A 144,179-nucleotide genomic window follows, 5' to 3' on the forward strand; every position below is an offset into this window, starting at 1 on the left:
TCTGTTTTGTTGTCGGGACCAGACGGTGCAGGTTGTCTAGGGAATTCTACCCGGGGTCCGCCATGCACCCAGTAGGCTAGGTTACAGATGGTTTATCTCACAATAAATGACTCAGAAAACAATAAATGTGTCCAAATCACCTAAAGGTTATCTCCCTTTACTAATGGAATGTCACATAAAATTGTGAAATACCCTTTTTTTAAGGAGTATAATGTCAATGGACTAGGCTATAGCACTCCCTTGGTAAGCTCTTTTTAAAATCAAACTAACATTAATCATCATTTCCAAACTTCTCCAAACATGCAATCCTCAGGCTAATGTCAAGCAATAACTGATGGTGGCACACACATGAGCTATCATGTTACTTACTCGCAGATGGCGATATTGAGTCGTTTCATCTTACCGTCTAAAGGGAATGTATGTAGCCGGCTATACACTCGTATCCCACATGGACAGGTTTGTACATCTCCATTCAGGCTGCAAAGGCATCGATGTCCTCTTTAATTAGATTTAATGGCAAAAAGGTGGAAAGAAATGGAGAAAATATGCATACTTTCTTTGGCTAATGCTACTTCCTGACATTGCGTACAGCGTTCAGACCAAGGGTAAACAACAGACTGTTGCAACTTGACTGGCTGAACGCGATTCACAACATCCAGGACTAGCATTTAGACGCTAGCATGGTGGAGGAAAACGGTGTTTCAGAAAGAAAGCATGGAGGGTTTCTATGTTTTTTCCCACATTCTCATTAAATTGAGTTAAGGAGGACATCGACACCTTTGCAGCCTGAATGGGGAATGTTTTATGTACGAACCGGTCCACGGGGGATACGAGTGTAAAGCCTGCTGCATATATTCCCTTTGGATGGTAAGATGAGGCATTTATTCTTGAAGTGATGATTTATCTTATAACCAGTTTAGCCCAAAGAGCTACAGTACATCCTACCGCTACCCCCAGAAAACATAAATAAATCATACAAAATGTAAGTATTAAATGAATGTACAAGTCTAAAGGAGACTGACTAAGATCCCAAAAGCATGTGCATGCAGAGAGCCAAGGTGACAACTATCTATCTTTCAATTAAACCCATAAATGTCAGATATAATCAGGTTTTAATATCTATAATTGCAACGAGACACCAGTTTTTTCACCTCCAGCTAAACAGCTTTGTCATTGGAATGAAAAGCAGGAGAGAGAGAGAAAGAGAAAGAGAGAAATAAAGCTAAAAGCACAATCATTCCCAAACCTCATCCTGAGGACACAAAGAAGTGCACTTAGCACTAAGTAACACTTGATTCAACGAATAAACTTATCATCAAGCCTTTAGTTGAATCAGGTGTGTTACAGTAGTCCTAGGGAAAAAACAAACATGCACCTTTTTGGGTGCCCAGGACCTGGATTGGGAAACAGTGACGTAAAACATGAAAGAGAAATCTAACTTGGCCTCTTCTCTCTGATGTGGACATTACTGCATCAGATATACAGTTGAAGTCAGAAGTTTACATACACCTTAGCCAAATACATTTAAACTCAGTTTTTCACAATTCCTGACATTTAATGCTAGCAAAAATTCCCTGTCTTAGGTCAGTTAGGATCACAACTTTATTTTAAGAATGTGAAATGTCAGAATAATAGTAGAGAGAATGATTTATTTCAGCTTTTATTTCTTTTATCACATTCCCAGTGGGTCAGAAGTTTACATACACTCAATTAGTATTTGGTAGCATTGTCTTTAAATTGTTAAACTTGGGTCAAACATTTTGGGTAGCCTTCCACAAGCTTTCCACAATACGTTGGGGGAATTTTGGCCCATTCCTCCTGACAGAGCTGGTGTAACTGAGTCAGGTTTATAGGCCTTCTTGCTCGCACACGCTTTTTTAGTTCTGCCAACCAATTTTCTATAGGATTGAGGTCAGGGCTTTGTGATGGCCACTCCAATACCTTGACTTTGTTGTCCTTAAGCCATGTTGCCACAACTTTGGAAGTATGCTTGGTGTCATTGTCCATTTGGAAGACCCATTTGTGACCAAGCATTAACTTCCTGACTGATGTCTTGAGATGTTGCTTCAATATATCCACATAATTTTCCTTCCTCATGACACCATCTATTTTGTGAAGTGCACCAGTCCCTCCTGCAGCAAAGCACCCCCACAACATGATGCTGCCACCCCCGTGCTTCATGGATGGGATGGTGTTCTTCGGCATGCAAGCCTCCCCCTTCTTCCTCCAAACATAATGATGGTCATTATGGCCAAACAGTTCTATTTTTGTTTCATCAGACCAGAGGACATTTCTCCAAAAAGTACGATCTTTGTCCCCATGTGCAGTTGTAAAACGTAGTCTGGCTTTTTCATGGGGGTTTTGGAGCAGTGGATTCTTCCTTGTTGAGCAGCCTTTCAGGTTATGTCGATATAGGACTCGTTTAACTGTGGATATAGATACTTGTGTACCTGTTTCCTCCAGCATCTTCACAAGGTCCTTTGCTGTTGTTCTGGGATTGATTTGCATTTTTCGCACCAAAGTACGTTCATCTCTAGGAGACAGAACGCATCTCCTTCCTGAGCGGTATGACGGCTGCTTGGTCCCATGGTGTTTATACTTGCGTACTATTGTTTGTACAAATGAACGTGGTACCTTCAGGCATTTGGAAATTGCTCCCAAGGATGAACGAGACTTGTGGAGGTCTACATTTTTTTTTCTGAGGTCTTGGCTGATTTCTTTTGATTTTCCCATGATGTCAAGCAAAGAGGCACTGGGTTTGAAGGTAGGCCTTGAAATACATCCACAGGTACACCCCCTATTGACTCAAATGATGTCAATTAGCCTATCAGAAGTGTCTAAAGCCATGACATCATTTTCTGGAATTTTCCAAGCTGGTAACGAGTAGAGGACAGAGGAGCCTCTTAAAGAAGAAGTTACAGGTCTGTGAAAGCCAGAAATCTTGCTTGTTTATAGGTGACCAAATACTTATTTTCCACCATAATTTGCTAATAAATTCATAAAAAATCCTACAATGTGATTTTATGGATTTTTTTTCTCATTTTGTCTGTCATTGTTGAAGTGAACCTATGATGAAAATTACAGGCCTCTCATCTTTTTAAGTGGGAGAACTTGCACAATTGGTGGCTGACTAAATACTTTTTTGCTCCACTGTAGGTGTATGTAAACTTCCGACTTCAACTGTATGTGTCAGTCCCTTTTGTAGACTTCTCCGGTTAGCGTACCAAGATTAGAGAGAAACTGACAGGGGCACAGGGAGCGAGGGGTGGAGGGACGGGGAGAAAGACTGAGGGAGATGGAGATGTGTGGAGACATGAATGGCTTGCAGGTGTTTTGTGGGGAGCAGAGCGAGAGAATGGGGGATGGAGAGAGAGACAGAGAGATGGAGCAGTAGGTTGGTTTTCCCCACGTTGTCATTATGTTTTATGGGTGCTGCGTTTGTGCTCTCAAGTGGAGATATATTACTGTAAGCACAGGCCATGTGATGAAGGTGTTAGTGTGGATGAGTGGGTTGTGCGTGTCAAGAACGTTCCTGACAAAACAACTTAGCAACTGAATCATTTAACTTAGGATATAGATGTATAAAGACTTTTGCTAAAAGTATGATTTTTATTGTCATCATTTTAATCATTGTCATTCTTAGTTCAATTTACATGTTTTTAAATTGATTCTTGTCAAAGGTAAACACAATTCTTGTTGTTGTCTCCAACATTAGTAAATGCTTTTTTAAAATCCCCCCGGCCCCTAACATAAGCTAACATTACTGAAGCACATACTCTCTATCTCTCATACACTCCTGCATATTCAGATCCTACAAACAAGTCCCTCAACGAATACGAAAAGTCTAAAATGCACACATACTCGAAAGCGCAAACAGTCACACTCCTTATACCTCCATACACACAACAATGTGTTTTTCTCTCTCAATAATGCCTTTTCTCTCTCACTCTCTCTGACACACCCCCACACACACACAAATCCAGCACCTACCAGCATGTTTATAAAGTTATATTACAATGCACTATCGTCATTTCTCGTGTCAAGAATTTTAAGTGCAGCATTGGAGGAGTGATGTTTTTTATCCAGTATCACCTCTCCTCTTATTTCCCCCGTGCTGCAGGCATAAATGCTATGGTTAAATGTAATGCTTTATAACATGTGAGAAGAATAGTTACACCTCTCCTCAAAAGTCTTAACTGGCATACATCCATGTACTGTACTTAACAGAAGCAAATGCTTTAGCAAAAATAAAAAAGTAAAAAAAATTTGGTACAATAGCTTAATGAAAAAATACTTGGAAATGTACACGGATAAACAAGCAAATCAATAAATAATGTAAACAAATGTTAATAAACCATACAGCATTGTCATCGAAAATGCAATCCTAATATTGTCAGACTTTATAGTATAAAACAGTAAATCTGTGGACTGCTGTCTGTCTGCAAATTAACGCATGTTTACAAAATGGAGACTAAAGTAATCTGTGACACAAATCACAGTTTCCTCAGGCACCTGCCGCTCTGTGACTACTATATTCGGTAGTTACCACAGTGACTGAGATTGTAATAATGAACAGCCTGAAGGTAACCTTTGAAAGTGATGGAGGAAAAAATAATAATAATTAGGTCTGGATTTGTAGGATATTTGTTGTTATGAAATGTTTAATATTGTAATTTGTGGCAATAGAAACCATTCTGTTGACTATTGATACAAGATTGCTACCTGGAACCCAGACAAAGTGTTATGGGTAGATGCATCAGGCAAAAACACAGATCTGTGCTTCTGGAAATGCCCTCAAAGCACAGGTGCAGAGTCTCTTTAATTCCAGTTAATAAGGTTTGAAGGCAGATATGAAAACAGATCTAGGACCAGTTTTTGAAGGGCACCGTCTATTTTGTCTTTGACATGTGGGCTTTAGACCTTTCTATGCACCATAAAGCCACAGTTAGAGGACATCTAGAGGAGATGGATAAGGGCTCTTGAAAGCCTTTAGAGATTCTCAAAATATTTCTGTCTTCCGGTTAACACCATCAACACCTGGGCCTCGGTGTGACCAACTCGTATCTATGACAGTAAAAGATGGGTTAACATCCGGTAGAATGGCAGCAGTGTAGAGAAATGGCTGCAAGTATATGGCACAGCACAGTACAGTGAATATTGGCAGAGTCCAGCATGGTCCACAGTACTGCAGCAACGCCAAGTCCAGTTGAGTTCCGTCCATCAAAGCCTATTGGACAGTCCATTGGTCAGGCTCAGTGGAGCCCAGTCCAGTTATGGCCATCCTACTCCAAAGAGCTCAAAGGTCCTTCATATTGGGACAAGCTGAAGACAATGTCATGCGAGTTCCTTCGCAGATAGACAGGCAGCCATACTCCCATTACAAATCCCACTGCACATGCCCTACTTTAACTGTGTGTGTGTAGCCAGAGGCAGCCTAGGCATGATGGCTGTATCATGTCTAAGTCTGAATGCCATTTTCTGCTTTGGTCCGTGTGGTGGCACACCAAATGCATGAAATGCAGTGGCACATATGCACGTAGTGTATGTCCGACAATGCATGAACCAAAGACGTCGCACAAACTGTGTATCAACAGTGACTACAGGTGAGTTAAGATAGAATTGAGTGAGTACGATTTGAGAGTAAGTCCTGTTTTTTATGGTTGTGTCAAATTGATTGTAATTCTGGCTTTTGATTGGTTGAATTGTGTGACATTTACTTGGTTCCCTCTCACTTTCTAATTGAACCCGGGGTCAATGGATACAGAGCCCTTCAGTCTAAGCAGTTCAGATATCCATGTGATGTCACTCGGGGGGACAGTCGCTAGGAAACCAGGAGGGCGGAGATGAGCAGTGTTGCCACGGTGAGCAGAAGGCGATCGCGTGATCGGCTGCTGCCACTGACGCTCTTCTCCAGTTTGGGAATTTCAGGGTTAAATTCATCTGTGGAGAGAGAGAAAAAGAGAGAGAGAGAGACAGAGGGAGCGAGAGAGACAGACAGAGACAGACCGAGAGAGTGCGAGAGAGAGAGGGTGAGAGAAACCATCAAATTACACATTAACTCAATCAATCTACAGCTGATGTTGTGCAATGCATACAAATAATGCACATCCACATGTATGGAAAAAACAGAAAAATGTAACAAAAATCGGTAATTATCACCTGTGCTGCTACATATGATGCCATATTCCCTATTGGGAGGAGGAATAGCCACACTTTGTTGTTCATCTTTTAAAATGTATGCATATTTTTATTCTAATGATTCGGCTTCATCTAGCAGGATTTGCAATTAAATGAAATTAACATAGAACAAACCCATTGATTAGGCACAATCCTGCATTAGCTGGAGAGCAAGAGAAAGAGAGAACAGGGAAAAAATACATCTCATTCTCAGAGTAAGCTTGGGATGTGTGACCAGAATCCTGAGCCTCCCTATAGGCAGGTAGCCTAGTGGTTAGAGCATTGGGCCAGTAACCGAAAGGTTGCTGGATTGAATCCCCGAGCCGACAAGGTAAAAGTCGTTCTGCCCCCGAACAAGGCAGTTAACCCACTGTTCCCTGGTAGGCCATCATTATAAATAAGCATTTGTTCTTAGGCCACTATGGGGACAGACAGACAGACAGTGAAGAGTTAACGAACTAAGAGAGACACACACACAAGATGTGACACTGATACGACGAATGACACGTGGCAGCAGACTTTTCCCCCCCGTTGACTCAAGAGAAAGAACAACATCCAACTCGACCGGTTTGTCTGTGCGCGTCTGCCACGTCAAAACCATTCTTAGAAATATTAGGAAACATGTCTGTCGGCTACGACGATGACACAACCCTGACATCTACACCAGTGACATGGTCAAATAAAGTAATATGGTAAAGTGATAGGGCCGAGTCCAGTTGAGTACATGTGGTAAACTGAGACTGTTCCAGCTGACAGCCCATAAAGTTAGATAGAGGACTCCAGATGGATATAACCCATTTTAGCATGCCATTGAGGGCCTCTACCCTTTTAAAGCAGTCAACTGGGTGGGGATTCCTATGGGTTTTGAGCAATCAGCCAAGGATCAGAGCATGGTCTTCTTCAAATTGGATGGCCTATGGTCAGTTAATGGCTTTAAGCTAAATCACCACCATCTATTCTCAACAATAAACAATAAACACACAAGATTTGACCACCAATATTAGCTTTACACTTCTTTCAAACACAAAAGAAAAAGAACATTGACTACTTGGAGCCTCAATAGCAATGTCCATGCTGTCACAGATGCCACAATTGCACAAATAAAAAGTTATTTATTAAACTCTATGAGATTAGCTGACAAGGTATTCATCAATATGTTATCTCAGACAGGGAGGGGCGTTGAGTGAGTTTGTTCCATATAAACTGTAAGTGAGTTTTAACCTGAACAGGAAGTTAGTATGCTGCAAAGTTAGAGAATATTGACACGGTATTAGGTGGAATAGTGTCCCTGATTGTGTAAAGTAGTGTTTTTTTAAAAAAGAGATCAGCTTTAATATGGAAGATAGATTGTGCCTTCTATCAACGTAATTCTCTGCATCACTTCCAATACACCACATATCTTTGTTGTGAATATATACTGAACAAAAATGTAAACGCAACACGCAGCAATTTCAAAGATTTTAATGAGTTAAATATAAGGAAGTCAGTCAAATGAAATAAATTCATTAGGCCCTAATCTATGGATTTCACATGCCTGGGAATAGAGATATATGTCTGTTGGTCACAGATAACTTTAAAAAAAGGTTGTGGCGTGATTAGAAAACCAGTCAGTATCTGGTGTGACCACCATTTGCCTCATGCAGCGCAGGACATGTCCTTCTCATAGAGTTGATCAGGCTGTTCTTTGTGGCCTGTGGAATGTTGTCCCACTCCTCTACAATGGCTGTGCGAATTTGCTAGATATTGGCGGGAAATGGTACATTGAGGCCATTGGAGAACTGGGACATTTTGAGCTTCCAGGAAATGTGTACAGATCCTTCCGACATGGGGCCGTGCATTATCATGCTGAAACATGAGGTGATGGCGGCGGATGAATGGCACAACAATGGGCCTCAGGATCTCGTCACGTTATCTCTATTGACATCGATAAAATGCAATTGTGTTGTCCGTAGCTTATGCCTGCCCATACCACAACCCCCACCGCCACCAAGGTGCACTCTGTTCACACATTGACGTCAGCAAACTGCTAGCCCACACAACGCGGTTGTGAGGTCGGTTCTCCAAAACGACGTTGGAGGTGGCTTATGGTAGAGAAATTAACATTCAATTATCTGGCAACAGCTCTGGTGGACATTTCCACGCTCTCTCAAAACTTGAGACATCTGCGGCATTATGTTGTGTGACGAAACTGCACATTTTAGAGTGGCCTTTAATTGTTCTCAGCACATTACCTGTGCAATTATGCTGCTGAATCAGCTTCTTGATTTGCCACACCATTCAGGTGGATGGATTATTTTGCAAAGGAGAAATCTTCACTAGCAGGGATGTAAACACATTTATGCACATTTGAGAGAAATTAGCTTTTTGTGCTAATGTAATTTTCTGGGAACTTTTAACATGGGACCAACACTTTACATGTTGTGTTTATATTTTTGTTCAGTATATATATATATATATATATATATATAAAGAATATATTTTAATATATTCCCCTTCTTTATTATTTTTCGCAACTCCTACCACTCCTCCCCTAATTGGAGTAAACTAATACTTAGGCTTCTACATCCAGCTTATACGTACGTACCATATACATTTTACGGACACATTATATTTTACATTAGTTATATTTTTTGTTTGTTTTTAGTCCCACCCTCCAGCTACCCTCAACCCCTCCCATATATCTCTGAAGACCATCCAGTTTTGATTTATAATTGCAATATATTTTCTATTCTCATAGTTTCTACAGATTGTAAATTAAAGACAAACATTTTTTCTAAGACTATTCTTATGTTATTCATCAATTGACTATGACTTTTCAAATCACGCAGCAGTGCTATATGCAGAGTTAGCTCCAGGTAAATGCTACAATTCTTCAGCCATTGCTGAACCTACGACCAAAAACAAGATACATATGGGCAGTACCAAAACAAGTGACCTAATGATTCCGTCTTGTCGCAGCAAAATCTGCAGAGCTGGGATGATTGTATCCCCCATATACATACAGTGCATTCGGATAGTATTCAGATCCCTTCACTTTTTCCACATTTTGTTACGTTACAGCCCTAATAATTTTTTTCTCATCAATCTACACACAATACCCAATAATGTCAAAGCAAAAACTGGTTTTTAGAAATTTTAGCAAATATGTTAATAATAAAACAGAAATACCTTAAGTATTCAGATCCTTTGCTATGACACTCGAAATTGAGCTCATGTGCATCCTGTTTCCATTGATCATCCTTGAGATGTTTCTATAATTGATTGGACATGACTTGGAAAGGCCCACATCTGTCTATATAAAGGTCCCACAGTTGACAGTGCATGTCAGAGCAAAAAACAAGCCATGATGTCGAAAGAACTGTCCGCAGAGCTCTGAGACAGGATTGTGTCGAGGCACAGATCTGGGGATGGGTACCAAAAAATGTCTACAGCATTGAAGGTCCCCAAGAACACAGTAGCCTCCATCATTCTTAAATGGAAGAAGCTTAGAACCACCAAGACTCTTCCTAGAGCTGGCCACCCAGTCAAACTGATCAATCGGGGGAGAAGGGCCTTGGTCAGAGAGATGACCAAGAACCCAATGGTCACTCTGACAGAGCTCCAGAGATCCTCTGTGGAGATGGGAGAACCTTCTAGAAGGACAACCATCTCTGCAGCACTCCACCAATCAGGGCTTTATGATGGAGTGTCCAGATGGAAGCCACTCCTCAGTAAAAGGCACATGACAGCAAGCTTGTAGTTTGCCAAAAAAAAACTAAACGACTCTCAGACCATGAGAAACAAGATTTTCTGGTCTGATGAAACTAAGATTGAACTCTTTGGCCAAGCGTCACGTCTGGAGTAAACATGGCACTATCCCTACGGGGAAGCATGGTGGTGGCAGAATCATGCTGTGGGGATGTTTTTCAGCAGCTGGGACTGGGAGACTTGTCAGGATCGAAGGAAAGATGAAGCAAGCAAAGTACAGAGAGAACCTTGATAAAACAAACCTGTTCCAGAGTGCCCAAGACCTCAGACTGGGGCGAAGGTTCACCTTCCAACAGGACAACTACCCTAAGCACACAGCCAATACAACGCAGGAGTGGCTTTGGGACAATGCTCTGAAAGTCATTGAGTGGCCCTGCCAGAGCCCAGACTTGAACTTGATCGGACAGCCCTGGAGAGACCTGAAAATAGCTGTGCAGCGATGTTCCCCATCCAACCTGACAGAGCTTGAGAGGATGTGCAGAGAAGAATGGGAGAAACTCCACAAATACAAGCATGCCAAGCTTGTAGCGTCATACCCAAGAAGACTCGAGGCTGTAATCGCTGCCAAAGGTGCTTCAACAGAGTACTGAGTAAAGGGTCTGAAGACTTACGTAAATGTGATATATCTGTTTTTTTAATTTTAATAAATGTGCAAAAATGTCTAAATATAGGGTACTGTGTGTAGACTGATGAGGGATTAAAAAAATCAATTTTATATATAAGGCTGTAACATAACAAAAAGTCAAGGGGTCTGTCACGCGTACTCCCACTCCCCCGCTCGATGTCGCCGGTGTACTACTAACCACCAGTCCTGGCAATCATCATCACGCACATCTGCCCCCCATCGTTACGCACACCTGGAGGTCCTCATCACCTTGATTTACTCTCCCTTTATTTTGCCCTCAGTAGCCCCAGTCATCAGGCAGTATTGGTTTTGTTCACATTCAGTACACTCATGTTTTTTTTCTTTTCTTTTCATTAAACTTACCTTCTGCACCTGCTTCCAGTGTATACTTTACAGGGTCTGAATAATTTCCAAATGTACAGCATACATTTATTTATCTATCTATATACTGTACATACAGTATATACAGTATATCACAAAAGTGAGTACACCCCCTCACATTTTTGTAAATATTTGAGTATATCTTTTCATGTGACAACACTGAAGAAATGACACTTTGCTACAATGTAAAGTAGTGAGTGTACAGCTTGTATAACAGTGTAAATTTGCTGTCCCCTCAAAATAACTCAACACACAGCCATTAATGTATAAACCGCTGGCAACAAAAGCGAGTACACCCCTAAGTGAAAATGTACAAATTGGGCCCAATTAGCCATTTTCCCTTCCCGGTGTCATGTGACTCATTCGTGTTACAAGGTCTCAGGTGTGAATGGGGAGCAGGTGTGTTACATTTGGTATCATCGCTCTCACACTCCCTCATACTGACTGGTCCCTGGAAGTTCAACATGGCACCTCATGGCAAAGAACTCTCTGAGGATCAGATTTTTTATTTATTTTTTGCTCTACATAAAGATGGCGTGCCAAGACTCTGAAACTGAGCTGCAGCACGGTGGCCAAGACCATACAGCGGTTTAACTGGAAAGGTTCCACTCAGAACAGGCCTCGCCATGGTCGACCAAAGAAGTTGAGTGCACGTGCTCAGCGTCATATCCAGAGGTTGTCTTTGGGAAATAGACGTATGAGTGCTGCCAGCATTGCTGCAGAGGTTGAAGGGGTGGGGTGTCAGCCTGTCCGTGCTCAGACCATACGCCGTACACTGCATCAAATTGGTCTGCATGGCGGTCGTCCCAGAAGGAAGCCTCTTCTAAAGATGATGCACAAGAAAGCCCGCAAACAGTTTGTTGAAGACAAGCAGACTAAGGACATGGATTACTGGAACCATGTCCTGTGGTCTGATGAGACCAAGATAAACTTATTTGGTTCAGATGGTGTCAAGCGTGTGTGGCTGCAACCAGGTGAGGAGTACAAAGACAAGTGTGTCTTGCCTACAGTCAAGCATGGTGGTGGGAGTGTCATGGTCTGGGGCTGCATGGGTGCTGCCGGCACTGGGGAGCTACAGTTCATTGAGGGAACCATGAATGCCAACATGTATTGTGACATACTGAAGCAGAGCATGATCCCCTCCCTTCGGAGACTGGGCCGCAGGGCAGTATTCCAACATGATAACAACCCCAAACACACATCCAAGACGACCACTGCCTTGCTAAAGAAGCTGAGGGTAAAGGTGATGGACTGGCCAAGCATGTCTCCAGACCTAAACCCTATTGAGCATCTGTGGGACATCCTCAAACGGAAGGTGGATGAGTGCAAGGTCTCTAACATCCACCAGCTCTGTGATGTTGTCATGGAGGAGTGGAAGAGGACTCCAGTGGCAACCTGTGAGGCTCTGGTGAACTCCATGCCCAAGAGGGTTAAGGCAGTGCTGGAAAATGATGGTGGCCACACAAAATATTGACACTTTGGGTCCAATTTGGACATTTTCACTTAGGGGTGTACTCACTTTTGTTGCCAGCGGTTTATACATTAATGGCTGTGTGTTGAGTTATTTTGAGGGGACAGCAAATTTACAGTTTATACAAGCTGTACACTCACTACTTTACATTGTAGCAAAGTGTCATTTCTTCAGTGTTGTCACATGAAAATATATACTCAAATATTTACAAAAATGTGAAGTGTGTACTCACTTTTGTGATATACTGTTTATAACATTCTATTGGTTGCAAGTTTTGAATCAGGCGTCGTCTTGTGTATCAGCAATGTGCCACGGAATCGGTCAATCGAAAATCTCTTCCCAACTATTTTCAACCTGTTTGGCGCAGCTGTTGTTGTTTGGCGCAGCTGTTGTTTGGCGCAGCTGTTGTCCTTAAATACTATACTTTTTTATTTATCACAATTTTCTTTAACCAATTTTGGTCTTTAATGCAGGGTCAACAGACAAGTTCATTACTGCCTCCCCCTTCCATTGCAGTAATGCTGCAATCAGTTGGTTGTAATTTTGGATAGAGCAGACATTTCCATATATTTTTGTTAACTGCATGTGCAGTTAGAAATGTCCTAGTTTTTTAAAGAAAATTAAAAAAAACTGTCTATTAAAATAACATCAAATTGATCAGAAAAACAGTGTAGACATTGTTAATGTTGTAAATGACTATTGTAGCTTGAAACAGCTCATATTTAATGGAATATCTACATAGGCATACAGCGGCGTATTATCAGCAACCATCACTCCCGTGTTCCAATGCAACGTTGTGTTAACTAATCCAAGATTATAATTTTAAACGGCTAATTGATCTTTAGAAACCCATTTGCAATTGTTAGCGCAGCTGAAACTGTTGTCCTGATTAAAGAAGCAATAAAACTGCCATCCTTTAGACTGGTTGAGTATCTGGAGCGTCAGCATTTGTGGGTTCGATTACAGGCTTAAAATGGCCAAAAACAAGGTACTTTCTTCTGAAACTCATCAGTCTAATCTTGTTCTGAATGAGGAGTGATGGGGAGTGAGGAGTGATGGTTGCTGATAATGGGCTTCTGTACGCCTATGTACAGTGCCTTGCGAAAGTATTCGGCCCCCTTGAACTTTGCGACCTTTTGCCACATTTCAGGCTTCAAACATAAAGATATACAACTGTATTTTTTTGTGAAGAATCAACAACAAGTGGGACACAATCATGAAGTGGATCGACATTTATTGGATATTTCAAACTTTTTTAACAAATCAAAAACTGAAAAATTGGGCGTGCAAAATTATTCAGCCCCCTTAAGTTAATACTTGGTAGCGCCACCTTTTGCTGCGATTACAGCTGTAAGTTGCTTGGGGTATGTCTCTATCAGTTTTGCACATCGAGAGACTGAAATGTTTTCCCATTCCTCCTTGCAAAACAGCTTGAGCTCAGTGAGGTTGGATGGAGAGCATTTGTGAACAGCAGTTTTCAGTTCTTTCCACAGATTCTCGATTGGATTCAGGTCTGGACTTTGACTTGGCCATTCTAACACCTGGATATGTTTATTTTTGAACCATTCCATTGTAGATTTTGCTTTATGTTTTGGATCATTGTCTTGTTGGAAGACAAATCTCCGTCCCAGTCTCAGGTCTTTTGCAGACTCCATCAGGTTTTCTTCCAGAATGGTCCTGTATTTGGCTCCATCCATCTTCCCATTAATTTTATCCATCTTCCCTGTCCCTGCTGAAGAAAAGCAGGCCCAAACCATGATGCTGCCACCACCATGTTTGACAGTGGGGATGGTGTGTTCAGCTGTGTTGCTTTTACGCCAAACATAACTTTTTGCATTGTTGCCAAAAAGTTCAATTTTGGTTTCATCTGTCCAGAGCACCTTCTTCCACATGTTTGGTGTGTCTCCCAGGTGGCTTGTGGCAAACTTTAAACGGCACTTTTTATGGATATCTTTAAGAAATGGCTTTCTTCTTGCCACTCTTCCATAAAGGTCAGATTTGTGCAATATACGACTGATTGTTGTCCTATGGACAGAGTCTCCCACCTCAGCTGTAGATCTCTGCAGTTCATCCAGAGTGATCATGGGCCTCTTGGCTGCATCTCTGATCAGTCTTCTCCTTGTATGAGCTGAAAGTTTAGAGGGACGGCCAGGTCTTGGTAGATTTGCAGTGGACTGATACTCCTTCCATTTCAATATTATCGCTTGCACAGTGCTCCTTGGGATGTTTAAAGCTTGGGAAATCTTTTTGTATCCAAATCCGGCTTTAAACTTCTTCACAACAGTATCTCGGACCTGCCTGGTGTGTTCCTTGTTCTTCATGATGCTCTCTGCGCTTTTAACGGACCTCTGAGACTATCACAGTCCAGGTGCATTTATACGGAGACTTGATTACACACAGGTGGATTGTATTTATCATCATTAGTCATTTAGGTCAACATTGGATCATTCAGAGATCCTCACTGAACTTCTGGAGAGAGTTTGCTGCACTGAAAGTAAAGGGGCTGAATAATTTTGCACGCCCAATTTTTCAGCTTTTGATTTGTTAAAAAAGTTTGAAATATCCAATAAATGTCGTTCCACTTCATGATTGTGTCCCACTTGTTGTTGATTCTTCACAAAAAAATACAGTTTTATATCTTTATGTTTGAAGCCTGAAATGTGGCAAAAGGTCGCAAAGTTCAAGAGGGCCAAATACTTTCGCAAGGCACTGTAGATATTCCATTAAAAATCTGCCGTTTCCCACTACAATAGTCATTTACAACATTAACAATGGAACTGTTATTTTAAATGAACAAAAAAAATTGCTTTTCTTTCAAAAACAAGGACATTTCTAAGTGACCCCAAATTTTTGAACAGTAGTGTAACTTCACCAGTCCTATTTTTATTTTTTATGTTGAAAAAAATATATAATAATAATCAATCCATTTGTTAATTCTGGTGCTTAAACTGAAATTGCAACCAGATTTCTATAGCTTCAACATGGTCAGCACAAGTGTTTATGGGTTATGACTTCTATTGTGTCCTCTTTCTGTTGATGCCACTAATCCATAAAGTACAGAAAGATGCATCAGGAGGCCCCAAGGCATTTGGGTTGTTTGGACTATGTGTGTTTACTGTATTTATTTATTTTCCTCCATAAACTCGGTCATGAGCCATCCGGCCACCATTGAACAACTGTGTGTGTGTGTGTGGTTGTATGTGTTTGTGACAGACAGAGAGAAAGAAAGAAAGAAAGAGAAATATAATGATGTGTGTGAGTGTGTGCCTAGCAAGGTGGTATTCAGAACTAGAGGTCGACCGATTAATCGGAATGGCCGATTAATTGGGGCCGAATTCAAGTTTTCATAACAATCGGAAATCTGTATTTTTGGACACCGATTTGGCCAAGTTTTTTTTTTTTTTTTCACCTTTATTTAACTAGGCAAGTCAGTTAAGAACACATTCTTATTTTCAATGACGGCCTAGGAACGGTGGGTTAACTGCCCCGTTTAGGGGCAGAACGACAGATTTTTACCTTGTCAGCTCGGGGATTCAATCTTGCAACCTTACAGTTAACTAGTCCAACGCTCTAACCACCTGACTACATTGCACTCCACGAGGAGCCTGCCTGTTACGCGAATGCAGTAAGCCAAGGTAAGTTGCTAGCTAGCATTAAACTTATCTTATAAAAAACAATCAATCAATCATAATCACTAGTTAACTACACATGGTTGATGATATTACTAGTTTATCTAGCGTGTCCTGATATAATCGATGCGGTGCGTATTCGCGAATAAGGACTGTCGTTGCTCCAATGTGTACCTAACCATAAACATCAATGCCTTTCTTAAATTCAATATACAGACGTATATATTTTTAAACCTGCATATTTAGCGAAAAGAAATCCTAGTTAGCAGGCAATATTAACCAGGTGAAATTGTGTCACGTCTCTTGCGTTCACTGCACGCAGAGTCAGTGTATATGCAAAAGTTTGGGCCGCCTAATTTGCCAAAATGTTACATAATTATGACATTACATTGAAGGTTGTGCAATGTAACAGGAATATTTAGACTTATGGATGCCACCCGTTAGATAAAATACGGAACGGTTCCGTATTTCACTGAAAGAATAAACGTCTTGTTTTCAAGATGATAGTTTCCGGATTCAACCATATTAATGACCTAAAGTTCGTATTTCTGTGTGTTATTATGTTATAACTAAGTCTATGATTTGATAGAGCAGTCTGACTGAGCGGTGGTAGGCACCAGCAGGCTCGTAAGCATTCATTCAAACAGCACTTTAGTGCGTTTGCCAGCAGCTGTTTATGACTTCAATCCTATCAACTTCCGAGATTAGGCTCGTGTAACCGATGTGAAATGGCTAGCTAGTTAGTGTGGTGCGCGCTAATAGCGTTTTAAACGTCACTCGCTCTGAGACTTGGAGAAGTTATTCCCCTTGCTCTGCATGGGTAACGCTGCTTCGAGGGTGGCTGTTGTCGATGTGTTCCTGGTTCGAGCCCAGGTAGGAGCGAGGAGAGGGACTGAAGCTATACTGTTACACTGGCAATACTAAAGTGACTATAAGAACATCCAATAGTCAAAGGTTAATGAAATACAAATGGTATAGAGAGAAATAGTCCTATAATTCCTATAATAACTACAACCTAAAACTTCTTACCTGGGAATATTGAAGACTCATGTTAAAAGGAACCACCAGCTTTCATATGTTCTCATGTTCTGAGCAAGGAACTTAAACGTTAGCTTTCTTACATGGCACATATTGCACTTTTACTTTCTTCTCCAACACTTTGTTTTTGCATTATTTAAACCAAATTGAACATGTTTCATTATTTATTTGAGGCTAAATTGATTTTATTGATGTATTATATTAAGTTAAAATAAGCGTTCATTCAGTAGTGTTGTAATTGTCATTATTACAAATAAAATAAAAAAATAGTCAGTTTAATCGGTATCGGCTTTTTTTGGTCCTCCAATAATCAGTATCGGTATTGGCGTTGAAAAATCTTAATCAGTCGACCTCTATTCAGAACACATATAAATAATATTATGCCATTACTGAGAGAGAAAAAGAAAGGGGGAGCAGCAAAAGCGGGGGAAAGCGTCAGAGAGAGCACATCAGGATAGAATTGAGAGCACTCACCAATGTTGTGTATTTTGATATTGGGCCTGACTGTGTAGTCAGGTGGAGTCTGACTGGAATCATCACCATGGGAGACTTAGAGAGAGAGGAACACAAATATGCAAAGTCATTAAATTGCCCACACTACTTCTTTTACACAGAAACATCCCTATAAAGTACACTACCTTTGACCAGAGAGCGGGTTCCGTCTCAAACGGCATCCTATTCCCTATATATTGCACTACTTACAGTGCCTTCAGAAATTATTCACACCACTTTACTTTTTTCCAATTTTATTGTGTTACAAAGTGGGATTAAAATTGATTTAATTGTCATTTTTTTGTAAACAACTTACACAAAACGCTGTAATGTCAAAGTGGAAGAAAAACTCATACATGTTTTGTTTTTTTACAAATGTATGAAAAATAAAATGCTAATATATCTTGATTAGATAACTATTCAAGTCAATACATGTTAGATTCACCTTTGGCAGCGATTACAGTGAGTCTTTCTGGGTAAGTCTCTAAGAGCTTTCCACACGTGGATTGTGCAACATTTTCCCATTATTATCTTCAAAATTATTTAAGCTCTATCAGATTGGATGTTGATCATTGATAAACAACTATTTTGAGTTATTGCCAACTCCAACGAAGATTTGGCCTTGTGTTTTGGGTTATTGTCCTGCTGAACGGTGAATTCATCTCCCAGTGTCTGGTGAAAAGCAGACTAAACCAGATTTTGCCTGTGCTTAGCTCCATTTAATTAATGTTTTATCCTGAAAAACTCCCCAGTCCTTAAGGATTATAAGCATACCCATAATATGATGCAGCCACCACTGTGATTGAAAATATGGAGGAGTAATGTTTTATATTGGATTTGCCCCAAACACAATACTTTGCATTCAGGACAAAAAGTTAATTGCTTTGCCAAATGTTTTGCAGTATTACTTTAGTACCTTGTTGCAACATTTTTATTCTGTACATGCTTCCTCCTATTTATTCTGTCAATTAAGTTAGTATAGTGGAGTGACGACAATATTGCTGATCCATTCTCAGTTTTCTCCTATCACAGCCATTAAACTTCGTCCCCATTGTCCTCATGGTGAAATCCCTGAACGTTTTATATTTAATTTTTTATTTTAAGTTAAAAAAAAAAAAATCTTATTTACAATGACGACCTACCCCGGCCAATCCCGGACGACACTGGGCCAATTGTGCGCCACCCTAGGGACTCCCAATCACTGACAGATTTGAACCAGGTACTGCAGTGACGCCTCTTGCACTGAGATGAAGTGTATTAGACCACTGCGCCACTCGGGAGCCCCTTCATTATTTGTTTACTTATTTAGGCTTGCCATAACAAAGGGTTTGAATACTTATCAACATTTTACATACACAATTCCACTTTGACATTATGGGTTATTGTGTGTAGGCCAGGGACATTTTAAATTCAGGTTGTTACACAACAAGTGTGGAAATAGTCAAGGGTTCTGAACACTTTCTGAAGGCAGTGTTGAAGCCCCTTTGGCAGGCAGTGCCTTCAGAAAGTGTTCAGACCCCTTGACTTTTTCCACATTTGTCAATCTACACACAACACAGCTGGAGCTCTGTCAGAGTGACCATCGGGTTCTTGGTCACCTCCCTGACCAAGGCCCTTCTCCCCAGATTGCTCAGTTTGACTGGGCAGCCAGCTCTAGGAGGAGTCTTGGTGGTTCCAAACTTCTTCCATTGATGGAGGCCACTGTGTTCTTGGGAACCTTCAATGCGGCAAACATTTTTGGTACCCTTCCCCAGATCTGTTCTTCAACACAATCCTGTCTTGGAACTCTACAGACAATTCCTTCGACCTCATGGCTTGGTTTTTGCTCTGACATACATTGTCAACTGTGGGACCTTACATAGACAGGTGAGTGCCTTTCCAAGTCCATTGTATTGAATTTACCACATGGATTCCAATCAAGTTGAAGAAACATCTTATGTAAATAAGATATGTTTTTATTTTGATTAAATTTGCAAAAAAATCTGAAAAGCTGTTTTCGCTTTGTCATTATGGGGTATGGTGTGTAGATTGATGAGGAAATGTTTTATTTAAACCATTTTACAATAAGGCTGTAACATAAGAAAATGTGGAAAAAGGGAAGGGGTTGAATTCTCTCTGAGTGCACTTTATATAGTGCTACAGTTTATAGTACACCGTATAGGCCTAGGTCAGAAGTAATGCACTATAAAGGGAATGCGTGCCATTTGGGACACATCTTGTGTGAATGCCAGGATACTCCAGTCCAGTACATAAAGATATACTATGAGGTGAAGCTATCGAGCAGAAGATGAAGGCATAGTCACTGAGAGGGAAAGTATTACACACACTGATAGTCTAGACTTGGCATTACATTAACATCAGCTCAGTGAGATTTTAAATGAGAATGCACATTGCTTATCCATATTCTATTGCACTGCAAAGAGGGATGTAGCATATGGCACAAGATATGAGGCATATGGTAAGTATGTGTATTTGTAGAGAAAAATGGTCTCAAAACAAAAGGGATAGGGCAGAGATAAAGTGGAATGTGAATAGCAATTGGGTTCAGATGATAGCTAGGCTACTAAGCAGACCTTGCAGAGTAACGGTTGTCGTTTGTAAAGTAAACACTATCACACACATTGGAAAACACACGGACACACACACACTTTATATCCACTTTATACCCCCCCCCCCCCCCCCCCCCCCCCAAGTGGACACTTCAATAGATTAGCCCTGACACTCAGAGAGGAGGTTAAGGTGATGTGTACACAGAAGTTGACACTGGCCTGGGTGTGGGATGTATTAATGCTGACAAGGTTAGAGAAGTAGGGAGAGCTTTCAGCACAGGGCTTTGATCAAAGGCCTGCAGGGGAGAGAGGCTACTGGAGTAAAAATAACACAGAATGTCACTATCAGAGAGAGAATCAACTATCAGCGTGATGGGGAGAGGAGAGAGGGGGGCAGGAGAGGAGTGAGCGAGAAAATGAGATAGAGAGAGAGAGAAATAAAGAGAGAGAGATAGAGAGGGAAGTTGAAGAGAGGCAGAGGGAGAGAGGGAGAGAACGAGAGAGAGGAGAGCAGTTGAGAAAGGGGGAAAGCATCAGAGGGAGAGAGCACATCAGGATAGAAGAGAGATTTACCTATCAAAAGCTATTAGAGCACTGAGACCCAGAATAACACTGTACATTACTACCAATGCCCTGGAACACAGAATAACATAGATCATCATACAACCCTGGAACACAGTGAGATAGAAATAACCTCACTATAAGAACACTGGGAAATCACTGTCAAAACATGTAGCCTCAGGTCTCCTGTGTCAACTGTGTCTGTGTGCATGTGACTGAGTGTGTGTATACGAGAGAGAGAGAGAGAGAGAGAGAGAGAGAGCGAGAGAGAGAGCAAGACCCACCCGTGGAGCAGCAGACGTAGACTCTCAGTCTCAGGCAGCTGTGGCCGTGGTGATGGGTGGGCGTGGCTTCAACAGAACACAGATACAGGTCAGCCATGTGCCATCTAGAGGCCAGTCTATGAACTAACATGGCTTTGGCTTTCTTGGCACAATATGGTTTTGTCCCATATGGCACAATATTCACTACATACTGAACTACTTTGACATGTATGCCTTTGACAAAAAAAAAGTGTAGTACATAGGGAATAGGGTGCCAAATGGGATGCAACCAAAGTGAAATGTTCATTAGAGTTTATTACAGCAGTTTAACAGTTACTGTATAGTGGTATGTTTATTCACAAAGAACAAAGTATATTTAGGAATGTGGTGTAAGAGTTAAATGACCTAAAGTAGTTTAATGACTCACAAATTGAATGCTGTAATAGTCCAACTCTAACTTACTAAGGTATGTGGGTGAGTGCTACACATTGCTAATGGCTGAAGCGAATTTCCACTTACGACGTAAAGTACCTGCACTTGGGAAAGCGCTATATAGATAGCCCATGCAACCTACTGTCATTACTCGACTGTAACAATGTAGAGAACGAGTATCTCAGCTCCTTACTCATCATTACATCATTATTATACACTACCGGTCCAAACCTTTAGAACACCTACTAAATCAAGGGTTTTGCTTTCTTTTTACTATTTTCTACAAGACATCAAAATTATGAAATAACACATATGGAATCATGTAGTAACCAAAAAAGTGTTAAAAATTAAAATACATTTTAGATTAATCAAAGTAGCCACTATTTGCCTTGATGACAGCTTTGCACAATCTTGGCATTCCCTCAACCAGCTTCACCTGGAATGCTTTTCAAACAGTCTTGAAGGAGTTTCCACATATGCTGAGCACTTGTTGGCTGCTTTTCCTTCACTCTGCGGTCCGACTCATCCCAAACCATCTCATTTTGGTTGAGGTCGGGGGATTGTGGAGGCCAGGTCATCTTATGCGGTCTAGGATACTTAATCTCAGTGCAAGAGGCGTCAAAACAGTCCCTGATTCGTATCCAGGCTGTATCACATGATACAGTGATTGGGAGTCCCATAGGGCGGCGCATAATTGGCCCAGCGTCGTCTGGGTTTGGCCAGGGTAGGTCATCATTGTAAATAATAATTTGTTCATAACTGACTTGCCTAGTAAAACAAAGGTAAAAAGAATAATCCAGCACTCCATCACTCTCCTTGATAAATAGCCCTTCCACAGCCTGGAGGTGTGCTGGGTCATTGTCCTGTTGAAAAACATATTATTGTCCCACTAAGCCCACACCAGATGGGATGGCGTATCGCTGCAGAATGCTGTGGTAGCCATGCTGGTTAAGTGTGTCATGAATTCTAAATAAATAACAGACAGTGTCACCAGCAAAGCACCCCCACACCATAACATCTCCTGCTCCATGCTTTACGGTGGGAAATACACATGCAGAGATCATTCGTTCACCCACACCGCATCTCACAAAGACACGGAGGTTGGAACCAAAAATCTCAAATTTGGACTCCAGACCAAAGGACACATTTCCACCGGTCTAATGTGCATTGTTCATGGTTCTTGGCCCAAGAAAGTCTCTTATTATTATTGGTGTCATTTAGTAGTGGTTTCTTTGCAGCAATTTGACCGTGAAGGCCTGATTCACACAGTCTCCTCTGAACAGTTGATGTTGAGATGTGTCTGATACTTGAAGTCTGTGAAGCATTTATTTGGGTTGCAATTTTTGAGGTTGGTAACTCTAATGAACTTATCCTCTGCAGCAGAGGTAACTCTGGGTCTTCCATTCCTGTGGGAGTCCTCATGAGAGCCAGTTTCATCAAAGCACTTGATGGTTTTTGCGACTGCACTTGAAGAAACTTTCAAAGTTCTTGAAATTTTCCGTATTGACTGACATACATGTCTTAAAGTAATGATGGACTGTTGTTTCTCTTTGCTTATTTGACCTGTTCTTGCCATAATATGGACTTGGTCTTTTACCAAATAGGGCTATCTTCTGTATACCACTCCTACCTTGTCACAACACAACTGATTAGCTCAAATGCTTTAAGGAAAGAAATTCCACAAATGAACTTTTAACCTCTCTAGGCTAGGGGGCGGTATTTTCATGTCCGGATGAAAAGTGTGCCCAAAGTAAACTGCCTGCTACTCAGGCCCAGAAGCCAGGATATGCATATCATTAGTAGATTTGGATTGAAAACACTTTGAAGTTTCTAAAACTGTTTGAATGATGTCTGTGAGTATAACAACTTATTTGGCAGGCGAAACCCAGAGGACAAACCATCCAGGAATAATTTTTTTGAGGTCACTCTCTTTTCTATGTGGATCTTGATTTCTAAGGTACTTGCTTGCAGTTCCTATCACTTCCACTGGATGTCAACAGTCTTTAGAAATTGGTTGATGTTTTTCCTTTGAGAAATGAAGAAGTAGGGCTGTTCAGAACGAGGGTCGAGTCGACCTGAAAGCTCGCTCTACTTTGTTTTTATCTGCTATTGAACGCAGTTTATCCCGTCTTAAATTTTATCGATTATTTACGTTAAAAAATACTTAAAGTTGGATTAGGAAAGTTGTTTAAAATGTTTGGACAAAGATTACAGGTAATTTATTACATATTTTGTAGTCATGTTGCGCGAGTTGGAACCGGTGTTTTTCTGGATCAAACGCGCCAAATAAATGGACATAATGGCATAATTTGCTTTCGCCGTAAAGCCTTTTTGAAATCTGACACCGTGGCTGGATTAACAAGAAGTTAAGCCTTATTTTGACATATTGCATGTGTATTTTCAAGAATGTTAAATATTTACAATTCTGTAGTTTGAATTTGGCGCCCTGCACTTTCACTGGATGTTGGTCAGGTGGGACGGTAGCGTCCTATCTAGCCTAGAGAGGTTAAGAAGGCACACCTGTTAATTGAAATGCATTCCAGGTGACCACCTCATGATCCAGGTTGAGAGAATTCCAAGAGTGTGCAAAGCTGTCATCAAGGCAAAGGGTGGCTATTTGATTAACACTTTTTTGGTTACTACATGATTCCATATGTGTTTCATAGTTTTTTCATAGTTTGTCTTCACTAATATTCTGCAATGTAAAAATAAAGAATGAATGAGTAGGTGTTCTAAATCTTTTGACCAGTAGTGGACTTCTATATACACTTAATAGAAATATTCCACTCACATATGTAGTAGTACTCATGACCCACGTTGAACTCGTAGCCCAGGGAGAAGGCACTGTAGCGCTGGAACTTCTCAGAGAACTTGATGGGTGCGTGGGGCGCGTGCGGCCGGTTGCACTCCCAGCGCTTGAAGCCCATCTGGGGGTCGCAGGTGCGGTAGCCGCGGTAGCTGACCATGTAGAGGACGTACTGCTCGGCCACAGTGCGTTCCAGTGTCCCCCGCTGGCTGGCGGCAGTAGTGTTGTAGTGTGGGCAGTAGATGTCCAGGTAGTCGTTCACCGCCACCTGCACCGTGTAGCCCTCCGTCCGTAGACTGGCGAGAGAGGTTGGAGAGGAAGAAGAGAAAGATGGAATGGAGATGAAGGAAGAAGAAAAAAAGAAAAGGAAAAAAAAGAGAAGAAAAAAATACAACGATGAGTAACAGCATAGTATAAAACTCTTATCAGGGAGGGACTACTTTACCTGTGCATACAAATAGTAATGTTCTCACTCTATTCCCAGTCCCAAAACCAACCAGGGTTGCTGCAGAAAATAATACCCAATCCTTCAAGCCTAATGTTATTCCCATGAGCATGACATAGTCTAGGTCAGTGAGGTGGAAGGAGATCATGCCATTGTAGACATGTAGCTCTTCTACCACAGGGAGGAGAGATACCCTGACATGTGAAGGGTCCCATGCACCCACGGCGACCGAACACAGTGTACCAGTGTGTTAGAAGGTACCGAAGGTCAGTCTAGGGTTGGGACATGTGAAGTGTGTGTGCGTGCGTGTGTATACAGTCAACACTTTAGCCTTAGGTGAGGAAATGAGGTGACATGATTTAACATCCTACCCAATAACATGGCAGTTAACAATACTATGTACAGTTGAAGGCAGTTAACCCACTGTTCCTAGGCCGTCATTGAAAATAAGAAATTGTTCTTAACTGACTTGCTTAGTTAAATAAAGGTAAAATAAAATAAAAATAATAAAACTCGTATTTTCAACCACTCCACAAATGTCCTGTTAATTAACAAACTATAGTTTTGGCAAGTCGGTTAGGACATCTACTTTGTGCATGACACAAGAAATGTTTCCAACAATTGTTTACAGACAGATTATTTCACTTATAATTCACTGTATCACAATTCCAGTGGGTCAGAAGTTTACATACACTAAGTTGACTGTGTCTTTAAACAGCTTGGAAAATTTCAGAAAATGATGTCATAAGGGTACCATGTTGATCTGTACAAACAATAGTACGCAAGTATAAACACCATGGGACCAAGCAGCTGTCATACCGCTCAGGAAGGAGACGCGTTCTGTCTCCTAGAGATGAACGTACTTTGGTGCGGAAAGTGCAAATCAATCCCAGAACAACAGCAAAGGACCTTGTGAAGATGCTTGAGGAAACAGGTACAAAAGTATTTATATCCACAGTAAAACGAGTCCTAAATCGACATAACCTGAAAGGCCGCTCAGCAAGGAAGAAGCCACTGCTCCAAAACCGCCATAAAAAAGCCAGACTATGGTTTGCAACTGCACATGGGGACAAAGATCGTACTTTTTGGAGAAATGTCCTCTGGTCTGATGAAACAAAAATATAACTGTTTGGCCATAATGACCAATGTTATATTTGGGGGAAATAGGGGATAGGCTTGCAAGCCGAAGAACACCCATCCCAACTGTGAAGCACGGGGGTGGCAGCACAATGTTGTGTGTCTGTGTGTGGGGGGGGGGGGGGGGGGGGGGGTGCTTTGCCGCAGGAGGGACTGGTGCACTTCACAAAGTAGATGGCATGATGAGGAAGGGAAATTATGTGTACATATTGAAACAACTTCTCAAGATAAGGTATTGGAGTGGCCGTCACAAAGCCCTGACCTCAATCCTATAGAAAATTTGTTGGCAGAACTGAAAAGGCGTGTGCAGGCAAGGAGGCCTATAAACCTGACTCAGTTACACAAGCTCTGTCAGGAGCTCACCCAGCTTATGCTTGGGAAGCTTGTGGAAGGCTACCCGAAATGTTTGACCCAAGTTAAACAATTTAAAGGCAATGCTACCAAATACTAATTGATTGTATGTGAACTTCTGACCCACTAGGAATGTGATGAAATAAATAAAAGCTGAAAGAAATCATTCTCTCTGCTATTATTCTGGTATTTCACATTCTTAAAATAAAGTTGTGATCCTAACTGTCCAAAGACAGGGAATTGTTACTAGGATTAAATGTCAGGAATTGTGAAAAACTGAGTTTAAATGTATTTGGCTAAGGTGTATGTAAACTTCCGACTTCAACTGTACACTCATTATCATAATTATGCTTATCTTGAAGGGATGGAAAGGACAATTGATTAGATGTGAGATATCCTTAGCTGTGTCAGGATAAATGGCAGGGGAAATCTGCAACAACTGGAGCGGTATATACTACTATGTAACATTAGGCGGCAGTATTGCGTTGCATTCAGCCCTAGGGTTTCCTCTCACCCTCTTCTTTCTCGCACTCTTTCTCTCAATTCAATTACAATCTCTCTCTCACACACACACACACACACAAACACACACACACACACACAGAAAATGAGCAAACGCACACATGAGTGAACAAGCACACACATGCACACTCGCACAGACACAATACTAGGTCAGGTCTCAAGGGAGATTATTATTCAATTACAAAATGAGGATCACCTCGCTCTCTCTCTCCCTCCCTCTCATTATAGTGTAGTAACATTTCTCCTTTTCTGGGTATTTTTCTCTACCACAATCGATACCTCTGTCTTTTCCCTTCTCTTTGTTTGCATTACACATATGCAGAGAGAGAAGAATATCATATCCCTTAACCACTGTTCTTTCCCTGGCATCAATCTTATCTCATCGCTCGTACCCCACTCCTCCCTCAGATGTTGGATGACAGATTTTTGTCTCGCAGTGTTGTAAAAAGAAACACAGCCATGCTTCAAAGGGACTATATTTAGAGAGAGTGGGAGAGACGGGAGGGAAGAAAACGAGAGAGGGGAAAGAGAGAGAGGGAATGAGATGGAGAGAGGGGGGGAGGAGAGAGAGGAGACTAGAGTAAGAGATAGTAAAAGAGGGAAAGGAAGAGGAATGATGGAGAATGTGATGATGGGGAAGCTTGGATGCAAATGTATAAATACATAGGGAAAGGAGCTTCTGTCATTGAGAGAGTAGGCAGAAAGGAATGAGTGAGGGTGTGCATTTACAAGTGGGTGTGTATATCATGTGTGCATGTGGGTGTGTGTGAGTGAGTGTTGAACACCGAGGCTTTAGTAGCACACTACGCATAACACATAACACAAGGACAGAATATTAGATCACAGTTCTGTCATAAAGGCACAGAAAGAGTCAGAGGAGGGAAGAGGATGCTTTGTAGGTGTGTTGAATCACAGGCTTATATACAAAACAAAAATATGAACGCAACAATTGTATTGATTTTACTGAGTAACAGTTCATATGAGGATATCAGTCAATTGAAACAAATTCATTAGGCCCTGATTTCACATGACTGGGAATACAGATATGCATCTGTTGGTCACAGATACATAAAAAAAAAATGGGCCTCAAGATCTCGTCACGGTATTTTTAATAATTCAAATTTCAATCGATAAAATGCAATTGTGTTTGTTTTCCGTAGTGTATGCCTGCCCATACCATAACCCCACCGCTCACCCACACAACGCCATGTATTATCTTGCCAATGCTCACTAACAGGGATATAAACAAATTTGTGCACAACATTTGAGAGAAATAATCTTTATGTGCATATGGAACATTTCAGGGGATCTTTTATTTCAGCTCATGAAACATGGGACCTACATATTTGATATTTTTGTTCAGTGTATAAGCAGTCCACTTAGTGACCCATGACACTTTAGGTGGTGGGGCAAGGACGGGTGGGGAAAAGGGAGGAAGATTTAACAACAGAGAAAGTGAGAAAAGGAGGAAGTGGAGGAGGGTTAGTGGGAGAATCTAAGCAGGACAAAGAGAGGAAAACACAGTGAATGATGACAAACAAGTGAATAAAATGGAGAGTAAGTGAGGCAGAGGGAGAGACAGAGATGTAGTGCACCCCAGGGATACACGTAGATGTAGTAGTGCAGGGGGAAAAAAGAGTGATGGTGCCTTTCTTTCTCATCCTGTCTCACTCTCTCTCTGCTGTGCATTGTCTCTGTGTCGTTTCTGCTGTATCATCATCATTTTCCTATGAGTGTGAAAGCACTGCTCGTTAGTACAGTCGGCAGAAGCTGGTGAAGACAGGGGGGAGCGAGGGAGAGAGGGGAGTGACAAAGACAAAGATAGCACCACTGTACCTTGCACCACTAAAACAAGTATTTTGAGAATACATCCGCTATCAATAAATAACAAAGATACTGTAAAAGAAAGAGACCAGAGTGGACAGAAACTAGCGGTCTGTTCTGCAGTGGAAGATCTAAACAAAATCCAATTTCCAACCAAACCAACCTCTATTGTGAATGAGCATAAACAAAATGTCCATTACCGTTACATCACAGACAATAATACTGTTAGAGTAACAGCATTGACTGTTAGTAATAGTAGATCTACATGCTGTTTACATGCAGGCTGCTTTCTGACCATCATATCCAACCAAACCTCTCCATTGTGGATGAGTATAAACAATATGGTCATTACCTTTACATCACTGTCAATACTATCACAGTTAAAGCATTAACTGTTAGTAATAGTAGATCACTAGACCTACACGCTGTTCACATGCACGCTGCTGTCTGACCTAGCCTGACGACTCACACTAAATTATTCCGCTGCTCTATCATTCACTTCATACTTTAGTCTGAGATTGCCATCGCACACATAAAATGGTCACTACCGTTACATGATTCATTATGTTACATAGTTCATTATAGTTACATTCATGTCCCTGCTGTTACAGTAACAGCATTGACTGTTAGTATTAGTAGTGTTAGTGTAGCTACACTGAACAAAAATTTAAAGGCAACAAGTGTTGATCCCATGTTTCATGAGCTGAAATAAAAGATCCAATAAATGAAAGAAATGTCCCACAAAAAGCTTATTTCTCTTAAATGTTGTGCACAAATTTGTTTACATCCCTGTTAGTGAGCTTTTCTCCTTTTCGCCAAGATAATCAATCCACCTGACAGGTGTGGCATAGAAGGAAGCTGATTCAACGGCATAACCATTACACAGGTGCACCTTGTGTTGGGGACAATAAAAGGCCACTTTAAAATGTTCAGTTTTGTCACACAACACAATGCCATACATGTCTCAAGTTGAGGGAGTGTGCAGTTGACATGCTGCCTGCAGGAATGTCCACCAGAGCTGTTGCCAGAGAATTTAATGTTAATTTCTCTACCATAAGCCGCAGCCAATATCATTTTAGAGAATTTGGCAGTACGTCCATACCATTCCTGCCAAACTATAATCAAAGAACAGAACAGGACCATGTTTCGGTGTGGTTTGCATTCATCAGTGAGCAAATGTTGCAAGATATTGAAGAAAATTAAGATAATATTATAAGTCCAAACGGCCTCACAACCGCTGACCATGTCTAACCGTGCAAGTGCAGGACCTCCACATCCGGCTTCTTCACCTGCGGGATCGTCTGAGACTAGCCACCAGGACAGCTGATGAAGCTCAGTAGTATTTCTGTCTGTAATAAATGCCTTTTGTGGGGAAAAACTAATTCTGATTGGCTGGGCTTATACCCTCCCAGGCCCACCCATGGCTGCGCCCCTTCCCAGTCTTGTGATATCCATAGATTAGGGCCTAATGAATTTATTTCAATTGACTGATTTTATTATATGAACTGTAACTCAGTAAAATCGTTAAAATTGGTGCATGTTGCATTTCTATTTTTGTTCTGTATACATGCCACTCACATTCAGGTTGGTTTCTTAGTCTGACCATCAAACAACCTTCATTCAATCCCAATACAAACATCATGACATCTTCAATCATCTCCCTCAAGGTCACCATTAAGGATTTACAGTTGAAACACAGGTGCAATCACGGAATAAATGTACCAGTAACATAGTGATGCACAATCAGTTTCTTCCTCTGATTTCTCCAATCGTCTAACTAATAAAAGACTGACAGGCTCCTCTAGCTGCGGGACGAGACAGGGACAGGCTCTGCTGCTTTTCCCCGTACCTTAGCACCAAAAGTTATTACATCGTCTCCAAGTAAAAGTACACACAGTCTCCAGCAAATCCTCCCTCCGCTGATTGGGTTAGCCTCGTAATTAGCGCACGGTTTACTGTGTTCCGATCCAAAATGGAGGCTGAAAATGAATGCTGACGCGTGGGGGAAAAAAAGAGCTAGATGCTACAGCCTTTCAGGTCTGGGATTGGCCCTGGATCTGACTGGAGTATACTGTAGTGATGATTCAGAGATGACTCAGAATAGTGGTGGTGGGTGCTGCTCTACACATTACACACACTACACACCACCAGTCTCTGTAATTCAGTCTGACTGCACACATTAGGGAAACAGGTCCCCATAATGGAGGCAGGTCTGGCTGCAGATTGGAGCTACTAAATTAATACCGTCCGATGACTGTAGTGATTCCAGCATGTGACAGTCACTATCTCAGGCAAAACAGCCAATAGAGGGAGTATGTGGAAACTGTCCGCTCTCTGATTGGTGGAGAGCTGATAGTGAAAGACCACCAAGTGATGTCACACAACAACAAATAAATACCAGACTTTGAAGTACATTCTTTAGAGTGTACTTTAGAAGTACAGAACTACTAGCCTATAATAACTTATGTTCTATCAACAGAGGTATGAAAGGAGAGTGTGCCAGCATCCCAAATGGCACCCTATTCACTATTTTGTGTACTACTTTTGACCAGGACCCGGTTTCCCAAAAGCATCTTAAGGCTAAGTTCATCACTATTGGATCCTATGTTCTAACAATGAACTTAGCCTTAAGATGCCTTTGGGAAACCGGGCTCTGGTCAAAAGTAGTGCACTGTAAGGAATGGGGAGCCATTTGGGACACAGCCCCATCTCTGAAGGTGAGTCTCTAATTGTGAGTGGATATTAAAAGGCCTCGGTCTCACCTTTACTCATTCTCAAAGTGCCTCCTGATGAAAAGCATATCTCATTCTCCCTCTCTCTTTCTTCATCTAATACCTCATTCTCTCAGAAGAGCTGTATTGATACCAATACAAAAAGCTGTGATGCGGACGAGCCTCGCTCTGCTCGCTCTCTGAGAGCGCACAGTAAATGGGTTCTGTCAGAGAATGGAGACTCTCATCACAGTGCCCATCTCAGTGGGAATGTCAGGCACATGTGTAGCGGCGAAGGCATATGAGAACACAGTGCTTGTCTTGTAGACATGCCTCCTCTCAAGGCTACAGGCCACATTGATGAGACAAAGGTGTAGAAGAGCCAAGGGGTAAGAGGACTCCCGGAGGAGGTATGTGGACACGCATGCACGCACAGACACGTGCGCACAATAGGACAGACAGACACAATCTAGCAGCACTAACGCATGCAAACACACACACAAATATGAAATACTTTTTTTGAATCCACAAATCACATTACACTCGAGAAGGATTCCAACATTTCTAAGGACACGGATATTTGGACACTTACAGTGCCTTGCGACCTTTTGCCACATTTCAGGCTTCAAACATAAAGATATAAAACTGTATTTTTTTGTGAAGAATCAACAACAAGTGGGACACAATCATGAAGTGGAACGACATTTATTGGATATTTCAAACTTTTTTAACAAATCAAAAACTGAAAAATTGGGCGTGCAAAATTATTCAGCCCCCTTAAGTTAATACTTTGTAGCGCCACCTTTTGCTGCGATTACAGCTGTAAGTCGCTTGGGGTATGTCTCTATCAGTTTTGCACATCGAGAGACTGACATTTTTTCCCATTCCTCCTTGCAAAACAGCTTGAGCTCAGTGACGTTGGATGGAGAGCATTTGTGAACAGCAGTTTTCAGTTCTTTCCACAGATTCTCGATTGGATTCAGGTCTGGACTTTGACTTGGCCATTCTAACACCTGGATATGTTTATTTTTGAACCATTCCATTGTAGATTTTGCTTTATGTTTTGGATCATTGTCTTGTTGGAAGACAAATCTCCGTCCCAGTCTCAGGTCTTTTGCACACTCCATCAGGTTTTCTTCCAGAATGGTCCTGTATTTCAAAATCAGGCCCAAACCATGATGCTGCCACCACCATGTTTGACAGTGGGGATGGTGTATTCAGGGTGATGAGCTGTGTTGCTTTTACGCCAAACATAACGTTTTGCATTGTTGCCAAAAAGTTCAATTTTGGTTTAATCTGACCAGAGCACCTGGCTTGTGGCAAACTTTAAACAACACTTTTTATGGATATCTTTAAGAAATGGCTTTCTTCTTGCCACTCTTCCATAAAGGCCAGATTTGTGCAATATACGACTGATTGTTGTCCTATGGACAGAGTCTTCCACCTCAGCTGTAGATCTCTGCAGTTCATCCAGAGTGATCATGGGCCTCTTGGCTGCATCTCTGATCAGTCTTCTCCTTGTATGAGCTGAAAGTTTAGAGGGACGGCCAGGTCTTGGTAGATTTGCAGTGGTCTGATACTCCTTCCATTTCAATATTATCGCTTGCACAGTGCTCCTTGGGATGTTTAAAGCTTGGGAAATCTTTTTGTATCCAAAAACTGTAAACTTCTTCACAACAGTATCTCGGACCTGCCTGGTGTGTTCCTTGTTCTTCATGATGCTCTCTGCGCTTTTAACGGACCTCTGAGACTATCACAGTGCAGGTGCATTTATACGGAGACTTGATTACACACAGGTGGATTGTATTTATCATCATTAGTCATTTAGGTCAACATTGGATCATTCAGAGATCCTCACTGAACTTCTGGAGAGAGTTTGCTGCAAGTAAAGGGGCTGAATAATTTTGCACGCCCAATTTTTCAGTTTTTGATTTGTTAAAAAAGTTTGAAATATCCAATAAATGTCGTTCCACTTCATGATTGTGTCCCACTTGTTGTTGATTCTTCACAAAAAAATACAGTTTTATATCTTTATGTTTGAAGCCTGAAATGTGGCAAAAGGTCGCAAAGTTCAAGGGGGCCGAATACTTTCGCAAGGCACTGTGTGGATATAGATAGCACCTCCTTCTCCACAGAGCTAGGCTGCCCATGACTGCTGACACGGAGCAGTACCTCGTTAGCTGCTTTGCCTCGGTCTTATGCAGGACTGAAATCTGAATACCATGTACTCTCAGCCTATGTAGATGGCCGAGACTCCCGAATATCAGCACCACAAGCTTGCACTTTCTAACCGAGGCTATTCAGGCGTGACACTGAGGGGCTGGTATTTCAGTAACTTGTCAGCAAAGGCCTGCTCCATGTAAGAGTGAAAAGAGCAACTCACTTCCAAAATGAGCACCTCCCTCTGGCGTCCCCCCTCAACAATAATATCTGCCATAGTTGGTATACAAGAAAACACATCATCGTCAACATTGAACCAGCCTCCAATGACAAGAGAATGTTTGTGAATGTGTGCTGTCGGTGAGGCTACCGGTCTCACCTCAGTACCTATCAACTCGACAAGGCAGTCATGTCTAGCTATGTACAGGTCTTGTACGAATGGCAACCATTAACAACATGTGCAACAGACTCCATTACATTTGACTTGTGTAAGACACACACACACACACACACACGCACACACACACACACACACACACACACACACACACACACACACACACACACACACACAGTCAACAGACAAACACATAAATAGAAGAACAAAGATTGCCAGCGAACAACCCGAGGAATAAAAAAGTAAACCCAGGAAGAAATACACTGAAGCCATAAGACAACAGAACCATACCTACTTCTAAGGTTTCAAAGAGCAGTGTCTGAGCTTTGAAGTGTGGGGTGTGAGAGCCTCAGCAGCTCTCATAGGAAGTCTGCTACAACTCTTTAAGCCTCTCCTTTGGGTTCGCACAGAGAGCGAGACAAAGGATGGAAAGGGAGAATGATGAGAGAGAGTATGAGAGAGCAAGAGAAAGGGAGAGAGGAAGAGAGAGTGAGAGAGAGGGATAGAACGGAAGAGAGGAAATTGGAGAGAAGTAGAAAGGGAGAGAGAGAGAGAGAGAGAGAGAGAGAGAGAGAGAGAGAGAGAGAGAGAGGAGAAAAGAATGCTACTCATATTGTCTGGGCCTTCAACAGTGCCAACCTCAGCAAGCCCAATAGAGTACGGTGAACTTTATGTCTGAGCCAGAGTACACACACACACACACACACACACACACACACACACACACACACACACACACACACACACACACACACACACACACACACACACACACACACACAAATCTACGGTATGCAAATTTAGCTCCATTATGTTTATTATTTGTCCTGAAACTCCCCAGTCCTTAATTTACAAGCATACCCATAACATGATGCAGCCACCACGATGCTTCAGAATATGCAGATTGGTACTCAGTAATGTGTTGTATTGGATTTGACCCAAACATAAAATTTTGTATTCAGGAAATAAAGTTAATTTCTTTGCAATATTACTTTAGTGCCTTGTCACAAACAGGATGAATGTTTTGGAATATTTTGTATTCTGTACAGGCTTCCTTCTTTTCACTCTGTCAATTAGGTTAGTATTGTGGAGTAACTACAATGTTTTTGATCCATCCTCGGATTTAAACTCTGGAACTGTTTTAATGGTGAAATCCTGAGAGCGGTTTCCTTCCTCTCTGGCAACTGAGATAGGAAGGACGCCTGTATCTTTGTAGTGACTGGGTGTATTGATACACCAATGTAATTAATAACTTCACCATGCTCAAAGGGATTTTCAATGTCTTATTTTGACCCATCTACCAATAGGTGCCCTTCTTTGCGAGGCATTGGAAAAACTCCTTGGTCTTTGTGGTTGAATCTGTGTTTGAAATTGACTGCTGGACTGAGGGCCCTTACAGATAATTGTACATGTGGGGTATAAAGATGAGGTAGTCATTCAAAAATCATGTTAAACACTATCACACCCTTTGCCATAACAAAGGGGTTGAATACTTATTGAATGAACACATTTCAGCTTTTCATTTTCTATTAACTTGCAGAATAAAAAAAACTACATAATTCCACTTTAACATTATGGGGTATTGTGTGTATGCCAGGGGTGTGAATACTTTCTGAAGGCACTGTATATCACTGTATATATAAAATAATTACAACATACACATACAGAAACAGCAGAAAAGAAAAACACTATGTATGCTCCAGAGAAGGCCTCTTTCTGCCTGGAGCAGTACTGAGGACACTGGGGCAGTGCTGAGGAAAATTCAAGTATCGGCTAAATCTATATCCTGATATGAGTCGGTGCCATACAGGTTTAGAGTAGCAAAAGCAGAGCGGCGGATGATGGACCATGTTTTACTTCCTAAATAATTGACTGGCACAAGAACATTTGGTATCTCTCTTTGTTTATTCCATCTCTCGCTCTCTCAGGGCCATGACTTGGGCGGCAGGTACATAAAGACCTTAACTTAACTTAGAGAATACATACATTCAAGGTATTCTTTGTGATAAATCATTGAAGTGAGTGCACCTATGTCAAGGTCTTCTCCAAAGTAAGTTCCTTATTCTGACTGTCTATGTAATACCCAGACAAAGATGGTCTGCAAGTTTACTTAAACTGCAGGATGACTATTTTTCTTCTAATATGGATTCAATGTTCTTATGAATGGAAATAAGGAACCACAATGTAAATAAGTAATTGACTGTCATCCCTGACAAGTGTTAAAATGTGCGTGTTTTGACAAGACAATAAACAAAAATGTTACATTGTCAAATAAAATCAATGAACAGTTCATTGGCTGGCTCGTCAAGGACCGCCAACTATATTGAGAAGACAAAGATGGGCATTAGCTGGAATTACATGTCAGAGGAAGTAAACTCAGCAAAAAAAGAAAAGGCCCATTTTCAGGACCCTGTCTTTCAAAGAAATTCGTAAAAATCTAGATACCTTCTCAGACCTTCATTGTAAACTCTGTTTCCCATGCTTGTTCAATGAACCATAAACAATTAATGAACATGCACCTGTGGAACGGTCGTTAAGACACTAACAGCTTACAGACTGTGGGCAATTAAGGTCACAGTTATGAAAACATAGGACACTAAAGAGGCCTTTCTACTGACTATGAAAAACACCAAAAGAAAGATGCCCAGGGTCCCTGCTCATCTGCGTGAAAGTGCCTTAGGCATGCTGCAAGGAGGCATGAGGACTGCAGATGCGGCCAGCGCAATAAATAGCAATGTCCGTACTGTGAGACGCCTAAGACAGCGCTACTGGGATACAGGATGGACAACTGATCGTCCTCGCAGTGGCAGACCACATGTAACAACACCTGCACAGGATCAGTACATCCGAACATCACACCTGCGGGACAGGTACAGGATGGCAACAACAACTGCCCGAGTTACACCAGGTACGTGCAATTCCTTCATCAGACTGTCCGCAATATGCTGAGAGAGGCTGGACTGAGGGCTTGTAGGCTTGTTGTAAGGCAGGTTCTCACCAGACATCACCGGCAACAACATTGCGTATGGGCACAAACCCAACGTCGCTGGACCAGACAGGACTGGCAAAAGTGCTCTTCACTGAAAAGTCACGGTTTTGTCTCACCAGGGGTGATGGTTGGATTCGCGTTTATCGCTTATGGAATGAGCCTGAGGCCTGTCCTCTGGAGCAGGATCAATTTGGAGGTGGAGGGTCCATCATGGTCTGGGGCAGTGTGTCACAGCATCATCGAACTGAGCTTGTTGTCATTGCAGGCAATCTCAATGCTGTGCGTTACAGGGAAGACATCCTCCTCCCGCATGTGGTACCCTTCCTGCAGGCTCATTCTGACATGACCCTCCAGCATGACAATGCCACCAGCCATACTGCTCGTTCGGTGTGTGATTTCCTGCAAGACAGGAATGTCAGTGTTCTGCCATGGCCAGTGAAGAGCCTGGATTTCAATCCCATTGAGCACATCTGGGACCTGTTGCATCGGAGGGTTAGGGCTAGGGCCATTTCCCTCAGAAATGTCCGGGAACTTGCAGGTGCCTTGGTGAAAGAGTAGGGTAACATCTCACAGCAAGAACTGGCAAATCTGGCGCAGTCCATGAGGAGGAGATGCACTGCGGTACTTAATGCAGCTGGTGGCCACACCAGATACTGACATTTACTTTTGCTTTTAAACCCCCTTTGTTCAGGGACACATTATTCCATTTCTGTTAGTCACGTCTGTGGAACTTGTTCAGTTCACGTCTCAGTTGTTGAATCTTGTTATGTTCATACAAATATTTACACATTAAGTTTGCTGAAAATAAACGCAGTTGACGTTTCTTTTTTTGCTGAGTTTGTGTGCTCAACCAAGTGCAGCATAATAATAAACAATCTCATTTTTTCCAAATTCACAGAACCCACCATCATTGAAATCCCACTCCAGAACTGGTTGTTACGTTCCCCACCTAGAAAACCAAAAAATGTCACTCAAACAGAAGGGGGAACTAACAAAGAGTCACTGACAACAACCAAAACAGGTGGTGTTATAGGAGGGGTTCCGAAATTAATGACCGGAAGCAAACCAAAAAGTCTAGCAAAACTAAAACAGGGAAAATAAGACAAATGGATGTTTTTCTACAAATCATCTCTCAAGACAACAGGAGCAGGACCTGTATGCTCTCGTTGGCTGCCCCTCGCTTCATACTCATCGCCAAACCCACTGGCTCCAGGTCATCTACAAGTCTCTGCTAGGTAAAGCCCTGCCTTATCTCAGCTCACTGGTGACCATAGCACCCACCCGCACACGCGCTCCAGCAGGTATATCTCACTGGTCACCCCCAAATTCTTCCTTTGGCCACCTTTCCATCCAGTTCTCTGCTACCAATGACTGGAACGAACTGCAAAAATCACTGAAGCTGGAGACTCATATCTCCCTCACTAGCTTTAAGCACCAGCTGTCAGAGCAGCTCACAGATCACTGCACCTGTACATAGCCCATCTGTAAATAGCCCATCCAACTACCTCATCCCCATACTGTATCTATTTATTTATCTTGCTCCTTTGCACCCCAGTATCTCTACTTGCACATTCATCTTCTGCACATCTACCATTCCAGTGTTTAATTGCTATATTGTAATTACTTCGCCAGCATGGCCTATTTATTGCCTTACCGCCCTTATCCTACCTCATTTGCACATGCTGAATATAGCTTTTTTTCGACTGTTTTATTGACTGTATGTTTGTTAATTCCATGTGTAACTCTGTGCTGTTGTATGTGTCGAATTGCTTTGCTGTATCTTGGCCAGGTCGCAGTTGCAAATGAGAACTTGTTCTCAACTAGCCTACCTGCTTAAATAAAGGTTAAATTTTTAAAATGGGCCAGACACTCTTAAATATCACCTGGGCCAGCACAGGTGAAACACCTTCCCACTAATGAGATGGAAACCAGCACAGGTGGAGCAAATACTGACTAACAAGGTGCGCCCTACATGCTAATGAGCTATACGTGCTAAAGTCCAACCTTAAAACATACATGGAAAAACCAAAGCCTGTAACACTGGTTATAGAGCACAATGTATAATCTTGTACTATCCTAAAATCGAATGTATTAAGTCCATGTCGTAGTGTGTAGCCTGTACCTATGGTGATCATATTAATGAATGTGTATGCTTTGCCATCTCATCATGGAAAAGCCCAGCCCCCAAACTACAGCACAGTGGCTGTGTCCGAAATGGTACACTATCCCCTCCTTAGTGCATCACTTTTGACCAGAGCCTTTTTGGAGCATTATTCACTATAAAGGGAATAGGGTGCCATTTCAGACATACCTAGTGACATCAGCTGAGAAGCAGCAGATTACAGAGAAGATAAAAATGATAGACCACGACAAGTGCCCAGCAGAGATAGAGGCGAGAGAGAGATATCCTCCCATCTCTCCTCTCTAGTTGTTGGAAAGTGGCTGGAATGGTCGTGGGCAGCAGATTCCTGCCTGGCGCGTTGTCACACCTCGGTACCGAGGAGTGTTTGAAGACGATTGCAACAAAGCCTTGGCTGTGTCGTCTGCCTTTGCTCTAGGGCCCAACCTGTGCTGGCCTGGCCTGGGCTGTAGTACCGTGGCCCAGACAACACAAACACTTTAGATAGGATAGCCATATCTGTCTGGCTATATTTGGGATGATACAGCTCTGAGCTCTCTCTCTCTCTCTCTCTTCTTCCTACCCCCACCTTCTGTGTCTCCAGCTCCAGTCTCTCTTCCACTCCCTCCCTCACTCTCTCTCCTCCGCTCTTTCTTCCCCCCCCCCCCCCCCCCTTAGAGTGGATGGTACTGCAGCTCAGCAATGTGCTGGTGCCTTTTCATAATTAATATAGTTTTTCTTAGATTTGGGTGTGAATCTGTGCAGCTGAAAGAGTCACTTAACCAAAAACACCCCATGCAGTCAGGGTCTTGGTGTGGCTGAGGGCATCATGCTCGATCCACCATACAGTGGTTGTGTCCCAATTGACACCCTATTCCCTATATAGTGCAATAATTTTGACCACAGCCCATAGGGTGCACTATGCAAGACTAGATGGGCAACACTTTCAATGGGCAGAATAAACACTTTAACGTAGCCTAATATGGGACCATATCTATTTTGAAGGACAAAATAGCATAGTAGAAAAAGATGGAGGAGGTTTTTTACAGACTGCATTGATATTGCACTTCTGGGTTAAAAACTGGGGTTGTGTTCATCTGTGAAGGTGGTGTTTATGGAAACAAGACAAGGTGAGAATGAGACAAAGGGGAAAACACACATGTACACGGGAGTGAGCACACACACACAGGCACACACATGCGCACACAAGAACAAACACATACACACAGAACCATCTGAACTGCCAAGATCCCACAGCTGTGCCTCTCCCTACTCTGACACCCTGGCCAGATGATTGACACTTTCACAGTCTAACACACACCCAGTCTCACATGCACACACGCACGCACACAGTTGTGTCTATACTACTGTATACTTGTGAGGACTTTTAGGGAACCAACTATTGATTCCCATTCAAAATCCTATTTTCCCTAACCCCTAACACTAACCTTAGCCCCTAACTCCTAACCCTAATTCTAACGCACGCACACACACACACACACACACACACACACACACACACACACACACACACACACGCACACACACACCCTAACCCTAACCTTAGCCCCTAACTCCCAACTCCTAACCCCTAACTACTAACCCCTAACCCTAATTTTGGGGACTGGCAAAATGTTCTAAATTCTCAGAATTTTTGCTGGTTTACTATTCTTGTGAGGACTTTTGGTACAAGTAAAATGTCTACACACCGACACTGAATGAGTGTACTCAATCAGTGTTAATCACTGCAGACTCTCGTCTCACTCTCAGACAGACCATATAACAAAGAGAGAGAGAGAAGAAGAGAGGGGGGGTGAGAGAAAGAGGGTGAGAGGAAGAGAGAGGGGTGTGAGAGGAAGAGAGAGGAAGGTGGAGAAAGAGGCACAGAAACAGCTTGTAAAAATGTGGAATGATGTCTAAAAATATACAGTGCCTACAGAGCCACGGGTCCGTGGCAGTTTTGATGTACTTTATCATATACTTCAAGGTTTATTTCTTAGGCCCATATGGCTGGGCCTTGGCGGGAGAGGTGGACAGGCCAAGCCATCATGGTCAGGTTTTAATTTCAGTCAGGGCCAGGGGGACAGCACGGAGGGTGGGGAGCGAGGGACCACGGAATGCAGAGCGAGTCAGGCAGAGAGATAGAGAAGAGGTGAGGTAAAGAAGGAGAGATGAAGGGATATAGGGGGAAGAGATAAGGGGAGAGGGGGAGGCAGTGGGGGGGATGAGAAAGGAACGGCAGCACAGAAATGGAGATAGAGGAGAGGTGATGTGCTTTACACAGAGGAGAAGAAAGAGAGGCCGAGACGGAGGGAGGCAAAGGGGGAAAATTGAAAGATAAGAGGGAGAGATTATTAAGAAAAGACGGGTAATGTATAAATAAACTTGGAGCGAAACGGGGAAAGGCAGCCAAAGAGAGAGAGGTGGAGGGAGAGAGTTGAGATTTGTATTATTTGTGGATAAACACAATGTGTTTTTTTTTTTTAAGAAATGGCTTTGGCCTTCACGTTTTAACCTAAACTTTGTAGAAAGCTTAGCTGCCTGCATAGCAGGAATAGTCATCATAATGGTAATGCCTGTGTTTGGTGATTAGAATTTCATATAGCCTGAGCAGCTGGAGTTCAGGGAGAGACTATTTTGCGAGGCCCTAATGCAGCCAGTTTGTTCAGTGGAGCATGCAGGAACTCAATGTGACCTTATGTGCGTAAAGATAGAAACACAGTTGATGTTGTATGCTATTTAAACGAGCATGTGAGCGTACGAATGGCATGTTTAGGTGTGCATTCAAATGTGCAGCTGGAGCATAATGGAAAGGAGGGCATCAACGTAATCGTGCGTAACATAGGCTACCCTACAGAACACACTGGAGTGTGTGTGGCTCGAGACTTGCCAAACAGCACTAGTGAGGGTTAAGTGTTTCAAATTTTTGTGATCTGCTAGCCAACATGCTTTGTGCTCTGGTGGGCTAGTGTTTATACAGTACAGGACACTTATGTGAGGTAGTGCCTGGCGGATACATACAGACACACACACGGAAAGCCAAACACACACACACACACACACACACACACACACGTACACACACAGGTCACAACAACTCCCTGCTGCTGCTACCTTGGCAGTGTGTGTGCACGCGTGTGTGTGATTGACATCTGTCAAACGACAGAGCACCAGGAGGAGGAAAAGAAGAGAGGGTAGAGGTGTCAGAGTATATGTGAAAGCCAGATGGAAGGACAAAGATAAGGGAAGAAGAAACACAGAGGGGAAAGATAGGGATGAGTGATGGATAGATGGATAGATGAGGGATGGATGGAGGGAAGAAGGGCGTGCCCCCCCTTCCCTCTGTCAGTGTCTGTGATCATCTATTCCTACTGTTCTGTATATCAGTGACTTAGTAACCCTCAGCACAAGACCCAAGTTGAGATGATGAATTGAGACGCATACAGGAGAAAGGACAGAGATTAGGAAACCCAAACAGATGATGAAAAATGACAAAAAGAGAGAGGAGGCTTGGAGAGGAGGAGAGAGGAAAGTGGAAGAGACAGGGCAAGGTGACATTGAGAGAAGTGTAGAGGTGACTGCTCCTGGCTTTTAGCTGGAGGACGGACACAGGATGACATTAGTGTAACACACTTTGTCTACACCTGCTGTGAGAAAGGCCCACACACACATGCACAGGTAAAAATAAGCATTTTAGGCAGATTCCATACTTAACCTGTGGGGGATCTTGCCTCCCAATCACCTATATTCTAGTTTAACTACCTTAATAAACTTCCCATGTGCAGTACAATATAAGGTCCCCAAAAACAGTGATGGTAGTTTCTGAAAAGAGTAACCTGATTAAATAAACTATCATTACTCTTTGGGGTGGTTTTCCATACACAGATTAAGCATTTAAAAGGATTTTCAATTGAATTAGCTTTTTAGTCCAGGACTAGGCTTAATCTGATCTCCGTATGTGGTTATAGCCAATACATGGACATTCTTATTGGCCATTTTATCTTCATGTCGGTCACATTTTAGTGGATGTGTTGTTTAAACAGTTTAAAACACAAAAAAACAGCCATCTCAGATAATGTCATCATCTTCTACTGTTTACCTTCACAGGCTCAATACACCTGGGATTGATAGTAAATGGAAGTGAAGACGCTGGTGGCCATACAATACATGTGGTCTACCGATGAGGCTGAAATTGGAATTTAGAACGTCCTCTAAAAAACACAACACTACCAAAACAACATTTTCTGAGGGGTACCCTGTAATGGCGACCATGCTTGGTGGAGTGAAAACCAAAGACCTGCCACAAGTCACACGCCAGAGTTTACATGGAGCAGAAATAGAGGGGGAGTAGAAAGATGGGAGGGAGGCGGAAAAACGAGATGGCGAGGACAAAGGAAAAGGGAAAATGAGGAAGAGGGTGGAAAAAAGATGCATTCAATGATGAAAAGAGCATTATTGCCCCCCCCCCCCCCCTCCCCCCACACAAACACAGTGGCCTTTACCTCTCCCTCGGAGCGAGACATAAACGAGTGGAATGACAGACAGAGAGAGCCAACGGGCCCCCTCCCCAGAGGGTAAACGCACTCATCCATACTGATCTTAAAACAACAGCCTCACCCCCTCTCTCTCCCTCTTCCTCCCTCCCTCGCCCCTCTCTCTCCCCTGACTCACGACCTCCCACCCACTCTCTCTCTCTCTCTCTGTCTCCTACACCCTTTCATTCATTCTTCCTTCTCTTCTCCCTTTGTCTCTTTTGTTTATCTATTTAACCACTTTTTTGCATTTGCAATGCTTTCTCATCATCCTTCCATGTCTCCCTCTACTGCTGTGCTTTACCGCAAAGTCAGTCCGAATTATCGTCTTCCTCCTTTATATCCTGTCTTTACATATACCCATTCTTCTGAGTCTCTTTCTCCACATTCTCATCTATCGATCTTTCTTGCGATACACTTTTCAGTCTCATAAGAGTTTGACCCTGTGTCTTCCGACTCTTTCACCACAAGCTTCTCTGCCTCCTTTAACGTTCTCTTGTGTTTTCCTCTTCCACTTCAGAATCAATTTGTTACATGAGCTCTCCAAATGGTGAACTTATTTTTCATTGTAAAGCCCGCATTTAACATGGAGCATAGTCAATCTCCTCAACCCTGATTCACATCTATACTCAGACTAAATAAGAAATCATTTCTCGACTCTGACGCCGGTGAAATGCTGCTGATGCATCTCAGCGGTAGACAAATGAGGCAACAAATTGACTTCTCTGAAGCATTCGGAAACAATAAAACACCCAAAGCAAATCTCACTTAACTAAACACTGGAAGAAATCGCACAATAGGACTGGGGGCTTATCACACATTATTTAATTCTCTCCCTTCCTGTCTTTCCTCCTAATCTCCCTATCCCCTCTCTCTCTTTCCCCTCTCTCTCTCCCCATCCCTGTTTCCAGTGGTTTGTGCCCAGACGTACATTGACCCTAGCGCTGTGGACCCAGTAGGGGGCCTTGTTCCTCTGCGTCGCTCCACTGCACATGACTGACGTACTTTGTAAGGGAGGGAGAAATGGAGGGAAGGAAGGAGGGTGGGAGGAAGATGGAGGGAGGAAAGCATAGCAGAGTGCTAGCTGCACTTAGGGAGGAGAGGGAGCTGAATGTGATTTATGATCAATGGGGCTTCTCCAATTACATTCCAATTAAAGTAGCGTCTCGAGCATGGCTCTAGTACAACGTGTCGACAGAAGGGCTTTTGTATGGGCATGCTACTATGCCCATAATAATGGGCAACTGCACACAGTCATAAATACACACAAATGTACGCACGGACGCTCGTATGTATAAGCGCACCCCCCCCCAGAATAAGTTTCTCTCCAAGTGTTGGTTTGTGTGCGTGTGCTTGTGTGTGGGTGCCTACGAGAGAATGCAGCCCCCCTTATGAGTTTATTTAAAGTCAGATTAAGGGCAGTTCAAAGTAGAGGTCGACCGATTATGATTTTTCAACGCCGATACCGATACCGATTATTGGAGAACCAAAAAAAGCCGCTACCGATTAATCGGACGATTTTTAAAATGTATTTGTAATAATGACAATTACAACAATACTGAATGAACACTTATTTTAACTTAATGTAATACATCAATAAAATCAATTTAGCCACAAATAAATAATGAAATATGTTCAATTTGGTTTAAATAATGCAAAAACAAAGTGTTGGAGAAGTGCAATATGTGCCATGATGTCAAGTCCTTACCTAAGTTCCTTTTTTATGTCTCTATTTTGTTTGGTGAAGGCGTGAGTTGGGGTGGGCATTCTATGTTTTGTTCTAGGTTTTGTACTTCTATGTGTTTGGCCTGGTATGGTTCCCAATCAGAGGCAGCTGTCAATCGTGTGCGTGTGCAACACAAAACAGAAAAACAACACAAAACAGAAAACAACTACCCACAAACACAGGTGGGAACAGGCTACGGACTGACGCCTGTCCGGCGCCACCAGAGTCTCCCGCCTGTCCAGCGCCGCCAGAGTCTCCCTCCTGTTCGGGGCCCCCTGTGAGGGTCCCCAGTCCGGGGTTGGCGGCGAGGGTCGCCACTCCAGAGGCGCCACATAAGTGGGCCAAGACTAAGGTGGAGTGGGGTCTACGTCCCGCACCAGAGCCGCCACCACGGTGAAATGCCCACCCAGACCCTCCCCTATAGGTTCAGGTTTTGCGGCCGGAGTCCGCACCTTTGGGGGGGGGGGGGGGGTACTGTCACGTCCTCACCTAAGTTCCTTTTTTATGTCTCTATTTTGTTTGGTCAGGGCGTGAGTTGGGGTGGGCATTCTAGGTTTTGTTCTAGGTTTTGTACTTCTATGTGTTTGGCCTGGTATGGTTCCCAATCAGAGGCAGCTGTCAATTGTTGTCTCTGAATGAGAACCATACTTAGGTAGCCTGTTCCCACCTGTGTTTGTGGGTAGTTGTTTTCTATTTTGTGTTGTATCACCTGACAGGACTGTTTCATTTCTTACATTCTCGTTGTTATTTTTGTTTCGAGTTCTGTTATATTCAAATATTAACATGGACACTTACCACAATGGGTGTTGGTTCGATCTTGACTACTCTTCCTCAGACGAGAATCGTTACACATGTAAGAAAGCTAATGTTTAAGTTCCTTGCTCAGAACATGAGAACATATGAAAACTGGTGGTTCCTTTTAACACGAGTCTTCAATATTCCCAGGTAAGAAGTTTTAGGTTGTAGTTATTATAGGAATTATAGGACTATTTCACTCTATACCATTTGTATTTGATTAACCTTTGACTATTGGATGTTCTTATAGGCACTTTAGTATTGCCAGTGTAACAGTATAGCTTCCGTCCCTCTCCTCGCCCCTACCTGGGCTCGAACCAGGAATACAACGACAACAGCCACCCTTGAAGCAGCATTACCCATGCATAGCAAGGGGAATAACCACTCCAAGTCTCAGAGCGAGTGATGTTTGAAACGCTATTAGCGCGCACCCCGCTAACTAGCTAGCCATTTCACATCGGTTACACCAGCCTAATCTTGGGAGTTGATAGGCTTGAAGTCATAAACAGCGCAATGCTTGACGCACAACGAAGAGCTGCTGGCAAAATGCACGAAAGTGCTGTTTGAATGAATGCTTTTGAGCCTGCTGCTCAGACTGCTCTATCAAATCATAGACTTAGTTATAACATAATAACACACAGAAATACGAACCTTAGGTCATTAATATGGTCGAATCCGGAAACTATAATCTCGAAAACAAGACGTTTATTCTTTCAGAGAAATACGGAACCGTTCCGTATTTTATCTAAGGGGTGGCATCCATTAGTCTAAATATTCCTGTTAACATCGAAGGTTGTGCAATGTATGTCATAATTACGTAAAATTTTGGCAAATTAGGCGGCCCAAACTGTTGCATATACACTGACTCTGCGTGCAATAAACGCAAGAGAAGTGACACAATTTCACCTGGTTAATATTGCCTACTAACCTGGATTTCTTTTAGCGAAATATGCAGGTTTAAAAATATATACTTCTGTGTATTGATTTTAAGAAAGGCATTGATGTTCGTGGTTAGGTTCACATTGGAGCAAAGATACGCATCGCATCGATTATATGCAATGCAGGACACGCTAGTTAAACTAGTAATATCATCAACCATGTGTAGTTAACTAGTGATTATGATTGATTGATTGATTGTTTTTATAAGATAAGTTTAACCTTTCTGATCTCCCCATCCCGGATCCGGGATCGTGAATACAGACTCAAGCTCATTACCATAGCGCAACGTTAACTATTCATGAAAATCGCAAATGAAATTAAATAAATATGCTAGCTCTCAAGCTTAGCCTTTTGTTAACAACACTGTCATCTCAGATTTTCAAAATATGCTTCTCAACCATTGCAAAACAAGCATTTGTGTAACAGTATTGATGGCTAACGTAGCATTTAGCATTAGCATTCAGCTGGCAACATTTACACAAAAAAACAGAAAAGCATTCAAATAAAATAATTTACCTTTGAAGAACTTCAGATGTTTTCAATGAGGAGACTCTCAGATAGCAAATGTTCAGTTTTTCCTGAAAGATTATTTGTTTAGGACAAATCGCTCCGTTTTCTGCGTCACGTTTAGCTATGAAAAAAACCCTGTATCCAGGATTGTGTAAATCTATCAGCAAGCTCATTAGCATAACACAACGTTAACTATTCATGAAAATCGCAAATGAAATGAAATAAATATGCCATCTCTCAAGCTTAGCCTTTTGTAAACAACACTGTCATCTCAGATTTTCAAAATATGCTTCTCAACCATAGGAAAACAATCATTTGTGTAAAAGTAGCTAGCTAGCGTTAGCATTTAGCGTTAGCATTTAGCGTTAGCATTTAGCGTTAGCATTAGCGTTAGCATCCAGCACGCAACATTTCAACAAAAACATAAAAGCCTTCAAATAAAATCATTTACCTTTGAAGAACTTCTGATGTTTTCAATGAGGATACTCTCAGTTAGATAGCAGATGCTCAGTTTTTCCAAAAATATTCTTTGTGTATTAGAAATAGCTCCGTTTTATACATCACATTTGGCTACCAAAAAAAATCCGAAAATTCAGTCCTCAAAGCGCGAACTTTTTTCCAAATTAACTCCATAATATCGACTGAAAACATGGCAAACGTTGTTTAGAATCAATCATCAAGGTGTTTTTCACATATCTCTTCATTGATACATCGTTCTTGGACACATGGTTTCTCCCCTATATCAAATGGAAAAGTACGAGCAGCTGGCAATTGCGCACCGAATTCCACGCAGGACACCAGGCGGACACTTGGAAAATGTAGTCTCTTATGGTCAATCTTCCAATGATATGCCTACAAATACGTCACAATGCTGCTAAGACCTTGGGCGAACGACAGAAAGTGTAGGCTCATTCCTTGCGCAATCACAGCCATATAAGGAGACAATGGAAAACAGAGCTTCAGAAATTCTGCTAATTCCTGGTTGATGCATCATCTTGGTTTCGCCTGTAGAATGAGTTCTGGGGCACTTACAGACTAAATCTTTGCAGATTCTGAAACTTCAGAGTGTTTTCTTTCCAAAACTGTCAAGAATATGCATAGTCGAGCATCTTTTCGTGACAAAATATCGCGCTTAAAACGGGAACGTTTTTTATCCAAAAATGAAATAGCGCCCCTAGAGATCTAACAGGTTAATGTTAGCTAGCAACTTACCTTGGCTTACTGCATTCGCGTAACAGGCAGTCTCCTCGTGGAGTGCAACGAGAGGCAGGTGGTTAGAGTGTTGGACTAGTTAACTGTAAGGTTGCAAGATTGAATCCCCCGAGCTGACAAGGTGAAAATCTGTCGTTCTGCCCCTGAAAGAGGCAGTTAACCCACCGTTCCTAGGCCGTCATTGAAAATAAGAATGTGTTCTTAACTGACTCGCCTAGTTAAAAAAATATTAAATAAAGGTGTAAAAAAATTAAAATAATAATAATAATTGGCCAATTGATTTCCGATTGTTATGAAAACTTGAAATCGGCCCTAATTAATCGACCATTCCGATTAATAGGTCGATCTCTAGTTCAAAGGGCTAATGCCCACGATTACATTGATGCTAGTTTAACACACCCTTACACTCTACAGTCAATAAAGAACGAGGGGAGAGGGCAGCTGACCAGATCAAGGCTGGCTGGAGACTGGAAGTTAGACTGGGGAAAATAAATGGATGTCAAAGACTGTAGCATAGCTTCAACCTGTTTTTTCTGTCTCTCTCTGATTTCAACATGCTACTCACTAAATGTTGCAGTGCATTTAGATTTTGATTGGCATGTTGAATGCATGCGTATCCAGCGGAAATAATCACTCCAAGTTTACAGTGGTACAACCAACCAACAAAGCATTAGGGACTGCACTATTACGTGGTAGAAAACAGTAATTATTTGTGACAACAGGTTAGTCATCACAAACGTCGACTTGGCAATTTGCACTCTAGCATATTGGCATTAGTAACACATAATCATCGGCATTAATTACAACAAGCAACCTGTAATAATGTTCCAAGATGGCACCGACAGAGGGCTGCCTCGCTTCAAGTCCTTACGAAACTTTGCAGTATTTAGTTTTTTTATGTATTATTTCTTACAAATGTTAGCCCAGAAAATCTTAAGTGTTATTACACTCAGCTGGGAAGAACCATTGGATATCAGAGCAACGTCAACTTACCAGGAATAGGACTTTCCCGAAGCGGATCCTTTGTCTGAACGACCCAGGGCATCTGAACTGATTCCAGAGGCTGACACAAAACAACGCTGCAGGAGAAAAGGAAGATGGAGCGATCTTCTGGTCAGACTTCGGAGGAGTGCACAGCACCCACCGCTTCCAAGTATATTACTAATGTCTAATGTCTGGCTAATGTCCAGTCTCTAAATAATAAGGTCAACGAAATCAGGGCAAGGGTTGCTTTCCAGAGAGATATCAGGGATTGTAACATACTCTGTTGCTGTCGGAGTCGGTACAGCCACCTGGATTCTTTGTGCGTCGCACCGACAGGAATAAACATTTCTCAGGGAAGAAAAATGATTATTGTAACAACATACAGGAACTCAAGTCCTTTTGTTAGAATTCTTCACAATCAAATGCCGAACGTATTATCTCCCAAACAAATTATCTTCAGTTATTGTCACAGCAATGTATATCCCATTTTGCTCCTCCCTTCCAAAAGGCAGAAACTCAAACAGGATGTACCTATGACAAGGACTATTCAACGCTGGTTTGACCAAATCGGAATCCACGCTTCAAGACTGTTTTGATCAAGCGGACTGGGATATGTTCCAGGTAGCCTCAGAGAATAATATTGATGTATACGCTGATTCGGTGAGTGAGTTTATAAGGAAGTGTATAGGAGATGTGGTACCCACTGTGACTATTAAAACCTATCCTAACCATAAACCGTGGATAGATGGCGGAATTTGCGCAAAACTAAGCTTGAACCACCGCATTTAACCATGGAAAGGTGACTGGGAATATGGTTAAATACAAACAGTGTAGTTATTCCCTCCGCAAGGCAATCAAACAAGCAGAATGTCAGTATAGAGACAAAGTGGAGTCGCAATTCAACGGCTCAGACACGAAACGTATGTGGCAGGGTCTACAGACAATCACGGACTACAAAAGGAAAACCAGTCACGTCACGGACACCGACGTCTTGCTTCCAGACAAACTAAACACCTTCTTTGCCCGCTTTGAGGATAATACAGTGCCACCGACGTGGCCCGCTATCCAGGACTGTGGGCTCTCCTTCTCTGTGGCTGATGTGAATAAGATATTTAAACGTGTTAACCCTTGCAGGGCTCCTGGCCCAGACAGTATCCCTAGCAATGTCCTCAGAGCATACGCAGACCAGCTGGCTGGTGTGTTTACGGACATATTCAATCTCTCCCTACCCCACTCTGCTGTCCCTACATGCTTCAAGATGGCCACCATTGTTCCTGTACCCAAGAAAGCAAAGGTAACTGAAGTAAATGACTATCGCCCCGTAGCACTTACTGCTGTCATCAAGAAGTGCTTTGAGAAATTAGTCAAAGATCATATCACCTCCACCTTACTGGTCATCCTAGATCCACTTTGATTTGCTAACGACCCCAAATAGGTTCACAGACGATGCAATCGCCATCACACTGCCCTATCCCATCTGGACAAGAGGAATACCTATGTAAGAATGCTGTTCATTGACTATACAGTGAGGGAAAAAAGTATTTGATCCCCTGCTGATTTTGTACGTTTGCCCAATGACAAAGAAATGATCAGTCAATAATTTTGAAGGTAGGTTTATTTGAACAGTGAGAGACAGAATAACAACTAAAAATCCGGAAAAACGCATGTCAAAAATGTTATAAACTGATTTGCATTTTAATGAGGGAAATAAGTATTTGACCCCCTCTCAATCAGAAAGATTTCTGGCTCCCAGGTGTCTTTTATACAGGTAACGATCTGAAATTAGGAGCACACTCTTAAAACCTCTTACAGCTCCCCCCCTACTTTGTGCAATTTCCGCCTGAAGACATACCCAAATCTAACAGCCTGTAGCTCAGGCACAGAACCAATGATATGCATATTCTTGGTACCATTTGAAAGAAAACACTCTGAAGTTTGTGTACATGTGAATTGAATGTAGAAGAATATAACACAATAGATCTGGTTTAGATAAAACATACGGTTTTTATTTTTGTATCGTTAAAATGAACAAGATAAAACATACATTCAGAGAGGATGATGGGGACAATTTCAGTGAAAAATATAAGAGGGCAACAGTACATGTGCAAAGTTTCAGAATGATAACTTCCAAAATGAGTGTGCTACATGACATTGATCATGAAGTCACCCAGGTGTCCCACACAAGTAGCCCAAATGTACCCAAGTGGCCAAATTGGTGAAGGTATACATTTTGTAACACATAACTATATACAAAATACCAGAATGGTATTCTAACACACCCCCCCCCAAAAAAAAAATGGGGGGGAAAAAATGGAAAAAATAATAATTATTGATTAAAAAATATATGAAAAAAAATATATATATACATTTACAAAATAACATGGGTAACTATTTACATACTTTCAATATTTGGAAGACCCTCAGTCCTCTATCAAATCAAATCTATTATATAGCTCCAGCCTAAAACCCCAAACAGCAAGCAATGCAGGTGTAGAAGCACGGTGGCTAGGAAAAACTCCCTAGAAAGGCAAAAACCTAGGAAGAAACCTAGAGAGGAACCAGGCTATGAGGGGTGGCCAGTCCTCTTCTGGCTGTGCCAGGTGGAGATCACAGTGGTTGTAGAGGGTGCAACAGGACAGCACCTCAAGAGTAAAAATGAACAGTTTAGGGTTCCATAGCCACAGGCAGAACAGTTGAAACTGGAAAAGCGGCAAGGCCAGGTGGACTGGGGACAGCAAGGAGTCATCATGCCAGGTAGTCCTGACGCATGGTCCTAGGACTCAGGTCCTCCAAGAGAGAGAAAGAGAGAATTAGAGAGAGCATACTTAAATTCACACAGGACACCGGATAAGACTCCCATTCGGAGTCAGTGTCACTGTGAAATAAAATGTTCAGTTAGAACAGATTCACATGAGCCCTTTATCAACAGGTATAATAAACAGAGATATATATATATATATATAGAGAGAGAGTTGAAGGTTGAAGGTTGAATATATTAGGTTGAATATATTATTATATTATTATTACCTGCTAGATCTACTGTCTCTTTTATATTATGACATTTCAGCTAGATCTACCGTCTCTATTATATTATGACAGACCAGCTAGATCTACTGTCTTTATTATATTACAACAGACCAGCTGTCTCTACCTTCTCCATTTCACTTTGGCCATTGATGTGGTCCTGCCCTCTCCTCAACAGCTTCAAATAGGCTATTTCATGTGGGTTGGGGTGGGGTGGCAGACACACGCATCTCACATTTCATGACATTACATGTTTATATATTGCTTCTAAAAATTTTTTAAAAATCACAAATAATATTTTATATTATTAATTTCAAACAAGGGCATTAGCATGATAAGAACTTACCAGTCCAAAACGATGTCCTCTCCCGTTCAAAAAATATTCCTCCACAATCGCTAAATGAAGCATCCTACAACAATCTCTGTCTCACTTTCCCAATCAATTTATTCTAAAATTGTGTGTACATCTGTATATCTAGACTTAGATTTAGCTTTCCCTGACTTAGTCGCCATAATGATTGATATATAAACAGCTGAATCTGCGCGTTCACCAAACAATGCAGTGCGTAATAGGTGCTTCTCTTTCCGGTATGAAACTTCAATAGCGAATGACTCTCGTTACGCTGGAGCTTACTACATGGGTTGGTCTTGCAACACATAAACATGGCGTATTGCCGTTTAGCTCAGCTCATTGGCTATTTACCCAGCTAGATTTCAAGACAATCAGTGGTCATTGGGTTAAAAGACAGTCAATCAACGAAACAGCGGGCAAATCATTGGTGCACAATGATGTCATGACTTGTTGTCTTCAAATCGGTTTATTTCAGTCAATACATCCCGCGAAATGGCCCATCACGTTTGATTGTGTTACAAACAAACCAGTTGATTGCAGTGAAACCAAACATGACTGGAAAAGTCACGCTCTGTGTGGGTTATTTACCTGGAATGTGTCGTCGAAAATGGAATGAGACGGAATTCACGACACAAGCAGTTCACAAAATGATTTGTGTTAGGCTATAAAAACGGATTTTATCAAACAAAATATCATTCATTGTGTAACAATGAGCATTGGAATTGCAAACAGACGAAGATCGTCATAGGTAAACTATTTATTTTAATGCAGTTTCTGATTATGTTACGCCTGTGCTGGTTAAAATTGTTTTTTTTTATGGGGCTCTATGCTCAGATAACCGTATCGTATTCTTTCGCAGTAAATACTTTTTTAAATCTGACAACGCAGTTGGATTAGCAAGATTCTAGGCTTTCGATATGTGAGACACTTGTATTTTCATGAATGTTTAAGGTTAGGTTAGGTTCCGTGCGCAGAGAGGTTAAAGGGAGTGCTCCTAATCTCAGTTTGTCACCTGTATAAAAGACAGCTGTCCACAGAAGCAATCAATCAATCTGATTCCAAAATCTTCACCATGGCCAAGACCAAAGAGCTCTCCAAGGATGTCATGGACAAGATTGTAGACCTACACAAGGCTGGAATGGGCTACAAGACCATCGCCATGCAGCTTGGTGAGAAGGTAACAACAGTTGGTGCGCTTATTCGCAAATGGAAGAAACACAAAAGAACTGTCAATCTCCCTCAGTCTGGGGCTCCATGCAAGATCTCACCTCGTGGAGTTGCAATGATCATGAGAACGGTGAGGAATCAGCCCAGAACTACACGGGAGGATCTTGTCAATGATCTCAAGGCAGCTGGGACCATAGTCATCAAGAAAACAATTGGTAACACACTACGCCGTGAAGGACTGAAATCCTGCAGCGCACGCAAGGTCCCCCTGCTCAAGAAAGCACATATACATGCCCGTCTGAAGTTTGCCAATGAGCATCTGAATGATTCAGAGGACAACTGGATGAAAGTGTTGTGGTCAGATGAGACCAAAATGGAACTCTTTGGCATCAACTCAACTCGCAGTGTTTGGAGGAGGAGGAATGCTGCCTATGACCCCAAGAAACCATCCCCACCGTCAAACATGGAGGTGGAAACATTATGCTTTGGGGGTGTTTTTTCTGCTAAGGGGACAGGACAACTTCACCGCATCAAAGGGACGATGGACAGGGCCATGTGCCGTCAAATCACGGGTGAGAACCTCCTTCCCTCAGCCAGGGCATTGAAAATGGGTCGTGGATGGGTATTCCAGGATGACAATGACCCAAAACACATGGCCAAGGCAACAAAGGAGTGGTTCAAGAAAAAGCACATTAAGGTCCTGGAGTGGCCTAGCCAGTCTTCAGACCTTAATCCCATAGAAAATCTGTGGAGGGAGTGAAGGGTCGAGTTATGCCAAACGTCAGCCTCGAAACCTTAATGACTTGGAGAAGATCTGCAAAGAGGAGTGGGACAAAATCCCTCCTGAGATGTGTGCAAACCTGGTGGCCAACTACAAGAAATGTCTGACCTCTGTGATTGCCAACAAGGGTTTCGCCACCAAGTACTACGTCATGTTTTGCGGCGGGGTCAAAAACTTATTTCCCTCATTAAAATGCAAAGAAATGTATAACATTTTTGACATGCGTTTTTCTGGATTTTTTTGTTGTTATTCTGTCTCTCACTGTTCAAATAAACCTACCATTAAAATTATAGACTGATCATTTCTTTGTCAGTGGGTAAACATACAAAATCAGCAGGGGATCAAATACTTTTTTCCCTCACTGTAGCTCAGCATTCAACACCATGGTACCCTCCAAGCTTATCAGGTGGTCCTGGGTCTCAACCCCACCCTGTGCAATTGGGTCCTGGACTTCCTGACGGGCCGCCCCCAGGTGGTGAGGGTAGGAAACAACAACTCCACTTTGCTGATCCTCAACACTGGGGCCCCACAAGGGTGCATGCTCAGCCCCCTCCTTGTACTCCCTGATCACCCATGACTGCATGGCCATGCACGCCTCCAACTTAATCATCAAGTTTACAGACAACACAACAGTAGTAGGCTTGATTACCAACAACGACGAGACAGCCTACAGGGAGGAGGTGAGGGCTCTCGAAATGTGGTGTCAGGAAAACAACATCTCACTCAATGTCAACAAAACAAAGGAGATGATCATGGACTTCAGGAAACAGCAGAGGGAGAACCCCATTATCCACATCGATGGGACAGCAGTGGAGAAGGTAGAAAGTTAAGTTCCTCGGCTTACACATCACAGACAAAGTGAAATGGTCCACCCACACAAACAGTGTGGTGAAGAAGGCGCAACAGTGCCTCTTCAACCTCAGGAGGCTGAAGAAATTTGGCTTGTCACCTAAAACCCTCAAACTTTTACAGATGCACAATTGAGCACATCATGTCGGGCTGTATCACCGCCTGGTACGGCACACAACCGCCCACAACCCCAGGGCTCTCCAGAGGGTAGGGTGGTCTGCACAACGCATCACTGGGGGCAAACTACCTGCCCTCCAGGATACCTACAGCACCCGATGTCACAGGAAGGCCAAAAAGATAATTAAGGACAACAACCACCCGAGCCACTGCCTGTTCACCTTGCTACCATCCAGAAGGCGAGGTCAGTACATGTGCATCAAATCTGGGACAGAGAGACTGAAAAACAGCTTCTATCTCAAGGCCATCAGCCATCACAGAGGCTGCTGCCTACATTCAGACCTGAAATCATTGGCCACTTTAATGCATCACTAGTCACTTCAGTAATGTGATTATTATTTTTTTATTTAGCTTTATGTAACTAGACAAGTCAGTTAAGAACAAATTCTTATTTTCAATGACAGCCTAGGAACAGTGGGTTATCTGCCTTGTTCAGGGGCAGAATGACAGATTTTTACCTTGTCAGCTCGGGGATTTGATCTTGCAACCTTTCGGTTACTAGTCCAATGCTCTAACCAATAGGCTACCTGCCGCCCCCTTTAATAATGTTTAATCTTGCATTACTCATCTCATATGTATCTACTGTATTTTATACCATATATTGCATGAGTCTTTATTGAAGACTCATCTCTTCAGTAGGTCCCATGATTGGCCCAGGAGTGTGAAGGTGAACGTAAAGGCACCCCCCCCCCCCCCCCCCCTTGTTGTTGTGCGTGGCGGAGATCTTTGTGGGCTATACTCGGCCTTGCCTCAGGATGGTAAATTGGTGGTTGAAGATATCCCTCTAGTGGTGTGGGGGCTGTGCTTTGGCAAAGTGGGTGGGGTTATATCTGAAGTATTTCTCCTGTCTTATCCGGTGTCCTGTGTGAATTTAAGTATGCTCTCTCTAATTCTCTCGCTCTCTCTCTTTCTCTCAGAGGACCTGAGTCCTAGGACCATGCCTCAGGACTACCTGGCCTGATGACTCCTTGCTGTCCCCAGTCCACATGGCCGTGCTGCTGCCCCAGTTTCAACTGGTCTGCCTGTGGCTATGGAACCCTGACCTGTTCACCGGACGTGCTACCTGTCCAGGACCTTCTGTTTTCAACTCTCTAGAGACAGCAGGAGCGGTAGAGATACTCTGAATGATTGGCTATGAAAAGCCAACTGACATTTACTCCTGAGGTGCTGACCTGTTGCACCCTCGAACAAACACTGTGATTATTTTATTTGACCCTGCTGGTCATCTATGAACATATAACATCTTGGCCATATTCTGTTATAATCTCCACCCGGCACATCCAGAAGAGGGTTTCTTCCTAGGTTCTGGTCTTTCTAGGGAGTTTTTCCAAGCCACCGTGCTTCTACACCTGCATTGCTTGCTGTTTGGGGTTATAGGCTGGGTTTCTGTACAGCACTTTGCGACATCAGCTGATGTAAGAAGGGCTTCATAAATACATTTGATTAATTGATCTTGCCTAAGCCTCTCTGTCATTGCTCATCCATATATTCATATATTCTTATTCCATTCCTTTACTTAGATTTGTGTGTATTTATTTATTTATTTGATTTGATTTAATGCAATTAATTTATGATCAAAAACAACATGAGTCATCCATCAGCAGTGTTGCAAAAGGCACCATTTTCCCTACATAATGCACTACTTTTGACCAGAGCCCTATGGGTCCTGTTCAAAAGTAGTGCACTATATAGAGATTAGGCGCCATTTGGGACGCAAACAAATCAGACCTGACCATGCCAGGGAGTTTGTAGGTCTGAATGCTTAAGTTCCATCCCAAATGACACTCTATTTCCTATATAGGGATATCCATTAGAAATACCTTAGTAACCCAACTGCTGCTTCCAATTCTAGACTATGGTGACATCTATTAAAACAGCTTACTTTGCAAAATAGATGTAATTTATTACAATCTTTGCAGATTCAATTTTTGGAAGCTATAATAAGACCCAAAAGTGCACAATGTATGGATCCCTAAATTGTCTGTCATGCAAACAGAAGACAACTGCATTGGTACTAATTTATTTTTAAATGTATCAACTTAAACGTCCCTGTATATACAGTACTAAGGAACAACTAACTTTAAAAAAAATCACACTACTACTTTCAACAACAGCAGCAATTACACATTCCAAGGGTACATCATGAGGTGAGAGTAAGATTTTTCAAATACAAAAGGCCCAAATGACTGGAATTATCTACCTACAAAAATCATGGCATTAAAATAACACAATGAATTCAAGAAAGCCCTTTTTCAAATGTTAACAAACAAAATATTTGTAGAAACATCACCATGTGAAGACATTTGTCAATATGGATGTGTGTATAGTACCAGTCAAAAGTTTGGACACCTACTCATTCATGGGTTTTTCTTTATTTTTACTATTTCTTCGTTGCAGAACAATAGTGAAGACATCAAAACTCTGAAATAACACATTTGGAATCATGCAGTAACCAAAAAAGTGTTAAACAAATCAAAATATATTTTATATTTGAGATTGTTCAAAGTAGCCACCCTTAATGACAGCTTTGCACACTCTTGGCATTCTCTCCACCAGCTTCACCTGGGATGCTTTGCCAACAGTCTTGAAGGAGTTTCCACATATGCTGAGCACTTGTTGGCTGCTTTTCCTTCACTCTGCAGTCCAACTCATCCCAAAGCATCTCAATTGGGTTGATGTCGGGTGATTGTTGAGGCCATCTGATGCAGTAACGCTATCACTCTCATTCTTGGTCAAATAGCCCTTACACAGCCTGGAGGTGGTTTGGTTCATTGTTCTGTTGAAAAACAAATGACAGTCCCACTAAGCACAAACCAGATGGGATGGCGTATTGCTGCAGAATGCTGTGGAGCCATGCTGGTTAAGTGTGCCTTAAATTCTAAATAAATCACAGACAGTGTCACCAGCAAAGCACCCCCACACCTCCTACTCCATGCTTCATGGTGGGAACCACACATGCAGAGATCATCCGTTCAACTACCCTGCATCTCACAAAGACACGGTGGTTGGAACCAAAAATCTCCAATTTGGACCCAAAGGACAGATTTTTCCACCGGTCTAATGTTCATTGCTTGTGTTTCTTGGCCCACGCAAGACTCTTCTTATTATTGGTGTCCTTTAGTAGTGATTTCTTTGCAACAATTTGACCACAAATGTCTGATTCACGCAATGAACTTATCCTCTGCAGCAGAGGTAACTCTGGGTCTTCCTTTCCTGTGGAGGTCCTCATGAGAGCCAGTTTCATCATAGAGCTTAATGGTTTTTGCAACTGCACTTGAAGAAACTGTCTTAAAGTAATGATGGACTGTCATTTCTGTTTGCTTATTTGAGCTTTTCTTGGCATAATATGGACTTGGTATTTTACCAAATAGGGCTATCTTCTGCATACCACCCATACCATGTCACAATACAACTGACTGGCTCAAACGCATTAGCAAATGAACTTTTAAGAAGGCACACCTGTTAATTGAAATGCATTCTAGGTGATTACCTCATGAAGCTGGTTGAGAGAATGTCAAGAGTGTGTTCAAGGCAAAGAAGAGCTGTCATCAAGGCAAATAATTGCTACTTTGAAGACGCTAAAATATAAAATAAACTATTTTTTAGTTACTACATGATTCCCTATGTGTTATGTTATAGTTTTGATGTCTTCACTATTATTCTACAATGCAGAAAATAGTCAAAATAAAGAAAAACCCTTGAATGAGTAGGTGTGTCCAAACTTTTGACTGGTACTGTATATTTTATAGATACTTAGTCTTATTAATTGTATTAGTAGTTGTAGCAGTAGTTTGTATTATTTGTAGGACTATTAGTAGTTGTACATCAACTTTTTTATGCTGTTAATGTAATAAAAAATAGATAATTTTTATTCAACAGTAGTTATTTTTTAAACATTCTTGAAAACAAGATGGTGCATCTTAAGAGAATTCACCTTGCAAAATGTCAAGCTTTTAAAAAATATATATAGTGCAATACTTTTGACCAGGTTCTATAGAGCACTGATCAGCAGTACTGCACTATAATAGTAAATATAGTTCTAATAGTTCTCCATGCTCCCATCTGGCAATGCTCAGACCAACAGACTCCTAAACAGCGTATATTTAAGCCTGTTAAATGGCTAACAACTACACAAGGTACTAAGTAGAAACATACAAGGTTCTTCGGTTTGGCCCCATAAGGGGAACCATTCTATGGTATATGGTAAATGGTTCTACCTAGAACCCTCTATAAAGGGTGTTAGGAATCTCCTGGTTTACAGGCCACATCAGGCCTGCAAGTAACATTATGCTAGCTTGCAAAGTGATGTGTAATTCCTATTGAAATCCAGCCAGAGTTAGGATATCCAACAAGTGGAATTGTTAATCACCCGGATCCTGCATTCAGAATGACTGCCAGGGTAGGGAAGATTGAATACTGAGACAACCTCAACCTCAAGACAACCTATAGGGAGAAGGTCAGAGACCTGGCCGTGTGGTGCCAGGACAACAACCTCTCCCTCAACGTGATCAAGACAAAGGAGATGATTGTGGACTACAGGAAAAGGAGGACCGAGCACGCCCCCATTCTTCTCGACTGGGCTGTAGTGGAGCAGGTTGAGAGCTTCAAATTCCTTGATGTCCACATCACCAACAAAAATAACATGGTCCAAGCACTCCAAGATGGTCGTGAAGAGGGCACAAAAAACCTATTCCCCCTCAGAAGAATGAAAAGATTTGGCATGGGTCCTCAGATCCACCATCGAGAGCCTCCTGACTAGTTGCATCACTGCCTGGTATGGCAACTACTCGGTCTCCGACCACAAGGCACTACAGAGGGTAGTGTGTACGGCCCAGTACATCACTGGGGCCAAGTTTCCTGCCATCCAGGACCTCTATACCAGGCAGTGTCAGAGGAAGGCCCTAAAAATGGTCAAAGACCCCAGCCACACCAGTCATAGACTGTTCTCTCGGATTCCGCATGGCAAGTGGTACAGGAGCGCCAAGTCTAGGTCCAAGAGGCTTCTAAACAGCTTCTACCCCTCAAGCTATAAGACTCCTGAACATCTAATCAAATGGCTACCCGGACTATTTGCATTGCCCCCTCCCCCCTTTTACGCCGCAGCTACTCTTATTATCTATGTATAGTCGCTGTAATATCTCTACCTACATGCACATATTACCTCAATTACCTCGACTAACCAGTGCCCCCGCACATTGACTCTGTACCGGTACCCCCTGTATATAGTCTCGCTATTATTTTACTGCTGCTCTTTAATTATTTGTTTTTTTTAACTACATTGTTGGTTAGGGGCTTGTAAGTAAGCATTTCACTGTAAGGTCTACTACACCTGTTGTATTCGGCGCATGTGACTAATAAAATTTGATTTGACCTAAACTGGAACAACCATCTCAGTAACTGGTACAATAAATCTGATTACTAACAGATTGGATTAGTTTAGAAAAATGTATGTGTAGCATAACATTTATCAATCAATCAATCAATGTACAACCAATCATTGTAAAAACACAAATTACATTCAAACAAATAATTTTAGAAAATCTCCCTTCAATAGAGCATGTTGGGAAATATTATATTACATAAAAAGTATTAATATATTCCTGCCACCAATCACTTTTCAGCCCTGTTTACATGTATTTTGTACTTTTTATGTATAAACCCACATCAACCACTCCAGTGCCCATGCACATTAAATAAATAAATAAATACCTGTATATACTATTCTCATGTTTCTTTAACTCACATTGTAGTTATTGTGTTTTATTTTATTATACTTTATATTATTATCTATATTATTACCACTGCAATGTTGGGAAAGAACTCTCAAGGTAAGAATTTCACTGTACTGTTTTACACCTGTTGTGCACATGGCGAATAAACTTTGAAACTTGAATATGGAATAGAGTGTAATTTGGGAAACAGATTAAATCAGGCCTGGCTGGTCCAGAGATGGATTGTGTAGAGGCTGAATTTATTGGTCGCTCAGAGTACTGTAGTGTTTACTGGCCAGTCATTACTGATGACTAAGGTGAACAGGGCTCTGATTCAAGGGGAAATTGCAGCCAGTTCTAGCCGGTTGGTCACAGTAGAGTAACAGTAGGGCAACAGTAGAGTAGCTACTATATAACCTGGAGGCTATAGATGGGGGCCACGAATCTCTGGACCGAATAGGAGTTGGACATGGTCTGTTAGATATATTATGTACGTAATAAATATGTAGCAAATACTGTAGTATTGAAATATAATATTTAATGACTGGTAGCTAGGTCATTTTTTTGACTACTTGGTAAGTGATATCACAATATTGTGTTGACTACTGTTAGGTTCTTATTTTTCAGAGTAAATAACCCACGGACACTAGAGAAGCTTGAACCAAGTTTAATTCTTCCTAAAGGTTCTGTACAGCTGTATTCAGACAGCAAAACATTTCTCACATGAAAGTTTATATACATCCTACTTAAGACACTCCCTCTCTCCAATCCTTAGTTTATGCCTAAGATTACTCCCTCACTGACCTCACCTCTCACCCTTGATCCACAGATATCCATATGTCTTCCCTATATCAACACGGTGCTCTGCTCCCGTCCCCCAACACATTCCACAGCTATCTGTCCTTCTACAGAGAACCCTTAACTTTCTCCTTTGATTCTATGCTTCTTTCTCTATCACTTATTTAATATCTCAATGTTCAAAATGTCAAACCCAACACTAGTGATATAGGCCATTGTCATGGGGATTACGGGGACCAATTAATTCCATGCCTGACGATTAATTCAATCAATCACCGTTGAGTTTACCTCTTTGCATTAGCAAGTGTTTGTGTGGAGACACAGCAATGAAAGTGTTTCCTTAATCTCTGATTATTGAGTGTTGGATAAATCATTTACACATAATCCAAGGTTTAGGCAACTGTAATGAATCTCAGATCCTATCTAGGATTATTGGATCCCAGACCACACTAATCTCTTTATAATGATATGGAGATGACCTAGGGCACTGAAGATAATCTATTTACTCACTGCTGCCCAGGAAAATATTAATACTGTATTCTTACAGACGATCACCATTCAACACCACCAACAGAGAGTACACATCTCTAGCTTGGACTCCTACAAACAGACTGATACATTATATAATTAAGATTGATATTGTTTAGAGATTATAATATATCTATTATTTTTGGTTAATAATCCAAGACTCTCGTTGCAGGTTTTGTCTGTCAGTTGAAACCAACGGCCCTTTCAAACGGAGAGAGAATGATTAAAACTCCATTTAATTTCAAAACCCTCCCATTTCATTTCCTATGTCCGCAGGTGCCTCTTTCATGCTCGCTGCCGTTTTACCTCTTGCCCTCCTGATTTCTATTCCTCTGCTCTCCTTGAATTAAATTAAATGCAATTGCATTGAACACAAATTGCTTCATTGGCATGACAAAAGAACATTTTGTGTTGCCAAAGCGTGAACAGAAACAAACAAATTGAGCTCAGAAACAATAAGTGAGAACAATAAGTGGTAATTATGAGGCCCAATTAAAGCTGTAATCCAATGAATGAGGTATATGACAATTACAGTGGAAAAAAGGTCCCGACGGGTCGGCTGTTTTTGCGGTACCTGCTGTTTTTTCAGGTTGTGACAGGTGGCTGCGTGCTATGCTGCCATTCCAGCACACCTCTATACCCCCTCTCCAGAGAGCTTGGGAATTAGTGATAAATTCATATTACAGTTATTTGCAGTTTGAGCACAGCCACTGTTCTCGGCGAGGGGCAAGTCATCCTCTTTGTGCAGCTGACAGATAGGGACAAATAAATAACGCCTACACTACAGCCACAATATGTAAACAATGGCACGCCCTCCCCACACAACTCATCTAAACACAGGCGCGCATACGCACGCGCACACACACACACACACACACACACACACACACACACACACACACACACTCACTCTCGCTGTGGCTATTGTGATTACATGGGAAATAAGGAAACTGGAATTGTCACATGAAGGGAAGATGCTTTAAGCATAATGCTGAAACAAGCAACACAGACACAAAGAGCACAGCAAATAGGCATTTTGAGGAATATTAAATATTGCAAGCCGTTTCACATTGTTGGCTAGTCACTCGCTGCTAACAAGGCACAGATCTTTCTATAGGCTTAGGAAAGGAAAAAAGCAAACAGGCAAAAAGAGGTACGGCTATAGCCAATTGCTTTGGCATTTGTCAGGGAGAGTTTGGATGTGGTGTTTCATTAAAGGAATTGCTTTGGTCAATTGATTTTTGTGCATGTGGCGCCGCACACCGTGTCTGCAGTTTAGCCATGTGTGAATTAAGTGAGGCACTCCTTTATGATAGTACTCCACTGATCCCCTCTTCCCGGGCAGTTCTCTTTTTCCCTGAATGAGCGTGCATCTAGATAGTCAGACATTCAGCCCCCCAACGATTTCAATAGCATCCCTTTGATCAGTTGAGTGTAGAGGTCGACCGATTAATCGGAAAGGCCGATTTGAAGCAGGCTCGTAAGCATTCATTCAAACAGCACTTTCGTGTGTTTTGCCAGCAGCTCTTCGTTGTGCATCAAGCATTGCGCTGTTTATGACTTCAAGCATATCAACTCCCGAGATGAGGCTGGTGTAACCGAAGTGAAATGGCAAGCTAGTTAGCACGCGCTAATAGCGTTTCAAACGTCACTTGCTCTGAGACTTGGAGTGGTTGTTCCCCTTGCATGGGTAGCGCTGCTTCGAGGGTGGCTGTTGTCGTTGTGTTCCTGGTTCGAGCCCAGGTAGGAGCGAGGAGAGGGACTGAAGCTATACTGTTACACTGGCAATACTAAAGTGCCTATAAGAACATCCAATAGTCAAAGGTTAATCAAATACAAATGGTATAGAGAGAAATAGTCCTATAAGTCCTATAATAACTACAACCTAAAACTTCTTACCTGGGAATATTGAAGACTCATGTTAAAAGGAACCACCAGCTTTCATATGTTCTCATGTTCTGAGCAATGAACTTAAACGTTAGCTTTCTTACATGGCACATATTGCACTTTTACTTTCTTCTCCAACACTTTGTTTTTGCATTATTTAAACCAAATTTAACATGTTTCATTATTTATTTGAGGCTAAATTGATTGTATTGATGTATTATATTAAGTTAAAATAAGTGTTCATTCAGTATTGTTGTAATTGTCATTATTACAAATAAATAAATAGAAAATCGGCCGATTAATCGGTATCTTTTTGGTCCTCCAATAATCGGTATCGGCGTTGAAAAATCATAATCGGTCGACCTCTAGTGGCACTAAATAGGATATATTTCACAGTTGCCGCACTTTCTCTCTCTCTCTCGCTCTCTTTCTCTCTCTCTCGCAACTTTGAGTAATGTTTTGGTTTGGTCAGGCCTACTCCAGTGAGGATTCTGAGATACTACAAGCATGAAGAATTAGTCGGTTATCACGACAATTTATAATAATTTGGGTCAATTGAGTTAATTGATCAATTTAAAGTCAATGATTTGACAAAATTGACTCACTGGGACTAGAAGGCTGAACCAGTTCTGCCTTTTGAATAAAAAGCTGTGGGAGCTGGATGACTACGTATATTCAAGGACCAGGCAGAGACAGGAATGGGCAGGCACCCCAGGTTTACAGTAATAACCTACCATGTGAATCTGCATTCATGTGAAGGTTTTCAGCTAAACTTTTGTTGCGGAACTTCACGGGACGTCTGGAACAATTGTGTGTTTGTTTTATTTTCTGAGGCACAGAATAGAGACTCGCTGCTAATGCGAATTTGCACTGGGGCCCGAAATTTCCTCCAACACCACTTAGAGGTGTGAATCATTGTGACCAGGGCCATTAAGGCCTTATCAGCCTCCACTGTGCTACTGTGCTGCTGCAGCCCACTCTTCACTCACCCTCCCGTGTGCTTTTGAACAGTGGCAGAGTGCCCGCCTGCTCTCTCTCTCTCGCTTTCTCCCGTTTGACCCCTGTCGCGTCACCGGTCACTCCAGCTCGCCTTACAGAATGGGCTTTATTTGAATGGCAGCGGCGTCCTGGTTCCGGGAGCTTTCAAGATACGTCAGAACGGCCTAATTTAATTCTGTACTATTCACTGCTAATACGCGGGGGGCAGTGGGGCGGCGGAGCAGAGGGGACTTGGGGTGGGGGGTTAAGGGATGTGATAATGGCCTTGGATCAAACTGTTGCACATTTCTCTTGCCACCTGCTTTAACCGTTAATCCTCTTTCCCTCCTCTCTCCGTCCTCTATCCTCCCACGCATCGCCTTTCCCCACAGACTTCCTTAACAGTTACAATTGGCCCTCGTCACCCAGACGGGGAAAGGACATTTTAGGAACCTCTGCCAATTCTGCCATACCAACACATAATTTAAAACACCTGTGCTATCAAACAGGTTTCATTAAGTAGTGATGTGGTTATGTAGGAGTCAGTCAACTGAATAAGTGCAACAGCAGTCTAGGGATGGTTCGATACACCGCTTGAGTCCAATTTCAATGTGGAATCTTACAGCACTAGTCTCTCTTAGAACATTTGAAACAAAGTTACCCCTCTCTCTCTCTCTGCAGATGAAGTCAGCCAATTGTCTTTCATCAGCTCTATTCCTGTGTGTGACCCAATCTAGTCTTTGGACCTCAAGATTTTACATGCTGAGTCTCTGATACGCCTAACTCTACAGCAGACGTTTTAAAAGCCGGTAGTTCAAACTAATCACGTTTTTTCTAAAACCATTTTGTCTGGACCACACAATATTCAAACAAGGAATCTCAATCCCTATAATGAAACTATGTATGACAGGGGACTTTAACTAGTATGAACCCAATAATATGTTTCTTCCCTCTACTCTTTCCAACCTGTTCTTGCCTCTTCCTCCTTTCACCATACTCTTCAAATCAAAGTTTACTTGTCACGTGTAGTGCAAAAAATAGTGCAAAAAAAGGTATTAGGCGAACAATAGGAAAGTAAAGAAATAAAACAACAGTAAAGATATAAAACAACAGTAAAAAGACAGGCTATATACAGTAGCAAGGCTATAAAAGTAGCGAGGCTACATACAGACACCGGTTAGTCAGGCTGATTGAGGTAGTATGTACATGTACAGAGAGTAGCAGTAGCATAAAAGAGGGGTTGGCGGGTGGTGGGTAGCGGGACACAATGCAGATAGCCAGGTTAGCCAATGTGTGGGAGCACTGGCAATTATTATTATTTGACCCTGCTGGTCATCTATGAACATATAACATCTTGGCCATGTTCTGTTATAATCTCCACCCGGCACAGCCAGAAGAGGACTGGCCACCCCTCATAGCCGGCTTCCTCTCTAGGTTTCTTCCTAGGTTCTGGCTTTTCTAGGGAGTTTTTCCTAGCCACCATGCTTCTAAACCAGCATTGCTTGCTGTTTGGGGTTTTATGCTGTGTTTCTGAACAGCACTTTGAGATGATGTAAGAAGGGTTTTATAAATACATTTGATTTGAGGTAGTATGTACATGAATGTACATGAATGTATAGTTAAAGTGACAATGCATATATGATAAACCGAGAGTAGCAGCAGCGTAAAAAGAGGGGTTGGGGAGGCACACAATGCAAATAGTCCGGGTAGCTATTTGATTATCTGTTCAGGATTTTTATGGCTGGGGGTAAAAACTGTTGAAAAGCCTTTTTGTCCTAGACTTGGCACTCCAGTACCGCTTGCCGTGCGGTAGTAGAGAGAACAGTCTATGACTGGGGTGGCTGGGGTCTTTGACAATTTTTAGGGCCTTCCTCTGACACCGCCTGGTGTAGAGGTCCTGGATGGCAGGCAGCTTAGCTCCCGTGATGTACTGGGCCATACGCACTACCCTCTGTAGTGCCTTGCGGTCAGAGGCCGAGCAATTGCCATACCAGGCAGTGATGCAACCAGTCAGGATGCTCTCGACGTTGCAGCTGTAGAACCTCAGTTTCCTGAGGGGGAATAGGCTTTGTCGTGCCCTCTTCACAACTGTCTTGGTGTGCTTGGACCATGTTAGTTTGTTGGTGATGTGGACACCAAGGAACTTGAAGCTCTCAACCTGCTCCACTACAGCCCCGTCGATGAGAATGGGGGCGTGCTCGGTCCTCCTTTTCCTGTAGTCCACAATCATCTCCTTAGTCTTGGTTACGTTGAGGGATAGGTTGTTATTCTGGCACCACACGGCCAGGTCTCTGACCTCCTCCCTATAGGCTGTCTCGTCGTTGTCGGTGATCAGGCCTACCACTCGTGTTGTCTGCAAACTTAATGATGGTGTTGGAGTCATGCCTGGCCATGCAGTCGTGGGTGAACAGGGAGTACAGGAGGGGACTGAGCACGCACCCCTGTGGAGCTCCGGTGTTGAGGATCAGCGTGGCAGATGTGTTGCTACCTACCCTCACCACCTGGGGGCGGCCCGTCAGGAAGTCCAGAATCCAGTTGCAGAGGGAGGTGTTTAGTCTCGGGATCCTTAGCTTCGTGATGAGCTTTGAGGGTACTATGGTGTTGAACGCTGAGCTGTAGGCAATGAATAGCATTCTCACGTAAGTGTTCCTTTTTTCCAGGTGGGAAAGGGCAGTGCAATAGAAATGGCATCTGTGGATCTGTTCGGGTAGTATGCAAATTGGAGTGGGTCTAGGGTTTCTGGGATGATGGTGGTGATTACAAACCTTTCATGGCTACGGACGTGAGTGCTACGGGTCTGTAGTCATTTAGGCAGGTTGCCTTTGTGTTCTTGGGCACAGGTTGGTCAAGAACCACCACTATGGTGGTCTGACACCTGCCAGTTGGTCAGCCAACTGTTGACCTGTTTAAAGGTCTTACTCACGTCGGCTACGGAGAGCATGATCACACAGTCGTCCTCAAAGCATGAGGTGATTTAGCTCGTCTGGTAGGCTCGTGTCACTGGGCAGCTCACGGCTGTGCTTCCCTTTGTAGTCTGTAATAGTTTGCAAGCCCTGCCACATAATTTTTTATTTATTTTACCTTTATTTAACTAGGCAAGTCAGTTAAGAACAAATTCTTATTTTCAATGACGGCCTAGGAACAGTGGGTTAACTGCCTGTTCAGGAGCAGAACGACAAATTTGTACCTTGTCAGCTCGGGGGTTTGAACTTGCAACCTTCCGGTTACTAGTCCAACTCTCTAACCACTAGGCTACCCTGCCGCCCCATAAGACGAGCATCGGAGACAGTGTAGTATGATTCAATCTTAGCCCTGTATTGACGCTTTGCCTGTTTGATGGTTCGTCGCAGGGCATAGCATCTGACTGAGTGCGGTCAGATGCGGTCCTAGTGCCAGCATCTGTCTGTGGTGGTAAATAAACAGCCACGAAAAGTATAGCTGAAAACTCTCTAGGCAAGTAGTGTGGCCTGCAATTTATCACAATATACTCTAGTTCAGGCGAGAAAAATCTAGAGACTTCCTTCGATTTTGTGCACCAGCTGTTGTTTACAAATATAAACACCCCCCCCCCCCCCCACCCCCCTCGTCTTACTGTTCTATCTTGCCCGTGCAGCGTGTATCCCGCTAGCTGAATATCCATGTCGTCATTCAGCCACGATTCCGTGAAACATAGGATATTACAGTTCTTAATGTCCCGTTGGTAGGATATTCGTGATCGTACCTTGTCTAATTTATTGTCCAATTATTGCATGTTGGCGAGTAGTATTGAGAGTAACGGCAGCTTTTCCAGTCGCCTTCTCCGGGTCCTGACCAGGCATCCGGCTCTTTGTCCTCTGTACCTGCGTTGCTTCCTCTTGCAAATAACGGGGATGTCGGCCCTGTGGGGTGTTTGGAGATTGTCCTGTGTGTCCTCCTTGTTGTAGAAAAAATCTTTGTCTAATCCGGGGTGAGTGATCGCTGTCCTGATATCCAGAAGCTCTTTTTTGTCATAAGGTACGGTTGCAGAAACATTATGTACAAAATAAGTTACAAATAATGCGAAAAACCCCCACATAATAGCACAATTGGTTGGGCGCCCGTAAAACTGCTGCCATTTCTTCCAGCGCCATTTTAACTCTTTGGATAACACCTTTATGTCTTCCTTCCCTTCACTTTTCTATCCTTCAATATCTCTCCCCATCTCATCTCTCCTCTCTCACTCTCTTTCATCCTCCATAAGCCTCCCTAAATCCATCACTCATTCACTTCATCCCCTTCCACCCAAACAGTCCTCCTTTCAGATCTCTCTATCCTCCTCGGTTGTGATGGACTACAGCACCGTCACATGTGAGTGATATCAGTGATTACTCTCTTGAAGGCCTGGCTGCAGCCCGGTGCCATGCTTCATATTTCACTGTGATGATCGCCTCCGTTATTAGAGAGAGAGAGACTGGCCTCGGGGACAGTGAGGTACAGTGACAGCGGCGGTATCAGCCCTCCATATTGGGCCTGTGTCCCAAATGGCACCCAATTCCCTATGTAGTGCAATACTTTTGACCAGGGCTCTGGTCAAAAGTAGTGCACACTGTAGGAAATAGGGAGTCATTTGCGACCCACCCTCTTATAGCAGCTTAATGTGATTTCCAATAGGCATCCATTATGTTGTCCCTGTTTCAGTGCCCCATCACTGGATGCTGTAGAATTTTAGGGGAGATGGTTACAGCCTTGATTCCTCAGACATGAAGTACATTTTCTCCATCTTGACATCTGTGCAGCTTGGAAGGATGGCAGGACTGTAATTTAGCTGAAAATATCTATTGATCGGGCCGTTTTCGCTCGTTAATGAATCTTTTCTCTCATTCTTTTGTTTTATGTATTTTTCCACATGCTGGATTCCTTCCAGGCTGGTAGGTTTGTAGCACGAGCTATTCTTAGGTTAGTATTAGGGCTTATCATTGAGAAATGCACTAGTATGGTTCCACTAAATCCATAATGAATTTCACACTTTCTGTGCATGTGGGTAGTAGACTTTATGCTGACACAATAGAAACGAGCCCAAAACATCCTCTTTCTATCTCTCTATTCACCATAATGGACAACACAAGTCACGTATGCCTTTTCTGATTGTCAGTATCAGCCTACAGTATACATGCCAGACATCATAGAAGGGTCATATATTTTTGAGAGAGGCTGATGAGGTGCACAGAGGACAGCCTTCACCACTCCCTCTCATTTACCATTTTCCTCATTCCCTGTCAGTCAACAACTCCAAGGCCTTTTCTCGTTTGTCTACCATAGTATACCGGAATATCAGTCAGCCCAAATCTTTGCATATTTTTGCGTGATAATTAAGAGAAGATTGCGACGTGACGCAGACGATCAATCTGCAAATCAACAGACCAGAATTAATCCAAATTCCAACTCTGTTCGCAGATGGCAAACTAAACAGCCTAAACTGACAGGGCTGCATTCGGGTGGCAGGAAGGACCCCCCTGCCAGGAAGAGAGGCCCATGTCAGTGCCTGTGTGTAATTTGGAATTAATGGGACGGTAAAACTTTTAATTCAAAATCCCAGCCTTGGGGACAAACACATTTGCATACAAATGAACACAATTTCCTGTTTGTTCGGTATGCAAATGCAAAACAGAAGAAACTTACAAGGGGCTGCCACCCAATGCCGCAGCTCTTGTCGAGTGCAGAATGCAGGCACCCAACCGAGCACTTCAAACACAGCCCTGTTTGAGATATAAGGCTGGGGCAGAGGGTGAGCAGTGCTACACCTGGAGGACCACAGCAATCTGTGGGGTTCGGAGAAACCTCTCTCTCTTCAACTAATTTACACCTGGAAATAACAGTTGAGGTGACTTCCTCTCAACATGGAATCCAATTATATGACTACCAATTAGAGGTGGGAAAAAAACTATTTTTAAGGTGTAATTATCGAATTACACTATGTTGCGTTTTTTTGTTTTGATACCCTATATGACGCTCTACTCGAAATACACTGAGCGTACAAAACATTAAGGACACCACTTTCCATGACATAGGGTAACCATATGAATCCAGGTGAAAGCTATGATCCCTTATTAATGTCACTTGTTAAATCCACTTTAATTAGTGTAGATGATGGGGAGGAGACAGGTCAATGAAGGACTTTTAAGCATTGAGACAAATGAGACACGGATTGTGTATGTGTGCCATTCAGTGGGTGAATGGGCAAGATAAAATATTTAAGTGCCTTTGAACGGGGCATGGTAGTACAGTAGGTGCCAGGCGCACCAGGTTGTGTCAATAACTGCAACTCTGCTGGATTATTAAAGCTCAACAGTTTCCCGTGTGTATCAAGAATGGTCCACCACCCAAAAGACATCAAGCCAACTTGACACAATTGTGGGAAGCATTGGAAACAGCCTCTGGAACACTTTCTGTTCTAGGCGCAAAGGGAAGGTGTTCTTAATGTTTTGTACACTTAGTGCATGTCTGTTGCTATTTCTGAGTTTTCACACAAGCCACGCTGAAAAATGATCATACCACATCAAATGCTCCTAGTTTCTGAATCTTTTATTCAAAGCCTCAGCTATGCCCTGAATCAAAATAGTAAATAGGGAAAAAAGGGCACGATTTGATAGCAAAACCGAATTCATCACAACCAACATGAAAGAGACTGTTGAGGCAAAACATGTTTACATTAAGATGCTGTAAGTGACTGAAGTGTTGAATGGGACACAAACCAACAGCTTATTGAAAAATTACAGGGAGAGGGCTGCCAGCTTGGAATTGATTTAGAGACTAAACTGTGCACTTAATGCTGCCGAGTGTTTACACTGTGTGAGATGTGGGTAATCAAGGTGATATTTACAGTACATGAGAAAGTGCCATAATGTCATTTTCACAGCAATCACGCATACACATAAACATAGCCCACTAAGCTATATCAAATTGCAACATTTGTAATCACTGCTTTCCTCGTAATTTAAAACAACCCTACGTATCAGGATAAGTTGAAATACAGTGTCTCCAACAACCACTTATTAATAGGCCTAGCAGCATCTAGCAATTCTCCCCAGAAACTCTGAAGGTGACACAGCACTTTCAGAGGACCTTGATGGGCCACTGGGGAGCTGTATTTCAGATCACATAAGTGCTTCTCCACGGTGGAGGATGCTTTTACAATCAGCCACAACCATTACGGACAGGTCTCTCTCTGGCACAGAAAGGGTGTTTTCTGTCTCTTCTACGTCCTAAACCGGAGAGGCTTGTGTTGTCTGCCAGTAAATTAAAGATGAAACTCTTCCAGATCGTTTCAGCCCTGCTGCACATATAATCCAATCACTAAATCATTAATTAATCAAGTGTTTACATCAACAGTAAATCACGCCTCTCTCCCAAAGGAACGTCCTTGTGTCTCAAGCCTCCTCAGCAACTTAACACACTAAATCAGCGGGTTAGGGGATGTTTGAAGGGGCTTCACCGTCTTCACACAGAAAGGGAGAAGAAAATAAGAAATCAGAAAGTGAGTGAGAAGGGTAATTGCTCATTAAAAAGCTAACTGTCCAGGAATATTTGTATGGACTCCGGCCCAATTTACAAGTCAGAATCAGGGCCTCCCTCTGTCTCGCCCACAAGGCCAATCTTCTGTTACCGGGCTGGAAACCCACGGCAACCCGGCCCACACCGACAAGCCTTCAGTTAACAGACGGATAGCATTCCGTATTCACATCCCGACTGCCGGCCTGATTAAATCTGTATTTAATTGGATAAAATGTAGTCGTGATGGAGCGCTCCCCCAGTGTTTAACCCACAGTCCTCTGTCAAGCAAAATATTTAAAAAAAATACTATTGGGGAATTAAGAGCGAGAAATGAATACCAATGATAGCAGTTGCTAATAGTAAGCTGCTCTGGAGGTGAGGACCACACCTGCAGGTTGGTGCTGGGAATCAGAGGCACTGGATTCTTGGAATCAGAGGTAACTGCATCGAAATGATACCCTTTGCATTTATAGTGCACTACATGGAATCAGATGTAGCTGGCATCTTGGAGTGTGGTCTGGAGTCTTGGGGTAAACAGCTGGATATGTATTGGCGCGAGTCCCACTAAATTGCTCCAATGATTGAACCTGGATGCTGTGTGGAAAGACGGACAGGACTAAAAAGTGTGAAGGGACTGATGTGGTTACTAAAAAGGTGTTGGATCTGGATGGAGATCAGGGGTAGCCTAGTTCCTCCCACAATGACTGACAAATCTAATTCAAGTTTTCAGCCAAAGGAATCAGAACAGAAGTCAAATTGTGATGTTACATGCTATCTACTTAATGCTTTGTTTTGTGCTTCTACATATAAGCCCAAATCCATTGTGTTCAGTTTCTCTAATTCCAGTGGTTGACAGAAGTAAACCTAGACATACTGGGAAAATAATCCAAACAGTAGCATTAGCTACAATACAGCGGCTAGCTAACGTGGGCCTCTGTCACTCCACCTGGGTCCATGCATGAGCCTGGAGTTGAGTGATTAAAGGTGTGATTTCATGAGGTCACCTTGGTGGTCAATGGAACCCTGGGCAAGGCTGAGGTATCGAGTGCCTGTGAATGAACACAAGGTTGATTGAAAAATTGACATTTGCATACAAGGCTATTGAGTGGCTGATAGCGAACTAACCGGCTCCGTGCAGTAGTGGGAATAAGTCCTTATTATGAAGTTGAAAAGCATAATTTGCTTAGGCACCGAGCACTTCTACACAATAGCCTGACACTAAGGCTCAAATGTACTGAAAACTAAATAAGGAACCTGCAGTGTGTTTACAATTAATGTAGTTCTGCTAATAAATAATACATGTGCTGATAGATTGCTGATGAGCTGTCTAATGAGGTGGGGGGGCTTGTTGCTTAAGAACTGCAATTACATTTTTTGGGGGGGTGGGGGATTAAAAACTGGAACCTTGTATGCAAAGCACAAAGCAAGAATACTAATGGTGTTGGCATTTTATAATGAGACTGGTATCTTCCTCGTGTCATGTATCAGATATTACATTTATTCTACTGAGAACTAGCTGCACCTCATATACTGTATATGGCATCTAGGATGCACATTTCGGTACATTTTGCTTCTGACTAACCGACCTGCATTAACTGGTCAACAAACTGTAAAAATATTTACAAACCGTAAAATTATGTGACTAACATAAAACAATTTTCATTAAGAGTTGAATGTATGCAACAACAGCAAGCCTATTGTCTTACAGTCAAAAGGATATAGCCTATTATTAAACATGCAACTGCTTTAATGAAGCAACTAATAATAAAAAAAAATAACTTTCAAACGGTTGCCAAAATGCAACCGTTCCATGGGAAAACACCATTCTAAACCTTGCACCTAATGTGACACAGATGAAAATCTGTTAGAAACATAGAAAGAGGGGAAAGATACATGAACTAGGATGGGTTGTTAATATGACTAGAATTGAGACTTTGGCTTCTGGACAAAGAAAGAAAGTTGTTTAATGGCATGAGGAAGTCTTTATAAAATAATTGCTTCCATATTTCTATGGTTGGATTTTGGCTACGCTACTTTGAAGCAAGGTAAGACAATCATCATTATTTGCAGTAAAGTAAATAGTTTAGGTTTCAAACAATTATACTGCCTCAAGCCCATATTGTAAAGTGGTGGGTGTCGCGCCCACCACTGTACTTGAATGGCGAATGGGAAGCCAATGTACTTGAATGGTGAATGGGAAGCAGGTTTTAGTTAATAAATTGAGATTGAGAAATAAAAATAGAAGCTCTTTTAATCAAGGCCATCAAAACAGTTTTAACATGTGATTGCATTTAGAATGGTTATTTGTTGCGCAATGGCTGGGCTTATAAAAGCATGTTTCATTCCAGTACCAGATTTTTGAGGAGCTGCTCTCACGCCATCTGACAGGTGATACATCAATCCGCTCCTCAACCAAGCGTTGTATGCTGTGAGCGTGTGATAAATAAGATACATGACGACCAACGGAAATACAAACGCAACCAATTTAATTCCACAAAATTATGCAAATAAACCTTTAGACCGATAAGCATGAATGGTAAAATGTATTTCCAGCAGCTAACTGATGAACCGTTAAGATCCCTAATGGCATCACATGATATATCACGTGCATAGAAACGGCTTCTAGAATTACAGAACAGTTAGAATTATGGAACTAGTACAGACCTAATTAATGTTGATTGAAAATGTGTTTGTTTAATTAGATAACAACTAAACAAAATACACAACATCAAAAGTAGAGAAAAAAAGCAACTGTAAATGGTGTTTAAGCATCATATAGCACATCATATAAACAGAAACAACTGTTGGTTTCACGCCCTGGCCATAGAGGAGGCTTTTATTCTCTATTTTTGGTAGGCCAGGGTGTGACTAGGGTGGGCATTCTAGTTTCTTTATTTCTATGTTTTCTGTTTCTATGTTTTGGCGGGGTGTAGTTCTCAATCAGGGACAGCTGTCTATCGTTGTCTCTGATTGGGGATCATACTTAGGCAGCCTTTTTTCCTTTGTATTTGGTGGGTAGTTATCTTTGTTAGTGGCACTATAGCCCTAGTAAGCTTCACTGTCGTTCCCTCATTCATTGTTTTGTTGGCGACATTGACATAAATAAAGGAAAATGTACGCTCCCCACGCTGCACCTTGGTCCGGTCATTTCCACGACGACGAACGTGACAGAACTACGTGCGTGGCCAGGAGAGGCAGCCCCCAAAACTTTTTTGGGGGTGGCACACGGGACGGTCGGCGGAGCCGAGGTTGGAACCAGAAGCGAGACGGGGAGAAGAAGGTGAACTTGGAGGGGAGTGAAGGGAGTGAAGCAGAGACAGTTAAGGAGTTGATGGGGAGATTGGAGGAGAGAGTTAGGAGAGAGCTGTTGTGTTGGTGCATGAGGCACGACATTCGCCCTACGGAGCGTGTCCTCAGTTTAATGTCACCTGAGTCAGCTCTCCATACTCGTCCTGAGGTGCGTGCTAGCCGTCTGGTGAAGACTGTGCCATCCCCACGCACCAGGCCTCCTGTGCGCCTCCCCAGCTCTGCACGTCTTGTGCCAGCTCTACGCTCCAGACCTCCAATGCGCCTCCACAGCCCGGTGAGTCCTGCGCCGGCTCTGCGCACTGTGTCTCCGGTGCGCTGTGACAGCCCGGTTCGTCCTAAGCCGGCGCTCCGCACGTGCCGGGCTAAAGTGGGCATTCCGCCAAGAGGAGCGGTGAATGTTCTAAGCACCAGATCTCTCGTGCTCCCCCACAGCCCGGTTCGACCTGTGTCTGCACTCTGGAGGTGCCGGGCTAAAGTGGGCATTCAGCCTGGAAGAGTGCTCCCCCACAGCCCGGTTCATCCTGTGCCTCCTCTAAGGACCAGGCCTTCAGTAGGTCTCCCCAGTTTGGTGAGTCCTGTGCCTGCTCCACGGGCCAGTCCGGGGCCTGCAGCGAGGGTCCCCAGTCCTGAGTCGGGATGAGGGTCCCCGACACCAGAGGCGCCACCAAAGTGGGGGGAGCCTGAGGCAGAGTGGGGTCTACGTCCCGCACCAGAGCCGCGGCCGTAAGGGATGCCCACCCGGACCCTCCCCTTTAAAGTCAGGTTTTGTGGCCGGGGTCCACACCTTTGGGGAGGGGGGGTACTGTCACGCCCTGGCCATAGAGAGGCTTTTATTCTCTATTTTGGGTAGGCCAGCGTGTGACTAGGGTGGGCATTCTAGTTTTTCTTTATTTAAAATGTTTAAATCAGGGACAGCTGTCTATCGTTGTCTCTGATTGGGAATCATACTTAGGCAGCCTTTTTTCCTTTGTATTGTGTAGGTAGTTATCTTTGTTAGTGGCACTATTGCCCTAGTAAGCTTCACGGTCGTTCCCTCATTCTTTGTTTTGTTGGCGACATTGACATAAATAAAGGAAAATGTACGCTCACCACGCTGCACCTTGGTCCGGTCATTTCCACGATGACGAACATAACAGTTGGAGTTCAACCGTAATGTAACTATTGATTGTAATTCATGTTGACTGCAAATTAATTAAGTTTTAGTGGGATAAACACCACAAAAAGACACAATATGTGTAAAATAATGAGAAATAGCAACTGTAAACAGTATTTCAGCAGTTTTATGATACCCTGCACCAGGAGTGTCCTATACTGGCATATACGGCTTCAATAGTGATTTATGGATATTGGCAGAAATGTACAATGTTGAGTTTTTACAAATCCAGCATTATTTTGAGAGAGACTTGACCGTGAAGTGGGGCTTGTGTTCCAATCTACTAAACGTAACATCAAACAAAGACAATCTTGTAAACTCAGCAAAAAAAGAAATGTGCCTTTTTCAGGACCCTATCATTCAAATAACTGCTCATCTGCGTGAACGTGCCTTAGGCATTCTGCAAGGAGGCATGAGAACTGCAGATGTGGCCAGGGCAATAAATTGCAATGTCCGTACTGTGAGACGCCTAAGACAGCGCTACAGGGAGACACGACGGACAGCTGATTGTCCTCGCAGTGGCAGACCACGTGTAACAACACCTGCACAGGATCGGTACATCCAAACATCACACCTGCGGGACATGTACAGGATGGCAACAACAACAACAACGTCTGGGACCTGTTGGATCAGAGGGTGAGGGCCAGGGCCATTCCCCCCAGAAATGTCAGGGAACTTGCAGGTGCCTTGGTGGAAGAGTGGCGTAACATCTTACAGCAAGAACCGTCAAATCTGGTGCTGTCCATGAGGAGGAGATGCACTGCAGTACTTAATGCAGCTGGTGGCCACACCAGATACTGACTGTTACCTTTTATGTTGACTTTTATGTTGTGTTCAGAGACACATTATTCCATTTCTGTTAGTCACATAACGGCGGAACTTGTTCAGTTTGTCTCAGTTGTTGAATCTTATGTACATACAAATATTTACACGTTAAGTTTGCTGAAAATAAACGCAGTTGACAGTGAGAGGACGTTTATATACAATTAGTTTGGGGATTTTTCCTCAGCCACAGACCTCTTTGTTGCTAATATTAGCCTACTCTGTGCTTCTGGGTACAAAGGGCTTGGTGGTATATATCAGGCTTGACCAATTTTCACAAGGAAAACCTCATTGCTTTAATATGCTACAGTTGCATCCATCATGAACAACCACCCTAACCAGCATATGTTTTATTTTTTCCCTGCATCATTTAACAGAAAATATTCCACACATCTTCTACCCTTTGACAGTATACAATCTCTCTCCCACCATATTAATTCTGGTTTCACCTTCTCTCTTTCCCATTCCAGACAGCAGTGTGCTTGAGCCTGTCTGTTTGGCTGTCACCCTTGAATGAGAGGGTGTCTCTCCCTCACAAACCCGCCCCTGCTCACATTCCAATTGTGTGTGTGTGTGTGTGTGTGTGTGTGTGTATATATATATATATATATCTAGACGCTGGCAGGGATTTCCAAGTCCTGATACAGCAGTAACTGGTGTGTGTGGGAGTGAGTCAATGTTTGCGGTCTCGAAGTCGGCCAACTGAGCAGGTGTTCAAGGCCAAAGTTGTAGCACAGGTAGAAGATAGGGAATTAAGGAACGGGTCACCTCTCAATTAGTTAAGAATACATCATGAGTTGAATTATTAGGTGTTTGCATGCTAGTTTTGTCTGGTGTAGTGAGTCATTTTGGAAGGACTACAGTATGTGAACATTTCCCTCTCCAAGATTTGTGTTTTAACATTTTGCTACCGGTGGACGATTATTGTGTTTCTGAAAGCATTCCCAATGTGAATTGTCAGTGTCTGATTAATTAGTCTGATCCAAGTAACTGAGTACCCAAGTATTGTGCTTATGTTGTTTGTGTGTAGAAAGATACCATGAGTGTGTGCGTGCGTGCGAGCGAGTGGGGTGCTGGTCTGTGAATAAACTCCACTCCCTGACACAGGGACATTAATATTCTATATGCCAACTCTCCCTCCCCCTCCATCTCCTATCTTCTTTTACATCTCTGCCTTGGCTTATAGCTACCTCCTCTACCTCTCTTCCTGCCATTCTTCCAATATTCCTATCTTTCTTTAGCTGGTTATTTCTGCCTTACCTTGTTCTACCTCTTTATGTTGCTCTCCCTCTCTAGGGAAATGGCACAGAATCCTTTAACTGCTGTAAAAGCAAATATATTTATCATAACCATGTATCTCCTATATTTACTAACAGAAATGCACAAAAAACACACACATACACAGCCTGCCGCTAGCACAAATAGATTTTAGCCAACACACACACACGCACGCAGACACACAATACTGTAGCATGGTAAATGAAAGGGGGTTAATGTGCGGCAGTGTCCGCTCTCCTCCAACGCACGGCAATGCGGTTTAGTGTGGTCTTCTGAGAATTCCCATTGTCTCCACACAAGGTGAGAACAGAACAGCAACAGAAGGCTGGGCAGAACCACTTCAAATACACCACCGAGAGTGAAGACAGAAGAGAAGGGCTACTCTTGATGTAGGAGCATCCCCACATAGCAGCAGCCATGGTCTGCCGTGTACTCAGTCAGAAAGAAAAACACACATCAGGTAGGAGAAAGAGCGAGAGAGAGCAAGACATTGAAAACAGGCTGAATCAGTATTCTGCACTCCCAGACAATCACTCCCAGACAATCACAGATAGGCTAGATATTCACCCACCCACCCACCCACACCCACCCACCCACACACACACAGCCACACACACACAGCCACCCAATCAAAGACATATACTGTCCCTTCCATGCAAAGTCTTACACACCAAGACTCAAGACACATGCACTCACACACTCATATACACGTTAATACATTGAGAGAGAAAGAGAGAGTGCAGCAGGACATTGATATTCAGCACACCCACACACAACGTGTTGAGGACCTGGAATCTAGGATCTGGGCTCATCTCTCTGTGTGTCTCCCAGTTTACATACTGAACTGTTCTGTTCTGCACAATCACTTGACACACACTAACACACACACACAACACTGCAGTCTACACAAACGCACCCAACTATACATTAAGCGCAAAATCTGAAAAAGACACTAAAGTAACAATTACAGTACCCATTACACAGACATAAGAACATAGGCGCACAGGCAAAAATAACATACACATACTGCACTATCCTTGAACTAGAACAGCAAACAAAGCCACCCACACACACCGAACATAACAGATACTTTTACACACATCCTCACTGCACCGCTTGAGACATACCCACACTCGTTTTCGAATTCACAACACTACTACTACACACACTAGTGAACCAGAGAGAACACGTCCAATGATAGGACACTATGAGTGAGATTTGAGTCACATATATTCCTGTATACATCAATGACAATAACACAGAGATTACAACATGTGCATGTGTGTGAAGAGAAAGGCATGATTATGCATGTGCCGTAGCTCATGTATTAACCATAACCAAATGTATTTAATTTAAGTTTTTTAACCTTTTATTTAACTAGGCAAGTCAGTTCAGAACAAATTCTTATTTACAATGACGGCCTACCCCGGCCAAACCCAGACGACGGGCCAATTGTGCGCCGCCCTATGGGACACCCAGTCACGGCCAGATGTTTTACAGCCAGGGACAGTAGGGACGCCTGTTGCAATGAGATGCAGTTCCTCAGTAGTGACGCTGCACCACTCGGGAGCCCAGAGGGGAGGAGAATTAAGTCAGCAGTTTGGGAGTTGCAATCTATGCAAAACACAATGACACAAACTTCTTGTCTTGTATGTCAAATAATACTATTAGCTTTTCTGTAAAATGGGCTGCTTTTAGGTTAGTCTTTTGGCTTGGCAAAGGTGGGACTTCTGCCATCAAGGCTCCCCAGCCCTATATGGCTTACTAACAAGAATTCTTCTTCCATCCATGCCTTGAGGTAGTGGCCTCCTGTCCATTCCACTTATATGACTTTCAAGTTCTAAAGACTTCCCCTATCATATTTGTAATAGAACTGTTTCGCTTGAAGTTGTCCCCCTTCAACATAACTGGACATATTAAACTTCTGGAGGCAGCAGTGGCTGCCTGCTGCCATTGAAGGAGGTCAAATTACATTTAGTAATTTTGAATGTGCAAAGCACTGGAGAGAGATTTCAATTTTCTTTAGATGTTCTCATTACAGAGACGACAGCTGCCAAAGGGTCTCAGACCTTCCTATAATTACAGCTTCAATAGGCAAATTCTCAATTATAACAGAATACCTAATTATTACATCCATATTCAGAATTGGCCCCCTTGATAGATAGACTAAAAAGCACTCCCAACCAATGAACTCGAGGAGAGCTTCCGTTCCGCTGCCTGTTCATGTGACTGCATTGTTGTAAAATACTCAGCAGTATTACAGCAAAGACATGGCTTAAGGCCTGTAGGGGGATGTTAAGACAACAAGATATGTGACCCGATTCAGGAAACTAGGCGTATGTCGCAACTCACGACTTCACAGGAGAGCCATTTGAACGTTAAAAAAAAATGGTGCAGAAATGCCTTCTTGAACATGTGAACTTTCATGTGCCTTAATAACAAACTTGTATGCCATCTGCAAATACGAATAAAAGTGTTAAATTTACGAGCCTTGTTGGTTAAGCCACAGAAAAAGTAACCTTCCCACTAGACATGATTGGCTGAGATAATAATTGGGCTGGACATGCCGAGAGAGGAGTTTGGATTGGTCTGCCATATAGAAGCTTCTGTCTATTTGAGCTGGTTAGTCTGTGCTGGTAATCCTGTCGAACGCTGCTTTTTTTTTTAAAGTGTGTAATGTAGTGGCGCAGCATAGCTCCACTCTCTGGAGGATCAAGTTTTGAAATCAGTGGAATTAGAGTATGATAGCTAAAGAGATGGCGAAAACACCAGTCTCCGGATTACATCCTCAAACTAAGGGCAACTGTGGCATGGCATCCATGACAGGGAGATGCGTCCATCATGCATGATGAAGTATACAGGTAAAATAGCTAGCTACATTTTCAGTTATTAAACTCTTCTAATTTTGACAAAGTGGTTTCACTTCAAGGTAAAGTTTACTGTTAGCTAGCTAGCTAACGTCAGCTGGCTGGCATTAGCTCGTTAGCTAATGTGTGGCTCATTAGCTAACGTGTGATTTTATACATTGTTTACCAAACTAGGTTCATTGTTTACCTAGCTAGCTACATGTTTTAAGGTAAAGTGTACAGTTAGCTAGCTAGCTAGCTAACATTATCTGGCTGGCTCCCTAGCTGACGTTGTTAGTCGTATCCCACAGCTGTTTGCTTCACTAGTTAGAGCGTAATGTTACCTAGCTAACATTGAACCTGGATGGGTAGCTCCCAGCATATTCATGCATTGTAGTAACAACATGATTTGGCACTATGTTCATTGTTGTTTAACTAGCTAACGTTAGCCTGGTCTAAGGCACTGCATCGCAGTGCTAGCTGTGCCACTAGAGATCCTGGTTCAAGTCCAGGCTCTGTCGCAGCCGGCCGTGACCGGGAGACTCATGGGGCGGCGCACAATTGGCCCAGCGTCATCCGGGTTAGGGGAGGGTTTGGCCAGCAGTGATGTTCTTGTCCCAAAGCGCACTAGCAACTCCTGTGGTGGGCCAGGCGCATGCATGCTGACACAGTTGCCAGGTGTACAATGTTTCCTTCGAAAAAATTGGTGAGGCTGGCTTCCGGATTAAGCGAGCAGTATGTTAAGAAGCATTTCGGCTTGGCTGGGATATGTTTCGGAGGACGCATGGTACTCGACCTTTGCCTTTCCCAAGTCCGAACGGGAGTTGCAGCGATGGGACAAGACTGTGACTACCAATTGGATACCACGGAGAAAAGGGGGTAAAAAATAATAAACTAGCTAACGTTAGTTAGCTGGCTGGCTCGTTAGCTAACGTTACATGTGTGATTTTACATGTTGTTTACCTAGCTAGGTTCCTTATTTGCCTAGCTATGTCACGCCCTGACATTAGTATTCTTTGTTTTCTTTATTATTTTGGTTTTGTTCCTGTCTAGGGGTTTTGTATGTCTATGGGTGTTTATTAGTCTGGGTGGTATGTATGTCTATGATTTCCACCATAATTTGCAAAAAAATTCATTAAAAATCCTACAATGTGATTTTCTGGATTTTTTTTCTTCTAATTTTGTCTGTCATAGTTGAAGTGTACCTATGATGACAGGCCTCTCTCTCGTCTGTTTAAGTGGGAGAACTTGCACAATTGGTGGCTGACTAAATACTTTTTTGCCCCACTCTATTCCTTGGGTATTTCGTGGGTTATTGTCTATGTGTTAGTTGCCTGTGTCTGCACATTTATACTATAGCTTCACGTTCGTTTTGTTGTTTTGTATAGTTTGTTTAGTGTCCTTCTTCATTAAAAGTAACATGTATTCGCATCACGCTGCGCCTTGGTCTCCTCCAGTCAACGAACGTGACAAGGTCTTAAGCTAAAAAGTGTACATCACGTGTTGAATATGGTCGGTGTTAGTAAATGTCTGCAAAGAAGCGTAATGAAATTGTTGCCAGCAGAGCTGGTTAGGCTGTTTTCATGTTATCCATAGGTAAACAAATCATCGGCCAGAGCGTCAAGTGTGCACTCTGAACGCTCCGAGGGCGAAACAAGATGGGTGGGGCTAAAGCTTTCAGAGGGTGTGAACGATGCTGAATGGTTGTAGACATAGAAGAACTCTTCACTAGATACCAAAACATTCAAAGGTCATTTTCTCAAAAGTTAGCTAACAAGTTTGTCAACTTTCAAAGCAGAATTACTTTCCCATTGTTCCTCAACAATAGAGCTACAAAATGATATATCATAGTGTGAGTCTCTACTTTTATCCAATGTAAAAAAACACTGAGTCACATATGACAAAGCACAGCCTTGTGAGTAAGTGATTTTTCCCACCAAAAATGTTCAATTACGAAGTATAGTTATCTATTAAAGAGGTACTGGCTAACAAAAACTACAGACCCAATCTTCACACCAGAGAGGTTTTCTTATCGACAAACGATAACGTATTTTCCAGGCCCTGTAGCAAATCCATGACAAGATACTATGGCCAGTGACCATCCATTTATCAATGGCGTTGATATTTTTCTACATGGGGAACAATTTTCTTCACAAGAGCAATGCAATTTCCTGGCAGCAACCTAACAACACTGGTAACATAACACACTCCAGAGACGAACTGGCCATAGAGCAGTACTGGCAAACGCCAGAAGGGCTGGTCCATCTTAAGCTTATTTGGGCCTGTCTAAATTGGGGGTTTTGTGCAGAAGTATCATTATTTGGCTATTAATGGGGGGGCCTTGGAAAATAAAATAATGGGGGGGGGGGGGGCCTTGGAAAATAATGGGCTGGTGTGTGTAGTAGCAGAATCAGATTTCTTTAGGTAACATTTATAAATAAAATGTTTTATTCATTTTATTGCATGCTTATGTGAGATATTTGTCATTAGAATGTCTTCTTTTGGATAATACTGTTGGCCGTTTGCAGTTATCTGTTCTCTGTCAGGGTTCAGTTACTTGGGCCACAGAAAGGGGAGAGGTCAAGCTTGTCTTAATATGTAAACATACAGTGCCTTGCGAAAGTATTACTTTCGCAAGGCACTGTATCTTTTAAACCATGTGAAGGGATGATTGAGGGGGAACCAATGATCTCTTGGCTCCACAATGTCTGTGTGCCAGTCACTGTCTCTCTGTGATCTTGTCCAGGAGGGGGTGTATTTGATATATGCTATTGGATGAGGTAATGGTGCTGGTCCTGAGTGGTACCAAGAGCGAGATAAGAACATAGTTTAGGAGACAAGGCTGAACGATAATTTATAGCCAATGCTGTCTGGCTATGTGTGTCTTTGCTATAAAGGATCTCAGTTGCAATGTGTAAGCACTCTCAGAGAATTCATGTATAGACACTGAATTGATCTGAGAGTCACAGGGTTGTGATGGAGCTCATTATAATTAAAGATGGACTTTATGATAACTCTGACTTGTGTGGTGGTTTGCTCTCATGATTTGGTAAATACAGGACATTTCCACTAAATGTGTTAGGAATGCCCGTGCCAATTTCTAGTATTTCCTTGCTCATACCACTACTAGCTTAATATACCATACACTGTAGTAGAACTTAGAGGAGGAGGCTCAGGCTGAGAGTTGGAAGGCCTCCTCTGTAGGAGTATTTGCATTCAAATCATTGAGTCTGAAATTGGTTCTACCTGTCTGGTTCAGGGCTATCTCCTGTGGGTTTACAGAGCCAGCTAAGTGCAGCCTCTCTAACCTTGGAGAACTTGGAATACTAATGACTTTTGATGGCACGTGGAGGGGCCTTGTGTGTTCTCTCTGTGTTAATCTGAAGAATGCATGCCCTAACTTTCAGATTAGTCCCATGACACTTCCCCAGTAGGGCTCTTGATATGAACAGAGAGAAAATACACAGTGGTTGTGTCCCAAATGGCATTATGTTACTCAAGAGCTCTCTCCCTCATTATTGAGTGGAATTTTCATGGTGGGAATTCAGTGTGTTTCAAATGGCACCCTATTCCCTATGTAGTGCACTACAATATATAGGGAATAGGGTGCCATTTGAAACACACCAATCTTATGAACCTCTTATAAAGAGCTTTCCATACAAGAGATACGCCTCTTCTCTATATCTCTATATTCTACGACGTGACCAGTCTTCTCATCAATCTATAGCTGGATCATGTCTCAAGAAGTCCCTTTATTGTATAATACAGTAACTGGAAAAACACTACTTGATCAAAAGTATGTGGACACCTGCTCGTCGAACATCTCATTCCAAAATCATGGGCATTAATATGGAGTTGGTCCCCCCTTTGCTGCTATAACAGCTACCACTCTTTCGGGAAGGCTTTCCACTCGATGTTGGAACATTGCTGCAGGGTCTTGCTTCCATTCGGCCACAAGAGCATTAGTGAAGTCAGGCACTAATGTTGGGCGATTAGGCCTGGCTCGCAGTCGACGTTCCAATTCATCCCAAAGGTGTTTGATGGGGTTGAAGTCAGGGATCTGTGCAGGCCAGTCAAGTTCTTCCACACTGATCTCACAAACAATTTCTCTATGGGCCTTGCTTTGTGCGCAGGGGCATTGTCATGCTGAAACAGGAAAGGGCCTTCTCACCAAACTGTTGTCACAAAGTTGAAAGCACAGAATCGTCTAGAATGTCATTGTATGCTGTATCGTTAACATTTCCCTTCACTGGAACTAAGGGGCCTAGTCCGAACTAGAGGTCGACGGATTAATCGGAATGGCCGATTAATTAGGGCCGATTTCAAGTTTTCATAACAATCAGTAATCTGCATTTTTGGACACTGATCATGGGCGATTACATTGCACTCCACGAGGAGACTGCGTGGCAGGCTGACTACCTGTTATGCGAGTGCAGCAAGGAGCCAAGGTGCTAGCTAGCATTAACCGTATCTTATAAAAAACAATCAATCTTAACATAATCACTAGTTAACTACACATGGTTGACGATATTACTAGTTTATCTAGCTTGTCCTGCGTTGCATATAATCGATGTGGTACCTAATGGTACCTTAATTTATCATTGAATCATAGCCTACTTCTACTACTACTTAACAATACACAAGTATATACACTGCTCAAAAAAATAAAGGGAACACTAAAATAACACATCCTAGATCTGAATGAATGAAATATTCTTATTAAATACTTTTTTCTTTACATAGTTGAATGTGCTGACAACAAAATCACAGAAGAATTATCAATGGAAATCAAATTTATCAATCCATGGAGGTCTGGATTTGGAGTGACACTCAAAATTAAAGTGGAAAACCACACTACAGGCTGATCCAACTTTGATGTAATGTCCTTAAAACAAGTCAAAATGAGGCTCAGTAGTGTGTGTGGCCTCCACGTGCCTGTATGACCTCCCTACAACGCCTGGGCATGCTCCTGATGAGGTGGCGGATGGTCTCCTGAGGGATCTCCTCCCAAACCTGGACTAAAGCATCCGCCAACTGCTGGACAGTCTGTGGTGCAACGTGGCGTTGGTGGATGGAGCGAGACATGATGTCCCAGATGTGCTCAATTGGATTCAGGTCTGGGGAACGGGCGGGCCAGTCCATAGCATCAATGCCTTCCTCTTGCAGGAACTGCTGACACACTCCAGCCACATGACGTCTAGCATTGTCTTGCATTAGGAGAAACCCAGGGCCAACCGCACCAGCATATGGTCTCACAAGAGGTCTGAGGATCTCATCTCGGTACCTAATGGCAGTTAGGCTACCTCTGGCGAGCACATGGAGGCCCCCCAAAGAAATGCTACCCAACACCCTGACTGACCCACCGCCAAACCGGTCATGCTGGAGGATGTTGCAGGCAGCAGAACGTTCTCCACTGCATCTCCAGACTCTGTCACATCTGTCACGTGCTCAGTTTGAACCTGCTTTCATCTGTGAAGAGCACAGGGTGCCAGTGGCGAATTTGCCAATCTTGGTGTTCTCTGGCAAATGCCAAACATCCTGCACGGTGTTGGGCTGTAAGCACAACCCCCACCTGTGGACGTCGGGCCCTCATACCACCCTCATGGAGTCTGTTTCTGACCGTTTGAGCAGACACATGCACATTTGTGGCCTGCTGGAGGTCATTTTGCAGGGCTCTGGCAGTGCTCCTCCTGCTCCTCCTTGCACAAAGGCAGAGGTAGCGGTCCTGCTGCTGGGTTGTTGCCCTCCTGCGGCCTCCTCCACGTCTCCTGATGTACTGGCCTATCTCCCGGTAGTGCCTCCATGCTCTGGACACTACGCTGACAGACACAGCAAACCTTCTTGCCACAGCTCGCATTGATGTGCCATCCTGGATGAGCTGCACTACCTGAGCCCCTTGTGTGGGTTGTAGACTCCGTCTCATGCTACCACTAGAGTGAAAGCACCGCCAGCATTCAAAAGTGACCAAAACATCAGCCAGGAAGCATAGGAACTGAGAAGTGGTCTGTGGTCACCACCTGCAGAACCACTCCTTTATTGGGGGTGTCTTGCTAATTGCCTATAATTTCCACCTGTTGTCTATTCCATTTGCACAACAGCATGTGAAATTTATTGTCAATAAGTGTTGCTTCCTAAGTGGACAGTTCGATTTCACAGAAGTGTGATTGACTTGGAGTTATATTGTGTTGTTTAAGTGTTCCCTTTATTTTCTTGAGCAGTGTATATTCATCTCTAGGAGACAGAACGCGTCTCCTTCCTGAGCTGTAGGACGGCTGCGTCATCCCACGGTGTTTATACTTGCGTACTATTGTTTGTACAGATGAACGTGGTACTTTCAGGCATTTGGAAATTGCTCCCAAGGATGAACCAGATTTTTCTGAAGTCTTGGTTGATTTCTTCTGATTTTCCCATGATGTCAGGCAAAGCGGCACTGAGTTTGAAGGTAGGCCTTGAAATACATCCACAGGTACACCTCCAATTGACTCAAATCATGTCAATTAGCCTATGAGAAGCTTCTAAAGCCATTACATAATTTTCTGGAATTTTCCAAGCTGTTTAAATGCACAGTCAACATAGTGTATGTAAACTTCTGACCCACTGGAATTGTGATAGTGAATTATAAGTGAAATAATCTGTCTGTAAACAATTGTTGGAAAAATTACTTGGGTCATGCATAAAGTAGATGTCCTAACCGACTTGCCAAAACTATAGTTTGTTAACAAGACATTTGTGGAGTGGTTGAAAAACGAGTTTTAATGACTCGAACCTAAGTGTATGTAAACTTCCGATTTCAACTGTACAGTGTTGGCCAAAAGAATGACACAAATATTAATGTTCACAAAGTCTGCTGCCTCAGTTTGTATGATGGCAATTTGCTCCAGAATGTTATGAAGAGTGATCAGATGAATTGCAATTAATTGCAAAGTACCTATTTGCCATGCAAATGAACTGAATCCACCAAAAACATTTCCTCTGCATTTTAGCCCTGCCACAAAAGGACCAGCTGACATCATGTCAGTGATTCTCTCGTTAAGACAGGTGTTGATGAGGACAAGGCTGGAGATCACTCTGTCATGCTGATTGAGTTTGAATAACAAACTGGAAGCTTCAAAAGGAGGGTGGTGCTTGGAATCATCGTTCTTTTCCTGTCAACCATGGCTACCTGCAAGGAAGCATGTGCCGTCATCATTGCACAAGAAGGGCTTCACAGGCAAGGATATTGCTGCCAGTAAGATTGCACCTAAATCAACCATTTATTCGGATCATCAAGAACTTCAAGGAAAGCGGTTAAATTGTTGTGAAGGATTCAGGGCGCCCAAGAAAGTCCAGCAAGCGCAAGGACCGTCTCCTAAAGTTGATTCAGCTGCGGGATTGGGGCACCACCTGTACAGAGCTTGCTCAGGAATGGCAGCAGGCAGGTGTGAGTGCATCTGCACGCACAGTGAGGCAAAGCCTTTTGGTGGATGGCCTGGTGTCAAGAAGGGCAGCAAAGAAGCCACTTCTCTCCAGGAAAAACATCAGGGACAGACTGATATTCTGCAAGAGGTATAGGGATTGGACTGCTGAGGACTGGGGTAAAGTCATTTTCTCTGATGAATCCCCTTTCCGATTGTTTGGGGCATCCGGAAAATAGCTTGTCCGGAGAAGACAAGGTGAGCACTACCATCAGTCCTGTGTCATGACAACAGTAAAGCATCCTGAGACCATTCATGTGTTGGGTTGCTTTTCAGCCAAGGGAGTGGGCTCACTCACAATTTTGCCTAAGAACACAGCCATGAATAAAGAATGGTACCAACACATCCCCCGAGAGCAACTTCTCCCCCGAGAGCAACTTCTCCCAACCCTCCAGGAACAGGTGACAAACAATGCCTTTTCCAGCATGATTGGAGCACCTTGCCATAAGGCAAAAGTGATAACTAAGTTGCTCGGGGAACAAAACATCGATATTGTGTGTCCATGGCCAGGAAACTCCCCAGACCTTATTCCCATTGAGAACTTGTGGTCAATCCTCAAGAGGCGGGTGGACAAACAAAAACCCACAAATTCTGACAAACTCCAAGCATTTATTATGCAAGAATGGGCTGCCATCAGTCAGGATGTGGCCCAGAAGTTAATTGACAGCATGCCAGGGCGGATTGCAGAGGTCTTGAAAAAGAAGGGTCAACACCGCAAATATTAACTCTTTGAATCAACTTCATGTAATTGTCAATAAAAGCCTTTGACACTTATGAGATGCTTGTAATTATACTTCAGTATTCCATAGTAACATCTGACAAAAATATCTAAAGGCACTGAAGCAGCAAACTTTGTGGAAATTCATATTTGTGTCATTCTCAAAACTTTTGGCCCCGACTGTATATATAGTAAAGACACCAAGAGACAACAAAAATACTATTTACAAACTATTCACATATACATTCGTATTCAGTTCTTTAGAAAGATGAGAGGTGCAGCGATACAAGATGTTTTTTAAAGCTAAACTTGCTTTTTGCCTGAGTAACCTCTGGTGGTAGAGCATTCCACGATGACATGGCTCTATACATAACTGAGCGCCGCATTAAATATGTTTTTGGTTTGGGTACTGTGAAGAAACCCATAGTGGTGTGTCTGGTGGGTTATGCATATCTGTTTGAAGTGTATGCAAATATACAAGTGGTTTCTTGAAAAGACTAGAAGAAAAGTAGAACATTTCTCCTAAACCCTCAACCATGAAAGATTATCATGCATGTAGTTGATGTTAGTTCTGTGTGTGCAGTTAAGGGCAAGGCATGCTGCTTTGTGCGATGTGCAGGCGTACGAGGTGACTAAGCAACAGGATATACAATAAACAGTAACAGCAGCGCATGTGATGTCTTTCATCTCTGACTCATTGAAGTAGAAGTCCTCATCCAAATTAAGGTTAGTTATAGCTGTTCTGATGTCCAGAAGCTCTTTTTGGTCATTGGAAACAATGGCGGAAACATTATGTTAAAAAAAAGTTACGATCAACGCAAAAAAAATACACAAAATAGCACAATTGATCAGGAGCCCGTAAAACAGCTGCTATTCTCTCCAGCACCATTCTCTTTTTCATTCTCTTTGGAATCAGTGTTGCTCACAGATTCCCATTCAGCACTATAGCCATCAACTACAAGGCAGGAAATAAATATATAATGCAGTTTGAGACGGTTGCGTGTCACGGTGGTATGACGAATGTTGAAAAGAACAAATTGAATGTCACTGAGTAAGATACATTTGTATGCAAAATTGCCGAGACTGTTCAGTGAGCAAGCTAGACAGACAGCCTTGCATGTAATCAGCTAGAAAATCCACTTGTGTCTCACGCGTTGCACTGCACAGTATTGCATAGGGCCAGACCTCTGCTATTGTCTCCGAGCACTGGTCCACATGAATAACCCTGCGTGTCCACATTAGCACGGGTCACCTCCCATAAGTATAATCTCTCCAGAAGCAACAGCCGCAGCACATTCGCCAAATAACTTTAATTTCCACAAAAGCTCACTGCCTCACTCTCCCTCCCTGTCTTTGGGCTCTCTTAATCATTCTCAAAATATCCTCTGCCTCACTCTACCTTCTTGGCACACTTTCCATTACTCTACCAGCACTCCATATTCTCCATCACTCCTCCCGACCCCTTTCTTTCCAAACCGTTCTCCACATTTTTCCTCTTCTCCATCTCTATTTGTCTCCCTCTGTGTGTTTATCTATCATTCATCTTCCCTATAAATAATCTCACTGAGAAAATCAGAAACCTCTCTACCCAAAGTGTGTTGGGGCTCCCCTCTCCTCCGCAACCACACAGTGCCACCAGCTCTGAGTTGCTGGTCCTCCACCCACACATCTTCAGTGGGGCGGTTGAGTAAGACAGCAGCTCCGCTCCACATTGATCATGAGGAGCCCCTACGCCTCTTACTCTCAGGGAAGCTATTTGTCAAGGTGATAATTTATTTTGTAACACCGGATATGGTGAGCCAACCAGGCAGGCAGGGAGGGATGCATGCAGGCAGTGTTTTCTTTCTTTCTTTGGTTTGGAGGCCTGACAGACTCAATTTCAGGTCTCAAATCGGGTTCACAATATGTCGTACAATGAACGCACATAGCGCAATAACACACTGAGGTTCCACATTTCATCTTGTCTAGGAGGCAATGGTAGGCTGATTTTACACCATGGGTTCCTTACTATTCCCTCCCACACCTGTGCAAAGGACCTGTATGCCCTGATCTCCTGCTAAGTTATGATGCTTAGGAGCGACATTGAGAATGACTAAAAGCCACATTATTGTTTTGATCATGTTGAACATCCAATTAAGACGCTACAGTTTGTGTGTGTGTCCCAAATGGCACCCTCTTCCCTACATAGTGCACTACTTTTGTGTACTATATAGGGAATGGGATGCTATTTGGGACTCAGACTGTGTCACTGGCAAGGCCAACACCACTCACATGTGCTCCTCAAGATGTTCCACATCTCCCCTCTCTAATTGGCAGATGGCCTCAGATGCGAGATGATTTAATGGCCTGCGTGTGTGTTTTTTCCTGCTTCAGTCAACCATTAGCAGGGACATTTTTAACGAGTTGGCTTAGGCATGCCTCTGTGAGCGGAAGCTGGGAGCAACTCTTTCTAAAGGAGATGGAGGTAGATAACTGTGCTGCAACTCTGACTGCTGCAATCAGGGCACTTCTTGTATCTCCAACTTTTGTTACGGTATCCCAGTCTTTCCTTTTCAAACTAGTCGTCTGTTTTAAAGCGGTGCTGGAGTGGCCTAAAGCCTACGGCCTATGAGGCTTGATGGCCTATCAGTATTCCTGCCATAGCCTCTGTGGATTTGTCTGCTACCTGCAAACTGGGTCAATTTTTGCATTATTCTACAGATACTTATCTCAGTGTAGAGGGGAAGATATTACAAACAAACACACATGTGCATACATACACACACACACACACATCCCACACTGAAACACTCATTGGAGTATATTAAAATTAAAATATATTCATATAAATGTTATATTAAGGTGCTGATGTGCCAACACTTGATGAATGATTACACCATACAATGCCTGGGTGTACTCCTCACGCCGTGCACGTCATTCTGGATAGAACACACGCCAAATTAATAATGAACAATGATAGATAATACTAATACAGAATGTGACGCTCACAAACCTGCAAAATCCTCACAGCACTTTGAACATGCACTAGCAATGCTAATGAGTCTCATCTAATATACCTCTCCTCTATTCAGATTCTCACTGACATAGTTAATTGCTATCGCAACCAGAGCTGGTTGGAATTTTTATGAGGCGTTCATTTGCACTGTTTGTTGTGTGATTGAGATACCTTGATTATAAAAAACTGTCTGTAAGCCTCACATGCCCAGAATCCTTAATTAATTATATTTCAGATGCATTCAAACAACTTTATCCTATGTAATTATCTTTGTGTACCTTTCATTCTGGGTATGTGTCCCAAATGAGACCCTATTTCCTATATATAGTGTACTACTTTTTATCAGAGCCCTATGGGCCCTGGTCAAAAGTAGTGCACTATAAAGGGAATAGGGTGCCATTTGGGGTACAACCTGGGTTTTGGAGGTGAATGATGAAACAGGAGCAGATGGGGGATGGTAATGAGATGCACACAAAAAAAGGAATTGATGGGGACAGGCTGGCCATCAGAGACAGTAGAAAAATAAGAGAGAGGGAGGAAAATAACCAAGTATGAGATCAAGAGAGGCCATACAGGGGAGAGGCCAGTGTCTGAGGTGAATATAAATGGGCGAAAGGAGGAGGAAAACAAATAGAGAGAAAAAGAAAGAAAGACAGAGCAAAAGAGAGAGAGAGAGAGAGAGAGAGAGCAAGAGGTGGGGTGAGGGGAGAAGATAAAACAATGTGAGAATGATGGATTTAATGTAAAATAATGAGAGGACAAAGGCACCAGATAGCCAATCGATCTCTGCTGCAGAGTTAGAGGTATGGAGACGCTTACCTACAGTATTGTAACCTACTGTAGTAGGATGGAAGGGGGACAAAGATGGCAGGCAATATCAGAATGGATTGCACTCAAATGCGTAGGATTGTGTGTAAAATGGAGAGAGAGAGAGAGAGAGAGAGAGATACGAGTCATGGTGGAGGAAGAGATGGACAGCGAGAACTGAGTTGGCCATATTAAATATGCATATAGAACACCAGGGTACCCGCTAACATGGTGGAAAGGAACATTACAATAAAACAGCTGCCTGTTATTGGCTATTATACTGTGTGTGTGTGTGTGTGTGTGTGTGTGTGTGTGTGTGTGTGTGTGTGTGTGTGTGTGTGTGTGTGTGTGCGTGTGTGTGTGTGTGTGTGTGTGCGTGTGTGTGTGTGTGTGTGTGTGTGTGTGTGTGTGTGTTATTGGCAATAGGCAAAATCCGTCATTCCCTGTAGAAATAGCCTACAATTTGTGGAAGGGGAAAATAAAGTTATGGCATAAACATAAAGGCTACTTTTCATGCTTATTTTAAAAAGGCACTGTGGGCATTTATCACACAATTGACCGAATGATTTATACATAGGCCTATCAGTTCACATATGAATCCTGTAAAATAGTCACACTTCATGATTTAAACTTGGATTATTTTTGTTTCACGTTTTTAGAAATTAGGGATGATCAATTCCTAATACTGACATCTGTCGTCAAAGTAGGTCCACAGCAACAAATAAAACCAAGATGATAGTCTGTTCTACTGTATTACGCCGATATCTGTAGGCTAGTTTACTTACTGTAAATTTGAGCTGTTCCAATAGACGGCATGTCGGTCGTTGGCACGCGTCTGGTGCAAATGTGTAAAGGCGAGCGCTATTAGACAGAGAGAAACGGTTGCGAGAGCCATAATCCCACTGTTCCTCGTCCTCTCTAGCCTACCTTCTTCGCTCTCAGTCCCTCCGTCCCAAACAGCAGGTCGCTGTCAACATCCCAGCGGTAACACAACCTAGTTGAAGTTTCCAGCGACGTTTGGAACGGACGAATACTTCTTCAGCACTAATTCCATTGCGACTACGAACCCGGTTTCCTCCCCAACCCTATGTTTACTTACTTTGCCTGCTGCGCACTTTGAAGTCACTGTGCTTTGAGTATTCCTTTTATGTTCCCTAATCCTCTCCACAGACTGAAAACAATCGTGTTCAGAAGGAGACGTGATAAGGCAAAGTAGACTGCAATATTTGACAATGACAACTGAAGTCCCGTGTTGATGAAACGTTGCAAATCACCTCAATGTAGCCTCACATCAAGACAACCTTTCGTCTTGGACAAGCACAGCTGGCGTTGAAATGGTATCATCAAAGTTCATCAAAATGTGTTTACATTATCCTCCTGTTGGTAGGTTTCCTTTTTCTTTTCGACTGTAAATGTAATTGTCTACATTGTCATTTGAAATTAGCCTCAACTCAGTCTGTGTCCGTTGAGACTTTTAGGTTTCTACCTGCCGCCGCGTCCAGACTAGCCACACACTGCGCACCCGTTGACTCTACATTCCCGCCCTCTGATAGACACGATGCGCTCGCTCTGTCCATCCAGCAGCCCCGCCCCACCACCACTGTGTGTGCGCGTGTGTGTTTGATGCGCGTGCGCATGTTTAATATCCCAAAGAGATATTAATTAACCTGTTCAATTTCATCATTGGTGGATTGTAAAACCATGCTTTTGGCCAGTGAAGTAATTACTATTAATTTAACTATTTTAGTCATTACTGTGTTTGATTAAATATGCACATTCTGTAGGCCTATTAAAACAGATTTTATCATATCTTTGGTGTAACTTTCATAAAAGTGGTTTTGGTGATGTGAGGCTTGATTTAGTCCCCTTAATGTGGGTGTCTGTAAACTGTCCTTGAGTATAGCCTACTAAATCATTTGTATCTTGTGATTAGTTCTCACTGAAGTTCAAGTTTAAAATACTTAATTGCAGAAAATTCTAAATGCCAAAAGCACAGTTGGTCAGCCCTACTCTCTTCTACTCACACCCCTTCTCTCATGCCCAGACACACAAACACACACGCGCACGCACACACACGGTCTATTTTGCTCTCGTTTCCCTTCACTCACTCTCCCCCTCTGTTGTTTTTGTCAGTGATGACGCCTCTCTTGAGTGCCCTCCAGGCATGTTGCCGTGGTGACTGGGAAAGGGGGATGAAAGAGAAAGAGAGAGTAGGCTACTAACACTTTTCCCTAACTCTCCCTCTTCTCTGTTGTTGCCTCTGTCTGTTCTTACTATGCCAGATCACTTGCTACTACCATTTGTCATCCCTTCACCCCTCACTGCATCTCCTTGGCAAATCCCTGCATCTCTTCACCAACATTCTCTTTTGTATATTCTACACCTCATATTGTATATACTGTCAATATTCACCTATTCCTATTTGAGAAACATGAACCCTACAGTAGCCCCTATACATGGAAGGGTAGGCCTATGTATGCGTGTGAAACTGTGAGCTTCTCAATGTAGGCTTTGTACATACATAGTATGGGAGAGGGAGGCATGGTCTCTGGTGGATTTCTTCATATCATCAATAATCAAATGTGTTTAAATTTGATGTGTTGCGGATGTGCACGAGCATGTTGTTCTTTCAACGATGCTAGGCACTGTAAGGCAGACATTTGTAGCCTTACACTAGAGTAAGTTGTTACCTTGTTTACTCTATATGCATAATGATTAATTCATGAATGGTATCGGTATGGACACATTGATTATTTAGATAATATGTTATCATCAATCTATCTCTTCGTAACATAATTAAAATACAAATATTTAAATATATGTTTTAAATGTTGCGCTTTGTTTCTCGTCCATTTTGTCCTATCTCTATTTACCACTCTATTTTTCTCTCTTTGTTTCTTTCATTTCTTATCTCACTAAATAATATTCATATTTTAAATTCAAACACCAAAAACCCACTTTGAATGAAGTGTTCACAGAATTCTGTGTATGAGGGGGATCCAAAATAAACACATTTAATGAGTGTAACCAACCATTATTCATAAGACAACAACAATATTTGGTCAAAGAAAGTTTAGGGAGGAGGAGAAAGAAAGACAAAGAACACCATAGCGTGGCTGTTATGATTATTGGCAATTAGGAGGATGGCAGGTCTGAACTCCAGGTGGACCTTACTGCTCAAATCAAATCAAATGTATCACATGCGCCAAATACAACCTTACTGTGAAATTATTACTTACAAACCGTTAAGCAATAATGCAGTTTTAAGAAAATAAGAGTTAAGAAAATATTTACTAAATAAACTAAAGTTTAAAAAAGTAACACAATAAAATAACAATAACGTGGCTATATACAGGGGGTACCGGTGCTGAGTCAAATGTGCGGTAGGTAGGTAGGTGAGCGTGGTGCTTAACCTGATTTGCTCCAGCAAGTACCCAGCTGTACAAATGGCTAATGTGATTGTGAAGATATCGGCCAGGGATAATGGCATCTGCCAAGCCATCAAGAACAATGTTCTGTATTGTCAGGACATGGTGAAAAGAGAGAGAGAGAAAGTGAATGAGTGGATGAAGGGTGAACCTTCAGGGAATGAGCTGGGGATTGGTAAAGGATCGTGGTGAATGAAAAAGAAGGGAGAAGGGGAATGGGGGCATGCTGTATGTCCTAGCAATATTGATGAGAGATATCATAACAGAGGCACAAGACACATGAACAATAAGGGATTGACTTTTGTGTGTGTGTGCATGCGTGTGTGTGCGTGCAAAATGGTGGTAGCGTGTTTGCAAAATTGAGGTAGTGACAATAATGGAACAGTGGCATACAAATATGGGGTAAAAATGAAATAAATGAGGGCAATCATTGCAGCGAGGGTCATCATCAAGAAACATGATGGTCCCAATGGAGATGATTGAGAAGCAAGGGGGATGAAAGAGTCAAGGAGCGGGATGTCTAATGATAGCAAATCGTGTTTTAACAGTCAGGAGGTGGTAGGGCATGGGAAAACGCCAGAAGAGATGCACTTTCAATGGCATGAAATATTGAAGAGAGGAAAGGAACAAACAAGAGATGGGAGAGCAGCATGGGTCTGATGAAAAGACAAAAAGTACAGTGTGTTTATTAGTATTAGTGACGCATGGAGTATTACAGTAGAAAGAAGGAGGGAAGAGAAAGGAGGGAGATAAGAGGGAGGATGTTCAAAGGTATTGGGGAAAGTCTTAGTGCTCTCTTACCATTGACTAAAAATCAATAGAAATAATACCACATCTCATTGCTAGCTGGATGTATAAAGGGGCGGCAGGTAGCCTAGTGGTTAGGCCAGTAACCGAGAGGTTGCTCGATCGAATCCCCGAGCTGACAAGGTAAAAATCTATCATTCTTCTCCTGAACAAGGCAGTTACCCACTGTTTCTAGGCCGTCATTGTAAATAAGAATTTGTTCTTAACCGACTTGCCTAGTTAAATAAAGGTAAAAAAACATATTTAAAAAAAATATGGAGCAGTACCTTGAAAAAAAGTACCTTACATAAGCTATATACAACAACACTTGACAGGTACAGGAACAAATATTGACAAGCATGATGGCAGGCTGTAGCCTGGAAGCCATAACTTCTACTTGAGAAAACTGTAGGGTAAGCAAAACAACTTAAGAGATGATAGTTGACTGTACCGTACCTCAAGTATTTGGTAGAGCCAAGTGTGCGTTTCTTTTTATAGTGCTTCTCTCTTATTAAGCCTCTGAGAATTGGTTATGTATAAAGGAAATGCACAATCAACAACAGGGTCAATATCCAGCTCCTCCCAAATCAGCAGTCTCAACTAACCAAGGCTGCGTACCAAATGGCACCCTATTCCCTTTATAGTGCACTACTGAGCCCTATGGGTCCTGGTCAAAAGTAGTGCACTATAAAGCATAAGGTTGCCATTTGGGACGTCGCCCAAGCCACAGGACGACAATCGATTACGGAAGCAATTAAGTAAAGTGCTCAATGAATCCATAGATGTTTCTCTTTCCTTTTCACCTCCTTCCATCGCTCTCTTTATTTCTCTCTCACTCTTTCAAATTCTCTGTTTACATCAATCGATAACTGTGGTGTGTAAATGTACTGTAATAGTTTGATAGTGAGCATCATCATTTCATTGGATGTGCTTCTCATTGTCTTGAGGTGTTGATGGTACAGTGGAGTACATTTTGGATTGGCAGAGTTGCACTCTACATCCTCTCTTGTTTCACCACCCAACACTAATGAGAATCTATGAGAAGAAAACTACGCTGGCAGAGTGAACTCACTGGCAGAGTGAATCAGAGTCAAAGGCAATATTAGTCTAAGTCTTCAGGATCAAAGCCTTAGGAACCTGGTTTACTCCCTTGGACACTGAGTTGTAGTGACATCAGCACCAAACAAGAATAGAGACCGAATAGAAATATAGTCACCTAAATGTAGATTGTCTCTTAATAATTGGAGATATTTTTGTTATCCATTCACAACCTGTTAACATCCTATGTCTAAAATAAAATAAGGATATTCCTGTAGCATCCATTCAAGCAACAACATGCCGACTGAACTCCAAAGTGTCACGTCAAGGGTTATTTTTCGCCTCCTCTCTCTGTAAATGTTAGGTCAAAAGTTCTGTTTGAAATAATAGAGCATGTGACCGTTTTCTCTGTGAGGAGGAGATATTGCTCCTAAGGAATTGGAGCATTTTGGACGTCGACGGGGGTGAGGTGCATTGAGGCCCTCCGGTAGGAGAGGAAATGTCGCAATCCTGATCAGACTGGGGGGCTTGGCATGGACATAAACCTTTCCCCGTGTGCTTTCGGAAGGAGGACACTGACAGAATTATGGCCTTACATTTGGAAAATAAACAGCGTATTGGGCTTTAGTAAGAGAAATTATATAATAATATGACACAGCAGGTTTTTGGATCCAACCACTAAATCAGGATTTGAGAAGACATGCCTTGAAGGGCAGCAGTTCACTGTCACCTCTATCAAGGCTTAGTCCATTAACCTTGTCAGAGCTTATAATCAGGTTTGATATGCAAGGTATAATAAAGTTATAGTCAGTATGTAAGATGTGCAACTTCCAGTAAGTTATTATCTATATGTTGGTGGTTAGGTAAGGTTGCCATGAATATCTAGCACAAAAGCCTGTGGAATCTATGGCCTTTAAAACCCTGCTCTAGATCAATCCATTCCCCTCAATCTGATGTCTGCATGCTATCAGAGAAAAATTAAGCACAGTCCAATCCTTCACGTGGCCCATGGTCGTGCCACGTCATATGCCTGGGAACATCGCAGGGTGGGCTGGCAGGTCTACAGTACAGTGGAGGGTCACAAGTTTAATCATTAATTTTGTTAGGTCAACCGTCCCTAGGTATTGGACCGATTACAGCCAGCGATGTTCAGACACTCCACTGAAGGAGAGTCAGTAGGTCAGTCTCGGCCGTCTTGCACATTGTTCCTCCTGCGGGGCTGGAGGAGCTGACTGACCTAATTAACTGTCTGAATAATTGCTGATGGGCTGGCTTGGGGGCAGGGTGCGGGGGCGCAGCAGCCAAGGACGGGTGGTCAATGGCCTGACCGATATGAGGAGTTTGCAGCCCTGCCCTCTCAGTCTCGCTCATTGCTCAGCCGACTGGTCAATGAGCGGCCCAGGCACACGGCCGTGCGGACACTGGTCCGTTGTAATGAGGTCTCGTGCTTTTTGTGCTGCCTGGCCTGCATGGTCCCTGTCTGATGGATAGATGGCTCACCCAGCCTCTCCTCTCCGACAGGGATATTGACGCTATTGGCTGTCTGTGGGCCAGCCGGCTGAAAGCCACAATGCAATATCTGCCTCTATTTAAACCCCTTTCATATACCATCTATTGTGCTGGTCAGGGTGAACGACAGGGGGGATAGCTGAGCCGATGCCCGGAGAGCTATTTTAGACAGGGGACCAGGATCTCTCAATTGTAAGCACTTGTAAAGGAGGAAGTGCAATGCCTTGGAGGAGCATTATTAGGCAGTAGTCTAGTGGTATATAGCAATGAGGCTATCAGAGGGGTCAAGTGTTCACCAGTGACACAGCTTGTATGCCCTATCAGGCACCGCATTGCCAATGACTTCAGTAGTATATAAACATCTGCAGAGATTCAGTACATAGAAAAATAGGCTGTCCCAAATGGCAAAAAGGTGCAAAGTAGTCCATTATAAAGGAAATAGATGCCATTTGGGATGCAGCCAGGGACTTAAAACTATGACAGCCATCTTGGTTGATTATGTTCTCTCCTCTAATGAACTAATATCTGCAAGAGCAGCACTTAATTCACACTTCATTGTTCTTTTTCGCTTTATCTTTGTACCAAATTGAGTCGCTAATAATGTGATGAGTTTGCTAATGCTAATTAAGGTTTTGAAAGAGAGCATGGTAAAAGAGTGAGAGAGGATGAAAAAGTGTATGAATAAAGAGGATAAGATGTAGGATGAAAAGAGATACTCGAGGAGATATTTGAGGAGATACACTTACTTTGCAACTCTCCTGTCAAACTTTTCTGAAAGATAAAGGTTGTCAGGTTTTTTTCTCTGATTGAGGATGTCTCATTATTAGAGGTGTTGTGAATCGCACCAAAGCAGCTTATTACCATCATCAGCCCTCGATAATTGAGATGGAGGTGATCCACTTCTGAGCCCTGGGCAGAGCAGTTGTGTGCTTTTGATTTGGCTGTGAAGAGGTGCTTGTGTTAAAGGCCACATTGCAGTCTTTCGTTAAGACAATTGCACTCAATCACATTTTGCACACCAATGAATACATTTTCTTGTTTCTGAGACAGCTCCAGAAGTTAAGGGCTCAGGGCTTACTAGATGGTTAACGAGAAATAAATAATTTCTCAGCCTGAAGAAGAAAAAAAACAGTTTTAATCATAAAGTCTCGGCAAGAGACTTGATTGATTTTGTAATTTTCCCCGACAAATTGCAAAAGTTATATTTTAAACTTAGAAACTACTCTGAGTTTCACATGTTGTTTGAATCTATAATGCTTGGAGGCTTTTGAATAGTGGCTCAAAAACATTGTGGCTGCCCTATCGGCCCTGGTCAAAAGTAGTACACTATATCGGGAATGGTGTACCATTTGGGACACACTTTAGGACAATGAATACACTTGGTTCTGGATCAGTTAGAGCCATGACCCCAAACTTCTCTCACTGCTTCCTGGAAAGTGGTACTCTAGAACCCTTTTTTTGTTGTTGCCGAGGGCCCGTTTTATGGCAAACCATTCAGTATTAGCATTTTCGAAAGGGCAATCGAGTCAGAGCGTCAAAAACAGTGAAAGGTCACCAGGTTTCCTGCCTGTTAGAACCTCCACACTCTATCAAACTCTGCTTGGCTGCCACTGAAGGGCTCCCGCCAAATCGAGAGATGGCTCTGTGTTCTTGCCGGTGACATTAAAAGGGTCATTTAGCACTTCAACGGAAAATCCTGATCAAATCCTCACGGACTCACACACAGTCTACAGTGGAAACGAGTTGGAGAGCCTGAGTTCCCAATGGCCCCCTATTCGCTATATAGTCCACTACTTTTGACTAGGGCTAATAGGGCTCACCAGGGCCCATAGGCGCACTATGTAGGGAATAGGGTGAAATTTGGCATACAACCATATGTTGCCATTTGGAACGCAACCATCATACGTCTCCAGACAGCAGCAGGACTTGGCTGTGACCTGGCTGACTGGCACCGAACCTCGAGGGTGGAGAGATGGGTGGAGGGTGGTAGTGGTGGTGGTGCTGGGGAGATTTCTCTCTAAGCGCCTGTCTCCCTTCCAGTGAAATCGGCGGTGCATGCCTCTTCGCTCGTCGTGTGCAGTGTGGCAAAGCCAGCTCGGGGCCCCCACGGAGGCTAGTTCCAACAGTCGGGAGAGATGTACTTACACGGCTGAGTTAGCAAAGCCTGGAGATCCAGAGGGGACCCGGGTGTTGGTTGGGAGAAAGAGGGAGCGCTCCTGCGACTCGCATGGCACTGGCTGAGGATAAAAGTGATGGCTCAGAGGCCCTGGGTTGACCTTGGCAAGCTCCTGCTGGCTGTCACCCCGTCAACTTGTTATAATGATGTTATAGATATGGAACAGCCACATTCTCTCATATCTGGTTGCTAGGAAGTGTTCACTGAGCTTTGTATGAATGGAGAGAGTCAGATTAATGTGGTTTGTCATCTTTTTGACTCGAGAGTGATTTTCCCAACTTTGTATGATTAAATCATGTCTCGATTCTAACTAAGCTCAATACACAAATGTGAATGAGCACATTGAATCTCGGTCGACAATCATTTCCCCTAACTCTTTGCCTCTATTTCAATCTGTAAATCTGAACATAATGTTTCCATCTGTTACACTCATTGTCAGCACATTATCATCACTTTAACACCTCTCTTTCTCTTTCATCGCCCTCTTCTCACCTCACACTCCCAATCACTCTTTCTCTCCACCCCCTCTCCTCACCTTGCTTGCCCAGTCTCTCTCTCCCTTCATCACCCTCCCCCCACCTCGCTCGCCCAGTCTCTCGCTCCCTCTATCGCCCTCTCCTCACCTCTCCTCGCCCAGTCTCTCTCTCGCTCTTTCTCTCTCTCTCTCTCTCTCACTCTTTGACTTTTGCCTGGGCATCATACGGTGAGCAGGTAAATAAATCACTAAGCAGCTCCAGCTCAGATAATGAGGCGATGGGGGATACTCCATCGCTGCAGATGTGTACAGATGCTTCGCCTCAGGCCAAATGGAGAAGGACCATGACGCCAGAGACATTATACACCACTATACTGTATGTTGACTGACTACACCACCAGAAAAACACATGGTACTTTTTATTTATTTTTTATTTCACCTTTATTTAACCAGGTAGGCTAGTTGAGAACAAGTTATCATTTTCAACTGTGACCTGGCCAAGATAAAGCACAGCAGTGCGACAAAAACAACAACACAGAGTTACACATGGGATAAACAAACGTACAATCAATAACACAATAGAAAAATCTGTATACAGTGTGTGCAAATGAAGTAAGGAGGTAATGCAATAAATAGGCCATAGTGGTGAAGTAGTTACAACTTAGCAATTAACACTGGAGTGATAGATGTGCAGATGAAGATGTGCAAGTAGAAATACTGGTGTGCAAAAGAGCAGAAAAACAAAAACAAATATAGGGATGAAGTAGGTAGTTGGATGGGCTATTTACAGATGGGCTGTGTACAGCTGCAGCAATCGATATGCCTCTCTGACAGCTGATGCTTAAAGTTGGTGAAGGAGATATAACTCTCCAACTTCAGGGATTTTTGCAATTCGTTCCAGTCATTGGCAGCAGAGAACTGGAAGAAAAGATGGCCAAAGAGGTGTTGGCTTTGGGGATGACCAGTGAAATATACCTGCTGGACCATGTTCTACGTGTGGGTGTTGCTATGGTGACCAGTGAGCTGAGATAAGGCAGAGCTTTACCTAGCAAAGCCTTATAGAAGACCTGGAGCCAGTGGGTTTGGCAACAAATATGTAGCGAGGACTAGCCAACGAGAGCATACAGGTTGCAGTGGTGGGTAGTATATGGGGCTTTGGTGACAAAATGGATGGCACTGTGATAGACTGCATCCAATTTGCTGAGTAGAGTGTTGGGTGCTATTTTGTAAATGACATCACCGAAGTCAAGGATGGGTAGGATAATCAGTTTTACAAGGGTATGTTTGGCAGCATGAGTGAAGGATGCTTTGTTGCGATATAGGAAGCCGATTCTATATTTAATTTTGGATTGGAGATGCTTACTATGAGTCTGGAAGGAGAGTTTACAGTCTAGCCAGACTCCTAGGTTTTTATAGTTGTCCACATATTCTAAGTCAGAACCGTCCAGAGTAGTGATGCCAGTCGGGCGGGTGGGTGCGGGCAGTGATCGGTTGAAGAGCGTGCATTTAGTTTTACTAGCATTTAAAAGCAGTTGGAGGCCACGGAAGGAGTGTTATATGGCATTGAAGCTCGTCTGGAGGTTTGTTAACACAGTGTCCAAAGAAGGGCCAGATGTATACAGAATGGTGTCATCTGCGTAGAGGTGGATCAAAGAATCACCTGCAGCAAGAGCGACATCATTGATATATACCAAGAAAAGAGTCGGCCCGAGAATTGAACCCTGTGGAACCCCCATAGAGACTGCCAGAGGTCCGGACAACAGGCCCTCCAGCAGGTACTTCAGCAGGTACTTGCATGAAATATGAAAAAGACAGCATGCAGTGCACTCACTGCTTAGCTGTATCATCGGCAGCCACAATGGACGCATTTTGGCCATCAAGACTTCGATAACAACCAGATACAGCAACCAGAGAGATAAAGGGAGAATGGAAGAGAGTGTTGCCATTGTTCCACCTCTCTTTCACACTCTCTGAATCCCCCACTCTTCCAAATGGATTCCTCATTTCCCAACAGGGAGAGAGAGGGAGAGAGAAAAAGAGTGAAAAAAAATCACAATATGTATGCAGAGCAATATCTGCAGCACTTTATACATAAAGAAAATATAAAAGGTATCATTGCAGGAGAGAGGGGAAAACCAACACTGACAGTAGAGTAAGAGGGAGGTAAAAAAAAAAAGGAATAAAAAAAAGAACAAATAGAGTGAACATAAGATCTCAGGTCTGGATGGATCCACAGTCGTTTGTAGACAATTGGGTGAGGCAGGAGAACAGCAGAAAAAGGGATCAAAAAAATTTGACCGTACAATTAAATCCCCTAACATACAGCCCGATTATTCAGAGCGCCCATTAGCGAAATATATATTTTCCTCATTTGCTATGAGAAGAAGGAGGGGGAGGTAGAGGGGGATAAAGAAAACCATCAGAGAGATATCCATTTACCAAATGACACTAATGAGCAATGAAGAGAACAGAGGAACACCGAGACAAATAGATCGACCAACAGCCAGTTTGGTGGGTAAAAAAGATAAACGAGCGAGGAAATAGTATCTGAGCACATTATACACCAGCACGTTTTCACATGATTACATTATACTGTTATAATTAATGTCATAGTGAATGCTTTGATATATAAAGGACCTAATTATGATGTCATACAGTGTGTCTGTCTGTGTGGATGTGTGTGAAGAGCAGGCAGAAGTTGTGTGTGAAGAGCAGCCATTGGGAGACCAAAAGGAGGCTCAATTAAGGCAAATAAATTAGGATTAAGGCAGAAATGTGGTGCATTTTCATTTGAATTAAATGTGTTTATTATTCCTTTTTTTTGTACGTAAAAATTATAGCAAGTGTAACGTTCTGGGTGTAGTGGGTGGGAAGTCAGGCGCAGGAAGCAGAGAGTTCAGGGTAGTGCTAATTTAATGCACAAAACGGCGAACATAAGCCAACCCCACGAAAACACAGGGCGTATAACAAAACAAACGCCCCAAACACGGGGACTTAAACTGTCCAGCAAAACCCACGAAATGGGAAACACGTAACCCACAGACGTGCACACAAGTTACACAAAACAGAAAGTCACAATAATTAATCCCGCACAAAGAACCAGGCGGGCCGGCTGACTAATAAAGCCTCACTAATTATACCCAACTCAAAACAGGTGTACTCAATAAACACATAAGGAGGGGGAGGAAAGAATCAGTGGCAGCTGGTAGGCCGGCGACGACGACCGCCGAGCGCCACCCGAACGGGAAGGGGAGCCACCTTCGGTCGGAGTCGTGACAGCAAGGGAAACAAGGGGGAATGAAATGCCCGGCTCGTCTCTAGTGCCATGGCACACAGACTCTGACTGGAGAAGTTAACCAGATAAGAAGTTTGTTTGGCAAAAAAACTAAATGGCTACACTGCACCATTAACGATAAATAGGACATTATGCATGGTATGATTGTTTTAAAGCATTGCCACATATCCTACCATGTCAAAACATTAGTCCCTGTGATCATAACCATGCTGAGTACATTAACCAAGCCCTGCAATGCGAAAGGGTATCAACACCATATCTTTACACAAATCATATTAGAGTTGCCACCGAGTCAATTCTTAATACAGTGCCTTGCGAAAGTATTCGGCCCCCTTGAACTTTGCGACCTTTTGCCACATTTCAGGCTTCAAACATAAAGATATAAAACTGTATTTTTTTGTGAAGAATCAACAACAAGTGGGACACAATCATGAAGTGGAACGACATTTATTGGATATTTCAAACTTTTTTAACAAATCAAAAACTGAAAAATTGGGCGTGCAAAATTATTCAGCCCCCTTAAGTTAATACTTTGTAGCGCCACCTTTTGCTGCGATTACAGCTGTAAGTCGCTTGGGGTATGTCTCTATCAGTTTTGCACATCGAGAGACTGAATTTTTTTCCCATTCCTCCTTGCAAAACAGCTTGAGCTCAGTGAGGTTGGATGGAGAGCATTTGTGAACAGCAGTTTTCAGTTCTTTCCACAGATTCTCGATTGGATTCAGGTCTGGACTTTGACTTGGCCATTCTAACACCTGGATATGTTTATTTTTGAACCATTCCATTGTAGATTTTGCTTTATGTTTTGGATCATTGTCTTGTTGGAAGACAAATCTCCGTCCCAGTCTCAGGTCTTTTGCAGACTCCATCAGGTTTTCTTCCAGAATGGTCCTGTATTTGGCTCCATCCATCTTCCCATCAATTTTAACCATCTTCCCTGTCCCTGCTGAAGAAAAGCAGGCCCAAACCATGATGCTGCCACCACCATGTTTGACAGTGGGGATGGTGTGTTCAGCTGTGTTGCTTTTACGCCAAACATAACGTTTTGCATTGTTGCCAAAAAGTTTGATTTTGGTTTCATCTGACCAGAGCACCTTCTTCCACATGTTTGGTGTGTCTCCCAGGTGGCTTGTAGCAAACTTTAAACGACACTTTTTATGGATATCTTTAAGAAATGGCTTTCTTCTTGCCACTCTTCCATAAAGGCCAGACTTGTGCAATATACGACTGATTGTTGTCCTATGGACAGAGTCTCCCACCTCAGCTGTAGATCTCTGCAGTTCATCCAGAGTGATCATGGGCTGCATCTCTGATCAGTCTTCTCCTTGTATGAGTTGAAAGTTTAGAGGGACGGCCAGGTCTTGGTAGATTTGCAGTGGTCTGATACTCCTTCCATTTCAATATTATCGCTTGCACAGTGCTCCTTGGGATGTTTAAAGCTTGGGAAATCTTTTTGTATCCAAATCCGGCTTTAAACTTCTTCACACCAGTATCTCGGACCTGCCTGGTGTGTTCCTTGTTCTTCATGATGCTCTCTGCGCTTTTAACGGACCTCTGAGACTATCACAGTGCAGGTGCATTTATACGGAGACTTGATTACACACAGGTGGATTGTATTTATCATCATTAGTCATTTAGGTCAACATTGGCTCATTCAGAGATCCTCACTGAACTTCTGGAGAGAGTTTGCTGCACTGAAAGTAAAGGGGCTGAATAATTTTGCACGCCCAATTTTTCAGTTTTTGATTTGTTAAAAAAGTTTGAAATATCCAATAAATGTCGTTCCACTTCATGATTGTGTCCCACTTGTTGTTGATTCTTCACAAAAAAAAACAGTTTTATATCTTTATGTTTGAAGCCTGAAATGTGGAAAAAGGTCGCAAAGTTCAAGGGGGCCGAATACTTTCGCAAGGCACTGTATTATTGCTGAGTCTCTGTGATATTTGTCCCGAGAAGGAACGGAGCAAGGCCTCACGCTGCGATTGAGAGACATGCCGCTAAATGCCAGTAATACAGAGGAGGGGTGACACACATTGTGTCATCGATGTCACGGCAACCCATCCCTGCTGTCTTGCTCTGTATCATAGCCAGTTTTGTCATCAGCCGAGCCTTTTCTGTCATGCAATATGGCTGCTTGGTGTATGGTGCCCAAAATCTGTCTCGCTGTACTATTTTGCTAAAGAAGTTAGAAAAGAGGCAATCTCTATTGCAAAACTAAATGTGTCAAATGTAGAATGAGCTTCAGTCATGAAGCTGAAAGCTCACAGTTCTTTCTGATTATGATCTGACTCACAACATGTGGCAATATCACAACACAAAGACCCATATACATATTTTGTGAAGCAGGGGATTAAATCATTACCTCTTTAAGTGTAGCTTTGGAGTTGGTGGCAGGTCTAATACATTGCGTAATTATTCCCATAACCATTTGTCCTGCATTAGCGCCCTCTCTGAATGCAGTAGGAGTAACATGGTAGGTTTTTTGCAAATGTATATTAAAAAACCCCAGCAATACCTTATTTACATAAGTATTCAGACCCTTTGCTATGAGACTCGAAATTGAGCTCAGGTGCGTCCTGTTTCCCTTGATCAGACTTGAGATGTTTCTACTACTTGATTGGAGTCCACCTGTGGTAAATTTGAAAAAAAAAAACTGGTTTTGCTTTGTTATTACAGGGTATTGTGTGTAGATTGATCAGGGGGAAAAAATCAATTTAATCAATTTTAGAATAAGGCTTTAACGTAACAAAATGTGGAAAAAGTCAAGGGGTCTGATTACTTGCCGAATGCATTGTATGCCTCATATTCTCATTTTCTACTTGGGTGCATACAAACATGAATCAGACCTTCATTAGACTTTCATGCGGGTCCAGACAGACAACCCACTGCTTTTACTGTATCTACTTTACATTAGATCCCCAGTCACAAAGGTATCGGGAAGTGTTTAGCAAACAATGATGTATGGCACATACCCACAACCATGCATTATCATAAAGAGTTGCACAATTGTTAGATAATAGGAGAGAAAATCATTTTTCAGCCCCTGAGCCAGACAAAGCACCTAGATTGGGAGGGCAGCTTTTAGAATGTAACTACTAAGTATTGGGTGTAAATTAGGCATTCATTCTCTGGAATGAGACCCTGCATAGCAATTCACTGAGTTGATGGAGGCAAAGAAATTATAGGGATAATGAGAGATTGAAAATATATGAGGGAAAGAGAATGAACAACAGACAGGGATCATAGCCTCGGAAAATGAAGTCAGGTAAGAGGAAAGAAAGAAAGAGACGAAACAAGTCCATTAGGAAGCTAGGCAGAGAAAACCGAGGGAGGAGAGGCAGTGAGAGAAAGGGCAGATTGGGAATAATAACAATAGGAAAGGGCATTTATAAACATGTCTCTATAGTAACCAGCTGGTAATTTGGCTGGTGGGAGAGAAAGAGGGGGAGATAGTGGGATTTATCACCGCCACCAGAATCAGACTGGTTATTATAGTGAGAGAGGGAGGAAAAAGAGAGATCTAGAGAGAAAAAGAGAGTGAGAGGAGTTAGAGGGTGAAAGAAAATAAAGAATAGATTGAAAGTGAGAGACAGCAAGATACAGACAAAGAAGTAGAAGCAGAGGTGAACGAAAAAGAGATAGCAGGGATAAAACATGCAGATTTGCAGAAAAACAAGAGATGATTGTCTTCCTTCCCCAGAACAAAATAAAAAAGGAGGTAATCTTCCCTTGGGTTCCATAATTCTGGTGATAGTGCTGTAGTTTGGCCCTGCTGTGGGAGTGGTTACATCTCACTGTCTGCGTCCGAAGGGGGACCCTATTCCCTCTATAGTGCACTACTTTGACCATGCGGGCCCTGGTCAAAAGTAGTGCACTATATAGGGAAAAGGGTGCCATTTCGGACACACCCTCTTTTTATTACACCGTTCTCAGGGTGCTTTACCCTGGCTGTGTAAAATCACAAGCATTTACAGCCAACCTATACTAGGAGGCAATAATGTTGTTAGGAAGAGACAAAAAGGGGTGAGATTGGGCATTTAAGAAAGAGGTCATTTGTACTGTATCGATACGTGCTCAACATACTTCACCATTTCCCTTGTGAGGACATTTCCCAGGTCCCCACGAGGACAAAGGCTATTTTAAGCTTTAGGGGTTAGGTTTAGGGTTAGAATTAGGGTTAGGGCAGTGGTCACCAACCTTTGCTGAGTCTAGATCACTTTCTGGATCAAAATGCAAGCGGAGATCTACCACTCAGAGTTTTTTTTAAGCATGACTTAACAAAATAAGCCTATGCAACATTTACCAATTAAAAACAGTTCTGTAGCAATGAGGTTCGTGCATTAGGCTATAGGCCCAATACATTATCACTTCATATTGGCTATGCTTCAATTGCCCTGCCAATGTTGTTCTTCTCAGATCGTTCCTATGACCAGAGAAAGTGAAATATTCCTTGATATTAAAAGACGCAAACTGCTAATAATAACAATGCAATCAAATCAAAACACTATACCCATTCATTGCAGCTGCAGTGCTGGATACACTTATAAAGCTTATACGGCTTATAAAGGTGTTGAACAAAAGGAAAGGGGGATACCTAGTCAGTGGTACAACTGAATGCATTCAACTGAAATGTGTCTTCCGTATTCAACCCAACCCGTCTGAATCAGAGAGGTGGGGGGGGCTGCCTTAATCGACATCCACTTCATCGGCACCCGGGGAACAGTGGGTTAACTGCCTTGCTCAGGGATAGAACGACAGATTTTTACCTTGTCAGCTCGGGGATTTGATCCAGAAACCTTTTGGTTACTGGCCTAATGCTTCTACCCGCCAGGCTACCTGCACTGTCACCAAAGTGTTGACAGAGCTGAATAACAACTCAAACACGAACTTACACATACAAACAGCAGCTTTTTGCTATATTTGTTGAGTGTCTTGTCATGGTTTTAAAAGTTCTGAAATTTCACAGTATCAACTTTGCTGTTCGTTCAAGGCTTCTTTTTTACAGTCTATGGCTCGAGGAAACTGTGGAGACATGGTGAGCTACACTACATGAATATGTGGACACCTACTAATCGAACATCTCATTCCAAAATCATGGGCATTAATATGGAGTTGGTCCCCCCGTTGCTGTAATAACAGCCTCCACTCTTCTGGGAAGGCTTTCCACTCAATGTTGGAACATTGCTGCTATAACAGCCTCCACTATTCTGGGAAGGCTTTCCACTCGATGTTGGAACATTGCTGCAGCGACTTGATTCCATTCAGCCACAAGAGAATTAGTGAGGTCAGGCACTGATGTTGGGCGATTAGGCCTGGCTCGCAGTCGGTGTTCCAATTCATCCCAAAGGTGTTTGATGGGGTTGACGTCCTGGCTCTGTGCAGGCCAGTCAAGTTCTTCCACAACGATCTCAAGAAACCATTTCTGTATGGGCCTTGCTTTATGCACGCACGGGGGCATTGTCATGCTGAAACAGAAAAGGGGCTTCCCCAAACTGTTGTCACAAAGTTGAAAGCACAGAATCATCTAGAATGTCATTGTATGCTGTAGCATTAACTTTACAGTTGGCACTATGCATTGTGGCAGGTAGCGTTCTTCTGGCATTCGCCAAACTAGTCTGTTGGACTGCCAGATGGTGAAGCGTGATTCATCACTCCAGAGAACACGTTTCCACTGCTGAGTCCAATGGTGGCGAGCTTTACAACACTCCAGCTGACGCTTGGCATTGCGCATGGTGATCTTAGGCTTGTGTGCGGCTCCTTGGCCATGGAAACCCATTTCATGAAACTCCCAACGAATAGTTATTGTTGCTTCCAGAGGCGGTTGCAACCGAGGACAGACATTGCGGCTGAGCCGTTGTTGCTCTTAGACATGTCCACTTCACAATAACAGCACTTACAGTTGACCGGGGCAGATCTAGCAGGGCAGAAATTTGACGAACTGACTTATTGGAAAGGTGGCATCCTATGACGGTGCCACGATGAAAGTCATTGAGCTCTTCAGTAAGGTTCAATCCCTATACCAGTCTGCTGTTCCCACATGCTTCAAGAGGGCCACCATTGTTCCTGTTCCCAAGAAAGCTAAGGTAACTGAGCTAAACGACTACCGCCCGTAGCACTCACTTCCGTCATCATGAAGTGCTTTGAGAGACTAGTCAAGGGCCATATCACCTCCACCCTACCTGACACCCTAGACCCACTCCAATTTGCTTACCGCCCAAATAGGTCCACAGACGATGCAATCTCAACCACACTGCACACTGCCCTAACCCATCTGGACAAGAGGAATACCTATGTGAGAATGCTGTTCATTGACTACAGCTCGGCATTCAACACCATAGTACCCTCCAAGCTCGTCATCAAGCTCGAGACCCTGGGTCTCGACCCCGCCCTGTGCAACTGGGTACTGGACTTCCTGATGGGCCGCCCCCAGGTGGTGAGGGTAGGCAACAACATCTCCTCCCCGCTGATCCTCAACACTGGGGCCCCACAAGGGTGCGTTCTGAGCCCTCTCCTGTACTCCCTGTTCACCCACGACTGCGTGGCCACGCACGCCTCCAACTCAATCATCAAGTTTGCGGACGACACAACAGTGGTAGGCTTGATTACCAACAACGACGAGACGGCCTACAGGGAGGAGGTGAGGGCCCTCGGAGTGTGGTGTCAGGAAAATAACCTCACACTCAACGTCAAGAAAACTAAGGAGATGATTGTGGACTTCAGGAAACAGCAGAGGGAACACCCCCCTATCCACATCGATGGAACAGTAGTGGAGAGGGTAGCAAGTTTTAAGTTCCTCGGCATACACATCACAGACAAACTGAATTGGTCCACTCACACAGACAGCATTGTGAAGAAGGCGCAGCAGCGCCTCTTCAACCTCAGGAGGCTGAAGAAATTTGGCTTGTCACCAAAAGCACTCACAAACTTCTACAGATGCACAATCGAGAGCATCCTGGCGGGCTGTATCACCGCCTGGTACGGCAACTGCTCCGCCCACAACCGTAAGGCTCTCCAGAGGGTAGTGAGGTCTGCACAACGCATCATCGGGGGCAAACTACCTGCCCTCCAGGACACCTACACCACGCGATGTCACAGGAAGGCCAAAAAGATCATCAAGGACAACAACCACCCGAGCCACTGCCTGTTCACCCCGCTATCCTCCAGAAGGCGAGGTCAGTACAGATGCATCAAAGCTGGGACTGAGAGACTGAAAAACAGCTTCTATCTCAAGGCCATCAGACTGGTAAACAGCCATCACTAACATTGAGTGGCTGCTGCCAACATACAGACTCAATCTCTAGCCACTTTAATAATTAATAATTGGATGTAATAAATGTATCACTAGTCACTTAATATACTGTATAACAATGATTTCCATCACCAGAGAGTCCACCGTCACCATTTTTGCTAAGAAAGAGATTTGGCTTAAGACACAGACACATCTACATATGCAAGCAATTCACTCATCTCCCTCTGAAAGCTGGAGAGGGAATGTCCTGTTAATCTCTCTCCTCCTCTCTTCTCCTACTCTCTCCCTTGATAAGAATCCACGATAAGACACCGGTAAACAACGAGAGGCCCAGACTCACCAGTTTACAGTGTCACCAGAGACCAGGGTATCCCTCACAGGGACTAACAAAGGCAGCAATAAATAACAGTGCACAGTTGACTCCTAAGACACAACCGACACAACACAAGACTTGAGAATGAATCACAAAACGCTGTGCAGCTGGGCCCCATTGCCAGAGCCTATCCTGTATGCAGTGGTGACTACAGTAGTATTAGTCAGAGGGTACTTCCCAAATGGCACCCTATTACACAGCCTCAGCATATGGTTGTCTGTGTGATTGATGGTGGTACAGGGTCTCAGGTGAGGCATCTCACTGCTTTATAAACTCCACACGGACGTCATGTGACACCAGCTAAAAGCATGTGACCCATTCCATCCGCAGCTCTGTGCTGTCATACGTGGGAAGCGTATTCCACATGGACCCTACGGTTACATGCACACACATGAGGATGTATAGTTTGTGTGTTTTGCACATACCAATACACACAAGATAGATTAAAACAGTGGCACAAATCATAGAAAAACATAGATGCCAACAACCGTAATGTAAGTATGTGCAAGAAGAGAAATATAGAATAATTATCCATATGCAAGTGCATTTTGTTCATTCCTTGGCAACTTAAACTAATGTGATCCATAAACAAGTACTCTGAGTGTACAAAACATTAGGAACACCTTCCTAATATTGAGTTGCACCCCCTTTTGCCCTCAGAACAGCCTCAATTTGTCGGGTATAGACTCTACAAGGTGTCAAAAGCATTCCACAGGGATTGTGGCCCATGTTGACTCAAGTTGGCTGGACCATTCTTGATACTCAAACCGGTGCGCCTGGCATCTACTTCCATACCCCGTTCAAAGGAACTTCAATATTTTGTCTTGACCATTGAATGGTACACATACACAATCCATATCTCAATTGTCTCAACGATTAAACTTTCTTCTTTAACCTGTCTCCTCCCTGTTTTGTACACAGTGTATTTATGGATGGTAGCTATAGTGCCTTGCGAAAGTATTCGGCCCCCTTGAACTTTGCGACCTTTTGCCACATTTCAGGCTTCAAACATAAAGATATAAAACTGTATTTTTTTGTGAAGAATCAACAACAAGTGGGACACAATCATGAAGTGGAACGACATTTATTGGATATTTCAAACTTTTTTAACAAATCAAACTGAAAAATTGGGCGTGCAAAATTATTCAGCCCCTTTACTTTCAGTGCAGCAAACTCTCTCCAGAAGTTCAGTGAGGATCTCTGAATGATCCAATGTTGTCCTAAATGACTAATGATGATAGATACAATCCACCTGTGTGTAATCAAGTCTCCGTATAAATGCACCTGCACTGTGATAGTCTCAGAGGTCCGTTAAAAGCGCAGAGAGCATCATGAAGAACAAGGAACACACCAGGCAGGTCCGAGATACTGGTGTGAAGAAGTTTAAAGCCGGATTTGGATACAAAAAGATTTCCCAAGCTTTAAACATCCCAAGGAGCACTGTGCAAGCGATAATATTGAAATGGAAGGAGTATCAGACCACTGCAAATCTACCAAGACCTGGCCGTCCCTCTAAACTTTCAGCTCATACAAGGAGAAGACTGATCAGAGATGCAGCCAAGAGGCCCATGATCACTCTGGATGAACTGCAGAGATCTACAGCTGAGGTGGGAGACTCTGTCCATAGGACAACAATCAGTCGTATATTGCACAAGTCTGGCCTTTATGGAAGAGTGGCAAGAAGAAAGCCATTTCTTAAAGATATCCATAAAAAGTGTTGTTTAAAGTTTGCCACAAGCCACCTGGGAGACACACCAAACATGTGGAAGAAGGTGCTCTGGTCAGATGAAACCAAAATTGAACTTTTTGGCAACAATGCAAAACGTTATGTTTGGCGTAAAAGCAACACAGCTCATCACCCTGAACACACCATCCTTTGTCAAACATGGTGGTGGCAGCATCATGGTTTGGGCCTGCTTTTCTTCAGCAGGGACAGGGAAGATGGTTAAAATTGATGGGAAGATGGATGGAGCCAAATACAGGACCATTCTGGAGGAAAACCTGATGGAGTCTGCAAAAGACCTGAGACTGGGACGGAGATTTGTCTTCCAACAAGACAATGATCCAAAACATAAAGCAAAATCTACAATGGAATGGTTCAAAAATAAACATATCCAGGTGTTAGAATGGCCAAGTCAAAGTCCAGACCTGAATCCAATCGAGAATCTGTGGAAAGAACTGAAAACTGCTGTTCACAAATGCTCTCCATCCAACTTCACTGAGCTCGAGCTGTTTTGCAAGGAGGAATGGGAAAACTTTTCAGTCTCTCGATGTGCAAAACTGATAGAGACATACCCCAAGCGACTTACAGCTGTAATCGCAGCAAAAGGTGGCGCTACAAAGTATTAACTTAAGGGGGCTGAATAATTTTGCACGCCCAATTTTTCAGTTTTTGATTTGTTAAAAAAGTTTGAAATATCCAATAAATGTCGTTCCACTTCATGATTGTGTCCCACTTGTTGTTGATTCTTCACAAAAAAATACAGTTTTATATCTTTATGTTTGAAGCCTGAAATGTGGCAAAAGGTCGCAAAGTTCAAGGGGGCCGAATACTTTCGCAAGGCACTGTATATTATTATTTTATGGTTTATTATTGATTTGGATTTGGGCAGCCTGCTGTATTATTTATCTTTGATTGGAGAATATAATAATAGAGAGAAAAACAATGTCGTCTTCTCTCCATTATCTGGGGCATTGTTTGAGAATCAGATTATGCTATGCAAATTCAGGATACTTTATCGGTGAGACAAAGCTCTAAGTATAGGTGCAGAGAAAGAAAATCACTCAGGGAGGAGAGCATGTTGGGCCCAAAACATGGAGGATGTAAAGCAAAGACCATCCATTTTGCATGTGATAAACAAAAGAAGGAAGAATCCAGGCCGCTAGAAGGTGCTTCAGTCTCAGTCCCCTCTTTGAGCCATAGAGTGCATCCTAAATGGCACCCTATTCCCTACATAATGCACTACTTTTGACCAGAGCCCAATGGGTCCTGGTCAAATGTAGTGCCCTAAATAGGTATTAGAGTGTAATTTGGGAGTCAGTCCTAGTCCTAAACGCTGTATTACAGAGACAGTGCCCTTACAGACTTCCAGGGCTGCCAGTGTTTGTCTATCTGTCCAGGAGGATAGAGTCCTATCACTGGAGCGTTTGGGCTAATCCCGCTAATCCCAGCTCTCCCCGTGGGCGCCTCGTGGCTCTTGGCTTCCCTCCTTTGATCCGAGGCTGTTGTAAAAAGCGCCCGTATTGTCCACAACTACGGGGCTCTTCCCACTTCTGACGGTTATTCTCACAACGCAGGTCCGAAGGGAAAAGAGGAGCTTGGCAGTTGCCACCTTTCTCTCTCCTCCAAAAATATCCTCCTCTCTAATCCTCCTGGAGCAGATAGGAAGAGAAGAAGGGAATGGTGCAGGTTGTCTTCCAAGGTAGAATATTGGATTCTACTCGATGCCCATTTCAATCCCATAGAGCCTTGGTGTGATGAGTAATCAAGTCTAAATGGAGTGGAATTTTACTGAGGACAGCCTTCTTTACTGATTAAATTCCGTACAATCAATGATAAACAATATCAGTTGAATTAGGGTCACAGGATTAGGGTCACTTTTACTTTGAAAGACTGCTGTTCCTAAAGACAAATCTGTTTTTCCTCCATTTAAAGACTGACATGCTGACTACACCGCTTGGCAGTGCGTGCGCGAGCATTGCAAAATAAATGTACGCATACATTATTCAATCATTGCACACTCACTGCTCACACTGTCAAAGAGTGTCTGCGTAGCCAGGCACTAAAATATAACTTGGTTCTATTTGTGATGCTTGACGCACTGCAAGTCCCGCTTCTCCCATCTCCTCATTGGTTTTTAGGCGCAAATACCCACATGGGTGATTGAAAGATGAACTGAGGTCCACACTTACTTTTATTTGTGGATTAATTGTCAGAGTAAAGGACCTTGTGCATTTCAGGTAAAATACCAACCCAATGTTTGTATCCCAGGACAAATTAGCTAGCAACAGCAAGCTAGCTAGCTAAATTACCATAAATGTTTAATTATTTTCGACCTGTCCCCAAATCAATTAAGTTGATTCGTTTTGATATTTCAAACTGCGTGTCCTGATCGTTTCTGGTGTGAGTGGACAAAATCAACATGCGCCCAATGCCGCACACGTGCGAGTGGTCTGGTCAGCTGATAAGGACAGTCCTTAAAGACTGAATACTGGACCTACAGTATATATTATGCCATTACTAATATTTTGAAGACCCTGATGCAGACAGTTTCGAAGTAACAAAAGTTTATTACAAAAACAGGGGGAGGGCAAACGACAGGTCAAGGGCAGGCAGAGTGTTAGTGTGTTGTAAAACATAGATATGAGCGTATTTTGTTTACACATGGATCAAGCTTAGCATTTTCAGTTCATTTTGACAACAGGATTTCACAGGGATTATTTATCATCATTCCTATCAAAGGGGAAAATCTAATTATGGTTACCCTTTTACACTGTCAATGCGATCATTGCACATTGATGCTAATAGTATTGTTTTTTGCTTTTTTATGTTTGTGTGAAATTGCATGTGTTGGCTTATTTGTATATTAGTGTGTGTGTGTGTGTGCGTGTGTGTGTGTGTGCGCGTGTGTGTGTGCGCATGTGTAGATGTCATTCATGGAATGGACTGTGAATTCTGTGAGGCTGTAATAAGCGTAAAGATCTGATTTCACTTCTTAGTATGCCGCCTGCTTTAGATTTTCTTTTCCTAATTAATACAACATCTTGTAAACATTACATGCTGTTGTTTCTCGTTTCCTGTTCACTCTGAATTATCTAAAGGTGCTTTTTTTCCCCCTCTGTACCTCGCTGTCAAACTTCAAGGAAATGACCTGGAAGGGGTTTGACCTTTCCTTGTCTAGTTCTCCCCAGCAAGCTGTCAATAACAATGATGACAGTAATGTAATCTGCGAAGAATATTCATAAAAACAACAGAGATATTGGCTATAAAATATGCAAATTAATAATAAATAATAATCTGTTTTGTTTTCTATCATATTAACCTCTTAGTATTCCAGTATCTCCTACCACAGAGCACCCATATATCGGTAGAAAAACTTTTTAAAAAATCACTAATAAGCACTTGAACTGTCATTCCACCATAATCCCCAGTGTTCCCTTTCAATTGACACCATGATTATAAGTGTCTCCTATTTGCAAATTTAAAAGCCTTTAAATGTCCATATGGTAAAAAAAATGACTCAAGTGACTCGAGTAAAATAATTTGGTTTTTAAAAAAAAGTAAATGTAATTGATAAAATGTACTTAAAGTATCAAAAGTAAAATAATAAATCATTTCAAATTCCTTATATTAAGCAAACCAGACGGCACAATCTTGAAGTTTTAAATGTACAGATAGCCAGGGGCACGTTCTCCAACACTCTGACATAATTTACAAACAAAGCATTTGTGTTTATTGAATCCGCCAGATCAGGTAGTAGGGCTGACCAAGAATGTTATCTTCATAGGTGTGTAAATTAGACCATTTTCCTGTCCTGCTAAGCATTTAAAATGTAACGAGTACTTTTGGGTGTCAGGGAGAAAAGTACTTTATCTTCTTTAGAAATGTGGTGAGGTAAAAGTAAATGTTGTCAAAAAATAAAAATAGTAAAGTAAAATTCAGATACCCCAAACAAACTACTTTCAGTTGAAATCGGAAGTTTACATACACCTCAGCCAAATTCATTTAAACAACATTTTTCACAATTCCTGACATTTAATCCCAGTAAAAATTCCCTGTCTTAGGTCACCACTTTATTTTAAGAATGTGAAATTTCAGAATAATGGTTGAGAGATTAATTTCAGCTTTAATTTTTTTCATCACATTCCCAGTGGGTCAGAAGTTTACATACACTCAATTAGTATTTAATAGCATTGCCTTTAAAATGTTTAGCTTGGGTCAAACGTTTGGGGTAGCCTTCCACAAGCTTCCCACAATAAGTTGGGTATATTTTGGCCCATTCTTCCGGGCAGACCTGGTGTAACTGAGTCAGGTTTGTCGGCCTCCTTGCAAGCACACGCCTTTTCAGTTCTTATCCTTATGTAATACATGTATCACTAGCCACTTTAACTATGCCACTTTGTTTACATACTCATCTCATATGTATATACTGTACTCGATACCATCTACTGTATCTTGCCTATGCTGCTCTGTACCATCACTCATTCATATATCCTTATGTACATATTCTTTATCCCCTCACACTGTGTACAAGACAGTAGTTTTGGAATTGTTAGTTAGATTACTTGTTGGTTATTACTGCATTGTCGGAACTAGAAGCACAAGCATTTCGCTACACTCGCATTAACATCTGCTAACCATGTGTATGTGACAAATAAAATTTGATTTGATTTGATTTCTGCCCACAACATTTCTATAGAAAAGAGGTCAGGACTTTGTGATGGTGTTGATGATTAACTTACAGGAGAGTGAGACCAAATCATGGACGCTGGACAGAGTGGATTTCAGTTGTAACAAAAAGGCAGTTTATTGAGTCAAAAGATATTTTGTCCTGCAGTTTAACGTGCACGGACCTGATTCATATAGCTCAGAAGGAGTTAGTTGAAAAAAGGGGCTTAGACAAAGGTTACAGCAGTTTTTATACATGGAATAATGTAGGTAGAGTCTTGTCGTGTCGCCTTCTGAATGGTCCCGAAGGGTTGGAGGCGGACCTGCTCTAGCCAGAGCAGGAGCCCCATTGGTGCACAGCAGAGTCTTCTGCTCTGGGCACCCGACCAGTAGAGGGGGTATGAAGTGTGTGTTTATGCAAGAAGGTATTTGTGTGTCAGGGGATCGTGAGGTAGGGGGAACTGAGAGGGGCAGTTTTATGGCTGGGTGTGTGTGTTCGTGCGATGGAATGTCTGTGTGTGTCCTGGGGTCGTGAGATAAGAGAACTGAGAGGGGCAGTTTATGGTTGGGTATATGTGTTCGTTCCTGTTTGGGCAGGGATACGTGCAATGACTTGAGTCAAGCGGATAAGTTTGGCGCTGTATAATATATGAGCTATGTGTATGAATATATGTATATATGACAATGGCCACTCCAATACCTTGAATTTGTTGTCCTTTAGCCATTTTGCCACAACTTTGGAAGTATGCTTGGGGTCATTGTCCATTTGGAAGACCCATTTGCGACTGATGTCTTGAGAAGTTGCTTCAATATATCCACATAATTTTCCTGCCTCATGATGCCATCTATTTTGTGAAATACTCCAGTCCCTCCACCCCCACAACATGGTGCTGCCACTCCTGTGCTTCACGGTTGGGATGGTGTTCTTCGGCTTGCAAGCCTCACCCTTTTCCATCCAAACATAACGATGGTCATTATGGCCAAACAGTTATATTTTTGTTTCATCAGATCAGAGGACATTTCTCCAAAAAGTAGGATCTTTGTCCCCATGTACAGTCGCAAACCATAGACTGGCTTTTTTATGGCGGTTTTGGAGCAGTGGCTTCTTCCTCGCTGAGTGGCCTTCCAGGTTATGTCGATATAGGACTCGTTTTTACTGTGGATATAGATACTTTTGTACCTGTTTCCTCCAGCATCTTCACAAGGTCCTCTGCTGTTGTTCTGGGATTGATTTGCACTTTTCGCACCAAAGTACATTCATCACTAGGAGACAGAACGCATCTCCTTCCTGAGCGGTATGATAGCTGCATGGTCCCATGGTGTTTATAGTTGCGTACTATTATTTGTACAGATGAACGTGGTATATTCAGGAGTTTGGAAATTGCTCCCAAGAACGAACCAGACTTGTGGAGGTCTACAAATTTTTCCTGAGGTCTTGGCTGATTTCTTTTGATTGTCCCATGATATCAAGCAAAGACTGTAACGTTTGTCATCAGAAGGATACCAAGGTACAGCGTGGTAGGCGTACATTGTTTTATTTAAATGTTCCACCAAGAAAAACAATACAACAACCGAACCGCTTCATTGTGCAAACTACATGCACTCAAACAAAGACAAGATCCCACACTGAAGGAGGGAAAAAAGGGCTGCCTAAGTATGATCCCCAATCAGAGACAATGAAAGACAGCTGCCTCTGATTGGGAACCACACTCGGCCAAACACAAAGAAATAGAGAACATAGAATGCCCACCCAAATCACACCCTGACCTAACCAAACAGAGAATAACAAGGATCTCTATGGTCAGGGCGTGACAAAGACGCAGTGAGTTTGAAGGTAGGCCTTGAAATACATCCACAGGTACACCTCCAATTGACTCCAATGACGTCAATTAGCCTATCAGAAGCTTCTAAAGCCATGACATTATTTTCTGGAATTTTCCAAGTTGTTTAAATGCACAGTCAACTTAGTGTATGTAAACTTCTAACCCACTGGAATTGTGATACAGTGATAAGTGAAATAATCTGTCTGTAAACAATTGTTGGAAAAATTACTTGTGTCATGCACAAAGTAAATGTACTAACCGACTTGCCAAAACTATAGTTTGTTAACAAGAAATTTGTGGAGTGGTTGAAAAACGAGTTTTAATGACTCCAACCTAAGTGTATGTAAACTTCCGACTTCAACTGTAAGTTGTACTTGAAAGTATTTTTACACAACTGAGTATAATGTGCTACCAGCTGCCTGCTGTGAATAGGCCCTCTCAGAGCTTCCTGTCCACTTGGCTGCTGGTGCTCAGTGAATCGTCATGGGCCATTCTCTCCCTCTCTTTTCTCTCTCTCCTCTCCATACATATTCTCCTTCATTTCCCTCTTCTTTCTCCTCTCCTTCTCTTCCTCCCTCTCTCTCTCTCTCTCTCTCCTCTCTCTCCTCCCTGTCTCTTCCTCTTCTTTCTCCTCTCCTCTGTTCCTTCCTCTCTCTCTCAGACTGCAGCCTCGCGGCCCCTATCAGTGTCACCCTCTCCAGCTGCTGTGTTTGCTCAGGGCTTTCTGTGGGTAAGCAAAGCACAACTCCTGCTTCTCACCCCGGATCATGGTGCACCGTGTAAGGAGTGTCTTTATCAGGATTTAGGCCCCTGATAATGACGAGCATGGGGAGTGGATCGGCCGAAGTCTATGTTAGAACAGCGCTGGGACGGATTAACACAGCACATAAGTGTTTGGTCGGGCCGCAATACTGTGTTTAAGAATCGGAAGCCTCAGAAAAAAATAAAATAATATGTAGATGTTCCGAAGGGTTCTGTATATGGTATTACTATAGGGAAGAGCTCTGTAGGACTTGCTCTATTCCAAACAAGCTTCTTAAACCGAACATAAACTAGGCCTACATCTAGTCAACAAAAATGATGGGGGCATCAGATATAAATCAAAAACAAATATGTAGACGTTCGAAGGAGTTATGTGTTTGGTATCCAAGCTGAGTTACTCAACAGTAATTCTATATGGTATGTTCTCACTAGTGTTGCACAGTATACTGAAACTTAGCCTGCACTGGGAGTCTGGGCTGCATCATGTTAGCTCCCCTCTCATGCACAGAAGTTAACACTCTTTAATAATGCATCACAGCATATACAAATGTTGAAACTGTTAATGACTGTTTGGAAAATAATGTCCATACAGGCTAGAACACTTTACAATGCAAGGAGCTACCGGTCACTTCCAGCTTTAAAGGCTAAGTTCCTTGCTATTTTACAGCTAAAGCTATAACATCATTTCAAAGATGATTGCTAACAAAACTTTATTCATTCACTTAAGTCTTTATCACGTCTTTCACAAAGATGATCTATTGCCTCAGAGAACAGATTGTGGTGTGGATAGGGCTCCTACAGGCGATCTCTCTCTTGATGTTTAAAGAGACAAGGCACACTTTTATAAAATAAGCTACGTCTATGAAAATGTTGTTGATCAGTACAATAAAACAAGTCCCACATGCAAGGGAAACAGATTGTTTGTCAACTGTAGCCGCATGAAATCAGCCAACAAACTCAATAATTGAATGCATGCACACACTCCTATAGACTGCTGTCACACCCTGACCATAGTTTGCTTTGTATGTTTCTATGTGTTGGTTGGTGTGATCTGAGTGGGCATTCTATGTTGGATGTCTTGTTTGTCTATTTCTATGTCTGGCCTGATATGGTTCTCAATCAGAGGCAGGTGTTAGTCATTGTCTCTGATTGGGAACCATATTTAGGTAGCCTGGGTTTCACTGTGTGTTTGTGGGTGATTGTTCCTGTCTCTGTGTTTTGCACCAGATAGGGCTGGTTTGGTTTTTCACATTTCATTGTTTTGTAGTTTATTCATGCATAGTTTTCCTTTATTAAACAAACATGAATCATCACCACGCTGCGTTTTGGTCCGCCTCTACTTCACCCCAAGAGAACCGTTACAACTGCATTCACCTGTATTGTGAACATGTCTAGGCTACATCTTAATTTACCTAGTTTATCAATAGAGATGTACCATTCAAATAAATGATTACCATTAGGTTGTGACGTAGTTAAATGGGTAAAAACAAAGTCAAATTGATTGTATTATTGTATAATTCATGTATTAATGCATGCACTGTCACGGATCCCCAGGTACTGCTGCTCATTCTGCTTACCAGTTCCGGAGGTCTACGTCACCGGCTTTCTAGGCTTCACTGAACGGGATTCATTATCATCAACCCCGGACTGTCTTGTCTGACTACACACACCTGGTTCCCATTTCGCCTGATTAGTATGCTATATATGTTCCCTCTGTCAGTTACTGTTCCCATGTTCGTTGATGGTGTGAGTACCTCTGTTGGTGCAGCTGTTATGCTGCGTACTATATATATATTGTGTATTACGGTTATCGTGGCGTTCAACAAGGTTTGGGTACAGCCCAGTGTTTTTGTATACATGCTTGTTTTGGGTGTATTAAAAACCCCTATTGTGTATTCCTGTACCTGTCTCCAAAATTATTTATACCAGCGTGGCATGCACATGGCTGTCACTTGGCATACACATGTAAAAGGTTTCAAATGTAATGTTATTGAACTCAAAAGACACCCTACAATTGAACAGAGCAGTAGCTGAGTTTATCTGTCTGGATAAAGTCCCATTCATATGCCTTCTTATTTTTAGCTTGATATTGTTTTGGTATCGAGTATCGTGATATCAAGTAAGGTGACGACACATATAATCGCATTACTGCTACACACATTAGTAGTGATTACCTTGTAGCAGACATTATGGGACTTAGTAATGTGAGTGAGCTCTGTGTAAGATGCCTGGGACAGAAAGAAAAGATTGTGTGGCAGAAAGAGTCACCTGAGTCCCAAAAATCCGGTGCAACCCCAATAAATATTGTGTCATACTGCCACAGAATAACTGTCAACTTTAATTTCACATTTTCCTACAGTATTTGCCTGTATAATTAAGACTGAGGAGCCTCTGAAACCATCTGTGCAGGTAAACTAATGAGTGCGTCTTTCTCTTTCTCATCCCTTCATTCTCTCTCTCCTCTTGGACAGAGAGAATGAAGGGATGAGAAAGATGCACTCCTGAGTTTAGCCATAGACAGTGTTCATTGTGGAAGAATTACATAGTTTGAAGACTACCGACATGTCCCCTGGATACCGAAAGCCTCGCGCAGTTTCAGCCCAACAGTTTTTGGAGCCAAGAAAAGTTTAGAAAAGTGAATTATTCAACAGTCTCTCTCTCTCTCGGAATGTGTGCGTGTGTCTTACGTGTATTAATTCAATTTAGAAGACAAACAGAGGCACAGCAGACCGCAGGAGGGCACCCAGAGAGAGAAGCAGAAAACATAAGGAGAGAAAAAATATCTGGTTTTATGTCTCTCCCAGACTCCCATTATTCAATGAGACTCTATTCTTTACATAACTGTCTCCGATACTGTTCATTGGGTTTAGGAGAATATACACCCATAATAAAGTGAGGAAGATGGGACCAACAGGTGAGAAAACACATTAAAAAAAAAGAGCAGTCAACAGACCTTGGCCGTGTCCTAAATGGCACACCCTATTCCCTATATAGTGCATTTATTTTGACTGGTCAAAAGTAGTGTACTTTATAGGGAATAGGGTTGCCATTTGGCACACAGTTCTCAACTCCCACAACAACAAGCTGGTCCCTAAGGTAAAAGAGAGATGAGAGGAGCCATCAAGACCATTGAGAGGGCTAGAATACATTACTGTCATTCCAGAACACAGATTCGGAGACTCAAAGGAGGTAGAGTAGTGCTAAAGAAATTTAGCAAGAGAGTACGTAGCAAAAGTATGTGGCAAATTCTGAAACATTTCTGTAGTGCTGTAACTGTCAATGGTATTGTAGCACGACTGATATTGGAAGTTGTAGTGTAAAACTGATATTGAGATGACATACGTCAACAATATATGTCACTGGAAGCTATGGTACAGTATGTTAGACATACAGGAACCACTCAGAGCGTGTCAAGGCTAACACAGGAGAAAAAGGTTGGATGTAATGTATTGTACAGTGAACAGTGAATGAATGTAGTAAAACAATGTAGTACAGCACGTCCTGTAGCCTTCAGGCGATATCACTCATACCATGTTCTCCATGGACTTTCCACATGTTTTGAAACTGACTGAGCAATGATAATCATATTTTTATCAATTAATCCATCTGTATTGTTTAATAAACATCTTATGCGGAGGTGAGAAAATAAATGCATGATCATTTGTCATATATGATGTCCGTCATGATGATAGATCAGATTTTCATTTTAAATTACTGGTTCAATATGTATGGTAAAACAAGTCCCAGAACACATATCGTTAACATAGTGGATATTATGCTTAGGATGAACCAGATTACTGTCCACTGTCACTTTTTAAATTAGTAATAGCATGGCCCTCTCAAGGCTTTTAAATAGACCATAATGTGACATAGCTTTCAAGGCATCATCTTTTTGATAATTGCATTCTTCCTAGGAAGGTCCTCCTTTCATTTAACAATTATGTGTCACTGAGACTCTAAGTGGCATATTCTTTGTCAGCTTCCCAAATGGCACCCTATTTCCTATGGGCCATGGTCAAAAGTAGTGCACTATGTAGGGAATAGTGGACCATTTGGGACGTAATCTTGAGAGTGAGTTATATTTGGTACAGTTTTCTCTTTCCTCAGATCTAAAAAGGCTCTGACAAGAAGGATAGGAGGCCTGCGAAGTCTTTGAAGCAACTGTGAATTTTAGAATTTTCAAAGGAGCGGGGAGAGAAGGAGAAAAGGGAAGGAGTTAGAAAATAACATGAGGAATGGATAGAGAAATAGCTTGAGAGACAGTGTGTTTAGGAGAAAGAGGGGGGGAAGAGGGAGTGAAGGAGAGAGGGAGTGAGACAGAGAGAGTACAGTTCCGCCCTGTGAGAGGAGAGTGCAGTGACCGTGAAAGTTCTTAAATAAACACTGCAAGAGAGTAGGAGAGGGAGGGAGAGGGAGAGGGCCACTCAGAGGAAGAAAGAGAGCAAAGAGAGTGAGAGAGAGCAGGTCATCCTTACGGGCAGGGGAGAAGGCTAGGGAGAGTGTCCACTCAGAAGGAGGGAGAGAGTGAAAGCCAAAGAGCAAGGGAGAGAGAGGGAGAGAGGGAGAGCAAGAGGGAGGGAGGGAGATGGAAGAGGGAAGAAGGGAGGGAGAGAGGGAGAGCCACATAGAAAGAGTGAGAAAGAGCAGGCCACTTGGAGAGAGAGAGAAGTTAATCCAAAATCACTCCCTTACCCTTCCCCTCGCCCCATCAAATCAAAATGTATTTGTCAAATGCTTCGAATACAACAGGTGAAATGTTTACTTTACAAGCCCTTAACCAACAATGCAGTAAGAAAATACCTCAAAAAAAGTAAGAGATAAGAATAACAAATAATTAAAGAGCAGCAGTAAATAACAATAGAGGGGCTATATAAAGGGGGAACCGGTACAGAGTCAATGTGCGGGGGCACCGGTGGCGGGGTAATTGAGGTGATAGGTACAGTTGTCGAAAGTTTACATACACCTTAGCCAAATACATTTAAACTCAGTTTTTTCCTGACATTTAATCCTAGTAAAAATGCCCTGTCTTCGGTCAGATAGGATCATCACTTTATTTTAAGAATGTGAAATGTCAGAATAATAGCAGAGAGAATGATTTATTTCATCTTATATTTCTTTCATCACATTCCCAGTGGGTCAGAAGTTTACATACACTCAATTAGTATTTGGTAGCATTGCCTTAAAAATGTTTGACTTGGGTCAACCGTTTGGGGTAGCCTTCCACAAGCTTCCCACAATAAGTTGGGGGAATTTTAGCCCATGTAGGCCTTCTTGCTCGCACATGCTTTTTCAGTTCTGCCCACACATTTTCTATCGGAAAGAGGTCAGGGCTTTGTGATGGCCACTCCAATACCTTGACTTTGTTGTCCTTAAGCCATTTTGCCACAACTTTGGAAGTATGCTTGGGGCAATTGTCCATTTGGAAGACCCATTTGTGACCAAGCTTTAACTTCCTGACTGATGTCTTGAGATGTTGCTTCAATATATCCACATCATTTTCCTGCCTCATGATGCCATCTATTTTGTGAAGTGCAGATGTCCCTCCTGCAGCAAAGCCCCCCACAACATGATGCTGCCACCCCCGGGATTCACGGTTGAGATGGTGTTCTTTGGCTTGCAAGGCTCCCCCTTTTTCCTCCAAACATAACTATGGTCGTTATGGCGAAAAAATATATATTTTTTCTTCATCAGACCAGAGGACATTTCTCCAAAAAGTACGATATTTTTCCCCATGTGCAGTTGCAAATCGTAGTCTGGCTTTTATATGTCGGTTTTGGAGAAGTGGATTCTTCCTTGCTGAGCGGCCTTTCAGGTTAATGTCGAAATAGGACTTCTTTTACTGTGGATATAGATACTTGTGTTCTGCTGTTGTTCTGAGATTGATTTTCACTTTTCGCACGTTCATCTCTAGGAGACGGAACGTGTCTCCTTCCTGAGCGGTATGATGGCTGTGTGGTCCCATGGTGTTAATAATTGCGCACTATTGTTTGTACAGATGAACGTGGTATCTTCAGGCATTTGGAAATTGCTCCCAAGGATGAACCAGACTTGTGGAGGTCCACAATTTTTTTCTGAGGTCTTGGCTGATTTCATTTGATTTTTCCCATGATGTCAAGCAAAGAGGCACTGAGTTTGAAGGTAGGCCTTGAAATACATCCACAGGTACACCTCCAATTGACTCAAATGACGTCAATTAGCCTATCAGAAGCTTCTAAAGCCATGACATCATTTTCTGGAAGTTTCCAAGCTATTTAAAGGCAGTCAACTTCAGACCCACCGGAATTGTAATACAGTGAATAATAAGTGAAATAATCTGTCTGTAAACAATTGTTGGAAAAATGACTTGTTTCGTGCACAAAGTAGATGTCCTAACCGACTTGACAAAACTATAGTTTTTTTTATCAAGAAATTTGTGGAGTGGTTGAAAAACTAGTTTTAATGACTCCAACCTAAGTGTATGTAAACTTCTGACTTCAACTGTAAGCTGTACTTGAAAGTATTTTTACTTGAGTACTTTACACAACTGAGTATAATGTGCTACCAGCTGCCTGCTGTGAATAGGCCCTCTCAGAGCTTCCTGTCCCCTTGGCTGCTGGTGCTCAGTGAATCGTCATGGGCCATTCTCTCCCTCTCCCTTCTCGCTCTCCTCTCCATACATATTCTCCTTCATTTCCCTCTTCTAATTTTCCTCCCTCTTCTTTTTTGTCTCCTTTTTTCTCCTCTCCTTCTCTTCCTCCTCTCTCTCTATTCTCTCTCCTCCCTGTCGCTTCCTTTTCTTTCTCCTCTCCCCTGTGGTTGAAAAACAAGTTTCAATGACTCCAACCTCAGTGTGTGTAAACTTCCGACTTCAACTGTACATGTAGGTGGAGTTACTAAAGTGACTATGCACAGATAATAACAAAGAGTAGCAGCAGCATAGAAGAGAGCGGGGGGGGGGGGGGCAATGACATTGTTCTTCGTAGTCATTTGAGTCTCATGGCTTGGGGGTAGAAGCTGCCTCTTGGACCTAGACTTGGCGCTCTGGTTCCGCTTGCCGTGTGGTAGCAGACAGAACAGTCTATGACTAGGGTGGCTGGAGTATTTGACCATTTTTAGGGTCTTCCTCCGGCACCGCCTGGTATAGAGGTCCTGGATGGCAGGAAGCTTGAACTCAGTGATGTACTGGGCCATAAGCACTATCTTCTGTAGTGCCTTGCAGTTAGAGGCCGAGCAGTTGCCATACCAGGCAGTGATACTACCCGTTAGAATGCTCTCGATGGTGCAGCTGTAAAACCTTTTGAGGATCTGAGGACCCATGCCAAATCTTTTCAGTCTCCTGAAGGGGAATAGGTTTTGTTGTGCCCTCTTCAAGACTGTTTTGGTGTGCTTGGACCATGTTAGTTTGTTGGTGATGTGGACGCCAAGAAACTTGAATCTCTCAAACTGCTCCACTACAGCCTCGTCAATGAGAATGTGGGTGTGCTCGGTCCTCCTTTTCCTGCAGTCCACAATCATCTCCTTTGTCTTGATCACGTTGAGGGAGAGGTTGTTGCCTGGCACCACACGGTCAGGTCTCTGACATCCCCGTAGACTGTCTCATCGTTGCCGGTAATCAGGCCTACCACTCTTGTGTCATCAGCAAACTTAATGATGGTGTTGGAGTCGTGCCTGGCCGTGCAGTCATGAGTGAACAGGGAGTACAGGAGGGAACTGACCACGCACCCCTGAGGGGCCCCCGTGTTGAGGATCAGCGTGGAGGATGTGTTGTTGCCTACCCTTACCACCTGGGGCAGCCTGTCAGGAAGTCCTGCTGGATCCAGTTGCAGAGGGAGGTGTTTAGTCCCAGGGTCCTTAGCTTAGTGATGGGCTTTGAGGGCACTCTGGTGTTGAACGCTGAACTGTAGTCAATGAATAGCATTCTCACATAGGTGTTCCTTTTGTCCAGGTATGAAAGGGCAGTGTGGAATGCAATAGAGATTGCATCATCTGTGGATTTGTTGGTGCGGTATGCAAATTGCACGTTCACTCACATCTCCACCATATGCACAAGTGTCCCAAAGCTGAGGGAGTGAAAATTATAGAGGTTGTAGAGGCTAATTACACCCTCCGAGGCTACAGGCAAAGTGCTATCCTGACAAGCACCGCGATACAGTCCCTTGCAAAAGTATTCATCGCCCTTGGCGTTTTTCCTATTTTGTTGCATTACAACCTGTAATTTAAATATATTTTTATTTGTATTTCATGTAATGGACATACACAAAATAGTCCAAATTGGTGAAGTGAAATGAAAAAAATAACTTTTTTGCTGAAGCCCCTAAATAAGATCTGGTGCAACCAATTACCTTCCGACGTCACATAATTAGTTAAATAAAGTCCACCTGTGTGCAATCTAAGTGTCACATGATCTGTCACATGATCTCAGTATATACCTGTTCTGAAAGGCCCCAGAGTCTGCAACACCACTAAGCAAGGGGCACCACCAAGCAAGCAGCACCATGAAGACCAAGGACAACTTTTGTCAGGGTCAAAGTTGTGGAGAAGCACAGATCAGGGTTGGGTTATAAAAAAATATCCAAAACTTTGAAAATCCCACGGAGCACCATTTAAATCCATTATTTAAAAAATGGAAAGAATATGGCACCACAACAAACCTGCCAAGATAGGGCCGCCCACCAAAACTCACAGACCAGCCAAGGAGGACATTAATCAGAGAGGCAACAAAGAGATCAAAGATAATCCTGAAGGAGCTGAATTGAACTTTTTGGCCATCAAGGAAAACGCTATGTCTGCCGCAAACCCAACACCTCTCATCACCTCGAGAACACCATCCCCACAGGGAAGCATGGTGGTGGCAGTATCATGCTGTGGGGAGGTTTTTCCATCGACAGGGACTGGGAAACTCGGCAGAATTGAAGGACTGATGGATGGTGCAAAATACAGGACAATTCTTGAGGGAAACCGGTTTCAGTCTTCAGAGATTTGAGACTGGGACATAGGTTCACCTTCCAGCAGGACAATGACCAAAACCTTGTGACTAGGGGGCAGTATTTTCATTTTTGGAAAAATAACGTTCCCGTAATAAACGGGATATTTTGTCAGGACAAGATGCTAGAATATGCATATAATTGACAACTTAGGATAGAAAACACTCTAAAGTTTCCAAAACTGTAAAAATATTGTCTGTGAGTATAACAGAACTGATGTTGCAGGCGAAAGCATGAGAAAAATCCAAACAGGAAGGGACTCTTATTTAGAAGGCTCTGCATTCCTATGCGTCCCTATTGAGCAGTGAATGAGATATCAATCAGATTCCTTTTTCTATGGCTTCCCTAATGTGTCTAGTGTCACAATACATAGTTTCAGGCTTTTATTTTGAAAAATGAGCCTGAACGTCAACATTGTGTCAGTGGTCAGCTGAAGTCTCTCAGAGTGTTTTGTGCGTAAAGGACAAATGCGGCCATTGTTTCTCTCTATCCTACTAAGAAGCCCCCAGTCCCGGTTGATATATTATCAAATAGATATTTGAAAAACACCTTGAGGATTGATTATAAACAACGTTTGCCATGTTTCTGTCGATATTATGGAGCTAATTTTTCAGAGTTTTCGTGACTGCAATTTCCGGGCGATTTCTCAGCCAAACGTGAAGAACAAACGGAGATATTTCGCCTACAAAAATAATATTTTGGGAAAAAAGGAACATTGGCTATCTAACTGGGAGTCTCGTGAGTGAAAACATCCGAAGCTCATCAAAGCTAAACGATTTAATTTGATTGCTTTTCTGATTTCTGTGACCAAGTTACCTGCTGCTAGCTGGACAAAATGCTATGCTAGGCTATCGATAAACTTACACAAATGCTTGTCTAGCTTTGGCTGTAAAGCATATTCTGAAAATCTGAGATGACAGGGTGATTAACAAAAGACTAAGCTGTGTCTCAATATATTTCACTTGTGATTTTCATGAATAGGAATATTTTCTAGGAATATTTATGTCTGTTGTGTTATGCTAATTAGTATCAGTCGATGATTATGCTCCCTCATGCGGGATGGAGGTTCACTAGAGGATGCTAAAGCAAGAATCGAGTGGTTTAAGGGGAAACATTTAAATGTCTTAGAATGGCCTAGTCAAAGCCCAGACCTCAATCCATTTGAGAATCTGTGGTATGACTTAACAATTGCTGTACATCAGTGGAACCCATCCAAGTTGAAAGAGCTGGAGCTGTCTTGCCTTGAAGAATGGACAAAAATCCCAGTGGCTAGATGTGCCAAGCTTATAAAGACATACCCCAAGAGGCTTGCAGCTGTATTGGCTTTGGGGGGGTGAATAGTTATGTACATTCAAATGTTCTGTTTTTTTGTCTTGTTTGTTTCACAGTAAAAAATATTTTGCATCTTCAAAGTGGTAGGCATGTTGTGTAAATCAAATGATACAAACCCCCCAAAAATCTATTTCAATTCCAGGTTGTAAGTGAACTAAATAGGAAAAATGCCAAAGGGGTGAATACTTTCACAATCCACTGTATGTTTGGAGTTGCGCAATGTAATACAAAAGAATGGAGAGGCGTGACTAATTATATGTCACATATACAGTACAAGAAAGGTTTGGACACACCTACTTATTCCAGGGTTTTTCTTTATTTGTGACCCGATTCATGAAACTAGGTGTATGTCGCAAGTCACGACTTCACAGGAGAGCCGTTTGAATGTAAAAATGTTTTTATCAAAATGCGTTTTTTGGCAGAAATGCCTTCTCGAACATATGACATTTCATGTGCCTTAACAACAAACTTATATGCCATCTATAAATAAAAATAAATAAAAATGTTAAATTACGAGCTTTGTTAGTTAAGCCACAGAAAAAGTAATCAACCTTCCCGCTAGCCATGAATGGCTGAGATAATGAGTGGGCTCGACATTTGGAGTTTGGATTGGTCTGCCATATTGAAGGCTTCTGTCTATTTGAGCTCATCAGTCTGTGTTGGTAATCCTGTCGAACGCTGCTTTTTTTTGTAATGGAGCTGAATAAGTGTTGCTCTCCACTTTTTGGAGGACCAAGTTCTGAAATCAGTGGAATTAAAGTATGATAGCTAAAGAGATGGAGAAAACACCTGTCTCCGGATTATGTGGTATGGCATTCCTGACAGGGAGACGCGTCCATCATGCATGATGTTGTATACAGGTAAGATAGTCTAGCGTTAGCTAGCTATATTTTCAGATATTATATTGACAGAAAGTTGTTTAATTTCAAGTTAAAGTGTACTGTTAGCTAGCTAACGTTAGCTGGCTGGCTCCCTAGCTGACATTATTTGTCTCTCAGAGCCATTTGTTTTTCTAGTTAGAGCCTAATGTTAGCTAGATAATATTGGACCTGGTTGGTTAGCTCCCAGCACTGTGGCATTGTTGGCACTTTGCTCCTTGTTGTTTAACTAGCTAACGTTAGCTGGCTGAGTCGTTAGCTAACATTACGTGATGTGTGTGATCTTAAACGGTGTTCACCTAGCTAGGGTCATTGTTTACCTAGCTAGCTAGCTATATGTCTTAAGCTAAAGTGTGCTGTTAGCTAGCTAGTTAACATTAGCTGGCTGGCTCCCTAGCCAATATTAGACCTGACCCCAACTTTCCCAAAAAATACTGCAGGATGACACACGCTCTAAATTGCAGTTATGCACAGCTAAAGACGTTGGTAGGGTCTTTATTGCCCAATTCTGTTTTTCTTTCTCCCAAAGAAAATTCACGGTTTTGTTTTTCCAGCTTTTGGATTTCCTCCATTTCCTTCTGGTTTTCCCCCAATTTTTCACACCTTTTTTAATAGAAAAACAACTAAATTAGATTTTCTGTGTTCACAAAAATGCTTTAACCACATTAAGGGACGACATTTGATGTTGTCTTGGAAAAATCTAAATCAATCAAGTTGGATGCTTTGGTCCACCAGACCTTCCCTACATTTGGGCGAAAGTGCCTGGGAACGAGATTAGGTGTAACGTGACTAACATCACTTCAAGTTATAACGTGTGCCATCCTTTAACACAACATGTCACCCTTTATAAAGCACATATTTATATCATATTCTACATAAGTGGGTTATGTCACATTTGACATTGGTGATTATGTCACACGGTTATGCCACATTTATGAACCCATTATAAAGCATGACATATGGTTATAGATGATTTGTAATAATTGATGTAGTGCTTATGAAGGCATAATAAAGGCTTTATAAATTTAACTTAAATTAAATTGGTATTTGGTCATGTCTGCGTTGGTTCACGTGTTGGTGAATGCCCAATTACAGACATGGGGATTCATGCACAGTGTTCTACTCTCAGTGACCAGTTTATTAGAACCCCCTAGAATTTCTGCGCCCCCGCAAAAATCTAATTAACATAATACAATCTGTCTGTTTAAGCTAGATATATTTGTTTTAATGCATGTTTGTCAGACCATGACACATCTCGAAAATCGGTATTCTCACAAAAACGTCCACAAGGCTCACAAGCCTTGTCTGAAGGTAGCCCAGTACCAGATAAAAAACTTGTAGTAAATAATCTTAAAGATTAGGTACACCAACCTATTCCTGAAAATGGTTGATTCCTCCAGACAGTGAGTCATGTTGCCATAACATGCTATATAAAGGAGGCAGACAGGCATTGAGGCATTCAGTTACTGTTCGATTGAACATTAGAATGGAAAAGCAAGTGTCCTATGCGACTTTGAGCGTGGTATGATCGTCGGTGCCAGATCCAATATTTCAGAAACGTCCGGCCTCCTGGGCTTTTCACGCATGACAGTGTCTAGGGTTTACCAAGAATGGTGCGAAAAACAAAAAAACTTTCAGTCAGTGGCAGTCCTGTGGGGGAAAACAACTCATTAATGAGAGAGGTCGAAGGAGGCAAACAGGCAAATAATGGTGCAGTACAACAGTGGTGTGTAGAACGGCATGTTGGGAACGCACAACTCATTGGTCCTTGTCACGGATGGACTATTGCACCAACCCGGGGTTCCATTCCTTTAGGCTAAAAACGACAAGAAGCAGCTCCAGTGGGCATGCGATCACCAACATTGGACAACTAAGCAGTTCCTGGTTCTGGTTGCATCATCCTGATGGTAGAGTCAGGATTTGGCGTAAGCAGCATGAGCCCAAGGCCCCATCCTGCCTGGTGTCAACGCTACAGGCTTGTGGCAGTGGTGTAAGGGTGTGGGGAATGGCACAAAATAGGTCCCTTGGTACCAATTGAGAAACGTTTGAATGTCACAGCTTGTCAAATCCATGCCCTGAAGAATGTTCTGGAGGCAAAGGGAGGGGTCCAACCTGGTACTACATCAAATCAAATGTTATCTCACCGTTGTCGGTGATCAGGCTGTTGTGTCGTCAGCAGAATTAATGATGGTGTTGGAGTCGTGCAGTCGTGGGTGAACTGGGAGTACAGGAGGGGACTAACCACGCACCCCTGAGAGGACCCCATGTTGAGGATCCGCATGTGCAGATGTGTTGTCGTCTACCCTTACCACCTGGGTGCGGCCCGTCAGGAAGTCCAGGATCCAGTTGTAGAGGGAGGTTCAGTTTAATGATGAGCTTTGTGGGCACTATGGTGTTGAACGCTGAACTGTAATCAATGAACAGCGTCCTCACATAGGTGTTCCTTTTGTCTAGGTGGGAAAGGGCAGTATGAGATTGAGTGCAATTGAGATTGCATCATCTGTGGATCTGTTGGGGCGGTATGCAAATTTGAGTGGGTCTAGGGTTTCTGGGATGATGGTGTTGATGTGAGCCATGACCAGCCTTTCAAAGCACTTTATGGCTACCGACGTGACTGCTACGGGGTGGTAGTCATTTAGGCAGGTTAGCTTCGCTTTCTTGGGTACAGGGACTAAGGTGGTCTGCTTGAAACATGTAGGTATTAGAGGCTCAGTCAGGAAGAGGTTGAAAATATCGGTAAAGAAACTTGCCAGTTGGTCAGCACATGCTCTGAGTACACGTCCTGGTAATCCATCTGGCCCCGCAGCCTTGTGAATGTTGACCTGTTTAAAGGTCTTGCTTACATCAGCTATGGAGAGCGTGACCACACAGTTATCCGGAAAAGCTGGTGCTCTCATGAATGCTTCAGTGTTGCTTGCCTCAAAGCGAGCATAAAAGTTATTTAGCTTGTCTGGTAGGCTCACATCACTGGGCAGCTTGCGGCTAAGTTTTGTCTTTGTAGTCCATAATAGTTTGCAAACTCTGCCATATCTGACGAGCGTCAGAGCCGGTGTAGTAAGATTCAATTTTAGTCCTGTACTGATGCTTTGCCTCTTTGATGGTTCATCTGAGGGCATAGCGGGATTTCTTATAAGTGCTCAGATTAGTGTCCCACTCCTTGAAAGCGGCGGCTCTAGCCTTTAGCTCGGTGCGGACATTGTCTGTAAACCATGGCTTTTGGTTGGGATATTTATGTACAGTCACTGTGGGGATGACGTCTTCGATGCACTTATTGATGAAGCCAGTGACTGAGGTGGTATACTCCTCAATTCCATTGGATGAATCCAGGAACATATTCCAGTCTGTGCTAGCAAAGCAGTCCTTTAGCGTAGCATCTGCGTCATCTGACCACTTCCGTATTGAGCGAGTCACTGGTACTTGCTGCTTTAGTTTTTGGTTGTAAGCAGGAATCAGGCGGATAGAATTATGGTCAGATTTAACAAATGGAGGGCGGTGGAGAGCTTTGTATGCGTCTCTGTGTGTGGAGTTACGGTGGTCGAGAGTTTTTATTTTTTTTTATCTCTGGTTGCATTTGACATGCTGGTAGAAATGAGGTAAAACGGATTTAAGTTTAATCAAATTTAAGACGGAAAATAGTATGTTCATTCCCGGAAATAAATAAGCAAGTGTGCGCCCTCACTGGAGCAGAGGCATAACGAAAGTTAGAAATAGCGATAAAATAAATAACTTACCTTTGTAGATCTTCATCTTTTTGCAATCCAAAGGGTCCCCAGTTACACAATGAATGGTCATTTTGTACGATAAAGTCCTTCTTTATATCCCAAAAATGTTTGTTTATTTGGTGCATTTGATTCAGAAATACACCTGTTCCAACTTGCCCAACATGCAACAAATGAATCTAAAAAGTTACCTGTAAACTTCGCTTAAACAATTCAAATAACGTTTCTGATCCAACCTTGAGTAAATAATCGATCAAATTTAAGATGGAATAAACTGTGTTCAATACGGGAGAAAAAGAACGAGGAGCGTGCACTCAGTCATGCACACCAAAAGACTAGAGTCCTTCTGAGTGACACTTCGAAAGAATACAAATACTTCTTCATTTTTCAAAAAACAAGCATGAAACAATTTCTAAAGACTGTTGACATTTAGTGGAAGCCATATAAACTGCAATCTGGGTCCTAATTATTAGACTTTCCCATAGAAAAGCATTGAAAAGTCCAACAACAACAACAACAAAATAATCCTGGATGGATTGTCCTCTGGGTTTTGCCTGCCAAATGAGTTCTGTTATACTCACAGACATTATTTTAACAGTTTTAGAAACTTTAGAATGTTCTATCCAATACTACCATGCATATGCATATCCTAGTGTATTGGCCTGAGTAACAGGCAGTTTACTTTGGGCACCTCAGTCATCCAAACTTCCGAATACTGCCTTAAAAAGTCTGTCCAGTCCGAGGTGAGTAATTGCTGTTCTGATATCCAGAAGCTCTATTCGGTTATAAGAGACGGTAGCAGAAAAATTGTGTATAAAACAAGTTGCAAACAACGTGGAAAAACACAAAATAGACCAGTTGGTTAGGAGCCTGTAAAACGGAAGCCATCCCCTCCAGCGCAATTGTCTACACGAGCCACTGAGTGTATATTTAATTCTATAGTTTATGTACTGTATATGACACTTTGCTTTGACAAAGCACCAGCGGTCATCTCTCACTTAGTACAGGAGGTTAGTGTGCATCGCCTGGGTCTGGGGTCAAAGGTCAGATATTCAACTGTCACTTCTAGTCATGAAGTCTGCACTGTGTTACAATTACATATGTGTGTGTGTGTGGTTCAAACCCAGCTGACGCTGTATGACCTTCCCATGTGAGAAGCATGTGGGCTGAGAAGAGAGTGACAGGGTTGGATGAAGGATGGCAGATGACAGACAGAAAGGTCACACAGCCATGGGGCCATGGAGAGCGTCACCAGGACGGAATAAACATGGGAAGGGTGGTGAAGGATAACTGGTAGAGGGGGGGGGGGGGGTTGTTCCTCTGCCCTGGTCTAGCAATCATGTCTCTGTCTCTTGCTCTCTGTCATTTTCTCTGTCTCCTTATACCTCTTACCCTGTCTCTTCCTCTCTCTCTCACCCCCTCACTCTATTGCTCCGTTGGCTCTAGGCGATGCTGTCCGTTCCCCTCTTTCACTCTGTGATGGAGGGATGGCCTGTGGAGTGAGAGGGCAATGAAGCGATGGAGGCCCTCATGGAAAAACGGATGGAAGAATGGAGAGATGCAAGTAAACATCCTTTCCATCTGCCACCTGCCTCCTCCTTTACATCTTCTCTTTCTCCGTCACCCTTTCTCAAAACCAATCCCTCCATCCTTCCATATTCTCTTGGTCTACTACAATAAGACAGAAATTGCTCATTAACAATGACAAATTACTTACAGGCAATAAGTAAGTACCTATTCAAATATTTAAATTAGTATATAACAACTAGCTTATCCCTAATTAAAACACACTGGAGAAGGTCACCATTGTGCTGCACTCCTCTACTTCCATTCAACTAGGCTGCATCTCAAAATGGTACCCTATTCCCTATACAGTGCACTCCTTTTGACCAGAGCCCATAGTGCACTAAATAGGGAATAGGGTGTTCATTTGGGACGCTAACCATTTCTACAGGTTTACAACATGCTTCATTATATCCTCTCCCACCGTAATGAGACATTTCTGTGTATTTGACCAATTAGTATTGGTTATATAGTCAATTTAGCCATTCACCTTTTCCTCAGGGTGTCACTGCTGTCAACGCGTGTTAGCAGCTCCCCATCCAGAGGTATGGGGTGCTAGGCACTAGATATCATAATGGTGCATTACTTCTCCAATGCTTTTACAGTCTCCACACAATGTCAACACCTGAGGTAAGGAGATGCATCACTTAGCCATGATAGAAGTGGCTCTGTTGTGGAGCCACGGACCTCCTCTCCCAGCTCCTCTCCTTGGCATTATCATTTAATTGCAGGTGTAGCAGGTACGGGTGAGCAGGGTGATATCCCTGATGTGGAGCTATGTGCAGCTATGACTCTGTATGATTGTTACTGTCCACACCATTAGGAAAGCCACATATAATGATATTGATCCCCGCATCCCCATTTACATTGAACACACTGTCTAATCATTCTGGCTTAATTGCAATTTTAGAATCTTTCGCTATCTCCTGTGACCCTGCATTGTGATTTAAGTGCTTGACCCTCACTGTCACTCATTATGTGGTGACATCTCTGCATGCACAATCAAAATGACTCCAATCTAGTGCAATTAGCGTCTACCTATAATTAAGTGACTTCTCATTGTATGCCTGGTGGGGCTTTCTGTTGTATTGTGTGTACGATTCGCATTTTGTAAGGCAACCTCAAGTCATCACCCCACCTCTCTGCCTCTCTCTGAGAACTAACTTTGTTTCTGCCTCTCAGTAAGCTGTGCACATACTGTTGCACCAGAGCTTATTTGCCAACAACAACTGTGGATTTGGACAGACACAGAGGATAGTGATTGAGAGCTTTATGTAGACAACACATACAGCGGCTATTTCTGCAACAAGATTTTTCAAATGTGTTCAAGTTCAAATGTATTTCTTAAACATGCAACAAAATACAACACGGCGTGGTCGTGCCGATAATATAGAATGGCTAGCCTCGCACTGTGCACCATCCCATCCAATTGGCTCACAGTTAAATTGGTATGTGTCCTCGTTGCTGTAGGGACACCATCATGCACTTTTGCATCACTCTGATGTGCATGAATTAGTTTCTTTATAAACGAGTTCACCAGCACAATGAGGAGTTAATGGAGATACAGTGCCTTTATCTCTGACTGAATGCAATAACATCGCATAGACTGCACTGCCTTGTATATGTCACATTTGACTGAGCATGATCAATTCTGTCCTGGCACTTTGATTGATCACCAATATACAGGCACATGTATTGACCAGGCCGATGGTTAGAATAATGCTGTTGTTCTTCGAACTGTAGAAGAGGAGACGGACAAAGTTGCTGAGCTGTTTTGATTTCCCTGGACTTTTCTGTCTTTCTTTGCTTACTATAATTATTTTCTTCTCCTTGTCATTTGTCCTCAGCCTCTCCCACACTGTAAATATATCCTGTTCTTTTACGGTAACTTACTGACAGCCAGTTACCTGTAAGTTGTGTGTGTGTGTGGGGTGGTGAATTTCTTTGGAATTTACGTTAACATACTGGAAACAAACTTGCAGTATGTTAACTTCTTTGGGGTAGGGGGCAGTATTTTCACGTCCGGATGAAAAGCATGCCCAGAGTAAACGGCCAGCTAAAAAGCCATAAAAGCTCAAATACGCATATTATTAGTAGTTTTGGATAGAAAACACTCTGAAGTTGCTAAAACTGTTTGAATGGTGTCTGTGAGTATAACATAACTCATATGGCAGCCAAAAACCTGAGAAAAAATCCAACCAGGTGTCACGTTCTGACCATCGTTCGTGTGTGTTTTCCTTGTTTTAGTGTTGGTCAGGACGTGAGCAGGGTGGGCATTCTATGTTGTGTGTCTGGTTTGTCCATTTCTATGTTTGGCCTGATATGGTTCTCAATCAGAGGCAGGTGTTAGTCATTGTCTCTGATTGGGAACCATATTTAGGTAGCCTGTTTGGTGTTGGGTTTTGTGGGTGATTGTTCCTGTATCTGTGTTTGCACCAGATAGGACTGTTTAGGTTTTCACAGTTCATTATTTTGTAGTTTATTTATGTATAGTTTTCCTTTATTAAACAAACATGAATCATCACAACGCTGCATTTTGGTCCGACCCTCCTTCACCTAAAGAAAACCGTTACAATCACCCACCACAACAGGACCAAGCGGCGGGGTGACGGGCAACAGCAGCGAAAAGAGGAATGGACATGGGAGGACGTTATGGACAGCAAGAGTATGGACTATACTACTTGGGAGGAGATAGACAGGTGGGCGGTCTACCCAAGGAGAGTGCCGGAGCCCGCCTGGGATTCGATGGAGCAGTGCGCGGAAGGTTATCAGAGAATGGAGTTGGCGACGCAAGCACGGCGGTGCGGAAGGAAGCCCGAGAGTCAGCCCCAAAAATGTCTTGGGGGGGGGGGGCTCACAGGGAGTATGGCTACGCCAGGTAGGAGACCTGCGCAAACTCCCTGTGCTTACCAGGCACTGTGTTATGCTGTGGTGCGCACGGTGTCTCCAGTGCGGGTGCATAGCCCGGTGCGGTACATTCCAGCTCCGTGTATCGGCCAGGCTAGAGTGAGCATCGAGCCAAGTGCCATGAAGCCGGCTCTACGCATCTGGTCTCCAGTGCGTCTCCTTGGGCCAGCTTACATGGCACCAGCCTTGCGCTCGGTGTCTCCGGTTTGCCTGCATAGCCCAGTGCTGGCTATTCCACCTCGCCGCACTGGCAGGGCTACCGGGAGCATTCAAGCAGGTAAGGTTGGGCAGGCTCGGTGCTCAAGAGCTCCAGTGCGCCTGCATGGTCCGGTCTATCCAGTACAACCTCCACGCATCAGCCCTCCGGTGGCAGCTCCCCGTACCAGGCTTCCTGTGCGTGTTCTCGGCCCAGTACCACCAGTGCCAGCACCACGCATCAGGCCTACATTGTGCCTCGTCTGTCCAGTGCTGCCAGAGCCTTCCTCCTCTCCAGCGCTGCCGGAGTCTCCCGCCTATCTAGCGCTGCCAGAGCCTTCCTCCTCTACAACGCTGCATTTTGGTCCGACTCTCCTTCACCTACAGAAAACCGTTACACCAGGAAGTGGGAAATCTGAGGTTGGTCGATTTTCAACTCCGATACTATTGAAGATAGTGGGATATTGGTAATGTTGCACTTCCTAAGGCTTCCACTAGATGTCAACAGTCTTTAGAACCTTGTCTGATGCTTCTACTGTGAAGTGGGGCCGAAGGAGAAGGGAATGAGTAAGGTCTGCCATGAGCTGCCCATGCTCTGACCATGCGCGTTCATATGAGAGGGAGCTTTGTTCCATGGCACTTCTGAAGACAAT

General features: G+C 42.8%; 1 protein-coding gene across 1 annotated transcript; it reads right to left on the bottom strand.

The window, feature by feature from the left end:
• Nucleotides 1-3,586: 3,586 nt before the first annotated feature.
• LOC110488484 (ephrin-A3-like) lies at nt 3,587-96,212 on the bottom strand. The gene is made up of 5 exons (XM_036971383.1): nt 95,453-96,212; nt 24,157-24,467; nt 20,955-21,020; nt 17,543-17,617; nt 3,587-5,940 (listed from the first exon to the last, which is right to left on the bottom strand). Exons 1-5 carry the CDS (start codon nt 95,560-95,562, stop codon nt 5,822-5,824), a joined length of 681 nt encoding a protein of 226 aa, XP_036827278.1. The 5' UTR covers nt 95,563-96,212; the 3' UTR covers nt 3,587-5,821.
• Nucleotides 96,213-144,179: the final 47,967 nt, after the last annotated feature.

Source organism: Oncorhynchus mykiss, chromosome 32, assembly GCF_013265735.2.
Source record: "Oncorhynchus mykiss isolate Arlee chromosome 32, USDA_OmykA_1.1, whole genome shotgun sequence".
In the NCBI taxonomy this organism is placed as follows: domain Eukaryota; kingdom Metazoa; phylum Chordata; class Actinopteri; order Salmoniformes; family Salmonidae; genus Oncorhynchus; species Oncorhynchus mykiss.

Excerpts from the sequence above, each read along its gene's own strand:
- LOC110488484 (XM_036971383.1), bottom strand. The coding sequence starts at position 95,562 with ATGGCTCTCGCAACCGTTTCTCTCTGTCTAATAGCGCTCGCCTTTACA. Across the intron at positions 24,468-95,452 it reads TGGAACAGCTCAAATTTACA|TCTACGGACGGAGGGCTACA; the intron begins GTAAGTAAACTA and ends CTCTCTCGCCAG. Across the intron at positions 17,618-20,954 it reads CTACGTCTGCTGCTCCACGG|TCTCCCATGGTGATGATTCC; the intron begins GTGGGTCTTGCT and ends TCTCTCTCTAAG.